This window comes from Canis aureus, chromosome 1, assembly GCF_053574225.1.
Source record: "Canis aureus isolate CA01 chromosome 1, VMU_Caureus_v.1.0, whole genome shotgun sequence".
NCBI classification, from domain to species: domain Eukaryota; kingdom Metazoa; phylum Chordata; class Mammalia; order Carnivora; family Canidae; genus Canis; species Canis aureus.
The window spans coordinates 55212010-55329450 of NC_135611.1; the positions used below are offsets into that span (position 1 = coordinate 55212010).

Consider the following 117441-nt stretch of genomic DNA (forward strand, 5'->3'; position numbering starts at 1 on the left):
CATGACCAGAGGCTCACAGGGACCTCACCCCACATTTCCTTTAGGGCCAATGGTTTCATTTCGTATTTGCTAATTCAGCATTTGTGGCAACTTCACAGAACATAATGATCTCGAACAGCAAGAACAGATGGTACCCGCAGCTCCTAGGACTGCCGCACGTTTGCAAACACAATCAGGGCCCAGCGCACATGGTTCAGAGACCTCTGTCAGGGCTCCGCACAGACTCCCAAATACACCTGAACTTGGTGGTGAAGTAAACCAGTCCCTCCTAAACTGTGCAGTGTGAACATGAGCAGTGGGGTTATTTGTGCTGAGGGTGGGGATCTCATGCTCTGTGCACCACAAGGACACAGAAATGTCACCATGACTGCTGTCCGACAGCTCTAGTCCACACAAGGGGACACAGCGAGTGGGCCCAGGGGCTCCTGTCCTAGACGGCATCTTCACGGGGTCTCACCTCTGATAATGCACCTCACCACCTGAGTGGGAAGGGTGGCTTCTTGGCCGGCCCTGTGTGCCTACTCCACCACGGTTGGGAGGCCAGACCCACACACCCTGCCCTTGGGGAGCCACGGCCCTTCCTGTGTCCGTGTGCATGGGCATGCCTACTCGCTGGCCAAAGGAGGCTGCTGCTGGGAACAGAGCTCCCGTCATCCAGTGGCTGCTGGACATGGAAGGATCACCTGCATCTATGAAACAATTCTTTTGGGCAGTCCAGGGGGCTCAGCGATTTAGCACCTGCCTTCGGCCCCGGGCGTGATCCTGGAGACCCAGGATCGAGTCCCACATCGGGCTCCCTGCATGGAGCTTGCTTCTCCCTCTGCCTGTGTCTCTCCCTCTCTCTGTGTCTCTCATGAATAAATAAACAAAATCTTTAAAAAAAAGAAGAGAAACAATTTTTTTTGTTGTAAATGGAAACAAACAGCTGATGCTTTATATTCTACGTGCATTCCGGTGGTACCCACGGGGAGAGCACACAGCCCAGGTCCACGATGAGGCTGGCTGGAGAAGCTGGCTCTCTGTGAAGGCCTCCAAGTCCAAAATGGAAACCCACAGCACTTGACAGATACTGGGGAATGTTTGCATGAAACTCTGACCCCTTAAAAGCACAACAGTCTTAACATGCTAGAATCAATATTCACTCATTTTTTTAGAGTTGTATTTGTAGAAAAATTCTTTTTAATCCTCTCATAAAAAGAAGGCATCCTTGACCTTTTAAAAAGTCTAAAGCAGCATTTTTGCAAATGTGAGTACAGTCTGGTTTCTGCTATAGCTGCATGGTCAAGGGATGAAGAGTCCTGGCTAATCACATGTTCTTCTTAATCAAATTACCACATATACTTCTGAAATAATAGCTCTCAAAAATAAAATTTACTTAACAAGAAAATTACATTGAACATAATGGATTCTTTTTCTAGTGATTCCAGAGTCATTGGTGGATATTTCAGTGCCTTGTTCAGAATGTTAATTATGAAGCTGAACAATAGTTGCTGGTTCACTGCAGAGCCTGGATTCTGTAGAGGAGCTCCTTATACAACCTTGTTACCATCCCATCTTGGAAGATGGAGGGACCACAGCAAGTACCAGGCCTCCCAGATGTTTGCAAGCCATCCCGAGCCCCCTCTTCCCTCCTATCGATTGCCAGTATAAGCATCACTTCCTCAGATGGGTGTCCCAGCTATGCAGCGTGGACAGGTGTCAAGAGTGGTGGCATCATCTACCTTCCTGTCCTGGCCCTTGACACAGTGGGATCCTCCTCCTCTTGTGTGCCCCTCCTGACCCACTTGGCCATAAATAAATGGTCTGCTTCTAGCGCCTTTTCAGGCAGGTCCAAGGCCCTGTCCCTGCATCTTCACACTTAGTTTCATGAATAATTTTAAGCTAAAAACTTAAAAGACCTCAAAAGATCCTGTTCATTTGCATGTTTGCAAGCCCTAAAATGAGCAGATCAATTTCACAGCTGTGAACTTCCATCAAATTTCCATCTTTGAACTTTACCATCACTTCACAGAGAGATATGCCAGCCACGGGGGGTTTGATGGATTATAAATCCAATAATCCCATTCAAAACTGAACAGTGCCCAGACAAAGAGGGTTTCCTAAAGAAGTCAGAAAACTCTCTCCCTAAGTGAAAATAACTTTAGGGGCAGCTGGCTGCCTTAGTTGGTGGAGCATGTAACTCTCGATCTCAGTGTTACGAGTTTGAGCCCCATTTTGGGTATAGAGATTACCCCAAATTTTTTTAATTAAAAAAAATTTTTTAAGTAACTTTAGGACCATTCAGAGAAAAAAACAGTCTCATCTATTTTACTTTCAAATACCTCCCAGTAAATCATGTGGCCCTCATACATTTCTATGTTCTTTCAACCATATTTGTAGGTAAGGGAGGGAGGTGAAGAGGAAGGTCCCACATCAGGAACCAGGGACCAGACCTCCTGATAAAGGGGCCCCTCTCCTCTCACACTCCTTCCAGCCAAACCTCAGGTCACTACCTCATGACAGGCTTCTAGAACCACCTAAATCTATAAAGTGATTCTGTTCAAACTCTAGATTTGATCATGTTTGACTCTGATATAATTAAAGGGAATTTATCCTATATGTTGTAATTTGTTTTCCAAGTTCATTTAGAACACACTGTGTTAGTATTTGAGGGCTGCCCTAACAAAATACCACAAACCAGGTCACTGAAAACTGACATTTTTGTCTTACAGTTTTGTGGGAGAGAAGTTCAAAATCAAGGTGCCGGCAGAGCCATGCTCCCTCTGAAACCTGTAGGGGAGAGTCCTTCCTTGTCTCTTCCAGCTCCTGGTGTTGCTAACAATTCACAACAGCCCAGAGCTTGCAGACACATGGCCCCAGGCTCGGCCTCTGCCTCCCTCAGCTCATAGCTCTCTCCATGTGCCCACACTCCTCTCCTCCTCCTCTCGTAGCATGTCATATTGGATTAAGGCCTACCCTACAGACCTCATCTCAACTTCTTCATAGCTGTCAAGTCTCTATTTCCAAATAGGGTCACAGTCGTAGGACTACAACCTACCTTGAGGGGGAACACAAGTCAACCCACAGCATATGGTATAGCAGCATTTACCTTCCTTGTAAAGAAAACTCTTTGGGAATTACTGGTTTTTTCCTAAAGGGGGTATATTAAAAACATAATGTAATTTAGAATACATGATGGAGTAATACCACTGGAGAGAGGCTACACTTGCCCCTCACCCTCCTCCATCCAGCACATGTATGTCAGACAGTTAGGTCAGAGCATCTTCAACCTCAAAGCTTAATGATGCCTGATCCCTCATATTTTAACTGGGACATGGTAGGCATTAAACAGATATTTTTTGATTGGTTGATTGTTACTGATTAACCCTTTGTGACAGGTGTAATATATCTTGTAATAAACAACATAAAATATATTTAATGCTTTTCAAAGGTATGCATGGTTTTATGCCTAAAGTGTTTTTTTTTATCAGATCATCTTACTGAGACACCACATAGAAGACATGCTTTTTAAAAAGACTGTCTATAAAACCAATCATCATCAAGAACCCTTTTAAAATGTTGGCTATATTGATCAGAAAAGAACAAAAAGATGATATTTTTTAAATATAATCTAAAAAATCATATGAGCTCTTTCACGTTAAGGCACAGTAGAGCAAAGATAAACATCTTTCTTTTAAACTGCTCATTATTATTCACCAAAGCTACAGGAGAATATCTTGGCAATATGTACTAAAGCTTTCTCATGAATCCTCCAAAGCTAGAAATATCTTACCCCAGCATCTACGAGATGCTACTCTGTGGTATAACAAAGGGGAGAAAAAAATCCCAAAGGAAGCACTGTTTCATGTGCATGATTAAAGACATGGATCAAAAATCACATGAAACCTGGGGCACCTGCATGGCTCAATCAGTTGAGCATCTGCTTTCAACTCAGGTCATGATCTCGGGGTCCTGGGTTGGAGCTCTGTGTCAGGCTCCCTGCTCGGTGGGGAGTCTGCTTCTCTGTCTGCTCCTCCCTCCTGCTTATTCTCTCTCTCTCTCTCTCTCTCTCTCTCTCAAATAAATACATAACATCTTTTTTTTTAAATCACATGAAATAGGAATTTACAGAATATTTTGCAGTGACTATTCCATATGATCCAGAAAACCATTTATCTCCATCATTTCCCTCTGACAGATGTGGGGGCCCCAGTAGAGCCTGTGGATGCATCAGGGCATGGCAGGGCGGCCGCCCCCAGGGAGCCCAGCCCCTGCTCCCTGCATGGGAAGACTGCCCATAAATACCTCCTTAGACTTGATGTGGGAAGTGATGAACATGTATTTCTTCAAACTGCTGAGCTACTGGGATACTTTATCACAGCGTTTAGCCTATTCAGACTTACTGTTGCTAACATACAATAACACCCTTATGATTCAAATACTGTTGAAACCTAAATCCAAGCTAATCCACTCTACCAAAATTGTATCATCCCCTCCGTAGCTTCAAATCTGCAGATGCCAATTAGTTGGGGAAAGAGCCCAGGGCAGGAAGGGAGAAATTCTCACATAGAGTGGCCGTGGGCTTGGATGCTTCACCCCATCCCTTCTCTCTCATTAACGGGGCATTCAGCCAAAGGGATCAGCATTTCAGGAAGGCACTGGGGGCCTGGGATATATCCGAGGCAGCAGAACTGGAGAGGAAAAGATAATAAAGGAGAGAAATTCAAGAAAATTGCTGGCAGACTAGGTAGGAAATGAACACAGAACTTGTGCCTGCGCAAGAGGAGAGGTTTAGTACCATGGACAGAGGTCTGCATTCCTCTGCTTTTCCTCAGGTTTTCTTTCTTTTTCTTTTTCTTTTTTTTTAAAGATTTTTATTTATTTATTCATGAGAGACACACACAGAGAGGCACAGACATAGGCAGAGGGAGAAGCAGGCTCCCTGTGGGGAGCCTGATATGGGACTCGATCCCAGGACCCTGGGGTCATGCCCTGAGTCGAAGGCAGATGCTCAATCACTGAGCCACCCAGGCGTCCCTCAGGTTTTCATCTGTACTCATTCCTTCCACAAATAAGAGAAGAGACTTCACACAAAAGTGTAGCAGCTGCAATCATTTATTTCTATGTAGCACCGAGTCCAGAAGAGCACTTGCAGTACCTTTCAAAAAATAATGCTGTCGATATGTATGCCTCTTCTGACTATAGATGGCAGATGATTAAAAGGCTTCTGTTGAGATTTTAAAATAAGGTAAGAATTCTTCTGTAACAGCAGAGTCCGGCCTGACCTCCACAGCACTGCCTCCACCACCACGCACACCACATCATAAGGTTCCTGTTTTCGGAGCAGGCACAGGGTATTTATGTTAAAAAGGACTTGATTGAACTGAGTTGGAAGGTGATGGAAATGCCTTCAAGTGGATGTAAATGGACTTTGTCTTACCACGAAATTTTAAACAGAACTCCTTGGGTTACTCCCTGGGAAGCACTCACAAATCAAAGTCAAAGTATGTCTCAGGAGGCTATCCAACAGTCAGGCGGGGAAAGCAGCAAACTTTGGAATGTTATGCGCGCTCACATATTGCCTTCCTAAGACAAGAAGTGTTTAAGGAAAAAGCCCCATGAGGCACTGCCTTGCAGAGCAGCAATGTGCTGACAGATGTCTGGCTTGACCATGAAGGATACGCCAGGAACACATACATGTGGGCTCTTCCCGAGAGGGTGGTTGTGATCCAAAACCATGATTACAGTGGAGAAGGAAGATTCTTACTTTGTACAAAAACTGATTTAAGAAATAGGACGGCACTCTCTCCTAAGATTGAATGTGCACACTCTCTGTGTGAATTCCACTCAACATCTCAGGTAGGGGTGTGTGTGTGTGTGTGTACACAGGTAGGTACGTGTATGCCTGTTTTCCATGTACATGCACAGGCACATGTGTATATATATATATATATATATATATATATATATATATATATATACATACACACACGTCAACAGAGCCACGAGAAACTCTTGCACATATATTGCAGGTGTGGTAAGAATGTTTACTGAAAACAAATGAATGAATAAACAAGTCAAGAAGAGCAGTGCGTGGGCAGCCTGGGTGGCTCAGCGGTTTAGCACCGCCTTCAGCCCAGGGTGTGATCCTGGAGACCCCGGGATCAAGTCCCATGTCGGGCCCCTGCATGGAACCTGCTTCTCCCTCTGCCTGTGTCTCTGCCTCTCTCTCTCTCTCTCTCTCTCTCTCTCTCTGTCTCTCATGAATAAACAAATAAAATCTTTAAAAAAAAGAAGAAGAAGAAGAGCAGTGTGTGGACTAATGATGAGCCCCTGGTGAACTCAACCCAAAGCAACATGAGAACTATTGCAGTTCTCTGCCCCTCGGCCACTGAGTTCAGAACCCACTTCCCAGACCAGCCTGGGAGCCCTATGCTATGTCAGCAGGTAGACCTTGGGATTTTTCACTTTATAAGATGCTCCAGGGACATATTTCTCCATGCCTCTCAAAATGAAATTGAATATTAAATCTGGCTCCAAGTCAATTCATTCTGTGTGACCTGTCCCATTAAGACAGTTGAAAGCCAAATTGTCACGCATTAGGGTCATGTGCCGCCTGGTCCCTGCGAGCCTGCTGACTACAGCTTCATAGCCCAGTGAGCCACAGGGCTTCTCGGGCTGCAAACCTCCCTCCCTGTGTGGCCTTGGATGGGAAGCGAACATGCTTCAAGTTCCACCCACATGGCTGCATTTCAGGTGGTGTTTTCCCACATTAAATAAAAAGAGTCTTTAAAATCCTTTTAAGAGCTCATTTGACTTCATGGTCAGGAATCCATTTCAAAGTGAGAACAGCCGCAGGTTCTCCAAATGAATGGAGAGGTCGGTCTGGGGGTTCCAGTGGGACTGGGACATACTTCTGGACAGCGAGGGACAGCTGGGTCCAGGGAGCTGGGTCTGCGCAAGAGCCACCACTTCTAACAGGCAATAACTCTAAAACTCTTGTTTTAGAGGCCTGGAGCTAGGCTGAGCTTCACCCTGGGGTGGGGGTGGAGGAAGACTCTGGATCCTACAAATGAGATCTCCCTGTAGGAATGACCAGGTCACTGGTGTGACTGTCACCCGACTGTTCTTTCTCATCAATAATCTTGAGTAGAAACTAAAGAAAATGGGATTAGCCTAAAAGAATGAATCAAGACAAATATAACAATGAGTCATTAAATAACACTTAGGACATAAATAAATGTTCTTTTTTGGCAAATTTTCTAGGTTGGAGGGTATTTTAAGTTTTACTGAGGAAAACAGATGTAAATTTTACGAACTGGCTGGAATAACTAGAGCATAGAAAACATTTTTTCCACAGCTTTCTCTTCCTCCTCCAAATCAACTCTCAGTCGATATGCACTTTATATTTGTAATCTAAAAATTGATATAAAGTTCTCTCTATGTTCCAAGAAAAGTAGTAGGGCATGAGGACTACTTCCACATCTTCATTATGTTTGAGATGTTAAGCCCTATGATGTAAAATGAGGCCAGAGAACAGGTGTTTGGACCCTACTGTGTCCTCAGCACATGTCCATGGGGACTCTAAGCCCTTGTCCTTGGAAGGAAGATCAAGGATTTTTTTTTAAGATTTATTTATTTATTCATGAGAGACACAGAGAGAGACACAGGCAAAGGGAGAAGCAGGCTCCCCGTGGGGAACCCGATGTGAGACTTGATCCCAGAACTGTGTGATCACGTCCTGAGCCAAAAGCAGATTCTCAACCACTGAGTCACCCAGGTGCCCCAGAAGATCAAGGATTTAAGTCACATGCAAAAGGAAGAAGTTGGAGCCTTACTTTTCTCCATATACAAACACTGACTTAAAACAGAACAAAAACTTAAACATAAAACCTCAAAGTATAAAAACCCTTAGAAGAAAACAGGAAAAAAGCTTTATAACATTAGATTTGGCAATGATTTCTTGGATAGGACATGAAAAGAACAGAAATGAAGGAAAAATACATCTATGGGACTACATCTAAATGGAAAATGTCTGAGGACCAAAGGCCACAACCAACAGAGTGAAAAGGCAACCTACTGGATGGGACAAAATATCTGCAAACCCTGCACCAGATAAGAGGTTAAGATCTAGAATGTTTAAAGAACTCCCACAACTCAGCAACAGCAAAAATAATTTGATCAAAAATGGGCAAAGGACTTGCATAGACATTTCTCCAAAAAAGATACCTGAATGGCCAATAAGCAAATGAAAAGATTCTCAACATCACCAACCATTATGGGAATGCTGACCAAACCCTATGTGATACCACTCTATTCCCATTAGAAAAGCTACTGTCAAAAAATCCCCCAGAATATAACAAATGTCAGCAAGAGTATAGAGACATGGCAACCTTTGGTGGGAATGTAAAATAGGGCAGCTGCTATGAAGTTTCCTCAGAAAATTAAACACAGAAATATCATATAGTCCAGCAATTCAACTTCAAAAAAAGTGAAGGCAGAAATTTGAACATGTATTTGTACACTCATGCTCAAAGACACATTATTCACAATAGCCAAAACATGCGAGCCACAAGTGTCCATCAACAGATTAATAAACAAAATGTGGTTTATACATGCAATAGAATCTTATTCAGTCTTAGAAAGAAAGGACACTCTGTCACCTGCTACAACCCGGTTGGACCTTGAGGACATTACACTCCGTGAAATAGCCAGTCACAGAAGTCAAATCCTGTATGATCCCGCTTATAGAGGCACCTAGAGTAGTCAAAATCAGAGACAGAAAGTAGAAGTGTGTCTATTTCTGTGGGTGGGTGGGCAGGGAGTAAAGGAAGGGGACTTGGAGAGTTATTGCTCATGGGTACAGAGCTTCAGTTTCACAAAACAAAAAATGTTTTCTGGATGATTAGTGGTGATGGCTGCACAACAGTGTGAATGTACTTAAAGCCACTGAACTGCACAGTTAACAATGGTTAAGATGGTAAATCTTATGCGTATTTTACTACAAATTTTGAAATATCCCCCCCACCAAAAGAATAATGTCACTGGTCCAAAGTATAAAACAACTCTCTCTATATGTGCACATGGAAGAAGCTGTACCAAGCTCACAGACATCTTTCTGCAAGGCAGTGCAACAAGGATTGTTGTCTTAGAGGCACACTGTAGTGAGCTCACACCAGGTGTGAATTCTGCTGTGAGATCTGATTCATTCCCTCCACCTGGTATTGGCTCCTTCACTTCTCAATCCTTGTGCTGATGCCTTAGCCCCCTTCCCCAGGCCAGGGGTAGGATCCCACAGCCCTGACCTTCCCATCCTGCCTCCCATGTTGATTTTTACAACCTTTTATTTGAAATTTGGGACATTCTTTCTTCTTTCCCCCTCCAGTCTAGACTAAAACCTTTTCCTGGTTCTTTCCATCACACTAGAGCCCTGACCACTGAACACCTCTGGCCAGATGCTTTCTCTTCCTTGGACCTGTACCATGCCATGCAGTTGGGGTGCTACTTCTTTGATGAAAGGTCCCCTTGGAACCACAGCATCATCAAGAGCCTGAGTGCAGACACTGAGGTATGCCTCCCAGCTCTTTAGCCCCACCCCTGCAAGATAGGAGCACACATCCTTCCAGTAGCTGGGGTATCAAATCCCCAGGTACTATGAAGTAGACACAAACCTTATCCACAATGAGAGATGATGAAGCAGAGGCCACAGAGCTAAGGAGGTGAAATAGATTCACAGAGGAGCACAGAGGATTTTTAGGGCAGTGAAACCACGTATAAGATATCACAATGATGGATAGATGTCATCATGCCTCATCCAGATACACCATACATGAACCTTCATGCAAACTTTGGCCTTGGGTGACTGTGACAATGTATGTTCATCAATTGTAACAAATGTACCATTCTGATGGGAGACAGTGATAGTGGGGGAGGCTGTGCATGTGTGGGGACAGGGAGTATTTGGGAAATCTCTGTGCTTTCTGCTCAATTTTCTGAGGTCCTAAAACTGCTCTAAAAAATAAAAGGGGAAAAAATCTGCTGGGGTTTCTGTTGGCATCGCATTGACTCACAAATCAGTTTGGAAATGAACACCTTAATAATATTGAGTCTTCCTATCCATGAATATAGTATGTCTCTGTTAATTTAAGTCTTCTTTAATCTTTCAGCAGTGTCCCCCCCCCCCCGGAGGTGCTTTATCCTTTTCAGTATGCAAACTTTGAACAGATTTTGTTAGATTTATCCCTATATCTGACAGTCTTTGTCTGCTATTGTATATAATCTTAATTTCAATTTCAAATTGTTATTGGTAATATATAGAAGTACAAAGAGCAGGGAGGGATTCCTCTCACAGCAGCTAGCTTTTAGCTGCCCCACAGACAGGGTCTCTCCAGGGTCTCAAGCATTGGAGGGATCATGAGGTTCCTCCCAGTGGCTTAGGCCTTTGCATCCTGTGAGAGAGGTGCTAGGAGCTGGGTCGGATCTCCCTCAAGTCATGTCCTGGCCCTAATCTTTCTCACATATCTCCAAGGAAGGCCCATGGAAAGGAGATGTGAGGGAGTGTGGGCTCCCCTATGCCTGGGTCCCCCAGATTCTAAACTGATACAGAAGCCCACGCTTAACTGTTTTATTTGTATCCACACCCATGTTGGCTGTGCCTTCCACCTGCTCACTGCCACAGGTGAACTAGATCATGTCCCAGCTCTCTTTGAAGGGGCTTTCATCCTCAAGGATAAAGCCCCCTGATAGCTCTGCTCAAGGAAAGTTACCACTTTGTAGATCACCTGGCTTGTTCTCATTCCTGAGAACATTTTCTTTATGATTTTCTGCATCCTAAGCAGAACTAGAGCTCCAAAGTCTTTTGTTGATGTTGTTTGCTTGCTTGCTTGCTTGCTTTTAACCAATAATTTATCCAAGTATTTTTCCTTTCAGCAGTAAATAAAGCTTTCACATGAGAAAAAAACAACCAAGAAGCAGAATTTGTCCCAATTCATAATTATCTTAAGACCTCTTTTTACCTCCTGCTTTCAAGGCACACAAAAATTATGTTGACTCTGATCATGATCAAGTACTCATTGACCATAGCTCTAGGTCACAAACCCCAAATCCCTGTGTGGTAAACAAGGTATGCCTGAGTCATGAACGGAGTACTTTGGTCTTTAAAAGCTTTGTATAAGGAGGTCAGCAGCTAATGCTCTTTGTTAAAATTAACAGCTAGAAATCAATGCCCTGTCCAACAGACATATGATTTGGCTGTAATTGATTTTATTTTCAAGGAAGTAAAATAACATGGGCAAAAAGGTAGGTAGCTCTTAACTAATAAAGTCAGGTGCTTTTGACCTTCCTAATCTAATGGTTTGGGGGAAGGCAGAATGAAAGCATCCACCCGTCAGTCATATGGGCATTATGCTTATGTAGAAGATGTGTTTTTCCTGGCCTTTTGCCTCAGACTTGTTGAGGCAAAGACCAGACCAGCTGTCCCATAGGCATGACCACTGTGAATATCAGCATCCAGAGACCTCCACTCAGTGAGTCCTGGAGCCTGTGAATGTGTACCTTCCATGTTAATGTTAAGGATCTTGAGATGGGGAGACTATCCTGAATTACATGGATGGGTTTAATGTCATCAAAGGGTCCCTGTGAGGGGAGGCAGGAGGGTCAGAGTCAGAAAGCAGACGTGAAGGTGGAAGCAGAGGGCTTTCCTCAGCAGGTGATGAGCTATGGAAATCAGACATCTCTAGAGGCTGGAAACAGGAAGGAAATTCATTCTGGGATGGAACGCAGCCCTGCCAACACCTAGATTCTAGCACGTCTGATCTCCAGAAATCTAAGTCTTTGTTGCTTTGAATCATCATGTGTGTGGTCTTTTGTTATAGCAGCAATCAGAGACTAATACAACCACTGCCTGGGCTTCCTGAGCTGATCACAGTGTTCTTCGCCTTGTTTCTTTCTTTGTGTTTTCACTAAAAACTTGGTAGCTCTGTTTAAAATAACTTTCTGGGATACCTGGGTGGCTCAGTGGTTGAGCGTCTGCCTTCAGCTCAGGGCGTGATCCCAGAGTCCTGGGATCGAGTCCTGCATCGGGCTCCTGGCAGGGAGCCTGCTTCTCCCTCTGCCTGTGTCTCTGCCTCTCTCTCTCTCATGATTAAATAAATAAAATATTTTTTTTAAAAAAGTAACCTTCTGCATCGTTTTTATGAACTTATCTGTGTGCCTTGTACTGTAGTTACCAGATCTTCTATCCAACAAAACCCCTGAAGCCAGGGGACATGTTTCATTCATCACTATGTCTTCCAAACTGCCCTTTGCAGGACAGGTGCTGAAGAAATATTTCCTAGATAAATAAATAAATAAATAAATATTTACTATTCACATAGCAACTTTGAAGGAAGGTAAAAGAAGAGGGGGTAAGGAGGAATGGGGAAATGTGCCATATCTGGGGGTTAGTTACTTTATTTTCTAAATGTAAAACTAAATATTGACTTGCTTCCTGCCTTATAATGGAGACTTTAGAGTAGTTCAGTTTACCAATTTAAAAACAGCTGCCAATCACAAGGGTCCTCGCAAGAGGGAGGTAGCAGGACCACAATCAGAGGGCGATATGAGGGCCGAAGCGGATGTCAGAGCAGAGACGTAATGTCATGCTGTCAGCTTTGAAGGCAGGCAGGGCCAGCAACCCAGGATGTGGGGAGAGATAAGAGAGCAGGATCTCCCCTGGAGTTTCCACAAGGAGCGCAGGCCTGCCAATGCCTGAGCTGAGCCCATCAAGTGTGGAGACTGTGGGTATCTGCTCTCCAGAACCATAAGATAATGAACTCAAGCTACTTTAAAATAGGAATATTTAAAATAGAAAAGGACAAATATCTACCTTCCCAATAGATTGTGAGTTGAGCTATTGGATAAAATGAGTATTACTCATATATACAGCAAAATATTGGTGACAGAGCAATGCCTGTAGATACTAGCAAAAAGACAAATTGATGACACACTGTCAGTTACTTGGAGAAAAAATGGATTTGGAAGTCAATGCCAGTGTTGTCAAAGACTGCCCAGTCTACCCCTGTGCTTCTAGAAAAGATTTGTCTAACTGCGCGTATCAAGCCCTCGTTCTGAGGGTTCCCCGCTGCTGAGACTCAAGATGTGGCCCAAGCATGGACCAGAAGCACCACACCCCTGGGGAAAAGGCTGATTCAAAATGCAGAGTTTCAGGCCCACTGAGACCGACTGGGCCAGACTGTGGCTTCACCAGAGTACCGGGTGGCTGTGGAGCAAAGAGAAGCCGACTTCTAAGTGACTGCCCGCCACCAGGGAGCAGGCCGGCTCCCACCCTCTCTGCCTTCTGAGCACAGCGGGGGCTGCTTGGGGAGCCTCTGTGCTGCAGCCCAGACCCACGAAACACAGAGAGCTGCTCAGCACAGCCTAGGCCAGGGCCGAGCAAATGGTGGATCTGGATGGGCTTGCAAATGCTCCGTGACCACCCAACAGTAATACAAAGGTGCATCCCAGTTCCTGAGCTTGGCACTCGTGATACATATGCTACCCAACGTGTTCCAGTCTTCCTCAGTGGCCACACTGGCTTTCCATAAATACGCCAGGGAGCCCCTTCCCAAATGCCAGCTTCACTAATCACAATCGTCCCATCTTATTTAAAAAGAAAGTGGGGGATCCCTGGGTGGCTCAGCAGTTTAGCAGTTTCGGCCCAGGATGTGATCCTGGAGACCCGGGATCGAGTCCCACATCGGGCTCCCTGCGTGGAGCCTGCTTCTCCCTCTGCCTGTGTCTCTGCCTCTCTCTCTCTCTCTCTCTCTCTCTCTCCCCCTCTCTCTGTGTCTCTCATGAATAAATAAATAAAATCTTAAAAAAAAAAAAAAGAAAAGAAAAAGAAAGTGGAATACTGCTACCCCTCCCTGCTTTGTTCAAGATATCTGAAGCCCAAGCACCTAACTCGTGCTTCTGGGGCAGAGGACGAGGCCTTAGGCCTACGGGAAGACAAGCTGAAAGCCCAAGAATAGAACGTCATTGCCGAGCAAGAAGACATAAAATGAGACAAGTGTAGGCCGACCACGCTGGCTGGCACCTGGCCCCACAGGGGCACACCAAGGTCAAGTCAGGAGGGGCCCGGGATGGGGGCCTTGCCCCTGAGAAGAGGTGAGTGTTTCCGCAGCACATGTCACGACGTGTGTTTTATTCCCTCCTTCTGCCACCACGTAAGTGTCATACCTCCAGCCACTCTCTAAGAGGGATGGGGACTGACCAAGGGCGAGGGCGGTGCCGGCAGAGGCTGAGAGTCAGAGGAAAATTCACCCCCAAAACGTTCTCTCGTCCCAACCCCGGCACCCCCCACACCAGGATTCGGGTCGCCCAAAGCCAGAGGGAGCCGCACATGGTGCTTGGCTGGCGTGAAAGGACCACGCTGACTAGGCTACAGACCTAGTCAGCATCCACTCATGGCTTTTAGTTCGTGCCCTGAGAAGCAGGGTCTGTGGCAAAGACCTTGAGCCCCAGACGCAGGATACCAAGAAAACAGTTTCCCAAACACTGTATTCGTTATGGGGTTGAACTCTGCCCTTGAAAGTCCTAAACCCAGGACCCCAGAACGTGACCTCATTCAAAAAGATGGTCACTGTAGATGTAACTGAGTTAGGATGAAGGTCATCCCAGTTGGGTAGGCCCTAGTCCAACACAACCCCGTGGGAAGACACAGGAGAACATCCATGAGGATGGAGGCCTGGATCAGGCCACACGTGCACAGGCCTCAGGAGGCGCCCTGGGCAGGTTCTCCCTCCTAGCTCCAGAAGAAAGCCACGGCCTGCACCCCCAGGTCAGCTGTCAGCCCCAGCACCACAGGTGTAACTGTCGGTGGGACCATCCCAGCAGCCTGGGCGAGGCAGATGGAGGCCCAGAGGCTGTGCGAGGGGCCAACAGGAACACCTGCCGGCCTCGCACCACACCCGCCACCCTCCTGGGCCACCCAGCGGCCCCTAACCAGCCCCCCGAGTCCTCTCCTCTTGCATGAGCTCCTGCTTGGCAGCCCCCGCGGCTTCCCTGAAAACCCAGAGCCTGGTCCCCACGGCCCTGCACCCCGCTCCTCCACCCCGCGCCTGGAACAGTCTTCTCCAGGTCTCCTAGCTGCTCAGTCCCCTCATTCAGTCCCAGCCTGGCCCCCGCCTGCTCGGAGGGGACTTGTGCACCAGCACTCTGTTGGCATGCCCCCCGCCCCCTCACTCCATCCCCACTGCTCCCCATCATCCCTCGCCTCTGCACGGAGCAGTCTCATGGAGTTGCCTTTTTGCAAGGACACTAAAATGGAAGGTCCACGCGACAGAGACTTTTGTCTCTCTTCTGTGAGTCACTGAGTCCCCAGAGCCTGGCACAGTGCCAGGCACACAGCGCTCACTGAGACATTTGCCTGGAGAACTGAGGAGGAGGACGGGGGAGGGGGGGCAGGAGGAGGGGGAAGGGGAGGCTGGATCCCGCCAGGCCTGCACCCCGGACCTGCGATCCACCGCCACACACACCGCCGGAGACCCTCGTCATCTTGAGAAGCAGCTAGAAATCACCCTCTGGTATTTATCCTATTACTTGGGAAACAGGCGTGTATGTGTCTGAATCCTCAAGGAGTATGATTTCCTGAAGAACAGGAGGTCTTACTCATGATTCTGTTAAGCCCAAAATAGACAGTAGATGCTCCCAAAACGATGTCTTCACCGAGACTTTGAGTTCTTTGTACATGAGTCGCACAGGCCCTTGGCTCCGTTCGTCGTAGGGCCAGGTGGGGATCCGCTGTGGGGCCGAGGGACCCGGGCCCCCCTTGGGCGGCCAGGGGGGACCTGGCCAGGGCACAGATGGGGGCAGACGCTGCCGATGCCCGGCCGGCTGCTTACTCAACATGCGTTTGGCACCGCGGGGTGTTTTGGTACTACATCTTGGAGAAAAATATGTCTTAATGATTCCCTAGAGAGGTTTATGACTCACATAAATTGCAAAGTCTATGTCTCCACACCCAGCTCGCAGCTGCATCTCTGTCACAAGAGTACCGTCTTGTTGTTTTACTCTTAATTACCTCTGAAATATCTGAAGGGTCGCAAACCACACGACTTTCTACCTGTTATGGTGAATTCCTACCCGCACACCTACGGCATGACTAGGGAGGATACATACAACCTCTGTTGCCGTGATCATTCAAATCATCCATTTGAGATTAATAGAATATAAGGAACTTGTGTAATTCTTGGGGGGTTTTGTACACATAAAAAACGATTCCATATTTTCCCACATTGGTGAGAACGGGAGAGAGAAGCCCAGTGTGACGATGTCGAGCCAGTGAGTCCCGCACAGCCACACGAAGTACAGATGCGGGCTGTGGGGACACTGCCCGAGGCCTCTGGGGTGGGGACAGAAAGGAGCCAGTGGGGCGGCAGAGGCACCTGTCACCTCGCTGCAATCCCAGAGAAGAAGACCAAGCCACCACATCTGGCCCCAGGCCCGGATCCCGTCAGCCAAGAAGCCGTCAGCCCCCTCAGCGACCCTGGGGGATGGGTGACTCTAGGAAGGGAAAGCACGCTGCCAGCATGAATAGCTTTGGTTTGAATTTCCCTTATTTGTTGGTTCTGGGTTATACTTAGCAAATCACAGCATATTCGATGCCTCAGTTTCACCCGTGAGAAACAGAGGGAAAGTGACGGACCTCCCTCTCACTTCTCAGGGGCTTAGCAAGGCTGGAAGGTGAGGGAAATCACATGCGGTGTTCTTATTTCATCGAGTCATTGGGTTTCCTCTCTGGTGGGACTGGTGTACTGTCATTCCCGGGGGTTCAAACACAGGAGGCCCCAGAGGACACCCCAACCTTGATCTTAGTGCTTTTCCCATCCCGCTGCTCTAGGTTGAAGCGCAGCTTTCATTGGGTGTTCGCTGCACTATTTAGCAGCCACCCCAATATCAGTCCTTGGCAATGATGGGATTGGTCAGGATCCCCTCATCCCCGGGAGAACCAGCATTTCCTGCATGTGACCATCCACAGAGTCACTGTGCCGGCAGGGTGGCCTAGGCCACGTCTGCTGCTGTCCTGTCCCGGAGGCCGCTTGCTTGTTCACACAGGCTCCAGCCAGGACACAGAATGATGAGAGTAATCTGCTCTGCCTGTCCAAGATTGGGACCCATGGCCTCCTGATGGGGTGATCTAAGGCAGCAGGATGGGGTCCCTGATGGGTGCCCGGGGGTTTAGAGAGCGTCCCTGTTAGCACTGACTGAGCAGTCCTTCTATCGTTGGAGAGACAACACCCTCACATGCGCTCGCTGCTGGCTTTGTTACAGAAGCAGAAAGATGAAGAGCTCAGACACGACACCAGCTGAGGCCACCCTGCCACATCCAGCGGAGATGAATGTGAACGCCTACGAGACGAGATGGCCGTGACGCAGAGATGGAGAGATAGAAGAGTCGGGCTGCCTGTCTGCTGTGGAGGCTCGCAGAGCCACCACTGACACATCAAATAACACGCTGCACAGTTTTCATCACGAAATGGCACATTTTCCTTCACTTCTGCCTCAGTCGATGCTAATGCTTCGTGAAGTCAGCGTTCCTGCGGCCCACCCCGCCGTGCGTTTAAATACAGATGGGTTGCACCTGCTGAGCCACACAACCCTTCCTCCAAACTACATTGTGTTTACAGCACTTTCTCCAGAGTCTCTGTAAGGATTGCAAGGAGGCCTGTGTTTTGCTGGACCGAAAAACAGGAAGAAACACGAATGTAAACGGGCTGACACGGTGGGTGTGATGGGGATGACACCAGCTCCCGGAGACGTGACAGGCACTTGACAGGCAGTGAGATAATGAGCAGGGCTCCGAAGACCATCAATCTCTGTTCCAAACTACTAACTATCGCTTTAAACTGTAATTGCTTTGCTCTTAATTGCTTTATTACTTCTGAGGCTTCATTATTCTTCTTGTCTCATTTCTATTCAAACCAGTTTGGGTTGTTTTTTCTTTCTTTTTTTAAAGGAACAATGTAACTGTCTAGCTCCCCAGGGAGGGACAGGTAAGAGATGATATGCTGGAATCTACAGGTGATCTGGGGGCAGGTGGCTCAGCCCCAACCAGGGTGACATCCCACTGTTACCACGAGTTTAGCCCAGAGGGTGGTTCTTCTTTCTTCTTCCTTCTTCTTCCTTCTTCTTCCTTCTTCTTCCTCCTCCTCCTCCTCCTCCTCCTCCTTCTTCTTCTTCTTCTTCTTCTTTTCTTCTTCTTCTTCTTCTTCCTCTTCCTCCTCCTCCTCCTTCTTCTTCTTCTTCTTCTTTTTAAGATTCATTTATTCATGAGAGATACACAGAAAGGCAGAAGGAGAAGCAGGCTCCCTCTGGGAGCAGAGGACTTGATCCCAGGACCCCAGGATCACAACCTGAGCCAAAGGCAGACACTCAACCACTGAGCCACCCAGAGATCCCAGCCCAGAGGGTTCTGATAACACTTTGGGGCTCTTTCCTTCAAGCATAAAGGGTTCTCCATGATCCCCCAAATCTCTTCCCTGGCCTCGCTCTGAGCTTCTCTCCCCTGAGCAGAGAAATCAAGGAGTCCAAGATGTAGCTGCTTGGAAGTCAGGCTGCTGGTCACTGAAGGAGGTCACACTGACAGATGCTCAGAATCACAGGATGTCCTGCCCCAAATAAGTGCCCACAGGTCCACCTGACCCCTGAGAAGAGGCCAGTGGCCAAGCAGCGGGGACCCCATCTTCAAGCGTCCTCAAAGAGGCCACCAGAGGTGTCGTCCATCTCACTGTGAGCCCTCCCACCCCGGTTCCTCCGCAGAGCTCCCCGCCAAGTGGTAGCTGCCCTCAGCAGGTGCCACCACCCTCGCCATGCTCTGCTCTGCCTTCGGATGCCACAGTCTCTACTGTCAAAACTGAGAGTGGAAGTTCAGGGGGGAGAGGGAAACACCCTTGTCATCACGTGGAAATAAAGTAAAACGATGCTAATGTTGAGAAGAACTTATCTGGACCCGGTTTCTAAAGTTGACCAGACAAGACAATGATCTTTATTAATAAATGTAACCCTGATATCTAAGCACTTTAAAAAAACACATACAACAAATTCCAATATTTTTCACAGGTTGTTCTGTGAAATTAGAAACTTGTCTTTAAAAAACACCTGTGTCTATACTACAGGGATGGAAGGGTAACAGATGGGGTAGGGACATGGAGTCTGGGGCTGAGCAGTGCTTAGAGGCCTCGCTTCCATGTCCTGGAAGGGGCCCACCCCACACCACACCATCTCCCCCAGGGACCAGGGACCGGGGCCCTCGGTGGCATACCCAGGTGAAGCATGTGACTCTGCAGTCACCCATGAACACTGGTAGGGCTCTAAGTCCCCACCTTCCACCTGGGTTTGCAGCACGTAACCTGCAAAAGGAAGCAGGAAGCAGGAGTGCGAACCTCACAGGGCAGGTGCCTCTGACACAGTCATGGGTCAGCTCTCTGCTCCCAGATTTCCCTTCCATGACCATGGGCTGTCTCTCTCCCACATCCCTCCCAATAATAACCCTTTCAAGACACAGCTGAAATGTTCCCTAATGTGACCTGGTGAGGGTTTTTTGTTCGTTTGTTTGTTTGGAGTTTGTTGCGTTTTTTCAGACTCTCAAGGGTGCCCACTTCTGATGTGTCAGGTGAAATTCAACCCATAGCCATCCTCCCGGACTTAGGATACCACCTCCCTGTCCCAGCACTGGTGTTCCAGGGGAGGAAGCCTTTCCCTCCACAGCAGTGAAGAGGCACATGGCTCCAACACCAACTTCCTATCTCACTTGCAGTCTTTATTCTAGAAACTTCTTTCATGGACAAAGCCCTGACGTGAAATACAACTAGACAAGAACCCCACATGGAGATATTCGTACATCAGATGTCCCAGTGTGTTCTATGCTTTAAAATATATCCATATGAAGACGATCCCCACAGAGACACCATGTCAGATGATGGCCAGGCTGCAGTCGATGCTGTGTCCTCCCCGTGTGCCCCCGGGGACACACCCATGTTCCTTTGTCATCATTCCATGGTGGCACCATGTGCCACCCACAGGTCATCAACAAATATTCTTGCTTGAATGAATGAACTGTTGTTAATGTGAATGACTTTTTTTTTCCTAAATAGGATTTTTCATCATCACCATACATGTCAGACCGGACAAAGGTATGAAATTTTTCCACTCTGACTTCCTCCATGGGTCTGAGCCACAGATCCTCCAGTTACAGGTGACGGCACAGTACCCCTCTGAAGGCCAGAGAGGATGCACAGAGACGCGCTGGCTTCTAACCCACCCTTAGATGGTTGTGTAAGCATTGTGTGCTGCCGGCTGGACCTGCCTGTTGCTTCCAGCATCATCTATCAGAAACCTCAGTGAGTAGCTTGTTGTCCCATTATTTCTCAGTGTCCCCACCAACACCACGAACCTATCAGAAATCAACATTATATCCCGCAAAATACTCCCAAAATTTGTCTGGAACTTTCTTCCTTCGTTTGTTAGGAGGCAAAGTTAAATTGCTTTCCTACCATGAAGAAATAGTAATAATTTGCTGTGTCTCCCCTCCTGTTATCAAAATCAACCTTAAAGCGGTCGAATGATTTTACTGCAATAAATCAGCATCTGTATTTCCATCCAAAATGTTAAGGATAAGACACTTTGAGACTAGGAAATCTTAGGAAATAAATACTGTTAATGAATTTAATGATTCTCAGTTAGGGGCACTTGGGTGGCTCAGTTGGTTAAGTGTCTCCCTTTGGTTCAGGTCATGATCTTGGGGTCCTGGGACTGAGTCCTGAACCAGACTCCCTGCTAGGTGGGAGTCTGCTTCTCCCTCTGATCCTTCTCCTGTTCGTGCTAAGAACTCAGTCACATTCTCTCTCTCAAATAAATAAATAAATAAATAAATAAATAAATAATCTTTAAGAAAATTCTCTGTTAATTGCATAAGCGCTTTTGAGCATATCTTGTGACATAATCGTGGTGTTCAGTTTGGCCTATGAGAAGGAACAGTCGGCACCCCTGTACGAGCTGGCCTCCCGAACCTAACTGCTCATGTACCACATTAATCTGTCTGCAAGAAACATCCAGAAGGTTTCTGGTGATCAAAATTCCCACCAATGCCCAGCAAAGTGCAAATAAAAGTGGCAGGCCAGGCGTGGCGTGGTTTCTCTGAGACCCCGGGCCTTCGACTTTGTTCATTTGCAAGGAGGGCCTTGACCTCCGTGGAACTGACAAGAACAGGGGCCACACCTACTCTCCCAGAGAATGCAAGCCTACACCAGGCCAGATGTTTTGTTCAAGAATGCTGGAAGCTCCTTGTAAAGCCAGGAGCAGAGCCGGGCTGCACACTTCCAGGGCAGTATCAAAAGTGCAGGACTGAAAGGCTGCCAGCTAAAGATGAAGCAGCTTTGCACCCTTTTACTTTATTTAACCAACATATTACGTCATGTGATCATGAGATCCAGTGGCACCGGGCTTAAAATGCAGATTGGTGTGCATGCATTTAGACAGACGTGAAAGACGGTTCTTAGCATCCGAACAGACCATTTTGCAAAGCCAGCAGTGCTCACTGATCCACCCCTTCAGCTACAGTACCTTCCCAGCTATTTTAAAAAGTCAACAGAATTGCAAATTTTACAACTTTTATGGTTCCAAGCAGCGCCTGGCTGAGCAACTCAGGAAGTGAAAGCTTCTTAATTGCCTTGTCACCCTTCCCGGCTGCAGCTGCCTTGGAGGGCACTTCTTTGCAAGCGGTAGAAATGCGGCTGCTTCAACAGAATCCCTTCCTCCAGCGTTGATTCAACTTTGGAAGGTAGTGCTTCCCTACCCGAGGGCCCTGGAGCATGCTTGCTGGCACCACAGCCTCCCCCACGTTGCGTTGTCTGGGCTTGTCTGCTCCCTTAAAGGCCAACCCGCTTTCCTGCCCCCTGAGGTCAGGCTTGTGCCCCCACCACACCGTGTGGAAACCAGGCTAATGCAGCCAGTGACAGCCAGTCCTCGGGGCACCTTTCCACCCAACGGCCCCTGCAGGGTGTGCTCCTCCCAGCCTCACCCTCCCATCCCCCTCAGCTGCTGGCCTCTGCCACCACTGACCTGCTCCTGGGGGCAGGGGCGCATCCCCCCTCTGCTCGCAGGGCTCCAAGAGCACAGCCAGCCCCACGCACGTTCGGAGGTCAGGGTGCCTACCTTCCAGCAGGTGCAGCCATTTAGCACTTCCGTGCCCCAGCTGGTTATCCTACACACCTGTCTTTATTGATGACCATCCCTCATCTCCCCTCTGAAAAGCCCCTGCTCAAGGACTCTTTTACTCTGGTTTGTGATTTTTCTTCCCATGTTTTACGTATTCCTCTGGAGGGAAATTTATTGGCTATCATCGACACATGGCACACACGTGTGCATATATGTATCTGTGTCGGCGTGTGTTTGCATACAGATATTTCACTAAAATAACTGCTCATGGGCTGTTGATTTCAAACTTCCACGTCTCCCTCCACCCCACCTTCCTCCCCAAAGAATCAGGCTGTAATAAAACATGTATAGTTACTTCTTCCACGGTATCTTCTGCGGCGGGCTCCGCGTCCAGGTTAAGATCCTCCTCGGTGGTCTGACAACAGAGATACACATTGAAGAGAGTTAGCATGACAACACTCTTGTCAAGAGCATCCTACGGGTAAGCAGCACAAGGGCGAACAAGGTATTCCCTACTAGCGCAGCAGCGGAATAGGGCAAGTGCACTGAGGGACCGTCCCACCTGAATCTGCATGTGACCGTGTGAAGCTTCATGCAGGAAATGGATCTTTCTACAGCAGGTGGTGAGCAGAGCATGGAGCGTTCACAGCCACGGTTGGAAATTGCCCCGTCAGCCAAGCGTGTATCACTCATGGCACAAGTGAAGCGGGGAAGCAGGTGATTTACGTAAGTCCCTGACCTGTGGATCCACGTGGGGCTCAGACTAAAGGGGTTAAGACAGATGTGACAAAGGGAGGGCGTCTGCAACCATTCTTGTTTGAATGGAATAAAATCATGGTCTCAGCTGATGCTTCGAGAATGACTGAGCTCGGGCAGGGTCAAGTTCCTGGCCCATAGACTCGTACAGCGGAGTGTTTCCATAAGGATAAGGCTTCACCAGGAGGGTCTGTGTCTGAGTCTTGCTTCCTACATCATGACCGAAAGCAAACTGCTTAACCTGGGCCTCAGTTTCCCTGTTTAAGTCTGGAACGTAATAGCATCTACCACTAAGGGATGTGGAGAGAGCTCCGGGGAGGAGCCCCAGACGGCTGGCAGTGGGGACACCATCGCCCGCCACACGCCCCAAGCCGGCTGGCTCACTACATTCCAGGCGGTCAGCTCACCCAGCAGCCGTAAGACAACTGGCACCGAACATTCTAGACCGTGAGATGTCAGGGAGTCCTGTTGGATCTGCAATGTTTAAAAACAGGGACTTTTCCTTTCTTTAACGCATGGTGACATCCCAGAAAGGACGGTCCTGCTGACTCCTTCAAAAGAACATGGAAAGGGGATGAATGGGCCCCTGTGGATGGGTTTCTGCACCCCCTGACTCACTCTGTCTCCCACTTTCCCGCCTTGCCCCACACCCCTTCCAGGCATGCCCTGGGCCACCTTACACCTGCTGGAAGCAGTGACTGAGGGTCCGACTAAAACATCATACACACAACTCTGTACGCTTCTCTTTAAGGCCAGATTCTTCAGGGATTTTATGGAGGGCCCAGTTTCTAATTAGCACACGTTTCCTTGTCAATACACCTCATTAAGTGGTCAAATATACCACCTAAATATTTCAAAACAATTCATAAAACCACAAATGCTTTTCCTCGATAGTCAAACAAATTTCCCCTGGTTTGTGGGCCGAGGCAAAGCTGGTTCGCGTACAGAGAACAGTGTCCCCAGTACAGTGAGCCTCAAGCCTGACCCAGGCCAGTCCGAGAAAACAAGGCAAGGCCAGAGTGACTCCTAGGTTAGGATAAAACTGGTCCCTAGCACTGGAAAACCAGTCATCAGTCATGTTAAATTTGTGCAAAAGCGAGTGACAGAACAACTGGCACCGTACAGCAGACTCTCTCATAAGAAGAAGCACACAAAGCTTCTCGTGCAAAGATTTTATGATATTTAATCTGAGTCCGGAGGCCAAACGTATTCCATTTGTTTTGCCCAATGTCTTGATATGTGAGATATCTTAATATCATACAACATAAAACGTGCAAAATTGGAAAATACAATGAGCCTCTGAGTTCCAGGGCAGAGAGATTTCACATGTGTGGATTCAGGTTTCCCCTGGACCCAAAGGACCTCAGGACCAATGCTTCACATTTACTCTTTCCAGGAAAAGCTCTGATTTTCTGGGTTCCAAAGAAATAGGATTGGATGCTCTATCTTCATAAGGCATACTGCAGAGGGTATACTATCCTAAAACATTTACCCGGGAAGCCTAAAGAAAATTTCTTTTGCTCCAGGACCATCTACTTTATCAATTTTCATGATTTGCTGTTGCATATACATCAATCTCAAAAAGTTTTAAAATTCGCCCTCTAAATGGGGTGGCAAGGCAGTGCTGTCTATGACTTATTTCTTAAATGATGTGAATATACACATCGCTGGTCCATTTTCAATCGATATATTTACAACACAAGCTGCTCCTTAGAGCTCCGGTCAGTGGCAGTGATGGAAAGTCTGGAGCCCCATGAGAAATTCTGCAAGGCCCTCCACATCCGCAGTGTTGCCCCCACCCAAATCCTCCCCCACCCCAGCAGAAGGGCTACTACCTTCAGGGGGCCCAGCTGGGTCTCCACCACAGACAAACATAGTTCCGAGAGGGCTTCAGAAAACACCAGCAAGTAAGAAAAAAACTTCTGACTAGTCATTATTAATTAAATTCATTCATTCAGTTTTTTAAAACCTCAAATCTCCCTCCAAAGGAAAAAATGAACCCCGAATTAGCCACCCTTATAAGTGAGAGGCTCTTTCAAAGGCCTGGTGTTGGCTGCCAGGAATGACATCATGGGCACACAGAATAGTCAATGACAGTGAAGAGCTGGGGTGTCACCTCTCTAGATTTAGGTGCTTGTCACCGGCATCAACAGCACGTTGTCCCACCAAAAAATAGGCTTGATATCTATGCTGTGCTCAACCACCTCTGTTGAACAGCAACATATAGCCCAAGCATTCATTAAGTTAGTTTGGCTCCCCTCAACATACTAAATGTATAATATTAAATAAATTCTCTTTTAAAACAGAATCTCAAATAAATAAATAAACAAATAAAAATAAAAATAAAAATAAATAAATAAAACAGAATCTCCTGTTCAGTTTAAAATTGTTACATGAGGGACGCCTGGGTGGCTCAGTGGTTGAACGTCTGCCTTTGGCTCAGGGTGTGATCCCGGTCCCGGGATCGAGTCCTACATCGGGCTCCCTGGGGGGAGCCTGCTTCTCCCTCTGCCTGTGTCTCTGCCTCTCTGTGTGTGTGTGTCTCTCATGAATAAATAAAAAAAATCTTTAAAAAAAATAAAATAAGTGTTACATGAATGTCTAAACATATAGTCTGTACATATAAAAATAAGTAACATTTAAAAGAATTTATTTATAGGCATGAGGCTGGGATAGGAGATAAGACAAAAATTAAAGCTTGGATTTTGTAAACATTCATAAGTTATTAGAATTTGTCATTTGGTAAAGCAATTTCGGTTGCTAGAGACACAGCACAGGTATGTCTAACGATTCAGTAGGTAGTCTAATAATGGACTAAGGGTGCTCTAATAATGCATAACTTTGAGGAACCTACTCTTCACAGAAAAACGTATGTTGATCACCTGTAATTCAAATTAAGCAAATCAAATTCCATGGACCAGACTTCCAGAGAGTTCCATGTCCCTAGGGAAGCATGTAGTGAAACAGTATCAGAGGGGACTCCCAGCAGCCAGCCCCCAGGGAGGGGCCACTGACACTTGCATTTCATTAGCTTTTCTCTTTATTTGTAACGGCTCCTCTTTATGTGGACGCACAGCTATTAAGACCGCATTATCTTCATGCCTTCTGTTTCCTAAGAAGTCACCATTGTTTTGCCTCCTGGTTTCATCCTCCACTCCAGCAAATGGAGTTCTTATCATGTAAAGCCACTTGTTGAAGGAAAATCAAACTGATGCAGATTAGTTTGGAAGCTGTGATGACTTCAAGATACACACATACCTCAGGAAGCATCCTGAAGTTTCGTTTAAGGGCAACAGTTTTTTTTCTTCAAGCGTTTGCGTTCATTCATATAGTTTACACCCCACTCAGCGCCCTGCGTGTGGGCACCTATGGACACAATGCATACACACGCTTGCATACATAGACGGCAACACACACAGCTCGGCACACACTAGATATTCACACAGTCATCCCCAGCACGCAGGAGTCCATTCTGTGAGACCTCCCGCGTGCCACCGATAGGCTGTTGAGCGCGCATCCTTCTCTCCTGGGCACTCACCTCTATCTCCATGGGCTCCACCTCGATCTTCTTCCATAGCTCCAGCAACTGTGCGATCGGCATTTTTTAAAACTTTCCTTTCCTTCTGTTCAAGTACTGGTGGTAAGGGAGAAAAGAAGAGAGGCACGGAAGAGTGCAGAGCGCCTGGGCAGGCAGGGGGTCAGCGCCCGGGCAGGGGGTCCCCGGGGGCGGGCGGGGGCCGGGGGTCTGCAGTGTGGCTGCGGGCCGGGCCGGGGCTGCGCGCCCTCCGGCCGCTCCTGCCGCTGCTGCCGCTGCGCTGGGCCGACCAGCAGAGCCAGACCCGACCTCGAACCTGCACTTGCAGCCCCGCAGCGGATTCCCGGCCTCGCCCCTCCCCCTTCCATTGCCACTCCCTCCTTCCCTCCCCCCACTATTTTACCTTAATTGGCTCTAAATGATGGGTGCAAGTTGGGTCTGAGGATGCTGCTGCCATAGAAACTGCATAGCAACCAAGGGCTGGGAAGAGGGGGGGCGAGGAGGGGCCTGCGGCAGACTCTGCCCTTCTCCCTCCCTGCACGGCACGCGCGCGCACACACACACGCGCACACACACGCACACGCACACTTTCCTTCGCCAACCACTCCCTAAACCCCACCAGACCGCCTTAGCCCCACACGAGGGGATGAGCCAGGAAGTCAGGTGCAGGGAAGCTGCTTTTCCTGCAGGAAGATTGAAAACCCTGGTGTCAGGAAACTGCTGCCAAGGGGGCTGCAGAAGCAGGGCCCCTCGCTTGCTCCCAGGCGCCCAGCCCATCCTGAGCGCGGGGAGCCCCGCCCCTCCACCGAGGACACCGGGGGACCCGGCCCGCAGGACCCCGGGCGGGGCCCCAGGAGGTGGCGCGGCCTCGCTTGCCTGCGCCCCCGCGGTCCGCTCCTGCCCGCGCGCCCGGGCGCACCACCCCGCCCCGCGCCCGGGGAACGCGGCCTCCGTCCGAGCCTCCCGGGAGGGAAGGGAAGCAAGGGGGCTGTTTCAACGGCCAGCGGCAGCACCTGTCCAATTTCTGGGATTGGGAGGAAAACACTAATTCAAGCAATGTAGGGTCAATCGTTTACCAAGTTCCAGGAGGAATACTGCGCACATCGTGCACATTTCCTGATTTAACTTCCATCTAGTGTGGATTTGACAATCCAGTTTCACAGGGAAAATCCTGAGGCTCCCGGAGAAGGAACTTGCCCGGAGGCACCCAACAACAGGGCACGCCAGAAATGAAGCACAGTGATCCCAGTTTCTAGAAGAGGGATCCAGGCTTGTGCGTGTGTTTCAAGGGGACTTTTCCATCCTTCCTGCCTTCTCTGTCTGTCTTCTGTCTTATACATTTCCCTCTCAGAATAAAAGGTTCATCTCCCAGACTTCTCAGTGCTAATCTGGTGTTTGGTCCTCTCTTTTGGGAAATGGTGTTAAAGTCGAATGCATCTATTCATTTCTACAGCAACTTCCTTTATCTTTGAGAAAAATATCTTAGAAAATGGCTTACTGCTTCCAAAAATTATCAATCCCTTTGTCTTTTTCATCTTTATAAAATCGCTAAGAAATCCATTGATTAAAAGGAAAAAGAAAAAAAAAAAAAAAACCTAGCCCAAATCCCAGATACCTCATATGTCAATGTTAACCAGAGAGACTCCATCCCATTCTTAGTGTTGATTTATCTATCTATAAAATCAGGCCAGTAAGATCTTGAAAATTAATCTCATTCAAAATAAAAATGATAACGATGTTGTTTGTTTTCAAACTGGACATTCCTGGATAGAGGAGAGTGAAGGGTTTTGCTGTGTTCACTATAGTAAGGTAATTTGGGGCATAATGTGAGAGGTCATAGATTAATAACATAAAATGAAAAGATATTTATGTAATAAAGATAGGAAAATCATTGACATAAGAAATAGTGCTGGTGAGACATCAACATCGTTTCATCTGAACCACTTAGAACATGGAGCCCCTAAAGGTAAGCAGTGGGGAGGGAAGTGATGTTGAATTCCTTACTGGGTGTTTATAAAACTTTCACTTTCTGGAATTTTCCACAAGCACTCTGAGGTAGGCAGACTGACAGGAAACATTCATCCTTTCATTTGGGGAAGGAATATGGAGGAGAAGAATGTGGGCCAAGCCCCCTGCCTCCCTTTGAAGAGGACAACCCACACGGGGGAGCCCACCCTCTGGCTGATGTGCTGCAACATTCCCAGAATCAGCTGTCATCAGGCACAAAAGAACTATTATTAAAGGCATATCTTGGGAATTGCTGAAAATACGGTTCACGAGCAGGACGTCTCTTTTTAAACTTTGCAAATGTGGCACTCACAGAGGGGCTGAACATCATTCAGACATTGCACAGGTGAAGCGGAGGAGTCAGGAGTACTGAAGTGATCCATGGTGACAGCCGGAGGAGATGTGATGTAATCCCAGAGCGCTGGAATCACCTTCCCATGCTTAATCACTCTGCTTGGCTGCTTTTTGAAGCGTCCAAGAGGATTATTTACAAACAATCAACCATCCTGGGTGGTGAGTTATCTCTGTATCCATTTTGAAGCATGTGGCACTGCCCTGGGGACAAACTACCCGGTGCCAGGTGTGCTGGACAGAGAAAGGAAAAGACCATGAAAACAGACTACCTACAAGACCAAAAAATAAAGTAAAATTAAAAAAAAAAAAAAAAGACAACGTTAAAAAAACCCATATTGACCCAGGAAAGCATTAGCCCCATCTGGAAAGCTCACTTCGAGTTAGGAGCACGTATAATCAGACAAGAGAGAGGCAATTTTTTGGAAAGGAGCTAATGGTTGTAATCTGAATATCTGAAAGGATAAAGCTTCAAATAAAGGACTCAAGAAATCATGTGCGATGGGGCAAGAGTGTTTAGTTTAAATCCCAAGAAAACTTGAAAAACTTTTTCAACAGGAACAGCACCTCAGAAAGTTGATTTCCAGGAACCCCACTCACAAGCATTGACTCCAAGAAGAAACACACTTGGCAAAATGCAAAATGGGTCTTTAGTGAAGCAAGCCCTACAGACTAAAAGGAGTGGGAACTATTTCAAGAGTCCCTGGACACAAAATCCTCATGAAATTGTAGTGGAGGGACAGGGGTGCACGAGCATCCAGCTTGGGGGTTGGTGGTCCCAAACAGACCAGCTCTGGCCCCTCACCGCTGACAAAATCCAAATACTGAGGGACAAGTGATGGTGAAACAGGAAAGGAATTTATTTCAGGGAGGCCAGTGCCAAGAAGATGGTGGTCTAGCGTCTTGAAGACTGTCTCCAAAATATGGAAAACATTTCCAGATTTATATAAGGAAACTGTGGGTTAAGAGCCATGAAGGTCCATGGATCACTGTCATGGAGCAAATCACAGGCTGGTCCTGCTGGCTCAGGACAATCCTAAAGCTCAAGATGTAGTTTCAGTTCCCATCAGGGGCTGCTTTGCCCACAGGGCCTTCCCCCTGAGCCACGAGACCAGCTGGAAAGAAGAACCCAAATAGAAGGTTTAAGGTCAAAATGAAGGCAGGGCAAGTCCTCTTTCAAAATGAGACATGTGAACGGGCACCAGCTCTTGAAACCTGGCCCCCAGTAAAAATTAGTCTCCTGAGTGAATGAAAACAGCAGAGCTCCATGTGTCCCCTGCCCTGGAAGGAAGGAGAGGAGGGTGGGAGAGACCCTCTTCACCCTGTGGGTCTTACATAACCAAAATCCCGAGAAAGGAAGTGGGAATCAGGAATCTGATTCTGGCCCCTTTCTGCCACGAACACCCAACTGGTCTGACGTTCTCAGCCACGGCAGTGCGTGTAAGCGTGTGTCAGGATCTGAGGACGGGGACCCTCTGCTACCTCCCAGGGCTCCGGTGCTTGAGATGATAAGTTCTCCACACTGCGATGGGCATGTTTAAGTGACCCGCAAGGCTTATCCCAGGCTGTTGCATTTTGCAAGTTGATTATGTTTGAAGGATTTGGTAAAGAGAGGAGAATTACTGATTTCTAGGGGGCTTGGTATTTCCAATCCTTAGTTTCACAAAATCCTCCAAAACCCTCAAAACCAACTCAATTTTAACAAAAGGCGTGTTATCCATCGTTGTGGGCTGAGCTGTGTTTTCCCCTATACCCATCCCCAAATTCACATGCTGAAGTCCTAACCCCTAGCACCCCAGAATGTGCCTTCATTTGGAAATAGAGTCTGTAATGGTAACCTTAAAAAGAAATCTAACCTGTTATTTCACCAGCAAAAGATGGGTTTATTTGGGAATAAAAGAGGATTGCAAACTGGGGCAAACAAGCTGTGGCAAAAGCATAGGGAGGTCTGGAGGACAAAGGAGAGGAATGATGCTTTCTAAGGAGCAAAGAGGTAGAGGGAGGGCTGTCATATGCGGGAAGTCCACCGGGAGTTGGAAGCCTGGTGGCTTCTCAATGGCTGAGCTGTCACAGGATGGGGAAAGACTCTCTTCCTTCGGCTGGGGTAGAAGTGTCCACGTGCAAGGTCAAGTGCATGCTGGGTCTAGTCTGGCTCTTCCTGCTGAGGCTGCAGCTGACTCCCAGGTGTGAATCATTGGTTGTGAGAGCACCCCCACTCAACCTCCCCACTCTGTTTTCCTGAGGTTTTCCATTACTGATGTTCACAGTCGTGGTAATTAGTTAGGTTGGGGTCATCCTGGAGAGATGGTCCCCCATCCACCGCCACTGGTGTCCCCAGAGAAGGGAAACGTGGGCACAGATGCACACAAGGGATAACATCATGGAAGACCGGAGTTCTGCTGCCACGAGCCAGGAAACTGTCAGGAGCCGAGAGGGAGGGAGGCTGGGATCCTTCCAGCTCCTTCGGAGGGAGCGTGGCCCTGGCGATGCCTGGATCCCACACCTGCAGCCTCCAGGATGCCAGGCAGTAGGTTTCTGTGCTGTAAGCCAGTCTGTGATCCTTTGTTACTGTGGCCCGAGCAAATTCGCACCGGGGAATGAAGATAAGTTATAACTATAAATCAGAAAGCACTAGGATGCTACGGTTCTAGGATGACCAGGAACCAGAGGCCCAAATAAAACTGGTGTGTAAAGACCCTCGTTTGCATCCTCCTTCCCCGGGGACTAGCCAGGGACATCCTTTTAGTTGGCAACTAACTGGCTTCCAGAAACCACTTAACGAACATTCTGCAGTTGTCCAGAAAGACACCAAAGGTGATTGGAATCCAAATCGGCCCCTTTTGTGGGAAGAACCCAAAACCCATTTCCAGCACAGCAAAGTCGTGACACTCTGAATCCTAACAACAGCTTTTTTTTCCAAAAGGAATTAATCACGTGAAAGAAAAGAAAGGTTGAGTACAGGGTAAACAGCATCTCTTCACCATGAGAAGAATTCTAAGCTAGGAGAAAATTTTAAAGGCGCTTTTATCTGCAATCCTCCCGATGAATTTTTCATCTCAGTTGTGAGGAAGGGAAGGTTGATGTGACCTGGCCCTGTGATTACTGGGCCACCAGCAGCTGGTCCTGGTGGTGTGTCACCCAGGGACGCAGCCCTGGCAAAGACCATCCCATTCCAGTCATAGGCATCTCACACCTAAGCTAAGAAACAACACACATACGCAGGATGGGAGGAAGCAAAAATGATAGAATATCTATGTTTACTTTTCCAGCTCACTCATCTTTTTGCCCACAAATAATACTTCCCAGAAGCTAGCACAATCCTGCAAGAAAAAAAGAAAAAAAAGGCCTGTGTGGGTTCACCAGCCTTCCTGGTTGGGAGTCTTCTAACTTGCCAGTCCTGCAGAGATGCTAACACAAAAGCTGTACACTCCTAATTCGGTGTACTCTGCAGTAATCGCCAATTAAGTAATTCCCAGGGATTTATTTAAATTAAATTAATGTGGCTTCAAGCCAAGCATATTTGATCCAAGATTTATTTCAACTCTCAGAAGGCGAATCATATAGCCCTTCAATGAGCAAACATGATCAAAACATCATCTGGAAGAGGCTGCATTCGCCGTCTTCCCAAAGCTCCACCTCACCAGAAAGACCTATAGGACTTTCCGTGGGAATTCACATGAGGAACCATGCCCTCAAGAAAGATTCTTAATGGAAAATAAGTATATTCCTAGATTTTTACTTTAAAGCACTCCTCATTGGACCGACTCAAATTCCTTTTGGAAACACAAACAGTAACGTTAATATCTGTAAGTTGAACACATACAATGCCTTTTAAAGGAAGCAGTGTGAACTCAGTGGAAAGTGTGGACACAGAATCTGGCTTTGAAGGCAGGGGAGGGTGTTGGGAGCCCAGCCCAGGTCAATGAGTAGGGAAACATTCCCAGAGATGTACCCTGATTTCCCCTCCTTCCTGGGCCTGATAACAAACAGTTCATTTGTCACTATTACCATTATTTACTGAAGTTTTTATAATGATTGGGTCTCTGTACTAAGAAAAAAAATGACCATCGCTTAACAGGTAAAGAAAGGGAAAAGGCAACAAACTTATCCATTAAAATGATGGAAGACTCTAAATAGTCAAATGTAGAAGACCGATGTGTCCTCTGCTCAGTACACTAGGCTTTGGAAGGAATTGGAACCCGTTGTAATTTTGTACCAATCTTAGAAAATTAAGCATATGTATGAATAGTACTTGGCGAATTCTTAAAACCATGCTAGTTACTTTCTTAGAATATAAATAATCACTAAAAACGTGGTATTTATAGGAATCTTCCAAATAACCTATGGAATCAAATTTGTACTTCTGGTGACAGTATTTGAAGAATGTGATAATATTCACAATTATTGAACAATAACCACGGTGGTGTGGGATTCCCTCTCACCCTTGGTGAGCGGTGCTGTGTTTACTGACATAAAGCAAAGCACTAGCAGTCCTAGAAGACAAGTAATGCTGCATTCACCAAAGCACCCAACGCAGAGTTGAACAAGCTTAGTGTTTAATGAATAATCATTGATTCATTGCTAAGGGAATTTCACAAGGTACCCCCAAAATTGTGTGTATGTGCGCATGTGTGTGTGTGCATGTGCACACTAACATGGTGATTTCCTGGGAAGAGTGAAGATTGCAGAATTGTCCAGTGCTCTTTACCCCTTTGACCTGGTTCCGTGACCATACAAGCAGGACAGCTTGCCAGCAGGTGACTCCTCCGTCCTTCAGTCCACGAGGGCAGGACTTCTTGTCCCTGATGCCTCCGCAGTCAAGCAAAGCACTTGGCTCACATTTAGTCTTCGGTCAAGTCTTTGCTAAACCAAAGAATATTTGAGGCTGCAGAGGGTTAGGAGTAGTAGAGGGAGATAAAAAACATGTGTAGGACCAGCAGGATCTGTGCATTGACTTGAGTGCTTTGATTATTGATTTTGCCAAAGTGGCGGTAAGAATGATGATTTTTTTTGCCCTAGTTTTAACCATAAATCTGTAATATAAATATTGACTGTATTAATGATAATACTGGTAAAGGAATCATCATAGCAAGGCGTTTTTTTTTTTTTTTAAAGCAAATTGCTTTTTTGTATTACCAGGCTATTTCTTAAGAATAATTTAGCCACTCAGGCACCTGAGTGGCTCAATCAGTTATGCATATACTCTTGGTTTTGGCTCAGGTCATGGACTCAGGGTTGTGAAATCAAGCCCCCCCGAAAGGCTCTACGCTAAGCAGGGAGTCTATCTGAGATTCTCTCTCCCTCTCCCTCCCCCTCGGCCCCTTCCCCAGTCCCTCCTTCCAACCCTTACCCATGAAAGTGTGCTCGCGCTCTTCCTCTCTCAAATAAATAAATACATATCTTAAAAAAATAATTTAACCTAACCTTGAATTCTCAGACTAATTTTGGGAATGAAGTAGTGTGTATTTCTCGTAAGGATAAAAAGTCTTGGGAAGGGACACCTGGGTGGCTCAGCAGCTGAGCTTCTGCCTCTGGCTCAGGACGTGATCCTGGGATACAGGATCGGGTCCCACATTGGGCTCTCCTTGCAGACAGCCTGCTTCTCCCTCTGCCTGTGTCTCTGCCTCTCTCTATGTCTCATGAATAAATACATAAAATCTTAAAAAAAAAATTCTTGGGAAAAGCCCATTCTGTTCTTTCTTCCAAGCCCCTAAGGGACCCATCCTCTTTTAGAGTTCCTGGACCCAATCCCTGCCCCAACACACCCACATATACAAGTAACGTCCCGATAGCAGCAGGGTGTCTGAGAATTCCAGCCAAGAGACCGCATCTGATCCCACAGGTGAAGGCTCAGTCCTACAAGACTCCCCCTCCCCCCCATTGCAGACCAGGGTCATCAAGGTGCAAGGTCAAGTTCTTACCTGTGTTTCTGACCCACAGGATACAGACTGTAGGTTTTCAGGACTTCCTCCTTTGGTTCAGCAAGTTCGTTAGAGCAGCTCACAGAACTCAGGGAAACTCAGGTCCCCCTCAGGGATGTGATAAAGGATACAAACCAGCAGCCAGATGAAGAGCTATGTGGTGTGAGGACCTGCACAAAGGGGCCTCTGTCCTTCTAGGGCCCATGGAAGGGTTCTGGTCCCCCGAGCATGGAAGCTTCCCAGGACGAAGAACCCAAAGGTTGTCCTCCCAAGTTTCTAGGGAGGACTCATGACACAGTTATGATGGACTAAATCGCTGATAGAAGCTCCAGCTCTGCTCCCCTCTCAGAGTGAGGCTGGGGGTAGGGTGGGAGGGACCTGCCAGCTTTGAACCTCTAGTCACAGGATTGCTCTTTCAGGCACCAGCCTCACTCTGGGTGGGTCTGAAAGTCACCTTCATTAATAACAAGACACTCATTTTGCTTCAGGGCTCTGAGTGTTTTCAGGAACCGTGGACAAAGACTAAATAAACCTGAGAAATACATATTTAGTCATGTGAGTGACCCAGTGCATTTTTCTCATAAATGATCACACTCCACCTCCTCACCTGTGATGGGAGGCCTGTAGCCTGTGACCCCAGATAGGGCGGATCGGCCCCCCTGTGCCTCCTGCCTCCACGCAGATTCCCTGGGATGGACACAGATTCCCAGAATAGCAGCTGGGCCCAGAAGGAGCAGGTGGATGGGAGAGTGGGTGCCCAGAGTGGACCCCAGCGGGGTGATATCAGTCACTGCCCAACTAGGGATCTGCAGTGATGGGGAGTCGGTCTCAGAATTCACTCTATTCAAAGAAATCTGACAGTTCTTGCACAACTGTGTTCATGGGCTGAGTTTTCTACCTATGAGGGAGTCAGAGTGAGGTTTTCCTCGTGATCCACGGGAGGTCAGCCATGCAATGGGCATGAGCTCACAGTGCCCAGGTTTTGCAGACTTGCTGACTGAGAAAATTACCTGTGGAGCTGAGCGGGCTCGAATGCCCTTGATAATGAAGGAAAATTAGCTTGTGCAGTTCTTTCGTTCTTTCCAGCTCTTCTATTCAGCCCTCCTCCTACAGTGTCCACAATGTGGCTAAAACCAACGTGACAATTCAAATCAACATCCCCTCTCTTTGTAGGCCTGCTCCTCTCAGCTGACCCACCGGAGCCCCGTATGGTGGCACAAGAACGTCCCCAATTTCTGCCAGCGACTTCACATCATTATGTTTCCACAGATCTGGATTCTTCTTGTATAAAAACACTGACATCTTCGCTATTTAAAACGAGCAAATAGCCTCCTGATTTGTTAATTTCATCCAACATTTTTGTTATCTGGCTTGATTTTCTTTAAAAACAGCCTTTTGTCTTGTGTTTGGAATATGTTTTTCTTCCAGGCAGCTGATTACGGCAGTTTTTAGGTGGCACTTCCGTCAGCTGAGAAGGCTCGGCTAGACTTTTTTCTTCTCCAGTAAAAATAGATGTTTTCTGATTGGAGCTTGTGTCCTCTGCATTGCCGCGTGCTGGTCCCTCATGCATGTAAATCTTTGCTCTCCCCTAGTAATATTTTCTAAATGAACTTGAAAAGCCGGGAGGGAGGGAAGATCACTTCTCCTGACCTCTGCATCATGTGTCCCTGATCATCTGGCAGGCCATCTGGGGGACAGAGAATGAAGGCACGTCCCACGCCTTCCTTGGGGAAGTGGTGCGGGTGAGGGAATGGAGCTGTTGGCTGGAGGCCGGCCAGGACGTTTCCACTGAGGCCGGTGTGACCCATGTGAACACAGGGCTTGGGGGCCTAGCCTCTCTCTGTGTGTGCCTTCTCCCTCCTCGACAACCACAAAGTCATGGGGCCCCCAGGGGGCAGACGTATGGTCGACGGGGACCAGTCTCATAGCTCTCTGGCACCCAGGGGCCCCACACTCACCGAAACAGCAGAGCTTTCCATCCCAGTGCAGAGTGAGGGCAGGGAGGGATGCCCAGCAGAATCCAGTGCCCTCCAGAAACTTTCCATCAGCCCCTGTCCCTCCACCCAACTTTTTTCTTATCGAGTAAGGATCGGTAGGCAAAGCTGCTCTGAGCAGGAGGCAAGATAGGCCTTTTTCATCATTGCCAACAGGATAAATGTTAATCAAAGAATGTCTCTAGACCCTCTATGATATTAAAATTTGTTGACTGCACTTGTTTATGTACCCAGGTGCCTTTCCAGATGGCCCGGGGTCCTGGAATCAAGTCCTGCATTGGACTCCATGCTCCGTGCTGAGTCTCTTCTCTCTCACTCTCAATTTCTCTCAAATAAATAAATAAAAATCTTTAAATAAAATAAAACACATCATATTAATGTTTTCCAACATTGTTACGCCCTCAAAATCATTTTAAATTTCTATATAACATTCCACTATGTTGACATACCTCGATCATCCCCCACAAATGAATGTTTTTGGTTCAGTGGAGGTTTTGTGCTGCACTTAGGGAAATTCCCAAATGGAGCCTCGCTAGGAACTGGATAGGAACATTTCTGTGTCTTGTTATATACTACAGTAAAACAACTTAATACAAGGTTCATCTTACAAATAGGAAAAGTGGGTGATTTTGTAAGTGGCCCCAAAAGATCTTCGTGACTCAAACATACTTTCCATGTTGGCTTATTTTCATGAAAGCAGATATGGGAGGAGTTCCCCAGGTGGCTCAGTGGTTGAGCATCTGTCTTCACTGTCCTGGGATCGAGTCCTGCATCAGGCTCCCTACTCATCAGGGAGCCTGCTTCTCCCTCTGCTCATGTCTCTGCCTCTCTCTCTGTGTCTCTCATGAATAAATAAAATATATATATATAAAAAAAAAACTAACCAAAGAAAGAATAAAAAGAATCACAGGAACAAATCTGTTATCACGTATAACATATACTTGAAAGGCGCATTGATGAAAGCAGAGCCGCCGTGGGACGAGAATATGCACATAAATCAGTGGGCAAGAGCCCTCCAAGGAATAACTGCAGAAAACACACACGGACTTAAAATACAGCAGAAAAATACTGAACAGCAGTTACAAAGAGATAGATTAGTTAATGACTGTTGTGGGGAAACCAGCCCTTTGGGGGAAAACGCAGTTTAAAGCCTCACTTCCCAAGTACACAGAGTTAATTAGGGATAATTAAAATTTTCATTGTAAAAAATGAAGTCATAACAACAAAAAGAAAATAAAGTTAAATATTTATTTGACTTGCTTAGGAAATAACTTTTTAAACATAAAAAAATGCAATAAATCACAAAAAGGAACAAATAGATTTATCTCCATAAAATTTAGGATTGTTCTTAATATCCTGAGGGGAACACTAAAGGTTTGCAATAATCACTTTTACATAACTCAGGTTATTTCAAGATCTGAAATACACAGACAAACCAAAAAGTTAATCACCATGAACATAATTATGAAATCTTCCCTTTCATTTTTGCTTAGAAACAAACACTTCTGCCTTTTTCCCTAACTGGGGGAAGGAATTCTCTCCAAACATGACATCGAAGCATTATCTATATGTTTCATTATGTGTCTGTAACACTTTTGATGTTTTCTACTACATTTTAATGAACCATCTGCCCAAAAATTATTCTCAAAACTCAAGAAGTTAGTAACTGGGTAAATTATAGACTTGTTTAGGCTTACATTATTGGTGGTGATTTAACGGTTGCCATCTGAGCTAAATGTTCCAAGAAATGAGGAGGCGTAGAAAAGGACCCCAGACAGGCAGCTCAAGATGATCAGGGTAACTCTACAAGTGTGTCCTAACTTCCACAGCTCTTCCAGAGGACAGAAATGTACATTACTGTGTAGTCTTGAGGAAAATTTTCAAGTGGATTCCAAACAAAACAAAACACAAAAGCTAGATGCACTGGGGCCAGATCACGGGAAGAGCAGGGTGGTGCAAGATACTCACAAAATACAGAATCAAGAAGATGGGGAAAACCCATGACCAGCGTTCAAGCAGGTGACTCAGCAGGTGTTACATGACCTGTGTGTGAATAAAAAGAAGGCATTAAATCCACTTATGGCAAGAACATGGGGGGAGGGTAAGAAGGCCACAAAGCCCAAGCTCAAGACCCAAAGTCCATACTCCAACTCCATGATTTAATTATCCTGTGGCCTGGGTTCATGGCATCCCTTCTCTGAGCTTCAGTTTCCACCCAGAAGTAAGAGTAACAGTATTGTAATCAGCAGCACTAGCAGCCTCATGTGTCTGGATGCCACAGCCCCATGGTGGTGATGGAGCCTCCTGAGTTCCTGAACCGGTGGAAGAAGCATCTCCCTCTTGTGCTACTAGTAGCCCAAACCATGGATGGTGTGAGCCTAAAACCCAGGAAGGGCAGCCAAACTGAAGGAGTCAAAAGATCTCCCAAAGCTGGTCTGTGGGTCAGAAAGTGAGTGAACTGAGCGCATGGAATGAATGCGGGGAACAAGGGGGAATGAGTCTTCCTGGGTTGAAAGAGCGGTGTCCTCCAGAACACGAGAGACTCCTAATTCTGGGAAACGAACAAGGGGTGGTGGAAAGGGAGGTGAGCAGGGGGGTGGGGGTAACTGGGTGATGGGCACTGAGGGGGGCACTTGATGGGATGAGCACTGGGTATTATGCTATATGTTGGCAAAATTGAACTCCAATAATAATAATAATAAAGACCATTAAAAAAAGAAGAAAGAAAGAAAGAAAGAAAGAAAGAAAGAAAGAAAGAAAGAAAGAAAGAAAGAAAGAAAGAAAGAAAGAGTTGAGTCCTCAGGGACCAGCCCTCATGTGCTGGGAGCTGCCTCGTGAATGGGAGTGCCAGCTGTGTGTGGAGGCACAGCGTTTGATACATCACAATCAGCCACCCAAATATTAATTTATTCTATCATTGTTGGCAAATGAGTATTCATACTTCAAGTCTTTCTTCAAAATTAGCTTCTCTTGAGGCTTTTCTGTATTCCAAGGCTATGGTGGACCCTTGTGCAGGTTCTATCATCCTGGGGGGAGCTGTAACATCAGCGGTGCCAGCAGCATTGTCCTTCACAGCTAAATGCAGTGCTCCCCTAGGCTGGTTTGTACAGTTTCCCCTAAATCCATACTGGATTTAGGCGCTTTATAACAATTACCTAAGTGTGTTATACTTTCTTTCACACGTGTTCCCTGATGCTTTATGCCACCTGTTCACTCTTCTGACCTAGAATCAAATGATTGGAGAACAGAAGCCTTGATTTACAAATTTAACACCTACAAAATGCCTGGGAACTTACTTACTGAGTTAATAATATGAATCATTGTTGTATTATATCTTAAAAGCTGCTTCCATCACAGAATCATCAAAGCTCCTTTCAGGTGGGCCTATGTGCCAAGTGGTCTAAGGGCAAGCGAAGGTCTGGAAACAGATATGTAACTGACCAGCTGGTGGAGAGGAAAGTGTCATGATGTACTTACTGAGGAAGTCCGCAGGCTAGACATAGATCGGGACCAGCCTAGGAAGAACCAGACTGTGAACCAAAGGATGAGAAGATATTTTCACACTGGTTGGCAGCATGGATAGGAGTATATTAAGGATTAAGTAAATTGCATTTTAAAAGAAAAGTTAAAGTTTGGTTTCACCTCTCAACAGACCAACCTCTTGATTATAATAATCATTGACTAAATACAAAAACAATTACCCACAGACTCTGAGAGTAAACTAAAATAAGCATATTTTGGAAGGGAGACACAATTTGGGAGAAAGAAATGCCACATGGTGAGTTTCTTGTTTTACGACTTTTAGTCGTAGAAACAGTATGGTATGGCTGAAAACTGTGATCAAAACCCACAGAGACTTCTGTTCAGCCAGGATGGAGTAATAGAGGCTGGATTTACCCTCCTGTCTGAAACAAAAAGATACATAAACAAATATATTTTTCAAATTATGTGGAACAATGGATATGAGTCATATTTTCCTGTTTCTTTGTGTGGTTGACAATTTTGATTAGATGCTGGACATTTTCAATTTCAGCTCAGGACACAGATACCATCAACCACTTATTTGAGAGAAGGGAATTGGGTAAAGTGAGCCTTAAGACTTCCCCACACTATTGCCTGGAAAGTTTCCAGGTGACAGAGTAGGAAGCAAAGTCCAAACAGAGCTTAGTGGTTCCCCTGAATTTAGGAGACACAATTTGGAATTTGGGAAGATTAAAATTTCTAGTTTTAAAACCAGTGAAGATGAAGCCCCAGAAATACAAAGAGATGCACCCTTGAAAATGTGGCTGATACTTATCTGTGCATGTATATGGGGAGAGTACCAGGGGCCAGAGAAAGAGTCATTGTGAAGGAGCAGCCTGAGGAGAAAGACCACCTAATACATGTGCATCAGTAAAGTCCTCAAAAGAATACTGCCTTAGTAATAGGAATAAATTAGCCCTAAACTCAAGGCTATCCTGAACCCATGTAACAGAGTTTTCAAGCAAGCTTTGAAGAGATTAAACTAAATATAAGTAACTAAACTGCATCCCCAAACAACGTTCAACAATACTGAAACAACAAAATTCAGCACCCAACAATGGCAAATTTAAAATGTCCAACATCTGGCGCAGCTGGGTGGTACATTTGGTTAAGCAACCAACTCAGTTTCAGCTCAGGTCATGATCTGAACGTCCTGGGATTGAGTCCCAGGTCAGGCTCCCTGCTCAGCAGAGAATTTCCTTCAGGATTCTCTCTCTTCCTCTTCCTGACCCCCACTTGCTCACATACTCGCTTCTCTAAAATAAATAAATAAATCTTAATAAATTAATAAAATAAAATGTCTAACATCCAATCAAAAATTTTTAGCTATGCGAAGAAACCAAAAAAATACAAATAACAATAACAACAGAAACAGACTCATAGGGCAGCCTGGGTGGCTCAGTGGTTTAGCGCCGCCTTCAGCCCAGGGCCTGATCCTGGAGACCCCGGATCGAGTCCCATGTCAGGCTCCCTGTATGGAGCCTGCTTCTCCCTCTGCTTGTGTCTCTGCCTCTCTCTCTCTCTGTGTCTCTCATGAATAAATAAATAAAATCTTAAAAAAAAAAAACCAGACTCATAAATACAGAAAACTCATAAACACAGAGAATATATTGGAGAGGAAGCTGGGAAGATGGGCAAAATAGGTAAAAGGGATAAAGAGGTACAAACTTCCAGTTTTAAAATAAATGAGTTATAGGAATGAAAAGTATACCATAGAGAATATAGTCAATAATATTATAATCACATATGGTGACAGATGGTAATGATACTTACTGTGGTGAGCATTTCATGATGTATAGAATTGTTAAATCACTATGTTGTACACCTGAAATAATAATATTATATTGTATGTCAACGGCAAAATGTTTTGAATTTTTAAAAAATGGGAAAATATGACCCATAATCAGTAGAAAAATCATCAAAGAAACAGATTCAAATGATAGAGATGAGGGGCACTCAGGTGGCTTAGTCAGTTGAGGTTCCACTCTTGATTTTGGCTCAGGTCATAATCTCAGGGTCATGAGATCGAGCCCTGCATCAGACTCTGCACTGGGCCTGGAGCCTGCTTAAGATTCTCTCTCTCCCTCTGCCCTCCCCAGCCATGTCCCTCTCTTAAAAAGAAAGAAAGAAAGAAAAGAGAAATAACAGAGACAATAGAAATATAGAAAAAGATATTAAAACTGCAATTATAAGTATGTACCATATGTTTAAGAAGGTAGAAGTAACCATGAGTGCTATACAGAGAAAACCCAAAGTTATGGAAAAAAAAAAGATTCAATGGAATTTCTGTAGATGAAAAACTATAAAACTGTCAAAATTGGCACAGATCACAAAAAAATCTAAATAATCCTATGTTTATTAAAGTCATTGAATTAATATCAAAAAGACTTTTGATATTTGGCCCAGATAGTTTTAGAGTTGAATTCAAAAACTGTATAAAAAAAAGTAGTATAAATGTCACCTAAATTCTTCCAGAAAACAAAGAATGGATAAACACTTCAATTACTTCATGAGTCCAATCTAAGATTAATATGAAAATGTGGGGAATCCCTGAGTGGCTCAGCGGCTTGGCACCTGCCTTTGGCCCAGGGCATGATCCTGGAGTCCTGGGATCGAGTCCCATGTCAGGATCCCTGCATAGAGCCTGCTTCTCCCTCTGTCTGTGTCTCTGCCTCTCTCTCTCTCTCTCCCTTTCTCTCTCTCTCTCTGTCTCTCATGAATAAATAGATAAAATCTTTAAAAAAATGTGACCAAAAACATTAACAAAAACAGAAAATAGGATGAAAAGTACTAATTAATAACCCTCATAAACACAAATTCTTAACAAAATACTAGCAAATATAAATTAAATACCATACATATTTAATAGTATATATTTAAGAATATATATTTAAATTGGGTTTATCTAAGAAATTCAAGACTGGTTTAACCTTGATCAAATAAATTCCCCTGTTAGTAAACAAAAACTAAAAAAAAAGTAATTTCCAATTAATAGAAAAAAAATAAGAATACCCACACAATTGTTTTAATAAGTTCTGAAGAAGCATTTGACATAGTTCAATACCCATTTATAATTAAAGAAAAAAACCCGTCAGAAATTGATGAGAGTCTCTTCCCTCCGATGAAAGATCTGCAGCTAATGTCATCCTTAATGGTAAATTACTAATACTTTTTCCTTAGGAGCAAAAAATAAGACAAGGATACCTATCTCATCAGTTTTATTAAACATTGTCCTGGTGATTCTAGACAGTGCAGTGAGCAAGATAAAGAAATAAAAGACATAATGGTCATAATGTCATTTGCAGATGATATAACTATGTATATAAAAAATTGTAAAGAATCTATGAAATAACTGTAACTAATTGGGGTACCTGGGTGGCTCAGTGGTTGAGCATCTGCCTTTGGCTCAGGTTGTGATCCCGGGGTCCCGGGATCGAGTCCCACATCAGGCTCCCCGCAGGGAGCCTGCTTCTCCCTCTGCCTATGTCTCTGCCTTTCTCTGTGTCTCTCATGAATAAATAAATAAAATCTTAAAATAAAGAGAAATAATTGTAATTAATAAATGAATTTAAAGTAGTGCTAGATTATTACATTAATAAACCAAATTCATATTCATAGCAAATAATTGGAAAATTAAATTTAAAACAAGTCCATTTATAATATCATCAAAAATATTTAAGAAAATACTTAGCAAAAGATGTATAAGACTTCTACACTGAAAACTATAAAACAGTGTAATGAAAAATTTTTAAAAACCTAATGGTGAGATATGTCATCCTCATTGATTGGAAGATAGTATTGTTTAAGATGTCAATTCTTCTAAAATTGATCTGTATATTTAGCACAGTAACTCAATCAAAATCTCAGCAGATTTTTTTTAAAGATTTATTTATTTATTCATGAGAGACACAGAGAGAAAGAGAGGCAGAGGGAGAAGCAGGCTCTTCACAGGGAGCCCGATAGGGAACTCGATCCCAGATCCTGGGATCATGCCCTGAGCCGAAGGCAGACACTCAACCGCTGAGCCACCCAGGCATCCCTCTCAGCAGATTTTTAAAATAAAAATTGGTAAGTAGCTTCTAAAATTTATATAGAAATTCAAAGAACCTAGAATACCCAAAGAAATCCCTTAAGAAAAAAACCAACTAGGAGAACTTTAACTTCCTGATTTAAGGATTTGCCATAAAGCTCCAGTAATCAAGACTTTATGATAGTGGCATAAGGACTGACAAGTGGATGGAATAGAATGGAGACCCCAATAACAGACCTTTATTCATATAGTCTCTCAATTTTCAATAAAAGTGTCAAAGCAATCCCCTGAGGAAGAGACAATCCTGTCAACGAATGGTGTTGAAATAACTGGATTTCCATTTTGTAGGAAAAGGAAACTTGATTCCTTGTCATACCATATACAAAAAGTGATTTATAATAGATCACAGTTAAAACCATAAAACTTTTAGAAGAAAATATAAGAGAAAATCTTTGTGACTTAAAAGCAGTCAGATGTTTTTTAAGTAGGTCACAGAAGGAAATAACCACAGAAGAAAAAAATTAGATTATATTCAAATAGAAACTTCATCAAAACACACCATTAAGGAAACTACTAGGCAAACTACAACTTTTCTTTTTTCTTTTTTTTTTTTTTTAATAATAGTCACAGATAGAGAGAGAGAGAGAGAGAGGTGCAGAGACACAGGCAGAGGGAGAAGCAGGCTCCATGCACCGGGAGCCCGATGTGGGATTCGATCCCAGGTCTCCAGGATCACGCCCTGGGCCAAATGCAGGCGCCAAACTGCTGAGCCACCCAGGGATCCCCGCAAACTACAACTTTTTTAAGAAATTGAAAAACAAATATCTAAGAATTGGTTTGCAGAATATGTGAACTACCACAACTCAATAATCAAAACATAATCCTCTAAAAATGGGCAAAAGACTTGATTAGCCCCTTCATAAAACAAGATACAGGAATAGCTAATAAGCACAAGAGAAAGTGCCTAACGTTATTAGTCATCAGGGAAATGCAAAGTAAAACCACATGAGAGGCTACCACCAACTTACTGGAATTCTTACAATTAAAAAGATCAATACTGCCAAATGTTTGCGAGGATGCAGAGCAATGAAAACTCTTACACAGTATTGTTGGGAGAATAAATGACGTAACCACTTTGGGGAAAAGGTCTGCAGATTTTTTTAAAAAATGAAATACACTCTCTGATTCAGCAATTCCATTCCTACGTATTTACTTGAGAGAAATAATACGTATCTCCTCAAAGGACTTGATCAACAATTTTCAAAACAGCTTTATTCATAATAGCCCAAATGGGGAGAATCCCAGCTGTCCAGAGACAGAGTGGATAAGCAAACTGGTAATTTCATACAGTAGAATACTCGCCATCCTCAAGACGAAGAATCTCGGGATTGCTGTGAAGACGTGGGTAGATTAGATAAGGCCCTCCTAAGGACTTGCAAGGACTGATCCCTGGAACCCTAACTGTGTTAGCTTACACAGTGAGGAGGAAGCATTGGGGTGCTCATCAGCTCACCTGTAATAGGGAAGTTATCCCGAATCACCCAGGTGGGCCACTGTCGTCAACTTTCCTTAAAAGTTGAAGAGGGAGGAAAAGAAGTCAGAGCAGTGCCCTGTGAGGCCAGAGAGGTGATGGCTGGCTTTGGAGATGGAAGACCAGGGTGTAATTGTGATATGATGAATATAAATTTCGGTCTTCGGTTCCACCCTCATAGCTCCCCAAACCCTTGTGATTTCCTCAGTGATTGATTAGAGCCATAGGGGCAGCTTTTGAATTATATTTGATTTTTGTCTTCGGTTCCTGAAATATTTTCAGAACGATAAAGGTGAAATGTGTGTCTTTCGTTGTTCATAACAAACTCTGAGCATATGTAATGAGGCGACTTTTGGAAAGCCTCCGGATGACCTAAGTCACCAGGGAACCAATCATGGGATTAGAGAGCTGGAACTTTCAGCGTCACCCCCAAGCTTGGGGAGGGAAGGGGCTGGAGGTTCAGTTCATCCCCAGTGGCCAGTGATTTAATCACTTGTGCCTGTGCGATGAAGCCTCCATAAAATACAAAAAGGATGGGGTTCAGAGAGAGAGCCCCTGGGTTCATGAACAAGAGCACATCCCTGTGTGGGGAGGCTGGTTCACCCCAGACGCCACGGGGACAGACACTTCCGCACTTGGGACCTCCTAGACCTCACCTTCTGTATCTCTTCACCTGGCTATTCTTCTGTGTTATTCAATACCATTTTTAATAAATCAGTGATGTAGGAAGTAACTGTTTTCCTGGGCCCTGTGAGCCACTCCAGCAGTCATCAAACCCAGCAGGGGAACTATCAGAAGCTGCCATTAGCAGGTCATCAGCCTGGACTTGGACTTGGCATCTTAAGCAAGGGGCTGTCTTGAGGGGCTGTGGGGTCTGTCCTGCCTCTAGGCAGACGCTGTCACAACTGAATTGAATTGTAGGAGACACCCCTACCCCCACCCCACCCCCGCCCCCAGCTGGTATCCCAGAATTGCTTGCTGTGGGGAGGACCCCACCCACATCTGACCACACATGGAGTACAAAGTACCCTGTGAGCCTTAAGGGAAAATAGGAGTTGGGTTTTGTTTTGTTTTCTATGGGCAGAGAGGGGTGGAGGATGAACCAAAAACTGCAGGAAGCCTCTACAAACTGTTAAAAGGCATGAAAACTCTCCCCCCTTACAGCCACCAGAAAAGAACCAGTCCTGCCTTACCTTGATTTTAGTCTGGGGAGGCCCAGGTCAGCCTTTAATCCCAGGGAGGGTGAGAAGGTAACGTTGCATTGTTCAAGTTGCTCACTTTGTGATCATTTGTTACAGCAGCCACAGAAATCCAATACAACTAAGTGGAAGGATTCTGATGTGAAATGGCAAATACTGTATGGCTCCAATCTTGCAAAGTTGTAAAATAGGCCCATCTCGTGTGTGATGGGAGAAAAATCAGCAGAGTAATGGGGATGGGGATTAACCATCGTGTCTCTATCTCGATAGGGTCAAGGTTACGAAAGTGTGTGTGTCGGCTAAGCCAGTTAGTGGACACTTAAGATCTGCATTTCACTGCATGAAAATATTACACCTAAAGTGAAAACCTGTAAACAAATGTTAATCTAGGTAAAGATCTGTATGAAGAAGTATTTATGGGGAAGTATAGAGATGTCAGCAGTTTATTCTGAAATGGGTCAAAAATAAGATAGCTCAGTGGATGGACAGAGGGTTGGCTAAGTGGACAGAAGGCACAATGAATATAGTAAGACGTCAGTAGTAGAATCTAAGTGATGACTACACAGGTGTTCACTGAGGTATTTCTTCAACTTTGCTGTTTGTTTGAAATTTTTTATTTTTTTAAAAAGGTAACGGGTTGGGGCAGCTGCAGTGGCTTAGTGGTTTAGGGCCGCCCTCGGCCCAGGGTGTGATCCTGGAGACCAGGGATCGAGTCTTGTGTCGGGCTCCCTGCATGGAGCCTGCTTCTCCCTCTGCCTGTGTCTCTGCCTCTCTCTCTCTCTGTGTCGCTCATGAATAAATAAATAAAATCTTAAAAAAAAAAAAAGGTAACGGGTTGGATCTATATAAAGAATGTGAACAAAACTTTGAAACAGAAAACCCAAAGCTGTAGGTCATTGGTTAAACCATTGGGAAAACTTAAAAAAAAAAAAAACAAAAAAACAAAAAAAACCTTGATGTCTGAGGCTCCCAAGGATTTGAGAATAATTGGCCTAGGCATGAATGATTTTTTTAAAAATAATCAGATTCCATTTTGTAACCAGCATTGAAAATCCCTTTGATGTGCAGCAGAGGAGAGAGGCAAGAAGAGAAATTTTTTAGATGATTTCCTTTACATTATGGGACACAGCTACATTTTATTTCCCTCCTTAGGTCTGTTTGTATCTTCCAAGTTCTCTTCAATAATCCTGTATTCTATAATAATTAAAACGTTAGTCTTTAAAGCCCAAGGTCAATGCCGTGGTGATGACGGCTGGATCCTGAACGGCCCACACAAGGACCAGTCCAAAGCAAAGCCAGAATTGCCGGGGTTGAAGAAAATAAACCAATTTGTTGGTATATTGCCCCAACAAGTTTTCGACCAATGCTGTCTTGTTTTTACCAGTTTTATAAAAACACAGGCAATAAGACACTGGAATTTAACAGCTTTTCATCTGAAGAATTGCAAGGGGTCTCTGGGGAGGAAAATACAGTGACAAAAGAACAATGGAGTCCAGAAAGGGGAGTGGGAGGAGGGTTTGCTTGTGTGCATGCCTGTCCGCACCGGTGCCTACGATCCCTTCGAGGGGGTGGGGAGCACGTGCTCCATGCCCGGGGAAGGACAGCTCAGCAGGTCCTCAGAAACGTCCACAGACTGAAGGCACCTGCCACGTCTAGCCTGGCCGCAGACCCTGCTGCGCCTGACAAAGTCCCCCCACCCTCAGCATGTAGTTTGAGACCCAGTTGTTCACCTGGTCACCCCACTTCACAGATTTAACTCTGAGATCCAGCATGGTGGAGAGACCTGCCCAGAGTCACTCAAAATTTTTTTAAAGATTTTATTTATTTATTCATGAGAGACACAGAGTAAGGGGGAGAGCAGGGACACAGGCAGAGGGAGAAGCAGACTCCATGCAGGGAGCCTGATGTGGGACTCGATCCCGGGTCTCCAGGATCACGCTCTGGGCTGAAGGCGGCGCTAAACCGCTGAGCCACCCCGGCTGCCCAAGTCACTCAAATTTGTGGTAGAACAAAAACCTACATGGATTTGTCATCCAGAATATTTCTTCCTGCCTGTGGTCCTGGCTGAAGACAATCGGGTCTCATCAGTTGAGACTCCTTGTGTTCTACTTTCCAACAAACACCCTCCTGGAAAAAAAAAAAAAAATTAGCCCTTACAGAGCGTCAGCCAAAGGCCTATCGGGCCTGAAATAACAGGGACGCACGACTGTTCACATAGCGTCCTCGCATTACCATCGCGATCGCTCATTTTCCTCTCGAAGGAGGACGGACGCCGGCTTTGAGGAGGACCTGGGACACTGAGGCAGGCCCGGAAAGACTAGAGAACATGTTTTTATCCTTTTCCAGCCTTGAGCAGGTAAAGCTGGGCCAGGAGGAGAGAGCAGAGCGCACACGCGGGGTGACTACACCTGGCGTGGGTGCTGCGTCCCGTGGGAGGGCACACCTGGAAGCCATGGGTGTGACCTTATCGGGAAACGGGGGCTTCGCAGATGTAAGAAGACGCAGCCATGCAAGATCGGGGAGGCCCTCATCAATCACCGGTGTCTGATAAGAGGAGAGACCTCAGGCCCGGGTGAGGCCATGCGCAGGTGGAGGCCGAGGCTGGGGGTGCGCAGCCACAGCCAAGAAACGCCCGGAGCCTCTGTCAGAAAGAGCACACAGGCCTGCCACCCCCTTGACCTCGGGCTGCTGGTCCCCAGCACCAGGGGAGAGCAGGCCCCGGTGTGGTAATGTGCTCCGACAGCCCCAGCGAAGTAGCACACGCCAGACCTGGCGTTGGAGCTACAGCTCGGTTCTCCAGGCTGACATGCAGACGGGCTGTCCCAGCGTGGGTGGCGGGCCAGGAGTGACAGCTGAGCACATTCCTGGGGCTCCGCATCCCCTCCGCTCTGACGAGAGCCTCTCTCTCGGGGTGGGCAGAGCTCACAAAGGCCACGGGGGTGGGGAGGATGGCCGGGTGCCCGGAGGACCAGCCTGACTGTCCTGTGATTCCCACCGTGATGGGGGAGGGAGCACAGAGGAGCTGCGGTTCCCTCCTGTGCCCCGAGGCCACGGGTCCCTGTTTCAGGACCACGTCTTGGTCTGTGTCTCCGGAGCCGAGGAGATAGATGTCCAGCCTGTTTCCCTTCCAGCAGCATCTCCACCTGGAGTCCCACCCAGAATCCGGGGGGACCGCTGCCAGGTGTTGCTCATTGAGAACAAGTGAATTTTTTTGATCTTACATTATTATATACATATATGTATCTGTTTTATGTACAATAATTGGTTCTATCAAATAATCATACCAAGGCCTTCTCCTGGTAATCTTCCTCAAGATAGATTCAGGTGAGATCAGGTATTTGTGCACTTCGCGGACTAACCACACTTGAGACTTTGTGATTGATTTCAGTTTTGAAGCCATGCACACAATTCAAAATATACACAAACTGGATTAAAGCAATAAAGTGGGCTGAAAGAAAGCACAGGACTTGGAACAAATAAACTGTATTTTGCTAGCATTGGAGCCACCATGTGACCAGCAAATGCTTGGTGCGTCTCAGAGCTGTTTTACTGTAGTGTGAGGGGCTCCTGAACGCCTACAGTGTGGGTTGTCGTGAGCAGACCCCTGAATCTAAGTATTCATCCCGGGGCTCAGAGAGAAGGTGCACACTTCAGTGCTTGGGGACGCGGTGGACAAGAGGCGCTGAGAGCAAAGACACAGCCTGAGATAGAGACAAGGCTGTCGGCTGCGGGGCTGAGCCTGGGGTTACAATTTGGGGGCAGGGGATGGAGGGAGGTCTGTGAACTCAAGTCAGGGAGAGCTTTCACTGACCTCGGTGATGGTCCGTATTTCCCCTTGTTAGGAGCATAGGCAAGAAAACCCAGGTGCTGCCTCAGGACTGGTGATCTTGCTGTTAACAGAAATCGCATTTTCACGTCACATTCTTTGTTATCCTGGTGCTTTATTTTATTTTATTTTTTTATTTTTTTTAGATTTTATTTATTTATTCATGAGAGAGAAAGAGAGAGAGAGAGAGAGAGAGAGACAGGCAGAGTGAGAAGCAGGCTCCATGCAGAGAGCCAGATGTGGGACTCGATCTCAGGACCCCAGGATTAGGCCCTGGGCTGAAGGCAGCGCCAAACCGCTGAGCCACCGGTTGCCCATTATGTGTGTTTACAGACATTACTCTGAGAAAAGCCCATTCATCAGGCCACAAAAAGGGGTCCATGGCAACTAAAAAAATAAAGCCCAGCAGTAAGGGGAAAGGGTTGGGCAGGGCCACTGGCCACAGGAGCCTGGGGCCTCCGAGTCATCGTGTGCAATGCTGCCCACCCGCCAAAACACTGGAATCGGCTCCACAGGGAGAAATAGGCCGGGGTGTATTTACTATAGCAGCTCGCACCACCCCAGCTAGTGCAGAGACTCACAAGCAATGAACGGGGGCGGCCACACGAGCCTGGCCCCGAGCCCCGTTCTTGATCGCCTCTTCTGTAGCACAGGGGCCTCCTGGGTGGGTGGGTGCAGGGCATCTGGCCCAGCAGCCTGAGTCAGGATGCTGCTCCGCCCATAGGTCTGCAAAACCCCTTCCTCAGCCCCACTGATGAGACTCACTGCCGATGGTGTCGGGTCATCATCATTCTGCTGTGGAAATGAGGCCACGGGGCATGTCGCCTGCTGGCCCAGCCGTGGTGCCGAACAGCTTGACACAGGCGCAGAGCAGAGCTCTTTCTTTCTTTCTTTCTTTTTTTTTTTAAAGATTTATTTATTTGTTCATTCAGAGAGAGCGAGAGAGAGGCAGAGACACAGGCAGAGGGAGAAGCAGGCTCCATGCAGGAAGCCCGATGTGGGACTCGATCCCGGGTCTCCAGTCTCCAGGATCACACCCCGGGCTGCAGGCAGCGCTAAACCGCTGCGCCACCAGGGCTACCCGAGCAGAGCCCTTTCATGCGGAGATCCCAGCGCTGTGTGATCGGTGACTCTCTTCTCACCCCAGCTGATGGGCAGCCGGGCCCACACTGGGACACAGCCAGGGATGGGAAGGGGGAGTGGGTGAGAATCAGGCCTCCACCAGCAGGGGCATGAGCTGCGTCCCGACCGGTGCCCACTGCCTCTCACCTGCCCCAAGAGGCTTCTTGGGGAGTGATGGTTGCTACAGCTTTGAAGATTTTATTTATTTGAGAGAGAGGGAGCATGAAGCAGGTGGGGGATGGGAAGAGGGAGAAGCAGGCTCCCTGATGCGGGGCTTGATCCCAGGACCCCGACATCACGACCTGAGCCAAAGGCAGATGCTCAACCAACTGAGCCACCCGGGCGCCCAGTCGTTACACCTTTGAAATCTCAATGCGCGGCAGACGCAGCTGTAAGCCGGTCTTGGGGCCTCCTCACCTGCTACTGCCTAATGCAGCCTGCATTTCACAGGGAAGTGAGGCAGAGTCAGGAGCCAGAGCACTGCCGAACTGGGATTTGAACCCAGGACTCTACATTCTCTCCTGACCCCTCATACCCTGGTGCCCCTGCCTGTAGGTTTTGCTGCCACTCTCACCCACCCCTCCCTGCCTGTCCTCGCTGGTTTGACTCAGCCTCCCAGTTGCGGCTTCAGGAACTGTGTATCTATCTGGTTCTGCGTCCGGGATCTAGACGCCACTCCTGAGTTACCTCACTGGGAGACAATGTGGAGCTCAGGAAACGCTGAACTGTCCATCGGAAGGACAAGGTGGTTGGGGGAGCCATGAGGAGTCCGGGCTCTGGGCCCCCGAAGCCACACATCTCAGATGGCTTTGAGTCCTGCAATCACCAGGGTCCCCACTAAAATACAGACTGAGACGCAGGGCAAGGAAGAGCCCAAGACTGCATTTCTAAGCAACCCCGGGTGATTCCAACATGGGAGGCACCGGGCTCACGCTGGAGGAGCATGGACCTATCAGAGGCTTTTGGGGAACCTTTCAAATGAGTGTAAGCATGCCTGCTCCGTCGACCTCCCCAGGCTCGAGAGGAGGACCCTTGGGAAGTCGCAGAGGAAACACCAAAATCATAATGCACAGCTCCCCCTGAGGTGGCTTGCTACCGTGCTGACCTTTTGGGTTCCTGCCGCCAGTCCCGGTGGAACAGATGGGAGATCTTGGCCCAGGAGTGCTGACAAAAGGCTGCACAGAGGAGAAGGACGGACAGTGGGAGCCCAGCAAGGCCTCGGGCCCCAGCAGGACCTGCCCCCTACCCCTCTGACAGCTCCTGACATGGGGAGATCCACCCAAGCGCTTGCAGGATGCTGGGTGAATCCCGCCGGGGAGCTCAGCGCGAATGTAATTCAGGTTACAAAAGGTGTGATCTCTTCCTTGCTCCTGGATGGTTATAACTATGAATGTTGGAGCCTCTGAACACCTGCCACGAATTCCCAGCTGAAGCAGCCAACTCTAGAGCCACCCCGGCCTCTGGTCCAGCCCTCAAGGGGCTCGGTGCCAACCACACAGCTGGCAAATAAACAACCAAGGGAGCAGGACCGCGAAGGGAATAGCAGGAACATAGGGGCATTCTAGTTTCCATCTGGGGAGCCACGGGCCAGAATTCAAGCCTGATCCTAACTGGACGTGGGTGTTAGATCCCAAGGTCACAGTTGCCCGCGCTGAGATGCAGAAGTACAGTCTGTGGCTCTCTGTGCTTTATGTCACAATACATCATTTTCGCTTTCATTGGCTGCCTCCTCCCTCCCCCGGCTCGCAGCCTTGACTGCAGTGGAGGGGGGCCTCGCTGAGCGAGCCCGTTTCCATGGAGGTGCTGCACGCCGCGTGGGCCCCGCATGCTCACAGCCCTGCTATGGACGCATGTAGAAGCACCTGTGTCACATCCGCCGTGGGAAAGCAAGGCCTGCTGTGGGTCTTGACCTTCTGAGAGTCTCTGGGAGGTTTTGTGTGCAGAGATTTATGTTTTTCCTGTTCTGGAGACCAGGGAGACTGGGAGAGGTAGATTCTGTGCTCAAGATGTGACATAGAACTTGTTGCAAGGAAAGCAGAGACATGCTGGGAAGCCCAGCAGAGAGCATGACCCGTGATGTCCCCAGGTGCCCCTGTGTCCCCTAGCGCCACGCACGACCCGGCCTCATGCTCACTGTCCCTTTCGGGTGGGTCAGTTCAGGGTACGGGGGCCCCGGCAGGAGGATGAGGGAGGTCGGGGATGGTCTCCTCAGCCCTCAGCTCGCTGCTCCATCCGCACCCGGAGGAGGAACTCTGAGAGTAGTTGTTGAAGAAACGAATGAATAAATAATGGTAAAAATGAATGAGAAGTAGAGTGCAGGGTGCAGGGGACAGCCAGAGAAGGGACTGTCACTAGGAAATCTATCTCCATAAATAACACACCCTTAACCCAACATACGTGTTTCCTCACATCGTAGAAACCCAGAACCGAGCTCCGGACCTGTCTGGTGCCTGTGCCACCCAATGGCACATAGACTTTCCTGCAGGCCCTGTGGGACCCTCTGGCAAAATAATCCCCCCCTGGGGTCTCGAGGCCTCTTCACCTCTCCCCTGCCCTTCCTTCATTCCCAGCAGAAACTTGCCATGGCCACAGCCACGGCCACACTGTCAGCTCCTGCGCTGCCAGCCCCTAGAACAAGTTCCGATCTTCCGTGGAGGACAGCCGTCCCCCCAGCATAGGGCCTACTGTCGCCCTCGCCTGTGCCGCCCCCGCACTCCTCCCCATCGGCCAGAGTCCCCTGTGCTTCTTCCTTCTTTCTTCACCCTGCCCCCTCCAGGTCACCTGCCTCCTCCAGGTCACCTGCCCCCTCCAGGTCACCGCCCCCCTCCACAGTCACCCCCCCCTCCAGGTCACCTGCCTCCTCCACGGTCACCTGCCCCCTCCAGGGTCACCTGCCCCCTCCACAGTCACCTGCTTCCCTCCAGGTCACCTGCCTCTTCCATGGTCACCTACCCTCTCCAGGTCACCTGCCCCCTCCATGGTCACCTCCCCCCTCCATGGTCACCTGCCCCCTCCACGGTCACCTCCCCCCTCCATGGTCACCTGCCCCCTCCACGGTTACCTGCCCCCTCCAGGTCACTTGCCTCCTCCACGGTCACCTGCCCCCTTCAGATCACCTGCCCCCTCCACGGTCACCTGCCCCCTCCGTGGTCACCTGCCCCCTTCAGGTCACCTGCCCCCTCCACGGTCACCTGCCCCCTCCGTGGTCACCTGCCCCCTCCAGGTCACCTGCCTCCTCCAGTCACTGCTCCCATTTCCCAGTGAGTAACACCTGTACTGAGTAGCTCAGACACCAGAGGTCAGACGCGGTCATGCGTGTTTGGGATGTGCTCTGCTTCATTTTGGCCTCTCGATCGACAGGCATCAAGACAGAGCCCAAAGCAGACTCACTGAAGCAGAACAAAGCGCGTCCTGGGACCCTGGGGGGTGAAGCGGCTGTCACTGGCGTCAGCTCTCGGAGTCTGCCCTGGGCCCCCGGGGCAGCAGACGGGCCTGCCCTCCAGGGCCCTGGGCTGGCCGTGTCCACGGCCTGGGGCTGAGCCTCAGGACTCACGAGGATGACTGTCCCCGCTCAGAGTCATCTCGGTGTGGGGGGGTGAGCGTGGAACCAACAGAAAGTGGCACGTAAGCTGCAGAGATTCTGCTTCCCTGGTCTGCTTGCGGGGCTTTCTGCGATGAACAGGAGAGGGCTTGAAAGGGGCTGTCTTTAGAATAAAGGCTGCGTGCTGCACTGCGTCTGCTAGTGAGCTCGGCGACGAGTGGGCCCCAGGGCAGTGCTCCGGGCAGCAGGGACGCTGAGTGTGCCTTTGGTCCCGGGCCAAGCGCAGAGCTGCACTGGGCAGCATGCAAGGCCCTGCTGCGCCGCAGCCCCGAGCAGCGCTGTGCGAGCGGGGATATGCTCTCCCTGGAGCTCTTCAGGAAGGAGCGTCAGCTGCTTCTGCAACCTTCCCCGAACCATTCGTCCCCAGCTTCCTCCGGGCGACAGGCTCTCCGTCTGCTCTGCTCGGCGGCCCCACGGGCTTCCCACAGACACGTGCTCTCCCACCGGAGGCGCACACATCCTGTGCAAGGGCCCTGCTTCTCCCTGCTGCCGGCAGCTCAGGAGGCACATGTGGCCAAACAAATTATTTTTAAAAGAGTGTTAGCACAGCATCACAAAAATCCCACATAAAGGGATCTAGAAATGCTCCTGACTCCGCCTCAGAGGCCCACCTGCCGGACTTTATTACTAAACATCCATCATGCTCTTTGGTCTCGTGGCTTCCATCATACAGTTCCTGTAAGAATTTCAGTTCGCAAGTGTGCGCTGCATAGACTTGATGGATGGTAAAAACGTAAACCCCATAAAGAGCGCGACAGAGGGTAAAGCTCACTTCCTCCCTTGGCCCCTCTGGGAGTGTCTGGTGGGATGAGGCCCCGTAGGGATGCGGGAGGACAGGGGCCTGGCATGGGTGTCAGAGCGCGTGCATGGGGCACAGCCAGGGGACTGGTGCACAGCCTGTGCTGACGTCAGAGAAAGTCACAGACGCGGGAAGGGAGCAGAGCAATGATCCCCGCAGCGTTCGCCTGGACCCAGCAGCACCTGTGTGCAGCCAGCAGTGCAGTCCATATGGGCCGGTATAGAAATAAACGGAGATGCCTGGTGTAGAAAGGCATTTTTCTGTGCCAGAAAGTAAGGAAATGTTCAGGCAATGACAGGGCCATGGGAGCAGACACAGACTCCAGCCCCAAGGGCTCCCACTGGCTGAACTGAGGGCTACTGGAGCACCAAATTATGCAAGTGATGGGTTATAACTCATGGAATAAAACAGGAAGCCCAAGTCCACACTGACTTCAGTTACTAAATTAACAGATCAAAAGTGCCATGAGGAACAGGATATTTATTAACTGCAGAGTCCGTGCATGCATACTACAGTCCCGAATGATGAAGTAGAAGGCAACGCAAACAGTGGAGAGGCTGTCAGAGAGCAGCTCGCTGCAACATGTGGAAATCAGGCGCCCTGGAGGGATGCAGGAGGATTCCCAGGCCCACTTCTCCAGCAGACTCAATAGAGAACACGCCCTGAGGAAACCTTGGACGAAGCCCACAAAGTAGTCTGCCCGTGTGCCAAGGACACAGGGTCACACGAGCTCCAAGGAACATTCCAGGTTGAGGGCCATGAAAGGGCATGGCCACTAAATGCACAGAGGGGTCCTGGGTAGATGCTTCTCCCTAACAGTGGTGTTGGAACAGCAAGTGGACATGGAGTGAGGTCTACGGACTGGGTGGCAGTGCAGTGTCAGGCCAGCTTCTTCATCCAGATGGCAGTTGAGCGTGTAAGAGGATGCCCTTTGTTGTAGAAAACACATGCTGAATGTTTGGGGGTGATGGGCATTGTAGCAGCAACTTACCCTCAAAGGCCTCAGAGGAGGGATCCCTGGGTGGCGCAGTGGTTTGGCGCCTGCCTTTGGCCCAGGGCGTGATCCTGGAGACCCAGGATAGAATCCCACATCGGGCTCCTGGTGCATGGAGCCTGCTTCTCCCTCTGCCTGTGTCTCTGCCTCTCTCTCTCTCTCTGTGTGACTATCATAAATAGATAAATTAATTAAAAAAAAAAACAAAGGTCTCAGAGGAGCAGTGTTTGCACCATTCTTGCAAGTTTCCTGTAAACCTGAAGCTCTTTAGAAAGAAAACATATAGAACCCTGTGGCCGAGTGTCTCTGAGTGGCTAAAGGATGGGACGGGGTGGGAGTAGCTCACTGGTCACCACATTTTCGGTTCCACATTTTTTTTTGAAGATTTTATTTATTTTAGAGAGAGAGCTCGAGCTCCTGTGAGCACAGGGAGGGGCAGAAGCAGAGAGAAAGAATCTCAAGCAGACTCAATGCTGAGCGCAGAGCCTGATGCGGGGCTCGATCTCACAACCCTGAGATCATGACCTGAGGTGAGATCAAGACTTGGACACTCAACTGACTGCACCATCCAGGCCCCTCTCAGCTCCACGCTTGACTATTTCCACCAATTCCGTAGATATTGGTAGTAAACGTCTGTTAAAGCGGGAGGCTTATGGGATAGATACAGAGACGTATATGAGGGGACCTGTTCCAAGATTTGGCTCACAAGGCCTCTGCCATCTGCAGCTGAAGCACAAGGAAAGCCGTGGTGTCATTCAGTCCGAGCCTGAGCCTGAGAACCTTCCTCTCATGTCCGGGGGCAGGAAAAGAAAGATGTTTCAGCTCAGGAACACAGACGGATTGCCCTCCATTTGCCTTCTTGCCCTGAGGTCCCCAGAGGGTGGGATGGTGTCCCGCATGGTGGTGAGGGTGGGTCTCTACTAGGTGTCAAATCTCATCCCTCCTGCAGACACCCTCACAGACCCACCCAGCGATGATGTTCACCAGCCCTCAGCCTAGCCCAAGCAACACCTGCAATCACCCAGCATGGTCTGTACCTGCGCATCCGCATCCTTTCTTGGCAGTGGAGACCTTGTAGGGAGCCCTGCATGGAATCCTAGCACCGACCCTTCATTCACCACCCCACCCCCCAAGAAGCAGAACAGCACAAATCATCCAGCTCAGGGAGACCCCAGGAGCTCAACTGGTTGGGTGCCTTGCATGTGCCAACGCTACCTTCACTCAAAGTCTACCCATCAGAGTCTCCAGAGGAACAGAACCAGTAGGATGTGTGTGGGAGAGATTGAGGGAGGGAGTGTAAGGGCTTGCTTCCATGATTATGCAGGCTGTCAAGTCTGAAATCTGCCGGAGAATTCCTTCTTGCTCAGGGGATGTCAGTCTTTTGTTCTATTCAGGCCTTCAACTGATTGGATGAGGCCCACCCACATCAGGGAGAGCAATCTGTATTACTCAGAGTCTACCCATTTAAAAGTTACTCTCCTCCAGACATGCCCTCACAGAAACATCCAGAATAATGTTTGATCCATATATCTGGACACGGTGGCCCAGCCAGCTTGACACATACAATTAACCATCACAGTGCATCAAGATGTTGAATGGAAGAACAGAAAGAAAGCATAACAACTTTTCGATCCTTTGGGGCCATATTTTCACGTTATAGTCTATTTTAATGCATAAGTGGCAAACGGCCTGGATGTCACAGCTGTGGTCCAACATAAGTGCAGCAACATACTCCAAATGCTGTGTCGCTGTTCTCTGCATTTAGACGTTTGACCGTGGTTGCCTTACAGCCCTACAGGTAACGAAGAAGCAGAGCCATCCTGAGCTCAGCTGAAAAGTCAGTTGCCGGTCTGGGGGCACCTTGGTGGCTCAGTCTGTTGACTGTCGAACTTTTGATTTCGGCTCAGGTCATGATCTTGGGGTGGTGGAATCGAGCCCCGTGTCGGGCTCCGCATGGATCCTGCTTGGGATTCTCTCTCCCTCTGCCCCCCTCCTCCTGCTCTCTCTCTCTTTCAAATAAATAAAATCTTTTTTAAAAAAATTATTTTAGAAAATTCAGTGACCAGTCTGGAAATTAAAATAAGTGGAAGAGGTACCACATTCTTGAGAGTTGGCCCCCCTAGAGAGATTGTTGACTACAGAAAATCACTGATAAAGGAACACAGACCCCATCGGGCAGGGAATGCACAGACATGATCACCAAGGCAGAGGGGAGCTTCACAACACGAACCTGTTTGCCACTAGTATGTTGACGACCTGTCCTTTTGTGAACAAACTAACACAGAAGTTACAGCAGCCCCACAGTCCAGCTTAGTGCAGAGGGGTTAAGAAGTCCAAATTTTTGTTTGTTTGTTTTACATTTTTTTATTTATTTACTTGACATAAAAGAGAGAGCACAAGCAGGGAGAGAAGTAGGGGCAGAGGGAGAAGCAGGCTCCCCGCTGAGCAGGGAACCAGATGTGGGGCTTGATCCCAGGACCCTGAGATCATGACCTGAGCCAAAGGCAGATGCTTGACCAATTGAGCCATCCAGGTGCCCCAAGAAGTCCTAATGTCAACATTCAACAAGCCTGACCCACCTGAGTGAGAGCTAACTGCCACCTGCCTCCTTGTGGTCACCCTAGACCCTGTCGTCTCCACACAGACACGGCCATCGTCGGTGGGTAATCAGCTCTGAATGGTGGCATGAACAGTGGAGACCTGAGGATGGCCTTGAACTCCACATGCCATCCTCCAGCTCTAGGCAGCTTGCTGGGGTCAGGTTCCCCTCACCAAACGCACCGTACTTGGCAGACCCCAGATGCATGAAAGCCGGACGTGACAATTTAGCTTCTAGGAGGCCTCAGATGGTCTTGGGGCCCCAGCACACACATCAGTGGGCCCTTCCCAGCACCAGTGTCAACCCCACCCCCAGGGGACTTGGTGACCACACGGCCACACCGGTGCTTGGGAGGGGCTGGGCTCCCAGGACGTGGCCTGAGTCACCGCCGGCCCTCCTGCTCTCGGCAAAAACGAGGGAGGAAGAGGCCTGGCACGGAGCCAGGTCGCCCTCGTGTAAGAGCACGTGCTCGGTAATTAAATGTGTCCCCGGGTACAGCAGGTCCTCAGAGGGAGCCCGAGCATGGGCAGGAATGGACTGCCTGGCTCGCTGCGTCTCGGTGGCCCACGTGGGGATTGCGCGGCGTCCTGCACCCAACACCCTGCTGGATCTTGGGCCCCCTGGGTTGGCTCCTCAGGCAAAGAGCCACCGTGTCCCTCAGACCACACCTGTCACACTGTTTGAGGAGGTGCCTGGGGTCTGAGACCCTCTGCAGTTTGGGGACATGGCCCGTGGGCCCAGTGTGTCCCCCCGAGTGGCAGCAGGCCGAGTTCGGCTCGCCCAGGATGGCCCTGCCTGTGCCGGCCTGCCTCCACTGTCAGAGCCACCCACCCCCGACCCCGGGGCTTGACGGCCTCAGCCCTGTCATTCTCGGAGGGCCCCCAGGGGAGGTGACAGAGTGGCACACAGAGCCCCACCACAAGCCTCACCTCCAGGTGAAGAAGGTTGGAGGACGCTAGGCGTCCGCAGTGGTCTACACTGGCTAGACCGTTGTGACGTCCTCAGCAGGGCAAGTGCCAGGTGGCGCCCACCGCTCACTGGGAGCACAGATGGGTGCGGCGAGGCCACGCGGCAAGACACAGCGCTGTTTGCCAGAGGCCAGGACGCCTCTCACAGCAGGTGCCTGTCCGAGGGAGGAGGCTCTTGTGAACGTCCGCCCCCGCTCCGTGCCCCCAGGCCAGTCCGCTAGCTTAGCCACTGGTGGCCAGGGTTAGGCCCCGCGGGGCTGTCTGCACAATGAAACAGGAACATACATGGAGGGGCGCCTGGGTGACTCAGTTGAGCATCTGCCTTCAGCTCGGGTCATGATCCCGGGGTCCTGGGATCGAGCCCTGTGTCGGGTTCCCTGCTCAGCTGGGAGTCTGCTTCTCCCTCTCCTACTGCTGCCTCTGCCTGCTTCTCCCCCTGCTGGTGCTCACTCTCACTCACTCACTCACTCTCTCTCACAAACAAATTTTTAAAAACCTTTAGAAAATAAGAACACACACATAAAAAAACCCAGTATGACCTGAGGTACGTATCATCTGTCATAATTAGGCACAAAGCATAAAACACAGCCTTTCCTACCATCCTGCAGCTCCAAGTAGCACCTGCAGAAGGGGACCGCTTGTCCTTCTATGTCCCATGGAGGAAAAAAGTATCAAAGCAAGGGCAGCCTGGGTGGCTCAGCGGTTTAGCACCGCCTTCAGCCCAGGGTGTGATCCTGGAGTCCCGGGATCGAGTCCCACATTGGACTCCCTGCATGGAGCCTGCTTCTCCCTCTGCCTGTGCCTCTGCCTCTCTCTCTGTCTCTATGAATAAATAAATAAAATCTTTTTTTAAAAAATGAAAGCGAATACAGAGTTTCAGGAGACTCGGTTTAGGGGAGAGTTGCTTTGGTTTCAAAGGAAACGACTTGGAACGTCCCCCCAGACGGAGGCTTGGCCCGGTGGCTGCCACGCTGTCCCCAATGGAGACGGGGCGGAGGGAAAACCGCCGTGTGGAGGACGGAGCCCAGCCGACTGCGCAGTAACTGAGCCGTAGCCCTGATCAAACGACACCTGAAGGCAGGGTTTCCAAGTACTGAGGCCAACTAATTCCCTTATTTTTGAAGACAGCTTTCATTTCTAGTTATTTGTAACTGTCAGGGCCCTAAGGGATAGGAATGAATGTGTTTATATCTATGTTGGTGATTTATATTACAATGTGAAAGAAATATCTACACATGAGCTCAAGGATCACTAACTCATACACTCAAACGGCAAGACTCTCCCAGAGCTAGTGGCCCGTCCTTCCTTGGTGCCGGCCCATACCTCGGGGTGTCACTCCAGCAGGGGGAACCCCACCGCACCCATATCACCGATGAGACCTTCAGCTGCAGCAACATTAAATCATATCCATCATCGATGTGCAGGGATAGCCCACCTGCGGGAGGCTCCCAGCATCCCAGGTGGGACCACTCCAGTCCCAGTTGCCCTGCTTGTTCCTGTCATGCTCTAACACAGACAAGGCCTGCAGGTGACCTTCAAGGTCCTCTTCGGGCCACCGTCGACCATCTTTCCGTAATTCTGGTGAGATGTTACAGAGCACCTGCTTGTTCAAGGCAGGAGGCGCTCACAGCTCACGGTGGAGCCCAGTAGGCCCCAGTACCCGGGAGAGCGGGGATGGTGGGGACTGGACCACCCACACCAGACAAGCCGGGGCCAACGGCTTTGCAGGTCAAGAGGGGGTGTGCAGCTCTGCAGACTTCTCCACATCCAGGAATGAATGGGCGTTACTGCACGATTCTTGCTTTCTAAAGGCACCAAAGCCGCGCAGGTCTGGAAGGGTCCAGGCAAGTCCACGTGAAGTCGCTGGAACCTAGGGGCTCTGACCCTGTGCATTTCCAACCCTCTGGCAATCTAGCATCACCTGAACCTAAAACTCCATCCTGTCTACAGTCGGTGGAGGGCTGCTTGCAGCTCTCAGAAACACAGAGTTCCCATCGCAGCCTTTCTCCCTGTTGCTCAGCACAAGGAATCCCTATACCGCCCGTCCATGTAAATGCAGCTCACCCCATAAAACAATGCAGGGACTGACCCTACAGAAGTAGAGATGCTGCTGGGAAATGTGGCGGGGGTGGGGGGGATCCTGGCCTCCCAGTCCACAAGCCAGGTCTCAGGAAGAGCAGCTTTCCTCGCGGTACACGAGGGTTTTCCCAGCCCTCTGCAGCGAGGAGTATGGAATATTCCATATTCAACCATCAAGGTGAATTTTGGAAAAGATATTTGCATGTTGCCTTGTGACCTGAATTAAATTCTTTGTATCCCTGATCCAAAATGTACAAAAACATGGCAGAAAGAGAAAACATAATTAGACAATCCCTGCACCTCCTCCTCTGGGCAGGGTGCGAGGCTGACAGCTGTTTTCCCGGCCCAACCACGGTCCTTAAACCCTAGCCTCTCCTCTACCCCCAAACTCACTTGAATGAACCACCGAAGTCCTCGTTTTACTCATTGTTCGTGGCCCCCTCTACCAGGGCACAGGCTCCAGGAGGAAGGGTTTTGTCTATCTGCTCACCGCGGAGTCCCAGTGCCTGGTTCACAGAAGTGCTAAAATGTTTGTTGACTGAATAAAGAAGCCCCTGGTCTCATGGCACTTGAGGTGTGGCCCGTGTCTACATTCAGCAAGAGCTCTCACAAAGGCAAGACTCCAGACCCCCAGGCTCAGGGGCTGAGCGGGGTCCAGGAGGGGGGCACAAAGCAGGGATAGTGCAGGCCATGGGGGCCTGCTGGTCAGACCCCTCCAGAGCCCTGGGGAGTGCTGATGGGGCTGATGGGCTGCAGTGGAAGGGACTGAGGCGTCCCTGGTCCCTCCTGAGCCCTGGGAGCACCGGTGTGGCTGACAGGTTGTAGAGGAGGTGACTGTGAGGTCCCTGGTCCCCATGCTAAGGACTGCAGACCTGACCCCATGGCCCAGGGCCTTGGCTGTGATTCAGAGTGACAGGAACACAGTGCTGAGGAGCCTTTTGTGGAAAGACTGGCATGGAGTCAGCAGTGGCCTACGTAAGGAGTGACGAGGCTCTGAACTAAGACTCATGAAAAGGAGAAAATGAATATAATTCAGAAAAACTTTTTCTTAAAGATTCTATTTATTTATTCATGAGAGACACAGAGAGGCAGAGATACAGGCAGAGGGAGAAGCAGGCTCCCTGTGGGAAGCCGGATGCGGGACTCGATCCCACGACCCCAGGATCATGACCTGAGCTGAAGGAAGATGCTCCACCACTGAACCCCCCAGGTATCCCTCAGAAATACTTTTGGACGGAGGGGACTAGAACATAGGAAAACAAAGCTCCAAGTTAACACTGGAGGTCAAGGAGAGGGGACGCATTCACAGGGCGGGGGTGGGGGGTGGGGGTGGGAATGGGACATACCAGGCTTCCATGGGAGGCAGTGCTTTCCTACCACCCACAGGTCAGGTGGGCAGGTTGGGGCACTGGGGGGCGGGGAGGAGCAGCCAGGGCTTCGTCCCTGGGCTTCACCACTGGCCCTGCTCCTCTGGGTTAATCCAAGGTCCCTCATTCCCTGGCACTCCAGGCAAAGGGGTCTGCCCACACTGGGCCCTCAGCTCTGGGGGTGGTGGTGGAGGGGGGGCTCCCTTGGAACCGTAGGAGACCCATGCCCCAACCCCAGTTGCTCCTGCCCATCTGCTGGGCGCTGACTCCCCAGAGACCCACCCTTGGCTCTGTGGGAGACCTCCGCCCCCACCCCATCCTCCACCCCCCCTACTTCCCCCTGCCCCACTCCCAGCTGCCCCTGCCCAGCCACTGGGCACTGACTCCTGGGCACCCTTGGGCCCTGTCCCTGAGTGTCTGCAGTGAGAAAGGGCTGTGAGCAGAACCGGACCCAGTGAGTGATGCACACAACCAGGCTTCCAAGTGTCTCCAGGGCGGACTGGGCCTTTGGGGCACAATCTCTACTGTTTCCTCCGTGCTCCAGGTCAAAACAAGTCCGGGTAAACAGTCCCCAGGGCGGCCTGAGTGGTGTCCCGCTGTGAGTCGAGCCTCCCCTGCAGTTTGCCCTGATTAGCCACAGCTCTGAAGCCAGCCTGCCGGCCCCCCCAGCTTTCACCTCCCCAGCTTGGCTGGCAGCTCACCCCTCCAGATGAGCCATCCCAGGTCTGTCCACCTGCAGGAGATGCGCAGGCTAGCAGGCTAGCGTAATCATAAATACGCCCTATTTTAAAAGATAATGGCTTATGGGAACAAAGGAAAGGCAGGCTTTAGATGGACGGGTGTCTGAGAAGCCTCACCAGACCTCTGCTTTCTCCAGCCCCCTGGGCTATAAAATGCAATTCAAAAGTGAAGTTTGTTTAAATTCACTGACTAGCCTGGACGTAATGAAGTTGAAACCCTAGCCTTGAGCCATGTATTTGCAGAACGGCTCAAAGAAACAATAGCATTCTTTTAAATGACTCTGGGCTATAAAGTTTCTTTATTGAGTGAGGACCTGCTGGAGGCGGCCAAGGTGAGGAGGGACGTCAGCCAGTCTAGACACAGATCAAATCCCTGTTTCTGTCTCCCCCTCTTGCTTCTCCAGACAGGGGATGCAAATGGTCCATGTAGAAGAGAAGCCACAGGTGAACAGGAAATGGGGGTGGGGGGTAGGGGGTGCAGAGGTGGGGAGAGGGGTTCGCTGTGCACATCTCTCCTAGGATGTGGAGCCTGGACCCCAGAGCAGGGCCCTGTCCTCTCCCATGCGGAGAAGACAACATGATGGTGCTGCTTTTGATCAAACTCCGGACACGGCCACTTTAAGATCTGTCCGAGGAAAGCAATCATTTAGCATCTTTGTCTCAGGAAACCAGTTCTTAGCATCGTGTTTATTTTTATACATTACCAAGTACCCTTCTGCAGCCCCTGGAATGCTCTGGGGAGACAAACTTCTCTGCGTCGGCAACACCTGCTGTCCTTCCGTCTCTATCTGCCCGGTCAGTCTCTGTCCCTCTCTGCTGGCTGCCTTTTAGAGCACTGCATTTCGGGTGTGTCTCTTTTATACCAGGGAGTTTGGTTTTGCTTTTGGACCATTTGAAAAAGTTTTTTTCAGTGGGTAAGGGATGTGCATTCGCGTGTCTGCTATGTTTGGTCTCCACTCCGTCATTTATATTATGTGGCAGTTACTGTGTACTGACTTCATGTTTCCTCATTGGGTGTGTTGTTTTGTGAATAATTGATTTTGGTACCTGAGAAGGTCTGTGTTCTCACTCTAGTGGTTACTGATGGGAAACGTTGGGGTTTGGGAAGAATTCTTGAGACATCTTCAGTGCATAGAGGGTGGTTTTATGAAAGTCTGGGGCCTGACCCTGGGCAGAAAGCACTTGCTGGTGGGGGAGGAGTGGCTGATACATACTTTCTGGTAGGTAGGGGGGTTGGGAGAGCCTCTAAGGAATCTGGAAGGTTTCCAGGACCTCGAGGGGTCATTTAGTACAGTCCACTAAAGCCTTAGTCAGGAGACCCTTCAGATGCCTTTCAGTGGGTAATATGCTTGGGGGATCATCACCAACATGTGTCTGAAGGGGCAGGGGTATAGAGAAAAAGGAAGTTTCCAGAGGGACTGTCATATGTTAAAGCCGACTCGCAGGGCCCTGGGGGTCAGGCTAAGATCGCTGTTGGCCCTCAGCAGAAGGCCCACCTGCCTGTCTCAAGTAGTGTCAGTGTGATGTGGGGATCAGAGGCGGAAGGTAATGGAGATACAATTAAATGTGCTCAACACCGACAGCGCAATGGCAGATACTTGAGGTGGGGAGCATACAGTTCCTCCGGGAAGCTTTGGAAGCTCTGGAAGCTCCCAACTGTCTTCCCATTTCTGCCTTGCTAGAGGGAGAACCACCTCAGCCTGACAATAGCCTGAGGGTCTGCTTCAGCACATCAAAGTCCTCTTGGAAATCAACGTTGGTCTTTACTTCCCCCAACCCCAAAGTCTACAATCACTTGCACCTCACAACCCTGGGGCAGCAGCTCCTTCTGCCCTCGGGGTCCTGGCCCCAGGCTTTCATAAAACCACCTTTTTGCACCCAAGATGTTTCATGAATTCTTACTTGGCCTTCGGCTCCAGATCCCAACACCTCTCCAAACCACAGCAAGTGGGCTATAAGTTACTAGGAAGCTTAAGACCTTACAGTATATAAATTGCCTTGAAAAAGAAAATTAAAACAATGTAACAAAATAAAACTAACCTTTAAAATTATAACCCTTGATGGGGCGGCTCTGTCAGTGGGGTGTCTGACTCTTGATTCCACCTTCGGTCCTGATTCCCGAGATCCAGCCCTGAGTCCAGCTCCTCACTGGTCATGGAGTCTGCTTGAGATTCTCTGTCTCCCCCGGCCCCTCCCCTATTCACACACCCTCTCCATCTCTCTCTTCCTCAAAAAAAAAATGAAAATTTAAAAATAAAATTATAACCCTTGAAGACATTCTAGAGATAAAAGATGCTAATCTACATTACTGAAAGGACCCACGGTGTACCAAGAGAAATCGATCCAGAATGATCCACTGGGACATGTCTTAGCAAACCCCCTCTACCCCACTGTGCCCAGGGTCTGGCTGTTTGTGCCCTTCTCCATCTCTTAGAAGTTCATTTATGTGTCTGTCAGCTGTCAGGAAGCAGGACTCCCCATCCCCTTCACAGGTCCTTCGAATCAAATTGACAAGAGACAGATTCACAAGAGAAAATCAAATTTAATAGTGTACGTGCAGGGAATCCACAGACCTAGAAACTCCAGACACCAGCAAAGTGAGGGGTGTGTGTCGTCCTGAACTCAGGAGCTGGGGGGCAGGGTCTGGGACTTCCAGGAAAGGAATGCAATTCACAGGAAGGGGAAAACGAGTAAATGTTTGGTAGACAACTGTCTGCTGGGCCATATGGGCCCATTGGGACTGAGGACTTGATCAAACAGGTGCCAGGTTCCTCCTCCCTATGGGCCGCCCCTACCTCATGGCATAACATCCCAATCTATAGGGACAGCACCCTTCCTGGAGCAGGGCCCTTGTCTACATTCTTTTTGTGGCCCTTGAGCAGGAGATAAAGAGCTTTCCCCAAATCTCCTGGGTTTTGATTCCTTTATAACTCAAAATAATCTTCACGTCAAAATGCCCTATCGGGGGGTGACCTTGGCCCCCAACATAGTGCTCACCCCAAGCTCCCGCTGGCTGTGACTACCCCCAGCCTAGATGGACCTGCGGAGAGCCTGTTCAGTGTTTTCTCATTGTTGGCTTCAGGGTCCACCAGAAAGGCTCAGGTGACAACAGATAAGCCCGCTTTCGTTTTAAAAATCCCTTCAGGGATTTTAAACCACCAGCAGCCCAGTGGTTTAGCGCTGCCTTCATCCTAGGGTGTGATCCTGGAGTCCCAGGATTGAGTCCCACGTCGGACTCCCTGCATGGAGCCTGCTTCTCTCTCTGCCTGTGTCTCTGCCTCTCTCTCTCTCTCTCTCTGCGTCTCTCATGAATAAATACATAAAATCTTAAAAAAAAAAAAATCCCTTCAGTCCCAATTGAGTGAGACACCTTTACCGTGTGGGTTCTGAGCGTGTTAAGATCCTTCAGAGACCTCTCCAGCAATTCCCACGTTCCTCGTTTATTGTAGGAGGAGAATTTGCCAGTGGTTTCCTCCTTGCACTGCTGGCATCACATTGCCAGGCCCTCCCGTACAGAACACAAGGACCAGCGGCCAGGCCACTTTGGTCTGTTGGTAGGTGCTGTGGGTTCTAATCCCCAGGACTCAAGAATAGGGCCTTATTTGGGAACCGGTCTTTGCAGATGTAATCATATTAAAATGAGCAATATGACCGGTGTCCTTCTAAGGGAAAGAAGAGGGAGATCTGACATGCAGACAGGCGCATTCTGGGAGGACCCAGAGGAAGGGAGACACAGACGCAGAAAGGAAGCCTCCTGGGGCTGCTAGGAGCTGGGGGGACAAGGTTCTCCCTGCGAGAGGAGAGAGGTCTGGCCTCAATCAGATTGTGGTGCTTTATCAGGGCAGCCCTGGGAACACGCACAGCCTTACAGACTCACCCTGCGGGGAAGGAGCATTAGGACTTGCTCTGAGGAGAAACTCAGCACCTTTTACAAAATCATTGTGCTACTGGAATCAATCACACCTACCTCATCGCTGACACTGACCCTAAAACATGAAAGGAAATATCAGTGATCCCAAAGAATGTGACCTTTCATAGCCATCCAATTCCATAGTTTGTTTTGGTTAAAGATGGGGTTATTTTGGACATGTGGTTGTTCTTGGGATCAGGTCAGTGAATGTTCTGAAGTGCTTACTAAGATGCCCGGCACATTCTCAAGTGTTTGATCAAAAAAAGAACGTGGACAGCATCAACCTGGTAAGACACACAGATGGGTCCTACTTTAACTTTAACCCCTGCCGCCAAATGCCTTTGACGAGGACAGAGACCAGGAGCAATAGTGTTAAGGGGGAGCTTCGTGGAGGGGGCAGTCCATCGCACAGGCCATCCACTGTCCTCATCCTATGGGCGAACTTGCAGCCCAGCAGGTGAAGGGCCGGGCTCGGGGTGGGGGGGGGGGCTCTGACCCCCCAGGAGGAGCCAGGTCATCCAGTGGCTGCACTGCCCTCATCACGAACTTCTCAGTGGCCCCACATGGTGGCTGGGGTCCCTTCTCACAGAAAGGGCCCAAAATAGTCTGAGCAGATCTTCAGTAGCACCTGGCTGGGTGGGGATGCTGGTGGGTGCCGGGCCAGGACCCGCAGATGTCCCCCGCTGCCCCTCAGAGCATCTCGGCTGCCAGCACCAGGCACTCAGGGGCCGTGCCCGTGCCAGGCCACCGAGGGGATACGGGTGAACGTGTTCTCTTACTTCTGGCCTCCAGGAACAAGACGTGTCCAGCGGAGGTAGGAGGTGGAGGCGCCCGCCCGGTGCCGGCCTGATCCCGGCTTGAGGACGGGCCCCCACGCGACCCCCATGTGACCCCCACGGCAGTAAGGCCGCTCACTCGGAGGCACAGGCCAGAGCTGCCCTGAATCCCAGCTCCCAGGCTGCCTGCCGTGTCTAAGACGCCGGAGAGCTTAATAAAGGGAAAGAAAAGCAAATCTGCGTCCTTTATTCCAACCACAAAGCGTCTACCGAGGCGTGGGAGATCGCCTTTCTTCCAACGTACCCACATGCAACCCAGATTCACAGGAACCACGACGTCAGCTCGCGGGCGTGAAGGGAAATGGAAGACAACAGAACAGCCTCCAGTAAAGACAGTCGTAAACAGAACGTTCCACTTGGCAGCTGCTTTCTGACCAGCAGCGATTCCTCATCCCCAGGGCGCTGGTCATCAGGGCACAGCCCCCGGCGGCGGGGGGTAGAAGGCGGGGCCGTCCTCGCACACCTCCAGCCCGGTGCCCCCCGACACCCCTGCTCTGGGCCTGCGGGGCGCCGGCCCCCCAGGCCCCCCGGGCTCCCCGGGCTCTGTGCAGTTGCGTAGCCGCAGCTCCTTGGTGAAGCACAGCTCTATCTGCCCAATCGTCTGTACCTCCTCACCCTAAACATTGGGAATGAGAGACATCTGAGAACTTGCACCCTGGAGGATCATCTGTTATATGGTCACAAGTCTCAGAACCTGAAGAGACAAGAGGGTGACTGCAGACCCGGGCCTCCAGGTGCTGGCCACGAGTTGCTCTCTCCAGCAGTGCCTGGGGCCAGGGACCAGGGTGACTGGCAGGGGGCTGCAGGACTCGCCACCTCGGTCACCACCCAAATGTCCCTGGGCCCACCTGCCGGCCCTGTGTGAAGGGACACCGCCCGAAGCTTAGAAATGTGCACCTCTGTGCACACGGCATATGCAGCACGGCCTCGGGAGAAGTGATTTCAAAGAATAGATGAGGCAAAAGTACCCTACTACTGAAAGATTTTAAGTCTTTATCACAGCTGACAAAAGAAACCACAGATAAACCACCCATAAACCCATAAACTAGACAAACACCTACAACTACAATTGTTAAGCCTAACAGTATAAATAAACCCTGAGAAGATTTCTAACCCAGAAATGTTTCATAGACCCACCTCCCTGCTCCTGCTCCACTGTCCTTCCAGAACAGGTGTGTTCCTATTGGGGAAAAGTCTCAAAAAAACAAACCCTATCGAGCACAGCATCAAAGGGCAATCTGTATGCATCTCTATATAATTTTTTTGAATTCCAGTATGATTACCATGCAACGTCATAGTAGTGTCAGGTGTATGATACAGTGATTCATCACTTCCAATCATCACCTGGTGCTCATCACAAGTGCCTTCCTTTATCCCCACCCCCTATATCCCCCATCTCCCATCTACCTCCTCTCTGTAACCATCAGTTTGTTCTCTAGAGTTAAGGGTCTGTTTCCTGGTTTGTTCTATTTTCCCTTTGCTCATTTGCTTTGTTTCTTAAATTCCACATATGAGTGAGATCCCACAGTATTTGTCTTTCTCTGCCTTTCTTCACTCAGCCTCATACTCTCTAGATGCACCCATGTCATTGTAAATGGCAAGATTTTATTCTTTTTCACGGCTGAGTAATATTTCATTCTGTATTTATACCACACTTTGTTTATCCATTCATCTGTCGATGGACACTTGGGCTGCTTCCATAATTTGGCTACGGTAAATAATGCTGGAGTAAACATCGGCGTGCATGTCTCCTCTGAATCAGTGTTTAACCACCTGTGATTTCCAAGCATACACACCCACGCACAGACGCACGTCTCTGCCCTGGGGAACTCTATAGTGAGCACACAGATGTCGAAAAGCTGAACATGTCTTCTTGATAAAGACAGAAAGAGCAACAAAACAAAGAAAGCATTGCACATCTGACCTGTTGTGGCGGAAGACACTGGATTTTAGGTATGACTCCGTATATGCCGGCAAGGGCATCTTTAATATCTGAAACCTGAAATTAAATAAGATGCATTAGAAACACTTGGAAGGAGGTGGGCTAAGGGCTCTGCCCCATGCATATGTGACACTCCGGCTTATACACTCACAAACACGCACAGCTGACAATGGGGCACAGTCCTCCGGGCACTTGGGGCTCGCAGACAAAGCTCAGAGGCAGCCCGAGGAGAGGCTGTCACCTGCTTGGGATCTACCCTCAGACCACAGTGGCTCCCACACGTGCTCCACACAGTGTCCGTTCCCCCACTCTGCTCTTCCATTCAAACCCAGAGCCTGGGCGCTGTGCGCAAAAGCAGAGCATCTCCTTCCAGTAAGTCAGAGCAACTTTCAGAGGCCAGGACTTCCGTCTGAGCTCACATCTTGCTGCATCTGAACCTAACAGAGTGATTGCAGCACAGACAGGAAGCCCAAAACACTTGTCCTTGGTGCTTTACTCTAACGGAAATCAGTTCTCAAATAAGCACATCCTGGGCAAAGACGGAAACACAGGCCCCCTATGTCCTTGAACATGGACCCCAAGGACCGAGGGGGCCCTGCAAACCCCCCTGTCATGAGGGAGCTGAGAGAGCTTGTCTCCCCAGGACCACCGTCCCCTCTTAGTCTCAGTTTCACTGCAGAAAGGAAACCAGATTAACCAGAAACCAGCTGCACAGTGGAGTCTGGACACACAGAGTGCAACAAAAATGCCGAATGACTTCACAGTCAAGAGACCTGTGTGATGGTTCGGTGTGCGGCCAGGACACTGGAAGCAAGGGGCTGCTAAAATCAGGAACTTTAACTCCTTGTTTAATGCCTGGAGATTAAATCAGAGGAACTAGAAAACATAGGGTTCTCTAAGGCAGGAGTCAGAAGGCTCGCTCTATAAAGGGCCAGAGGAAGTACTCCAGGCCCCGAGGGTCACTCACCTGTGGGACACCTGGCTGGGGATGCTGACCACAGGGGACGGTAAAGGAACCGGCCTGGCCCTGAGCCAGGAAGACTACGTTTACAAAAACAGGCTGCCCTGGGCAGATTACCGGAGAGTAAGATCGGGTCTGTCTGGATTTCTATAGTTTGATCATGAAAATAAAAACACACCTTATGCTCTTCCTCAAGCAAAATACTATAAAACTGACTATGATTTTCAAACTGCCCTCCTGCTGGCTCCCCTGCTCTGGACGAGACTGGAACACATTTCTCACCAAGGGACCATGAATCTGGGCTTCCAAATCATCAGTTTATACAGCTGTCAGTTCACACTCAATAGGCACAAAACAGAGAACAAAATTTAAATAAAAGCTATTTGGAAACATAACAGCCAAATAGGAATGGGGCTTGTTTGAGTCACTTCAAAACCCGTGTGTAGCCCACAGGCTGAAGGGACAGTACCACGGCTGGGTGTCCCCGGGTAGCAGATACACGTTGGGTTGAGAGGCTGAAAGCAAGACTTACCTGGTAGTAGTTGATAGACGGCTTTATTCCCAATTTTTGGAGCATGCTAAAATTTAAAAATGAAAAAAAAATTAGCTGTATAGCAAGGTAGATTTTCCTTCCTTGTTCTTTTATTTTTATTTTAAAGATTTTATTTATTTATTCATGACAGAGAGAGAGAGAAAGAGAGAGAGGCAGAGGGAGAAGTAGGCTCCGTGCAGGGAGCCCAACGTGGGATTCGATCCCGGGTCTCCAGGATCATGCCCTGGGCTGAAGGTGGCCTTAACCGCTGGGCCACCGGGGCTGCCCCTTTCTTATTCTTTTAAAATGTTGTATTTCACTTAAAAAAATTAAGACACACTTAAAAGAAAGCACTTGTTTTCCATTACTTTGGGCAATAAGTCTGTGAGCAAGGACAACAGATAAATGGTGCTCAGGCTTCCCCGACTATCCCTGACCAGAATGCTCATCCTACTACTGATCTGGTTCTCTTTCCAGCACCCAGGCCCTCAACAGTGGCCAGATGGCTAGTAGCCGCTGAGTTGGCACACACGTTACCACCTATTCAGCACGCCTGCCTCAAAAGAGTTAGTAACTGACTTTGGATGCAGGCTTATCCTAGAAAACCATGCTTGGTCAAATCTTTAAATATATTCAACACCCACAGACTTGAATCATTTCCTAAACCACATGGTTTTGACCAGCTATCCCGTCAAAACACCATATGACTAACTTACTTGTTAAATCATGGAGCACAATATAAACAATTCTCAGATTAACAGCCCCAAAACAACATTCCAGCCCCCATCACGCCTCTCTGGATTATCCGGGCTCTGACTCCTGGGAGCAGACAGAGTCCTGGGCTGCCTCTCCGGATATGGGCATTGTCATATGAGTGTGCCCGGGGAAAAACAGACTGACCAGGGCACACCTCGTCCGACCGTGACTTCTGTCTGGCAACGGTATAAACTGTTAACAAGACAGTGTTTGTAAAGACTGCACCACCACCAAGTGTCTGGATCTACGCTGCAGTGCTCCTGGCACAGGCAGTGGAGGGTGGACAAGGGTCATCAAAGCCCTAGAAATAAATGTGCCTGCTGCCTGCCCTTACAACGTCTGCGTGGGGTAAATACCAGATTTCAAAGGCTCTGGCTTTGGAAATGCAAAACTTTGCAAATTTTTACATAATTATTTCAAGTTGCAATAATAATATTTTGGATTAAATAATATAACATCAATTTCATTGGTTCCATTTTGCTCTTATTTATTTTTTTTAAGATTTTATTTATTCATGAGAGACAGAGAGAGAGAGGCAGAGACACAGACAGAGGGAGAAGCAGGCTCCATGCAGGGAGCCCAACATGGGACTCAATCCCAGGACTCTGGGATCAGGCCCCGAGTCGAAGGCAGATGCTCAACCACTGAGCCACCCAGGCGTTTTAATGAGGCTACTAGAAAATTTTAAGTTACATATGTGACTTGCATTCTATTCCTACTGGGCAGCCCGAGTCAGGTTACCAAGGAAGTCAGGCAGAGAGAGAGAGAGATGTTTGGGGAAGCCTGGCATTCAACCCAAATTAGCCTATGTTTTCTACAGCATCAAGATTAGTTTGGCATTAATCCTTGGCCTGTTATTTGTGGGTTACCCAAGATTTGGTTCAAGATTTTTGCATTTTTTTCAGGTTTGCTACTTTCATGTGATAAAGTAAATAAAACGCTGCTAGTTTATGATAATATGACAAGCTGCCCCCTGAGAAAAAGATAATCTGCGGTAATGGTTTATAATATAGATAAAAATACAAGGGGTTTTATGTTTTTAACTTCTTAATTTTGCAAGTACTGAGATTTTAGATTTTCCTTGGAGGAACGGGGAAAAAACATAATTTCTTTATAACGGTCCCATATAGTCTAAAAGACACTCTCTCTCTAGCAGTGCATTATGTGCAACAGGCCCCGAGTGCATATTTCCATAGGATGAATAAGAGATGGCAATGGCCTTCCTGATGCTCCCAGGACTGGGAATCCTGCACATGCCAGTACACATGTAGAACTACAGAGATTCAAAAAGTTTAAACAGGAAGAACTTAATTAACAGTTGTTGAGGGGCACCTGGGTGGCTCAGTGGTTGAGTGTCTGCCTTTGGCTCAGGGTGTGATCCCAGGGACCTCGGATCGAGTCCCACATCGGGCTCCCTGTGTGGAGCCTGCTTCTCCCTCTGCCTGTGTCTCTGCCTCTCTCTGTGTCTCTCATGAATAAATAAATAAAATATTATAAAAATAAGAATAAAAAAAATAAACAGTCATTGGACGAAGGGATGAATTATCTAGATGTTTTATATAAAGCCTTTCAGCAGTCCCCATTTATTCTCATTTGTCCGCCTGATTCAGCAGAACTGGGCCTGGGGAGCAAGCAGGGCCTGGTGCTGCACAGGTGTCAGGGAGACCCGAGGCCAAGTGCATCCTGCCCTGCCTGCCTGCATCGCGCCTCTCCTGTGCTCGGAGGCCGTACCGCATCATGAACTCTCCCAGTTAACTCTCTACCAGGATGTCTGAACTGCAGTATCACCCAGACTTCTGGGTGGGGAAATGTTCCCAAAGGTCTTGCTCTGGCTGCGAGAAAAGCCTGGAGCAGAGCACATGGCACGTGGGAGCTGGGGTGTGCGGCTGTGGGGGTGGCCTCCCAAGCAGCGGTCCTCGGGTCTGCACATCTGAGAGCGGGGTGGCTTCTGAATCTCCTGTGACCCTGCCATCATCTTATGGCCTAACAGTGAGGTCCAAAGATGCAGAAACTGTGCACGTTGCACAACTGGTCAGTGCCAGCCGCAGGATCAGAGGCACACTGAAAACCACGAGCTTGGAGGCCTCCTTTGTGGGTGTACGTCATGTAATCTTGCTTATCCTCCTGTCCCGGCACCGGACACCCTCCACCCAGATCTCAGGGATCCCCTCTGCCACAGGAGCAGAGTGCACGTGCACAGAACCCATGGGGCGCACATGTCTTCTAGGCAGATGTGATTCACAGAACTAACCACGGTGGAACAGCAAAGGCACTTGATAGGATGCTGGCCTGTTCTGTCTAAAGCAAATGGTATCATTTCCTGTCCTGGTCTTTATTTTTTTTCTATTTTTTTTTTTCTGTCCTGGTCTTTAAAACGAGGTCACAAGTTTACTATACGACCACTTGGATGTGGAGAAGCAAGAATTCCTCACACAGTTGGTCACCAGAAATCCTCAGTGGATGGCCAGCCTGGCCCCCAGTCCCGGGTGATGGGCCAGGCCCTGGAGAACACATTGGCCCCCAGCATGACCATCCAGAGTTGGTGTTTACAAGTTCGGTGGCTCGTGAGCCTTAACAGGTTCCCCTTTTGTCCAGAGCTGAGGCGAGGGACAGGCAGTGGCAGGATTCCACGGGCCTGGGTGATTTCTGGCTCTGGGGACCCTTGCCCAACACCCCCTCCTACTTGTTCCAGAAGCACTGGAGCAGAGATGCAAACACACAGTGACGTGCAGTTTTTATAAAACCTCGTGTTAACTCAAGGTACTTTAATCAGAAATCATGGTCGAGAGGCACAGGCCCTGGTCAGTCCTGTGTCCTCAGGCTAACACACCGTCCAATGATGTCAGAGACCAGAGAGGAGACCCACGTCTCTGAGGCTGCTCCAGCTGGCCACAGCCCAGACTGATTTGAAAGGCTGGCTAGATGTTGGGCTTCCTCAGGACTGTTCTGCTGGCCAAGTCCCCAAGGTCCACAGACGAGAGGCAGTATGGCCAGAGAGCAGGGGTGCGGGAGGCAGAGCTGCCGAGAGGACCAGGCCCCAGAGGGTCCCTTACCTATTAAGGTCAAGGTCCCGGTACAGGTCCAGGCTTCCACCAAAGTATTTCTTCTGGGAGTTGAGGGCATCTAGCTGGGCAGCACAGGTGCCGTGCTTCTCCCACTCGTGCTTCCTGTGAGAGAATTTTAATAAACAATCTCTAGTTAGAAGTCATGAAACAAATTCACAATGGAAAGTTCACACCTAGGACGGGATATTCACAGGCATGCTGTTTCTTTTACCAAGAAAGAGGGTAAGATCTCTTATGTGCAACAGGCACAATTTGTGCATCCCCTGCACAGGAACGAGGCCCTGGTGGACTCAGTATGATCCCCAGAGAGCACTCTACCTCCCTGTAGGCTTTCTGCTGCCAATCAGGGACGACTCACTTCTTTTTTTTTTTTTTTTAAGATTTTATTTATTTATTCATGAGAGACACACACAGAGAGAGAGAAAGAGAGAGAGAGAGAGAGAGGGAGGCAGAGACACAGGCAGAGGGAGAAGCAGGCTCCATGCAGGGAGCCCAACATGGGACTCGATCCCGGGTCTCCAGGATCACGCCTTGGGCCGAAGGTGGCACTAAACCACTGAGGCACCTGGGCTGCCCGAGACAACTCACTTCTGCATGTCACCACGAGTCACAGCTGAGCAAATACTGAGCACTGCCACCCAGGCACCCACCTATCACATGGCACTGGGTGCTCTGCAGGAGGCTACTGCTTCACACTCCAGGAGCTTCACAGGGATGTCCAACGGTCCTTCCTAAGCAGCCAGCAGAGAAGAGGCAGCAGCACTACCTCTGGAGAAACGCCTCAGAACCACTCCCCATCTCAGCCTCTACCCAGCACGACTGTGTCCTCACCCACCCCTGGACAAAACTCCAACAGAACACACAAACCTAATGCTGCCAACGCACAGCACTACGGATTCAAGGAAACTATGACTGTTGATAACAATTCCCCATGACTTTTTTTTTTTTAAGTTTTTATTTACTTACTCATGAGAGACACAGAGAAAGAGGCAGAGACACAGGCAGAGGGAGAGGCAGGCTCCATGCATGGAGCCCGACGTGGGACTCGATCCCAGGTCTCCAGGATCACGCCCTGGGCTAAAGGCAGCGCTAAACCGCTGAGCCACCTGGGCAGCCCTTCCCCACAGCTTTTTGCAGATGGACTATGAAATGTTTTCACATTCTTTTGAAAGGCAAAGAGATTGCTGGCTTAGAAGTGGGGAAACTGAGGCAGAGGGCCCAGCTGGGCACCCTGCTGAGGCCACTCAGCCAGGACGTCCCAGAGTCTGCACCCGAATGGCACTGTGGACTCCATAGCCGGTGCCAACAACCTACTGCTGCTGTCCTGCGCCACTGTCCCAACCACCCCCAAGGGAGGGCACGCTGCCTGCAGAATCACTGACAATCGTCGAGGCGGATGTTAGCCATCATTAGTGCGGGAAACCGGAAGGGACATCAGGTGTCCTCCATTTTATCCATGATCGATTTTCCTAAAGTTCAGCTAAATTACATTCATGCTGGCACTCCTGAGGGGTCAGGTGCTGTCTGACAAAAATATGATCTAAACAGGCACAGATCTACTGGTCCAGTTCACCACGGTGCCAGCGCCCAGCGACAAGCTGCTCCAGCCTAAGGATAAGAGTGAGTGAACACCTACTTTGTTCATCTACAACTGTTTTCAGAGCTAATGATTTCACTGAGTAGAAAAAGGAGTTTCTTTCCCACTAAAGGAAGCTGGAACCGTGTTCCAGATGCCTTAGTTTCCATGCAGCTGGAGTCACCAGAGCCTATCATCTATGGTGCCGGAGGAGGGTGCGCTTTGTGCAAAGCATCTTTGCACCAGCCCAAATGGTCCTAGTGCATAAGAAATATTCAATAGATGTCAATTATTATTATGTTTGGGTCAAGCTTAACTTAAAGATCAGGATCTATTTATTAAAGTGCCGTTAGCGTACTTCCAACATTTAATTCCACATCATCTGGAATTGGACATTTTTCATTTAACACGAAACGATCAGTTCCCAAGCAGAAGTGACCATCGAGTGGCCCTCTCAGTGGCTGGCAGGGCCTACGAGCAGATCTGGGGGCCCCTCTGGGATGAGAGAGGTTAAGGGCTCCTATGGCACATGAAGGCCCAGGGACACGTTCCACAGTGAGGCTGCCCACCAAACCGGGCCTTACCCAACTCTCCTCCTTTTTCGTACAAGCATCAGCAAACAAATAAAGATCCTACTTTGCAGAGGGTTGTGTACATGGTATTTTTCAATACAGCTAATTTTGTGAATGGATTTAATCTTAGAGAATGACCTCGAGCATGAAGCAGTATCAAGACTGTGTACTCTGCGTACTTGATTCCTATTTGGGATGAAAGAGGGCGGTTTTCTGACAGGAGCCCTCCTCTGTATCCGGCCCCCAACGACAAAGCCGAGGTGGACAGCCCTGGGGTGCCTCCGTGACCTTCCAGAAATGCACACAGCAAAGGGAATCTGGGCACCAGTGAAGCGTGACCCAAACGCCACACACAGGGCAGGGGTGGGCAGTGACGGCAGCTGCCCCTGTACTCGGGGGCTCGAGGAGCAGAAATGCTATGGAGGGTGGGATGTTCACCCCTGCGTTCAGCAAAAAAGCTTTCAAATGTGCCATTTACTATCCAACCTGAAAAGTATCATTTTGCCTTTATGAGAGCACAAATACACATGTGCAGTCCGCCCGCAAAATTTGGATTAAATGTGCGAGGACCAGTTCAGACAGCCTTCTCTAAGGATGTTTGTTGATTTATTTGTAAGTCACCCGGCAAAAAACAATCTGATTGATTGTACCACGGAACATTGTAACAAGTGGGAAAACTGTATTTTGCACACTTCGCACAGATTCGTCATTTTTATGCGCACTGTGAAGTGCCGTAGAGGGCTTCCCACTGCTTCCCCCATTCCAACTCAGTCAGGCCATCAAGTATTGTTAGAGCACTCTCTGGGGTGCAGCTGTGCAACATGTGCCAGGGACCAGGCCCTTTGTCTCCCTAAGTCAGAGTGGTTCTCCTGTCAAAGAGAGAATCTCACCAACAGACCCAGGGCACACGAACCCCAGAGCCACGTCCCTGCCTCAGGCCTAGACTGACGTGTTGACTTGACCACCGGCACCAGTGCTGTTCCATTGTCGCAGAAAGCTTCCATCTAAACTCAGTTCTCTTCCTGAATATTCTACACAAAGATATTTTCAAATTGGATTAATCATTTTGGACAAGATCTGAACAACTGCAATGTGAATCATAAACTGCCACATTGGCGTGAGGCAGGGATAATTCCTTTCGGTTTATATAATGTAAATAAACGGAGTTTTTACCTTCTTCATAAGCCATGATGTAAAAAGCTACCTTGAATCAAATACAGCATTTCTCTCCTTGGCTCAGTTCCCGCTACACCTAAAGATGTTGTGAAACAGGCTGCCGACTAAGCTGCAGGTGGGACCTCACCCTGTCCTAAGTCAGAGCACAAGACCGTGGTGTTCTGAAGTGCCTCTTCATTTTTCTTGATGTATGTCGGGGCAAGAGCACAAAGTCTTTAAAAAACCTTCTCTCCTGCCAGCGTTGGAGCCCCTTAGATACGCACGCATTTGGCTTAGTGAAAACTCAGGAGAGGAGAGTCTAAAACAAAGTGATGAATGAAATAGTGGATTAAGAGCAAGTCTAGGGATGCCTGGGTGGCTCAGCGATTGGGCATCCGCCTTCGGCTTAGGGCATGATCCCAGGGTCCTGGGATCAAGTCCCACATCATGCTCCTCACAGGAAGCCTGCTTCTCCCCTCTGCCTGTGTCTCTGCCTCTCTCTGTATCTCTCATGAATAAATAAATAAAATCTTTAAAAAAAAAAAGAGCAAGTCTATAAATTCCACTTGCTCACATTTTATTTTTTTTAAGTAGGCTCCATGCTCAGCACGAAGCCCAAGGCAGGGCTCGAGCTCACAACCCTAAGATCAACACCTGAGCTGAGATCAAGAGTCAGATGCTAACTGACTGGGGTACCCAAGCACCCCTCGCCCACATTTTTTTTATCTATTGGAGAAAGGCCCTGAAAATGGCATCCCAAATAAAAAATGGTTCACACTTCCACACCTCAGAAGGGAGGCCCCATGGTCCGTCTTCACCCCCCAGTCCTGCTGGGTGCCCCTTGAAGCTGTCACGCTGCTGCACTCACCAGAAATGGCTGTGATTGAGTGGATGGATCACATCAGGCCAGTACATCTTCATTTCAGGCATAAGGTCCTGTGCATTAAAAAAAAAAAAAAAAATCTGTGTAGGATCTAACAACTCAAAACCTAGAAGGCAAATTTGATAAACCAATACATCAAAAGAATTGATCTCTGTTCATTAATGACACTCAGGTGAGTAAAAATGATTCTGTCCTTACTCTGCATGAAGTATTTCTTTTTTTATTTCTTTGTTTTATTTATTCATTTGAGAGAGAGTGTGAGTGAGAGGGAGAGCACAAGCAGGAGGAGAGAGGCAGAGGGAGAAGCAGGCTCCCCGCTGAGCAGGGAGCCCGATGTGGGACTCGATCCCAGGACCCTGAGATCATGACCTGAGCTGAAGGCAGACGCTCAACCAGCTGAGCCACCCAGGCACCGCTGCATGAAGTGTTTCTTAAAACACAGGTAAAAGTGAAATCTGACTCAGCATGAAATGCATTTGAAAATCTGAGCGCTGGTAGCGGCATGGGTGCACAGATATGGTCCATCTAGACCAGGAAGTTAGCTCTAAAGAAAAACGAGCCATCAAGCCATGAAAAGACATGGAGGGAGCCTTCCAGGCACATGACCGAGTAAGAGGCCAATCTGGAAAGGCCATATGAGTCCCAGTGTGTGCTGCTCTGGAAAAGACAGACGTGTGGAGATGGGAAGGGTCAGTGGTGTCGGGGGCTAGGGGAGGGAGGGGGATAGGAGAAGGGATTTTAGGGCAGTGAGACTCCTCTGGGTAATATAATGGGGGATGCACATCGTGATGTATTAACGTACAAGTAAACAAGCTCTGTTCTGCACAGAGTGGAGTGCGGCCCCCTCCCCACCTTGACCCATAGGCCGCTCATCGCACAGGGCCCTTTCAGCCTTCCTCTCATGAACCCTGCCAGGGCTCCTTCACAAATCCCCGCTTCTCCTGGCTTCCCTCCTCTGCTCCCCTCCTCCGGCTGCTGCTTCTCACACCCCCATCTCTGCTTCAGGCTTGTGGCTGCTTCCACCCCATCCATGTTCACCCCATGTGCTTATACTACCTTTGTACTGATCACACCTGAAGTTCTTCTCTAACGTAGGCCACTTTAGTGACAGACACATGTTAACCCACCCGGACATGTCCAAAGCTGACTGTCAACCACAGGTGCTCCAAAGCCCAGTCCCCTGCCAATGCCCCCAGGTCAGGAAAGCCACCCCCAGCAAAGCCCAAATCCAGAGCCCCACCTGAAGCTTCTCTCCCAGCTAGGGACTGAGCCGTCTTCCCTCTCCTTCTGGGACCCCTCTAGCTCTCCGTTCCCACAGCCTCTGCCCCTCAGTTCCTCACCCCCGGCCCGGCCCCCAGCAGCTCTCCCTAACACGGCAGCCGGGCCAGCCGCTGAAAGGACACGTGGGGCTCCTTCCCTTCCTGGCATGAATGCTGGGGGCACTCAGTACACCGTTCCACCATCAGACAATCTGTAATTCCACTTTCGGGTCACAAGACACATCAGGAACATCCCCGTGGTACTAGGCGAGCTGAAGGGAGTCCCAAAAAGGGGAAGCATGTCGGAGGAATGAGACGGGTGCACTAATATCCTTACACACAGTTCTCAGACTCTCAGGCCTCTAGGCCCATGCCAGCAAAGGTCCTCACATGAAGGAAAGAGGAGAAAAGAACACCATGTGGACTAGAATGTGTGAAGGGTTTGAAACTTACTGCCTTGTCCTTCGAGGGGCCATGTATTCATGGGAAGGACCCTAGTTCTGGCAAATCCTGATGCTACCTCATGTTTTTGGGGAGGCCCTAGTCATCTGACCCTACCCTGTAAATCTAGGTACTAGTTACCTAGCAGACGACCAGCTACATGCAAGGGGTTGTTCACACCCCCGAGGAAAGGTAAGGACCCACATGTGGGTGTGGATGCACAACAAAGTGCCTCAGAAGAGGACATCTGCTAACAGTGCCCATAAAAGCCACTCTCTGGGCTCTTCTGCGATGCAGGCCTCTGTGCTGGAAAGGCCCCTCCCTTCCTTCCTGCTCACAGGCCCTACCTGGAAACCCATCGGCCCACAGCCAGAAAGGACAGGCGAGTTCCATGAACCTGTCCTCCAAGCCAGAGCTCTAGATATGCTAGGCACATGCCAAGCTGGCCTAGGGCCACAGGGGACTAAGGCAGGCCTGCAGCAGACAGCCAGAGTTGGCTTCACTCTCGTCTGCCTTCACCTCACACAGTTCACCTGCAGTGGTTTGGGCCCCAGGTAGAGGAGAAAGGTTGGCTTGGATTTAACATGTGGATTGTTTTAGAGATCCAGAAATCCAAAAAAAGCACCAGGGTTTCAATTCTGGTGAATGCGACTGTGAGTCCCATTTTAAGACATGACATGGAGGGTACACTTAGGAAGACTGAACTGAGTGCAGTACCTGCAGGAGTGACATCATGAACATTTCCTACCTTAATCTCTTCTAAGTGAAAGTGCCATGATCCATTACATTCTTCTGCTTTATCAGGCCTTAAATTAAAATGAAAAACAACAGAAGTTAGTCTTGGTTGAGATGAGCTTCAAATGACAGGAGGAAACACTTCCATTAAGATCTGTGGGAAGTAAAGGCAGAGACATTCTACTGCCACGTGAGCCATTTAACAAAGACCCCCCGGGTAGGAGGGTCACAGCCCAGCTCCTTCCAAAGAAACCATCCAGGAGTAAGGCCAACCCATGACTCTCACCAAAGAAGCAAGTTACACAGGCTGGTAGGGGGAGCTCGGGAGTCAGGCCCTCTCCATGCTGGTGCCCTCTCTTCACTACATGAGGATGAGGATTGTGACACAGCATGCAGACTTGCTCACCAAGTGCCTGCCACTCACTGACCCCGGCTCAGCCAGTATGATTTCTTAAAATCCCAAGCACGGATACCCTCCCTACTTCCACATGTCGATTCTAGACATGTCAAACCCCAGTATTCAGGTGCAGTTGAGTTCACGAGGCCACCAAACCTCCTTCCCAGACCCCCGACGTGTCTCCAGAGTTAATAGGCTGGCCCGGCACCCGGAAATCAGCACTGCTCCCCACCGGGATGAAAGCGGCACCGTGCACTGTCCTTCCAGCTACAAGTGAAGCAGCAGGAGCATCTGTACAGCCCAGGAGAGTCAAGTTCCCAGAGGCTATAGCATTAGGGTCACTAAGGCGACAAAGGAGGGGCTGGAGCTGGTCCCCAGGCCCACAGGACCCACTCCTGAGCAATAAGACATGCCAGCAAAGCCTAGAATGGCCCTCCTCCCACGGAAGCAGCAGGACAAGAGGCATCGCTTTGACGGGCAGACTCACGTGCACAGTTAAACACAACAAATATATGCACGAAAAAGGAAGGAGTAAATAAACTACATAAACTGCAGGCAGACCCCAAAAGGTGAATCTGGGTACCTATGATGCACATACAATGCAGACACATATGAGATGCATGCACAAGGCACGCTCGCTCACTGATGTGTACGCATCTCCTTATTGGCCTGACAAGAAGGATAAAATGAGAGTAGTACACTTAGCCTGCCCAGCCTGCACCCAGAGTCCCCACAGGTGCCTGTAATCCAGACCGTCACTGTTCTCCCAACACAGAAGTAAACAGCTACAGAATCAGGGTGATTGTCCAAATGGTGAAGATATTCTAAAAAAGGATTCGGCCTACTGAATAAACATCTAACAAAAGTCAATAGTGTAACTCTTAGGACCAGCCCCAAGCTACTTGCAGGTGAGCTATTTTTTTTCCTGTTTGTTTGTTTATTAAGATTTTATTTATTTATTCATGAGAGACACAGAAAGAGAGAGAGAGAGAGAGAGAGGCAGAGACACAGGCAGAAGGAGAAGCAGGCTCTATGCAGGGAGCCTGATGTGGGACTAGAACCCCGGGTCCCCAGGATCAGGCCCTGGGCTCAAGGTGGTGCTAAACCGCTGAGCCACCCGGGCTGCCCTTTTTTCCTGTTTAAATGTGACCCATGCCCGGACTTGCCATAATCCGTGTATCGTCCAGTAATCTGGAGGGTCCCTGCAGTCGTTCTCAACCTCCTGCAAAGAAAACACACAACAGAGAACATCACCATTTCATTGTTCATTTATTGCGGCTTCCAGTGCGCATCCCTGAGGAGCTACAGGGGGGCGGGCGTCCCTTCTGGAAGGAGTGGCCCAATCCTCAAACAATGACGTAAGATAATTAATTAATTACACTGAGTTTTGCTTTTTAAAAACGTGTTCTCAAATTAAGCCAATCTGATGGAAACACTCCTATTTGCCCATTAATCTTCTGATGGTATAACCAAAAATAAGTGTTTGAGGATGATAGTACAGAGGAATGAGGGAATGAGTTGGTCCAGATGTGTTAGTGATATAATAAGTGTGAACATTACAGAATATAAAATGTGAATGTTCTGGAGCAGAAATGCGAAGGTGAGGAGAGGACAAGATAAACTCACAGGGGTAAAAGTTCAGTCGCATATCCTTCAAGTACCTCCAAATTGTGTAGCTCAATTGGGAGTTTTCCCAAAAGAACCAACTATCAAGAAATGGATCATCCGGGCAGCCCCAGTGGCTCAGCGGTTAGTGCCACCTTCAGCCTGGGGTGTGATCCTGGAGACCTGGGATCGAGTCCCACATCAGGCTCCCCGCATGGAGCCTGCTTCTCCCTCTGCCTGTGTCTCTGTCTCTCTCTCTCTCTCTCTCTGTGTCTGTCATGAATAAATAAATAAAATCTTAAAAAAATATCATTTAAAAAAAAAAAAAAAAAAAAAGAAATGGATCATCCACTGGACCAGGTGAGACAGAACTCATGCCCGAAGCCCCCGTAGGGAATAAGCACGTGAAAGGTATCTATGGTTGTCTGGTGAGGAACAGGTGTGACACCATGTAGGGATCACCTTTCTGCCCCCAGTTGCTCTGGAGATGAGGGAGGCTCTGGGTTAGGAGACTGCCAGGCTGACAGGGCAGGAGAGCAGGACCAGAGTAGGGGGCTATGCCTACCCTGTCCTGACACCCTGGTTTCATCCCTCAGGAAATCACAATCCAGGCAGGTGGCCCATTTCCCACAGGTGCCCGGCTGGCGAAGAGCAAGGTCAGGACCCATGGCCAGAGCGTGGGTCTTCGGGCAGCCCTATGACGAGCCCGTAAGTGGGGGACGGGGGCCCAGGGGCAGCTTTCGTTCATCATCAGCAGGAACCTGTTGGGCCAGCATGAGCCCGAGGGCCTGGGCGGAGAACCGAGGGTCATGGAGACAGACATGGTGGTCACTGCACCTGTAATGCCTAAATCACTCACACAGGGAAGGAAGCCGGAGACAGCCCCACTGCCCAGGACAACACCCAGACCAGAGTGACAGGTGACAGGACCCCCTGTCATGCCCACCCTGGATTGAAATTAATTCCCTAACAATGACATTTCACTAGCAGATTTTTTAAAATCTGATTTCTAAAGCATCAAGGGAGGAATGCACTTCCACGCATCTTTATAGTCACTACATAGAAATATACCCACATTTTGTCACAGAAATGCCTCACCTACCAAATGACCTTGTTCCCTGCCCTGAAGGCAAATCTTCCAGGGTCACCCAGACAGGAGCTCTCCACACACAGTCCTGCCCACAGAACCTAAGGCTCCCTCAATGCTGGCCACCAGGGTAGAGAGCTAGGTCTCTAGCAAAACTCTGAAGCTGGTGGTAGACAGCTCTGTCCCCTTCCTTCCAACACTCCTCTAGCCAGCGTATGGCTACAGCTCTAAGGCAGAAAGGGACAAGAAGGTGAGAAGTTTAGGAAACTCAAACCAGGGCCGCCTGGGTAGCTCAGTGGCTGCGCACCTCCCTTTGGCCAGGGTGTGATCCTGGAGTCCCAAGATCAAGTCCCACATCAGGCTCCCTGCATGGTGCCTGCTTCTCCTTCTGCCTGTGTCTCTGCCTCTCTCTGTGTCTCTCATAAATAAATAAATAAAATCTTTAAAAAAAAAAAAAAAAGGAAACTCAAACCAGAGACCGCAGCCTCCAGCCTGGAGTGTAAGCATTACACTGCTGCAAATGACACATCAGCCCACAAGGAAACCTGCGCACAGAGACCCACTCCCCACAGGGTTCCCCAGATGAAAGGGGCTGGTCACATCAGGAAAACTCACCTTGCACACTGTTACAGGCCAGTGGTGAACCATAATTAGTTTTTTCCACTCATGGTTGTCACTGTTAAAAGACAAGGAACCTATATTTCAAGAGCTGTTTCAAAGTTAAAGAAAAATTAATTCATGCATCCATTTATACCATCATGCATTCAACAAACATGGGGGGATTGTTATGGGCCAGGCACTGCCGCGGGACATGGGCACTGCCTCGAGTGAGGGACCCACTCCCTAGGCACTACTAGGCCAGGGGTGCTGCCCTGAGTGAGGGACCCAGGCCCCAGGCACTATCGTGGGCCAGGGACACTGCCCTGAGCAAGGGACTCAGTTCCCAGGCAATACTGTGGGCTGGGAGCACTGCCCTGAGCAAGGAATGCAGTCTCCAGGCATATCTGGAGTGGGGGCGCTGCCCAGAGCAAGGGACCCAACCCCTATCCTCTTGAATCACACATGCCAGTGAGGGAAACGGTTACCACAGTGGCTAAGAAAACACACATGGTGCCCCACAGTGACACGTGATAAAGAACATAAGTAAGCAAGAGGACAGGCATGTCAGCAATGGGTCAGGAGCTGAAATTTTGAGCCAGAACGCCCAGGAAGGCCTCACTGACAGGAGGGAGAGGGGGAAGGAACCCCGAAGTGCCTGTCTCCAAGGGCTGGTCTCGAGTGTAGAAACAAAAGCATCATCATCCCTTAACCACATATGTGAAATCCATAAGGCTCTGCAACCTGAAATTTTTTGTGGTTCATGTGGCAACAAAGCCAGACCTGAACAGGCACGAGCTGCTCAGTGCACTACACCTCCCCTCCTCCATGTGCGGATGCAGTTGCTAGATCCCATGGTGCTCACTCCAACACGGTCCAGAGCAACAGAGCAGGGCCTGCACACTGAAAGACCCCACGCTCCAAACCCCACCCCCACCCCGGCCCAACTTTCCAGAGGAGGGGTGCGGAGTGGTGTCTGCAAGGCCCAGCCAGCAACCAGGTGGAAGCAGGGAGACAGCTGGTGAAGAGACCCTACAGCAGCACACAAGGACATCACTCAGACACTGAATCTAGGATAAATTAGATTTTAGAAAGAATGATTCAAAAGTAAAACAGGACTAAGTCCTCACACACCAGCTTCTATCAAGAGGGGAGTCCTGCTGAGTAAGCATAGAAGCACACTTCAGACGTCACAAAAGCTTAGTTATAAATGGCGCTTGGTATCAAAGAAAGGACAAGCTGTAGCATGAGCACTGGAGCTGGGACAAATGTTAGAAGTTGCTTTTTTCTGGGAGCACAACCCTTGTTTAGGTGGAAACTGAGGCTACATGATGAAGCTATGGCCAGGGAGGGGGACCACCGGTATCCTGCTTATGATGAATCGATCGAGATTCAGAACGTCTACACCACAATGTCCACACACAATCCAGGCAAGAGTGGTGGGAGTGCACAGGAAGTGCCCCCCCACCCACCCGCCAGGACGCAGGGTGGAAGCGAAGATTCTGTAAGGAGAAAGGCCACTGGGCAGAGGAAGAGAGGAGAGTCACCAAGCTGTCAACCCAGCCAGTGCTTGGACAAACGCCTGCTAACCCCTCACATCCTGGAGGGTATGAATCAGGTGAGTTTTCTCCACACCATGCCTCGGTCACCACGGTCGTCCAGCTCCATCAGCGCACGAATTAGGAGCAGATGGGGGGTGGGGACCACATATTACAGCGTAAAGTCTTTATCTGACATTTACTGACTGCTACGCTCTTAACCTGATGGCAAGAGCTCATCCATTCATTAACGTAGCTCTTTTTCAGAAAATAAACTTTCCGGGAATGCTGCAATATAACGTCACCTTTTCAGATGGATGATAACACAGCAACGACACTTAATTAAAAAGTAAAACTCACCTTTTCCCACACCTACTATGTAAGTATGAAGGCCTGTATTAAATGTGAAATCATTGCCCAAAATAAATAGAGGAAAACATGAATGTCTGGGGCTCAAAATGTGGGTTCCCTTACAGAAGTGCGCAGAGTATCCCGACAACAGGGCCTGTTTACTCCCCCGCTCCCCTCCCCACAACCCCCCCCCCCATCAGCTGCAACACGGAATAGAGGAGGAAGGGGAAGGCGGAGGGATGAAGACCAGCGCCGAGAAACTTTTAAAAAGAGGAAGCGGCACCCGATCCCGACCGTGTCCTGGAACCTCACGCAAATGTGCGCGTCTACCGCGGGCGGTCGGGGCGGTCGGGGCGGTCGGGGCGGTCGGCACCTGCACCGCCCCGCCCCCTCCCCCTCCCAGGGGTCCCGGGCTCACCTCCCGCGGGACCCGCGCGCCCCGCCCGGGCAGCACAGCGCCAGGCAGAGGGAGCTCAGGAGCAGGCGGAGCGGGGCTGCGGGCCTCATGGCGCCCCGCCGCACGGCCACCCCGGCACACCCGGGCACACCCGGGCACACCCCGGGCAAGGGGCTCAGCTCCTAAAGCACGCGAGACACAGTGTCCGGCGCCAGGCCCTGCGTGTCCCTGAAAACAGACGGAATTCCTGAGGCCGGCTCTGACCCGCCTGCGGCCGAGGGCCGCCCCCACGCCAGCCCGCGGTCCCGAGGGGGCCCGGCCCCTCCCCCACGCCGCCGCCCCGAGCCTCCACTCGGGACCCCTGGCCAGGGCCGCCGCCTCCCCCGGGCCCCCCAGGGGCTCACGCGTCCCCGCCGGTGCCGCACCGCGACGCCCGCCGCGACCTCACAGTCTGCACCGCCCAGCAGCCCCGACCGCCGCGTTTCCGCCCCGGCCTCTGGCCCCGACCGCCCCCGGCACCCGGGACACGCCCCGTCGGAGGACACGCCCCCCGCAGGAGGACACGCCCCCGTAGGTGGACACGCCCCCCATAAGAGGACACGCCCCGTAGGAGGACACGCCCCCCGCAGGAGGACACGCCCCCGTCGGAGGACACGCCCCCCGCAGGAGGACACGCCCCCGTAGGAGGACACGCCCCCCGCAGGAGGACACGCCCCCGTAGGAGGACACGCCCCCCGCAGGAGGACACGCCCCGTAGGAGGACACGCCCCCGCGGGCGGACACGCCCCCAATCCCGGCCCCTGGCCGGGCTCCAGCTTCTCCGAGGAGGCTTCTGTTTCAGTCTAGCCTCCGCCCCGGACTCGCGGACTCAGCCTCAGGCCCGCCTTTTGCGAGGCTCCCCGTGTCCCCTGGGCCTTCCTCCCGTAGCTGAACCGCCTGGGGCAGGGCCGAGGACAGGTGTGCCCTGCACGGTCAACCACTGAGCCACCCAGGCGTCCCTTCCACTTACATCCTTTTGGCCCAAACGAGTCACATGGTCAAGCTTGGCATGGAGGAAAGCCTGGCATGGAGGAGGAAAGTATCCTCCTCCTAAAAGTGGAGGCCTTGGGACGTCTGGGTGGCTCAGTGGTTGGGGGTCTGCCTTCAACTCGGGGGTGATCCCGGGGTCCTGGGATCGAGTCCTGCATCGGGCTCCCCGCAGGGAGCCTGCTTCTCCCTCTGCCTGCGTCTCTGCCTCTCTCTCTGTGTGTCTCTTATGAATAAATAAATAAAATATTTTAATAAATAAATATAAATAAATACATACATACATACATAAATTTTAACAAGCCGGGGCCTGGCAGTCCCAGGGCAAATGTCTGGGACATACTGGGAACAGAACAGATAGCTGGGAAGAGTAATATGGTCCTACCAGACCCAGGACCTTCAACAAACCAGGTGGGACAGTAAAGGGGAGGAGTATAGACAGCACCCGGCCGAGAGGGCCAGGTAGTAGGGCCCTATGCTGCTTCCAGAAAGGGTGGCCTGGGGAGGAGGGGGTTGAGGTAACAGGAAGTGCAGGAGAAGCCAGAACTCACAGAGCAGCTCCACCTGGGTGAGCAGCATCTGTCGAGGGAGAGTTTGTCAGGGGTGCTCAGCTGTGGGACAGTGGAGTGTGCCAAACGTCAGGGGCAAAGTCTTAAAAAGTGCTCCCCAATATCTGTGTGTGCTCAAGGAAAGAAACTCCAGGAGCTTGCAGGGTCCAGGCTGGCCAAGGGAGGACTTTTGCTCCTTGGGTTCAAAGCTCACATTTATTTACTGGGTGTCTTCCAAACACACAGGTCTGACCTTGGCCAGGAGGCTCGGGGTGCTCAGAACAGAAGGGGTACAGCGGCCAGGAGCATATGCCCCACCTGTGGGTCATCCAGTGTACATGGGGTTCTCCCACTTGTTACCTGTGTGAACTTGATAAGCTAACTGGCTCTTGTAAGCTTTCTGATACCTCATCTGTAAAATGGGAAAACAATCCTCTAACAGCATCGGGGTGATTAAAAGAGATGTCATTTGTGGCTTAGCCTGAGCCCACTGAGCCTGGGGCAGCGGGGAGCTCAAGGCTGCTGCATCCTATCTTATTGCAGACCCTCCCGACCCTCAGCTGGAGGGAAGACCAGCAAGGGGCTCCCAGTTTTGCCATATTAGCCTCGAGCCTGGCTTTGGGGGGCCAGTTGTTAATCTTATGTGTTAAAGGTGTGAGGGCGACCATGGCTGCATCTCTGCTGTGTCCACTTGGGGTTTTCAAGCCCTAAATAACTTTGTCACCCTTAGGGGAATCTTCTTTTAATAACTTCTTTGTAGTCTAAATTATTTGTATGCTGAGAAAGTTAGGACACTATCTAAATGTTTTCCCTCGGACTTTTCTCCTCTTCTTTTTTCTTTTTTTTTTTTTAAAGATTTTATTTATTTATGAGAGAGAGAGAGAGAGAGAGAGAAGAGCTGGGGGAGGGGCAGAGGGAGAGGGAGAAGCAGACTCCCCACTGAGCAGGGAGCCCCAGACAGGACTCGACCCCAGGACCCCAGGATCATGACCTGAGCCACCCAGGCACCCTGACCTTTCTCTTCTTATACTACCAATATTTGTGGCCTCCCCATACAATGTGGCGCCTGTGGCACCTGTTCTGTGGACCCATTTTATCGTGGGCTGTGACTACAATGAAACAGGGACAGGAGAGGATCAAGGAGACCAGACAAGGCTTTCTCAGGGAAATATTTCTTGAAGATGTCATTTTAATACTTGGAATCACAGGGCAGAAACTTTCTGGAACAGAACATGACTAAATCAAATCAAACAGCATGAGATTCTGAAATGCGAATGTCACTTTAATAGTTGGAATCACAGGGCAGAAACTTTCTGGCACAGAACATGACTAAATCAAATCAAACAGCATGAAATTCTGAAATGCGAAATAAAAGAATATACAGTTGGCCCCTTGGACAACTTAGGGGTTCAGGGCACGGATTCACTATAGTTAGAAATTTGTGTATAACTTTTGACTCCCTGAAACCTCAACTAGTAGCCTACTGTTGACCAGATGCCTTACCTGTGACATAGTCGATTAATACATATTTTGCATGTTGTATGTGTTATATACTGGAGTCTTAAACCAGAGAAAAGAAAATTCCATTAAGAAAATCTTAATGGGGGATCCCTGGGTGGCACAGCGGTTTGGCGCCTGCCTTTGGCCCAGGGCACGATCCTGGAGACCCGGGATCGAATCCCACATCGGGCTCCCAGTGCATGGAGCCTGCTTCTCCCTCTGCCTGTGTCTCTGCCTCTCTCTCTCTCTCTGTGTGACTATCATAAATAAATAAAAATTTAAAAAAAAAGAAAGAAAATCTTAATGGAATGGAGAGGGACACCTGGGTGGCTCAGCAGTTGGGTGCCTGCCTTTGGCTCAGGTCATGATCCCAGGATCCAGAATCGAGTCCCACGTTGCGCTCCCTGCGAAGAGCCTGCTTCTGCCTCTGCCTCTGTCTCTGCCTCTCTCTCTCAATCTGTGTCTATCATGAATAAATAAATAAATCTTTTAAAAAAAGTCATGAGAGAAAATACATCTATAGTACTATACTGTCCATTGAAAAAACCCACAACTAAGTGGACCCAAGCAGTTCAAGCCATGTTGTTCCAGTGTCAACTGTATTAACTTTATTCTTTGATAAGAAATTTTAGATTTCAAGGCCAAGAAGTCATTCAAATGTTTACCTAAATAGTCTGTTACTCATGATATTTCTGACTGCTCTCATAAAAGACTCTGAAAAAGGAACAGTTAAAAAGATGAGCTCACTCATGTATATAGGCACACATGTGCACACGCCCGCACACCCATCCATAGATATTAGAACAGACTGTTTCCTTGGACTGTTTTGAACAATTATCTATCTTGGAAGAACTAAGCGAGCTACTGCAGACTTCTGAGGGAGTCCTACATAACTGAGCTGCTCTCCATGAGAGAAACATTCTGCATTATGAATAATAGTTGAATATTGCATTAACAGTTCATGTAGTGGATATTTGCAAAATTTTAATCTTGACTTAGGTTTTTAGTAGCTGAGAGAATGGCCAAGCATACTGAAGAGAGCCTGAGCTAAGCCAGCCATTGAGTGGCATAAAGCTGTCTTCGTGGCCTGCTACGCAGCTCGGGATGTGCCCATCAGCCTCTGGGGGGCCCTGGCGCACAGCACTCATCCCACCCACCCCTCACCTCCTCCCTAGAAAGACCTGTGTCTGTGTGCACAGGGCAGAGAGGCCTGTGTGCATTATCCAGCAGGCTGCCCCCACACAGAGGCTTGTGCTGTCTTTGAATACAATCCCATAATAATAGCTATCCCTTATATGGAAGCGTTTACAAGTCAATGAGAAAAATCTCAACTCATCTGAACAGGAATCAGAATCCTCCTCCCCCACAGTAGATTGAGAACAGAGGGCCCTTATCGGTGGGGCCCTACAGCCCAGCCCTTGCACTCTGCTCTGCCCCTTTTGCTCATTCTCTCTCCTGGGCCTGTCCCTCCTCAGCACAGCACCACCCCTCCTCCAGCTTTCCAAGCCACCCCCGCTCCTCTCCCCAACCCACCATGTCCACTGTGCCATGGAATGCTACTACATAGCTCTTCCCATCTTCTCCTGTCTTTAAGAGTTTACAATGGAAAGATAGACTGAAACCTAACTAAAATGTGATGGCACTTTGTATCCAAAAGTGGCTTTGCATTCTTCCCAGCCCAGAGACTCTTCCAGAATCTTGCCCTGCTCTATTGAAATTGAAAACCTCTCGTCCCCATGAACCTGGATGGGATCGCTGACCCCCGACAGGCAGAAGACTGCAGAAGGGATGCCGGGTGGCTTCTGAGGCCACATGGTGGCGGTGGCTTTGTCCCCTGTGTTAGGATGCTCCTGTCGAGGCAGCCCCTCCCCCCCAGGCTGTGGGGGAAGCACCGCCTGCCCAGACCGAGGGACGCCTGTCTGCACAGCTGCTGAGAGCCAGCGCAGCCGGCCGCCTACCCACGACCCAGCCCCAACTTGGTCTCCTCCCGCTGAGGCCGCGTCTGTTGTGGGCCTATCTTAATGGATGACCCACAAAATTAGTGAGTCTAATAAGTAGTTGTGCTCACCACAAAGCTTTCTGTCCTGTGTCCCACAGTCTTACAGACAGAACAATTGGTTTTCAGCAGAGGGGCCTAGGAAAGGGGACCAGCATGAAGCCAACGTGCTTTGAAGGGATTGTTGTGTAGATTCCACTTTGGAACAGTGTGTGATGTCATTGTGCAACGCAACTTAATTTTGAGAAAGGCAGCCCCTAATAATTGAAAGCAAAGTGGAAGACGTGTGTAGGTATTGAATGGGTGGCATAGCCGCACAGTGCAGAATTATTCGAAGTCCCTTTAAACACTAATTTGGCTGTACTTCCCAGCAGGACACATCCTAAGGCAGAAAGAACTGCAAAGGGACCAAAATGTGTGCAGCGTCCACTTTGTCAGTAAGTGCACAGCCCTGTCCCTTCGAAGCAAAGAAAACAAATTCACAATACAAATAGGGAATGATATGAAAGCCACTAGGGATGTGGCTTCCATAAAAATGGAAGAAAATGAAGAAATGTGCTAAATTTGAACTGAGAACCTCATCTCATCACAAAATTGTGATATAACTTCTGTAAAGAGAAAACACAAAGCCAGCCAAACAAAACCCTTGTTACTTACCCACTGGAACGTCCTGGTAGCAGTGACCAACTCAGTCCCAACAAGCACCAGGCCTGTGGTGTGGACATGCAGATTCTCACCGAGGGAAACCAGGGCTCCTGGAGAAGGAAGGGCTACTTCTGGGCTGGAGAGAGGCACCCCACAAGCCCTGAGCTCAAAGCACCGGGTACAGCAGGGGGTAGGGGGGCACACAGACCAGCATGGCCAGGACCTGCCAAGCCACCTCAGTAGTGCACCTGTGGGGCCCCTGTTGGCAAAATCACATTTTTCTGAAATCACTACTACCCCCAAAAAGATAACTGCAATGGGTTGAAAACATCAAATACATTAAAACCTGTGAATGCTTAATGACATCCCCCCAGAGAACGAGCCTCAGGGGTCCTTTGGGGACGGTGAGGATGCCATCTCATTACTTCTGAACACTTGAGAGTAATCAGGAAGCAACATTCGTTCACTCTTCCCTGATGAAGCGCATGTCAGGTTAATCAAATCATTGATCAAGAAAACTCTCCCTTACAGAGTTCCAGCTAAAATGGGAAGAAGGAATAATGGTAATACAATATTGCCACTTTGCAACCCCAAATAAAATAATGGATCTGGGTGATGATCGTCGCCAGAAGCCAAACTATTAGAGGGAAAAGCAGACGCAGGGGAGGTTGGGGGAATGGCCCCCACAGCCATGATCAACGCTAGCAACACGAGATGAACACACAAGGTGTCCTCTGGGTTCGAGGTGACAAGGTGCACCCCACACCGCCTGCACCATATCCTTGCCATAGTCTTGTGTTTTTGTGTACTTTGCTTTTGAGTTGTCTGGTGCTACAGTTTCATGTTTTCTTTACAAAATTCCCTTTTATCATTCAGAAACGTTTCCCTCTTTCTGTTGTATTTGCCCCAAATTCCACATCAGACAAGATGCAGGTTGCTGCTCCCTTCTTTCTTAAAGGGTACCCTAGGGCCTTCTGGGTGGAATCTGGGTGGAGTCTGTACTCAGAGACCACAGTCCTGGAGCTTTCTGCCCCTGGGGCAGCCACTGTTTCCAGGCCTTGCAAAGACGCAGGAGTAGGAAGGAAGTGTTGTTTGTCCATTTGTTTGGGCTTTGTTTCGAAGAAAATATGTCGTGGGTCCATTTGGGAGTCAAGTCTAGGATGGAAGGGCTGATTTTCTTATCTTTGTGTTTTCCTTTCATCTCTTTCAACCATTTACTTGGCCCCGGATGAAAAAGGAGACTGTATTTCCCTGCCATCTCATTCCTCCTTCGTTGAAGAGCCAGTCATTAATGTAATTTGCGGTTCTTTGGGGGCTGGTTTGGCCTGCAGGTTGGCTAACCTGCACAGTAGTTACCCTGGACCAGATTAAGATGGTGACTCCTATTTTGTCCCACTAGCTTAAAGAAAACAAGAGCTCACCATAATTTGGCTTTCATCACTGTCTTAAAAAGTCTGTGTTGTGGGGGAGTCATTTGGCTCATCATCAATTAAGCCTCTGTACCTGTGGGTAAAGCAGCGTGGGAAGCCGGAGGGGAAACAGGGAGTTAGAAAGGCTGGGAGGAGTGGAGGCTGCCTCCCACCAGGCCAGCAGCACATATGTGGGCTCAGAAGCCAGAATCATGCTCTTCCCCCTTGGGCTGAACTGTTTTTAATTTCAGTGTCTCTACTGGGAGCTGCTCCCCTTCTGCTTCAAATCCTGTCCATTCAAAATGTATGGTACAGAGGCCACAGGTAGTAATTCCCTACTGCATACTTGAAAGTTGCTAAGAATGTAGATCCTAAAAGTTCTCATCCTGAGAAAAAGAACCGTGTTACTCTATGTGGTCCCAGATGTTAACCAGACTCACAGGCAAATGTCACGGCATTACCTCGTACGCTGGAAGCTAACATAATGTTAGAGGTCAATGACTGCCCAGTAAAAAAAGGGAACAAATCTATCCATTCATAAAAACTCAAATCGGGGTGCATCTTTTTCTTGCAACTTAATCTCTTCATCTAAATCCTCCGGTTCCCGATCTGAATTCGAATTTCTCTGCAGCCGAAAGCCACTGAAAATATCTCAGATATGGATGTTATCACTCACTCTCTAACACAAAATTATGAACGTTCAGGACAGAGCTGTGTCTGTTGATTCTTGTGTGCTGCTGCTGTGCTGTGGCTAAGGGTAGGCGATTAACAGACACTTGCTAATTAATACATTTAGCCCTGCTTCATCCACTCAGCCAAAAGCTATTGTTCCCCTGTATATGCTTATAAATAAAACACAATTTACCTAGCAACTTCTGAGTTAGAAATAATTATAGTGAAAAATTTACTATAATTATTTAGTCTCTGACACTCCAATAGGTAGACAAAGCAGGTGTTTGTGTCCATTTCTCGGAGGAGGAACCAGGAGCTGTGAGAAGTTCAGCAGGTGTAGAAGGAGAGATGGGTCCTCACTGGTGAGCCCAGTGTCCTGAGTCTTCAGAGACTTCTCTCCCTCCTATACCAGAAGTTCAAGAAAATATTCAAGAAATGTTACCTAGGACTTGGAAATAATGTGAAAAAGTTCATCTCAGGCACTTCCAGGGTCATCCTGGAACATCATTTCACAGGTTCACCCTAGGATACTTTATTCTCTAAGATAGCACACTTTGTGGTCTCAGGTTCTCTGACATCCTTAAAATTTTTGAGGACTTCAAAGGACTTTTGTTTATATGGGTTAGATTTAATAATAGTTACCTTATTTGAAGTTAAAACTTCAAATTAATTAAATTAATAAAATATTAATTTAAAATTTATTGTAAATTAATTTTTAAATAATGATGTATTAATTTAAAAATAATGATAAGCACCTTGTGCACTCATATAAAGAACATATTTTCAACAAAAATTATAATGTTTTTCCAAACAAAAGCAATTTGGTGAGAAGAGTGGCATTGTTCTTACATATTTTCAAATATCCTCAATGTCTGTTTTGTTTTTTTAAAGATTTTATTCATTTTTTCATGCTCTCTACACAGAGAGAGAAAGGAAGAGATACAGGCATAGGGAGAAGCTGCTCCATGTAAGGAGCCCGATGTGGGACTCGATCCCAGGTCTCCAGGATCACGCCCTGAGCCGAAGGCAGATGATCAACCGCTGAGCCACCCAGACATCCCTCAATGTCTGGTTTAATGAAAGAAAATCGGATTCTTCTATTTGTTTCTGCATTCACTCTGTTGCAAATAGGTTGCATGGTTAAAGTTTATAAAGAACATCCAGCCCCACTCATATTTGTAGCTGGAAAGCGTGGGAGTATTTTAATAACCGTTCAGGTACTAGACAAAAACTCTAGAATCTAAAATTTCAAAAAGATCAGCTGCAGTGCAGAATCTGAAACTACATCAATGAACTTGGTGCTCCGTTACCTTAGAGTCCATCGCTCTATCTGGAATTCGGAATGCATCATTCATCATGTGTGGCCGGCAAAATAATAGCTCCTGAAGGCATCCACGTCCTATTTCCCTGAACCTGGAAATATGTTACCTTACTTTGCAAAAGGGAAAGAGTTGTTTGCTGATGTGGTTGTTGGGGATGTTGAGAGAGCAAGGTCAGGATGGAAGAGTCAAGGGATGCTCATGGGAAAGACTCCACCCGCTGCTGCTAGCTTGAAGGATGGAAGAGGAATTCCAGGAGCCCGAAACATGCTCCTGGAGAGGCTGGAAAGACAAAGGACTAGATCCTCCCCGGGGGCCTCCAGAAAGGACCTCTCAGTCTGATGGGTACCTTGGCCTTGACCAGGGAGACTCAGCCACGCTACAGCCGTGTTGTTCCCGATCCGACTTTGTGACAGGCTGTCGGGGCAGCGATGGCAAAGCCCCATTCCACTCGGGACTCCAGAGTGTCAATGACCAGGAATCTGGAAAGGGGTGGCTCACTGGGTGATACGCAGATTTCCCCAGTGTGGACGTGTTTCATGATACGGTATCAAAGGATCATCTTCATTAATATCACACTGACCTTGGGGAAGCACGATAACCCCTAGGAAGCTTTGGAGCATTCCAGGGCAGACACTAGCTTTCCAAAGGGGTCACCTGGAAACTCCAATGGTATCACTGAGAACAAACGTTGTCAGCTCTTTGGCTTGAAGTAACAGCCTGAACTTCATTCATTTTGGGGGAAAAAATGTCTTCTCAATACTGAAGTCTGAATAAGCGGAGTCTGTCGGTTGTTCTCAAATAAAAGTGCACTTGGGCCGGCAGCTCAGCTCCCCATGCTTTGCAGGAAGGCAGCACACCACCGGGGGACTGAAGGGTGCTCTGCCCTCTCCCCGGTTTATGCCACAGAACCCGAAAGCACCATGCACACCACCGTCAGGAGTTAATAAAATGAATACTCTACATTCTCACTGAGGTCACTAATAGGTGAACTGACTTTTCCTGAAATTTGTTGTTGTAGCTTGAATTTTAATTCTATTTTGTAAAATTGCTTTTTATTGAACTTTAAAATGATACTTTAAACAGGTTGATATTGAATAAACTTGACCTTTGAGGTCAGGGTTCATTCTTAGCACTATTGACACTGGCTCAGATAATCCTTTGATGTGCGGGGTGGGGGGGGGGGTGGAGGCTGTCCTGTATGCTGGAGGAGGTTGAGAGCACAGCTGCTTCCCCCCTGCCACCCCCCAGATGCTGGGAGCACCTCCTCAGCTGTAGCAACCCAGTGTATTTCCAGACATTTCAAATGTCCCCAAGGGCAAAATCACCCCCAGTTGAGAACCAGAGCTCTAGATCCTCTGACTTCAAACACCTCTGACACTTACCTCTGACCCAATTTAAGAAGCCAACCCAACCAGGGCTGGCATTTCACTATGATGTAGGGACTTCAAAGGGTTTCGCTCTCAAACTTCTGAAATAGTCTTGAAAGTCTACAAACCCACTTGCAAGTTTATAGGTAAACATTCTCATAAATTCAAATAATTATAAAAAACATATTTTCTGGGGGTATTATAGATTTTGTATACTGTATACATGCTGTATGTTTTAAAATATATTATATTCAGAAACTTCAACCTACAAAGGACGTATTAAATGTGTGGAGAATGTCAGCCAGAAACTCAATCCTGTCCCCAAAGTCAAACCTGTCAACTCAGGCTTACTCTGGATTCAAGAAAAATCTTACCTTTCTAACTCAAGAGAGCATGTTGGGCTCTCACTGTCTTTTCTAGTTCTGAGGAGCAGGTCAGGAACCTCAGAAGGAAGATCCTTTGCTCTCTGGGAAAAGAGAGAAAACTACCCATCTCTTGCCCTAGAGGGTTTGATGCCCCAAGGCTTGAGTGTCTCACAGCGAGGGGCTCCGTGGGCCCAGCGAACATCTTTTTCTCTAGAGCAGGAGAAGCCTTCCACTTCCGAAGACTCCCTTTCAAGAAGCTCAGTAAAGGAAGAAGAATCCTCCAAAATTGGGCACGCAGAAATCAGTCTTAAATCTCTGCCACCCCTGCAAGGTGTCCATATCCCCAAGGCTGTGAGCTCATCTGTGTGACCGGCTGGGACAGAGGCTTTGCTTCACAGATGGAGCATCCCTGGAGGATGACCTCACACTATGTGATTTTAGCAACTTCTATTATTTATTAAGTCACTTACTAATTTTGTTATTAAGAGGTCTCTTGTGGAAAACGAGGGCTTGGTGTCAGCGTGGCGGTAGCAGTGGCAGTGTGACTGGGAATAGTCTCCGTCCACAGTCACGAATGTCCCTTTGATAAAGGAAGCCACTCACCACTGGAACGGTTGTGTTCTCTGGGCCCTAATTCACTCAAGTTCCCACGCCAGCAGCCTTGACCTACTCCTTTGAAGTATGGATAACACAGAGCGTGAACCTAGGAAGTGTTAGGAGAAGCATGCTTTTGGATCAAAGGCAACTACTTATTTCCTATCTTTTCGGAGGTGCTGTGTATGGAAGGCTGACCACCAGTTAGTTCTTAGTGAGAAAAACTGACTGAATGTGGCTCCAGGCCATGATGCTTATCATTTGGATCCAGCTGCAAAGGGCAGCTGGGGGTTCCCATTCCAGGAGTCCTGCAGAGAACCTGCAGCTGTCCTGGGGGAGGCGGGTGGGGGTAGGGTATGGGGGGCTTAGGAACTTGCAGCTGAAATCAGAGGCTGCCCTGAAACTTTTCCTGCTTCTCCAGCAGGAGGGATCCATTTTCGGGAATAATGAATGGTTATTTACTGTCATCAAATACAGATCCCTGTGTGTCGCAGGAATTGTATGCAAACCTAAGAGCAAGGAGTGTTGTGGTTGGAGAAACAGGGAGAAGTTGTGCACCCAGCTTTGCCCCATAGTAGCCCTGGGCTCTGGAGCAGGTGGCTTAGTCCAGGGATGTAGTCCCCTTGCTTGCAGCCTGCCCTGTGGCTCTCGTCCAGCCCTGGGTATATGCAAATGAAGGCATGCATGGAAAAGTACTGGGCAAATGCAAGTTAGAAGAAAAAGATGGTCTTAGGCACCACTGTTTTCCTAAGCCAAAATCTATGAATTGGACTAACCCCCTCACTCACACCTGCACTGCAACTGCCATTTCTAAGAAATACCTTTCATTCTGTCTTTTCCTCTCCAGGCTCAGGACCATGTCCCAGTGTTTCTGTTACTCTGCTGTGTAGGAAACGAGCCTAAGCTTTGCAGCATGAAGCAACAATGATATTATCATGCCCACAGACCAGGTGGGAAGGACCCTTTGGGATGGCTGTCCCTGAGGTCTCTGGCTGGAGGACTCAAACTGGCTTCAGTTTGCTCCCATGGCTGGGTGCTGACGGGGCTGGCGCTGGAGGGTGTACTAATAATGGGTTATTGTTCAGCCATCAGAAAGAATGAAATCTTGCCAATTGTGGGCACATGGATGGAGCTAGAGAGAATTATACCAAGCAAATCAGTCAGAAAGAGACAGATACCTTAGCATCTCACTTATATGTGGAATTTTTTTTAAGACTTTTAAAAAATCTATTCATGAGAGAGAAAGGGAGAGAGAGAGAGAGAGAGAGGCAGAGACATAGGCAGAGAGAGAAGCAGGCTCTATGCAGGGAGCCCAACGTGGGACTCGATCCCGGGTCTCCAGGATCAGGCCCTGGGCTGAGGGTGGTGCTAAACCGCTGAGCCACCCAGGCTGCCCTTATATGTGGAATTTAATAAACAAAACAAATGAGCAAAGGGGAAAAAAGAGAGGCAAACCAAGAAACAGACCCTTACCTACAAAGAACATACTGCTGGTCACCAGAGGGGAGGTGGGTGGGGGGATAGGGAAAACAGGTGATGGGGATGAAGGACCACAACTGTCATGATGAGCAGTGGGCGATGTATGAAAGTGTTGAATCACTATATTGTACACCTGACACTAACACAACACTCTATGTTCACTAACTAGAATTTAAATAAAAACTCAAAAAAAAAGAATGTTTGTTTTGTTTATGTGTGCATATGATGTGTGTTTATTAACAAAGCCCTGAAAACATTTTCCTTGTATTTATCTTATTTTCACATGTTTTTAATGACTATATGCTACTTTTGTAAACAGGAATCTCATTTTAAAAAATTAAAATCTAAAAAAATTAAAAATTAAAAATTAAAATCGAGACATACAAATCTGTATTTTCTGGTTTCTTCATGTCCATCCAGGTAAGGTCACACATCTTAGCTATTCTGGAATATTGGACATATTAAGGGATAAGATTTGGTTACCGATCAAAAATCAGTTGAGGAGTGCCTGGGTGGTTCAGTCTGTTGGGCATCCGACTTGGGTTCAGTTCAGGTCATGATCTCAGGGGTCAGGAGCCCAGAGTTGGTCTCTACACTCAGTGGGGAGTCTGCTTGAGAGTCTCTCCATCTGCCCTTCCCCCCACTCACGCCCACACATAGGCACACACACACACACACACACACTCACACACCCTCTCTCTCAAATAAATAAATAAATCTTTAAAAAAAATCAGGCATAGAATTCTGACCCAAAGTAGGACAAAGTATATAGAAAAAGTTAACCCCCAAGTTAAAATCTTTCTGGCTGCATGAAATGTCAGAATAATTCAGTGTCTGTTATGATGTTTCCAAGTCAGTGACCTTGCCACATGAAAATTGCCATAATATATATATTAAACATCAGAAGTTAGCAAATTGAAAAGTGCAACTATAATATTATTTCACTTGTTACAATATTTTCAGCTAATGAAAATATTTTTCTAGGGGCACCTGGGTGGCTCAGTCAGTTAAGTGTCTGACTCTTGATCTCAGCTCAGGTCTTGATCTCAAGGTCATGAATTCAAGCCCAGCATTGGGCTCCACACTGGACATTAGGCCTACTTAAAAAAAATAATAATTTGGGACACCTGGATGGCTCACTGGTTGAGCATCAGCCTTCGGCTTAGGTTGTGATCCCTGGGTCCTGGGATCAGGAGTCCCACATCAGGCTTCTCCCTCTGCCTATGTTTCTGCCTCTCTCTGTGTGTCTCTCCTGAATAAATAAATAAAATCTTTAAAAAAATTTTTAAAAATAAAATAAATAATAAAATACCTATTTTTAAAGGAAAACAAAAATTCTATACGGAGAGATAAAAGTGGTGCACATTTTGTATCTAATATTTAAAATATTAATTTATTTTATAATTTCATTTATTTAAATGTTTACTCAAATGATTCCTAGGCACACACTACTGCTCCCAGAAGCAGCCTCTGCCCACCCCTTCTGCTGTTGCTGCACATTTTCCTCCATCATTATGAGTTTGAGGGATCCTCCGTGGTCTTCCAGTGATGGAAGGTAAGGGTTTAATGGCATATTTAAATTATCTCCCCTGATTCTCCTCTTTCCAGGCAGTAAGATTTAAAACAGTATTAATTATTTACCTTATGTGAAAATGCAAGTAGCTTTTCCTGTTGAGACTTAGTTGAATACTATGATTATATTTATTACTCTCTTGTATAATTTTTGCTTTTCCTAGAGGTAATAATTGTTAACTCTATGATATTCTTCTATCACTTCTTAGGCTCTCCAAAAGAATATGTAAGAAAAAAAGAGCCTAATTGCTATCTTCCAAATGGCCAAGTATATCAGCTGAGCAGCTGGTTACTATTCCTTTAGGCTCACTCAGAGATCCTGCCACTCAGCTCCAGATGAGACAGATTTCTCTGTAACCTTCTGTACACCTGTCCTCTCAGGGCTTGCATTTACTTCTTACTTCTGACTTCCATCTGTCTCCTCACTACAGCACAGAGGAATGCTTCACCCTGATGGACCACGTTATCAGTCTGGGCTTGCCCAGATGGATCCGGGATAATCTCTGCACCTCCAGTCCCTCTGCCATTCAAGGAAACAAACACGCAAGATCTGGACATCTCTGGGCACCTGTCCTTCTGGCCACCACACAGCTCTTTTCATACCTTCCTATTTTTTCATCTTCTCTTAATGCATTGTCAGTTCTGCTTATTGGGTTTTATGTTATTTCTCTTCGTTTCTGAAAGAATTTTTTTTTAATTTTGATTTTTTTCTGAGTTTCCCAACTCCTTTCTGAGTTTTGCTAAATCTGAAGTGTCATTTTTTTCCCATATCTATGTCATTTTTATGTCTGCTAACTTGTTTTAATTCTTTTCAAGCAGTGTATTTTTTATTGTGGTACAAGTCCTTTTCAGATATGATATAGTGTTCATCTGTTTGGAGGCATGACTTTCTGGCAAGATTTGTTACCCACAGGGTTTTTCTTCCTTTTTTTTTTTTTTTTTTTCTTATAAGGTCTTGGTATGGGATTGACCTTAATCCTATTCTGTTGGTGATCTTTGTGTAACACTAGTTTTCTTAAACACATGGAAGGGAAGACTTATTTAGTGTGTTTTTTCTTTGTCTTCCATTGTTGACTCACCTCTTGTGAAAAATCAGTCAAGGCAACCTCTTTAGGATGCAGAGCGAGACCAGTAGGGGGAGCTCTCGGGCCCCACCACTTGTCAGCAATTATAGATTGAAAGGGACCACCTTGCAAGTCTATACCATTTAAACTACTAATTTATTATCCCAGCCGGGGAAGAAAAGCTTCTTCTTCCCCCTAGCAACCACCCAGCCAATGAGAGGTGGTCACAGTTCAATCAATGAGAAGCCACGATCCTTCAAACTCTCTGTTTCATCCAATCCACTTTTTGTTTATAATAGGCCCTCCCTCTGGCCTTTTCCCCTGTGAAGTCATGCACCTCTTTGTTCTCTGGACCTGCCTGTGGTTTTGCTCTAGCGTGCATATTCGGGTTTGCAGTTCTCAGCTGTTCCTGCATAAGCCCAATTTTTTTTGCTAGTAAAATAACTGGCAGTTTTATTTTGAAGGTTAACGCTCAAAACCCAGTCAAAATCCAGTAAGTATTTTCAAGGAAATTGATAAACTAATCTAATATCTTGTGTGGATGAGTAAAGGCCCAAGAATTGCCACAGCATTCCTGAAAAAGAATGAAGTGGAAGATTGCCCTATCCTACATCAAAACATATTACACAGTTACAAAAATTTAACTGTTGTTAACTCATGTATGTATGTATGCAACTGTGATTTATGTTAGAGACCACACTGGCAGGCAAATGGGCGAAGAAAGGCCCCCTCAATATAAGTAATGCTGGGATAATTGGTTAGGTATGTGGAAAAATGAAATGTGATCCCACCTGCACTCCATACACAAAAATTAATTTTAGATTAAAAATTTAAATATGAAAAAGCAAAACTTTAAAACTTCTGGAAGAAAACAGATATTTCTAATCTTGGGTTACACAAGGCTTTTGAAAAACAGGGGCAGCCCAGGGGGGTGGGGTGGGGTGGGGGGGTGGGCTCAGTGGTTTAGCACCGCCTTCTGCCCCAGGGTATGGTCCTGGAGACCAGGGATCAGAGTCCAACATCAGGCTCCCTGCATGGAGCCTGCTTCTCCCTCTGCCTGTGTCTCTGCCTCTCTCTTTCTCTCTGTGTTCCTCATGAATAAATAAATAAAATCTTAAAAATTTTTTTTTAAAGTCCATAAAGCAGTAACCAGAAGATGGTAACTGCATTAAGATTTAAAATTTCTGACACTAAGAAATTGAAGAGACAAACCAAAATATGCAACACATGTTACTGAAAAAGGATCGGTATCTGTAATATATAAAGAACTTCTAGAAATCAATAAGTGAAAGCCAACCTAATGCAAAAATGAGCAAACAAGAATCTCAGAAGGGTAAATGCATACAGCTAGTAAGCAAATGAAAAGACATGCAATCTCAATAGTCATTGGGGAGAGGCATCTGAGTGGCTCAATTCAATGTCTGCTGTCTGCTTAGGTCATGATATCAGGGTCCTGGGATAGAGGCTCATGTCAGGCAATAAGCAGGGGTTTATTGGGGAATCTGTTTCTCCCTCTGCTTCTGCTCCTCCCCTGCTCATTCTCTCTCTCTTAAATAAATAAATAAATAAATAAATATTAAAAAAATTAAATAAAATACAAGTCAAAAGCAAAAAGAGGAGTTTGGTACATATATATGCAAATATATATGAAAGGAGTTTTAAGAGGTTAAGGAGTTTTTTCAATGGATATATCCTGATCTTTGTGTGTTGTGTGTATTTTAATATTCATGAGTATTTTTTAGATTCATCAATTAAATCAACCTAATTTTTGTCTTGTATGGCTGGAGGCTTTTGTCCTGCATAACTGATCACCCAGACCTGCACATAGGCAGTCAGGTTAAGGAATCTTCTTTGTGGGACTCATGCTGTATAAGTGACCTCGGTAGCCTGATTAGTGAACATTTGCTGACCTCTAGGTCAGAACTGGCCTTTCTGGTCTGGATGCCAAAAGCTGTAAATCTTGCCTTACATCCCCTTCAGTTCCAGGCTGAGCTGGTCCCCCTGGGGAATGGAATCTAGGAGGGGAGGCAAGCATGCCTTGCCCAGGCTCTTTGGAGATATAAAGTCATGATAACATAGAAATGCAGCTCGCTCCACACTGCACGTAGGTAAACAAATGTTTAACTTGAGACCCTGTCATTTGTCCTATAAATACGGCCCTCATGGGGATGGTTGGTAGGAAGTCTCACCTGAAGAGTGGACGCTCCGCAAAGGCGTTTCAATTGGACCCCAACCTGGCTGTCGCACTGGGCTTCCCCAGCTGATGAGGTTGGACTTGTACTCACTCGATTTGATGTAACTCTGTCTTAGTCTCCTTTACTGCTTGCTGTTGCCTCATCTATTCGTAGATTTCTCTTTTCTTTCTGTTTCTATTAGATTTTTTTCAAAAAGATTTTATTTATTTATTCATGAGAAACAGAGAGAGAGAGAGGCAGAGACATAGGCAGAGGGAGAAGCAGGCTCCCTGCAAGGAGCCCGATGTGGGTCTTGATCCCAGGACCCCAGGATCACACCCTGAGCCAAAGGCAGACGCTCAACCACTGAACCACCCAGGCGACCCTCTATAAGATTTTTATATCAGTAAAGTGCTTTTCCCCCTCCAAAACTGAGAGTAAAACCTCTGTGAATCTTTTCTTTAGAGCAATTTTGTTTCACTCACATTGTAGCTAATGAATTTTCATCCATTTGGAAATTAAAATAGTACTGGCATCTTATGAGTGTTTTGGGTTTGTTTTGCTTTGTTTTTAAAGATTTTATTTGTTTATTTGAGAGAGGGTGAGGGAGCATGCCAGCTAGGGGAAGAGCAGAGAGAGACAGACAGAGAGAGAGAGACAACCAGAGTTCCTACTGGAGGCAGAGCCTGATGTGGGACTCCCTGTGGGTTCCATCTTAGGACCCCGAGATCATGACCTGATCAGAAATCAAGAGTCTGACACTCAACAGACTAAGCCACCCATGTGCCTTCTCCTGGTTTTAATTAATTTATTTTAGCCCAAATACATTGGTCGAATTCCGAGCTTCAATGTCAAAGATATTTAACTAATGGATGAAAATAGTGAATCAAAAGTAATAGCAATTGAAAGTAATTTTTTAAAAATCCAAAATCTTCAAATGTGAGTAGTACACAGCTTCTGAAGCAAAGAGAATGTACATTTACAAGGTTTGAATGTACCACACACTGATTTATGGAATATTTACCCATTAATTATGGGTACACATGCACTTAGCAACAAGATCGTTAAATTCGTAAAATGTAGGGACGCCTGGCTGGCTCAGTCGGTGGAGCATGAGACTCTTGGTCTTGGCGTTTTGGATTCAAGCCCAGTGCTGGGTGTGGAGATTATGTTAAAAATTTTTAAAAAGATTTTTTTAAAGATTTATTTATTTATTCATGAGACACACACACACACACACACACACAGAGGCAAAGACACAGGCAGAGGGAGAAGCAGGCTCCATGCAGCGAGTCTGATGCGAGACTCGAACCTGATCCCGGATCCTAGGATCACACCCCGAGCTAAAGGCAGACGCTCAACCGCTGAGCCACCCAGGCGTCCCTAAAAAGACCTAAAAAATAAATAAATAAATTCATAAAGAGGGCTACATACCATAAAGCTAAATAAATAGACATAGTGGAAAGCAGAACAACATTTTCACGTTGTTCTAAGTATTGAAGAATATCTCATTGTTCTAAGTATTGAAAAATATCTCATTTAAAGACCTCAGTCCATCAACTGATGCCAGCAGCCATCTGCTTTCACATCAATATCTCTGAGCAGTTAATGACAAATATCCAGCCAGGAGGCCCCCTGCCATGTGTCCTTGTGGACACCGCCCTCTGGTGGCTGCAATGGTGTCTTTGCAAAGGTGGAAACACCTTTCCTAGCTCTTGCAATCCATATTGCCTTCATTCAATCATTTTTTCCTGTATTTTATTATTTTATTTTATTTTATTTTATTTTATTTTATTTTATTTTATTTTATTTTATTTATTTTATTTAAGTTTACATCACATAAATATGGGGGGAGGGAAATTTCCACAAAACATCACAGGAACCAGATAGCAGGTGTGGCTGAGGGTGAACCACCAAATTTTGAGTTACCTCATGTGTAAAAGGGAGTTAAAAAGCCAAAGCCTAGAGACATCTGGGTGGCTCAGTGGTTGAGCACCTGCCTTTGGCCCAAGGCCTGATCCTGGAGACCTGGGATGGAGTCCCACATCGGGCTCCCTGCAGGGAGCCTGCTTCTGTCTCTGCCTCTCTCTCTGTGTCTCTCATGAATAAATGAATAAAATATTTTTTAAAAAAACTAGCTCAGAGGACCACGGAGGAAATGAAATGAGGCTGCGGATACACAAGATCGAGTAGTAGACCACAGTCTAATTGTGTCTTCTGTGTTCTGGACATTCGATGCTATCTAGCAATCTTTTTAACTGCACATGTTCCATGCACACAGACTTTTACCCCATTTACAAATGGGAAATGAGGCACAGAGAGATCAGGAAACTTGTTGCAGCCAACGTACCTAGGAAGTCGATTTGAACTGGGCAGCATGGTTCAAAAGTCCACGCTTTTTTTTTTTTTTTAATTTTTTTTTAAATTTATTTATGATAGTCACACAGAGAGAGAGAGAGGCAGAGACACAGGCAGAGGGAGAAGCAGGCTCCATGCACCGGGAGCCTGATGTGGGATTCGATCCCGGGTCTCCAGGATCGCGCCCTGGGCCAAAGGCAGGCGCCAAACCGCTGCGCCACCCAGGGATCCCCAAAAGTCCACGCTTTTAACCACTACGCAACCTGTTATCAGTATGTCCTTGTTGGAATCATGAACTGAGTGATTTCAGCAAGGTGTGGTGAAAAGTCTTTCCCAACGGGTGGAAAGACAGGGTTCCTCTCTTTTCCCAGTATGTCACTGTCTTCTGCACAATCTCTAAAAACTTTGTGGAAACCCCTAGGCCATCGAGAGCCTACTTCTGTCTAAGTGCTCCTGACCTTCACAAGCACAGGATGGCTGGCCTCGAGAGAGAAAGCACCGGCCCTCCTGAGTACAGACTCCACGACTCCTCCACACGCAGTATATAACTTCAGCTCTGGGATGTGGAAGGATCACGGCCCATCTCTGCTGAGAACATGCAGGTGGGGTGTCTAAAGGAATTTCCCTATGGTAGTCTCCAGAATTCATTCTCAGAATCTGGGTAAAGAGTTTGCATCTGTGGCTCGTTTCTGTCTCTCAAACCATCTTCCATGCCCCTTCACTTCTGCAGCCTGGGTCCAGACCTTTCTTTTCTTGTAAGGCAAGTTGTCTTTATTTTTTGGTGTCAGTCACAACTGAATTAGTATATGCTCACACAAAAACTTGACTTGTTGACTGCACTGTTATTCATGATAGCCTAAGCTAGAAAAAGACCAAAGTGTCAGTCAACTGATAAATAGACACATAAATAAATGTATCCGGGCAATGGAGCAGTACCCTGTAGTAATAGTAACACATCCTCCTTTGTGAGAAATGAAATCAGACACAGGCTACAACACCAATGACCCTTGACAACATGATGTTAAGTGAGAGGGACCAGTCACAGCAGAATACACGTTATATGATTCCATTTATAGGGATAGATCAGAACAGGCAAAATTACAGTGACCTAAAATGTATTAGTGGCTGCCTTGGGCTTTCATGACTGCTAAAGGGTGTGGGATTCCTTGTAGTGAAGCCAAAAAAAAAAAAAAAAAAAATCTAATTACGGTATGGTGAAGTTGTACAACTCCATAACTATACTAAAATTATTAAACTGTGCACTTTATTTTTATTTACTTATTTTGAGAGAGAGAGAGAGTGTGTGCACTGGCAGGGAGGGAGGGGCAGAGGGAGAAGGAGAGAGAGAATCCCAAGCAGGATCCACCCCCAGCACAGAGCCCAACTGTGGGGCTCGATCTCAAGACCCTGATATCATGACCGGAGCCAAAATTAAGGACTGCACCCCCCCATGCTCTGAATTGTACACTTTCAATGAATGAATGTGTGTATATGAGTTATTCTTCAATAAAGCTGTAAAAAAAAAAAAGCAATTTATTGAGTAGCTTGGATAAAGCAAAAGTACCAGCTGTGCAGTGTTCTCCCAAAAAACACAGACTAGTGAGTACAAGTTAGATGGGAAGCACATAAGGGCGTCTTTTTCATTGTTTCATTTTTTAAAATATTTTATTTATTCATGAGACACATAAAGAGAGGCAGAGACATAGGCAGAGGGAGAAGCAGGCTCCCTGTGGGGAGCCCCATGTGGAACTGATCCCAGGACCCCAGGATCACTACCTGAGCTGAAAGCCGATGCTCAACCACGGAACCACCCAGGTGTCCCTCATTGTTTTATTTTAATTTTTTTTTCATGTTAAATATTTTTTAACCTTTAATCCATCAGCTTTGGTGACGTAGGGAGATTAATACATTATTAGCTCTCTCACCTCCCAAGACCATCAGTGAATCATTTTCCACGTCATCTTCCTTAATGTAAAGCTTCTTTGGCACATTCTTTGACTTCAATAGTGTGTTTCCTTTCAATTACTAAGTAAAAATTTAAGCAACGGTATTAAAAATCTCACATTTATGAATGTACATTTAGTGATATCGTCAGCCTCAAGTTGCCCAAGGAAATTTTGGGTGCTTTCGGACAGAGCTCCCACTTTATGGCCTTCACCACAGGAAAACCACACAGTTTAGGGCAAATTTCCCCACTTGTCAACTACTCTCTGGGAGGAGGTAAGGAGTTACAGTAATTCTTTGGATAAAGAAGTTATTGAAATAACACCCCCATGGCTTAGAAAGTGATCTTCTAAAGCTGCTGGAAGAAACAAAATGGAGAATTGTGGTTTAGCGGAAAGAGGAAGTCTAGCTGCAGACCTAGAAGAGGCCAAATAACAGCTGGCTTCTCCAGTCAGCTGGTCAGAGCAGGGCCCCTCCCCACCACCACTTCTGTCTTCCCCTCCCCCACCACTTTCTCCTCCCCCCTCCCCCCTCCCCTGCCCATCACCCCTCCAGGCCACTTCCTCTGTGCCTCTCCCTCTCCCCCTCCCATCAATTCTCCTCCCCTCCCCCACCACTTCCTCCCTCCCCTTCCCTACCACTTCCTCCCTCCCCCTCCCTCTCCTCTCTTCTCCCCTCTAGCACTGCTTCTCCCCTGCCCCTGCCCCATCACTCCTTTCCCACCCCCTCCCCTTCCTCCTTCTCCCCATCACTCCCCTCCCACTCTCCTTCCCCATCACTTCTTCCCCCTTCCTCTCCCCATCACTCCATCCCTCCTTCTCTCATTCATTTCTCTCTGCTGTGAACAGTCACTGAACCCCCACTACATGCTGAGCACATGCTCCTCCTGTCATCCTGTGTTGCCCTTCTCATTATTTAGCATGTTTAGGTCTCCCCTGTAACATGCACCTACTGGTTCGCCAGGGCGTTAGGCAAAGCTCCTCTCCTCTTCCCTAATTTCAGTGATTCAGGAGATGAGCCTCATAACTTCTTACCTTTGCTTCCCAAGTAAGGATTGGAATCTCAGGCATATCTTCTGAGACCCAGCTGAGTCTCTGCAATCACAGTAATAGTAATGATAATACATGGTCTTCGTGCTTATCTTGCAGAATTTACTGATTTCAGGTACGGAGCTTAAATCATGGCTTATTGTGGACAGTGAGCGATGACTTTCTAATGAAGACCCTCTGTATATGTGATGCCATTCTGGGTCATAACCAGGTCAGAAAAGAAATGTATATTGCAATAGCCAACGGATTTTTAGAAACATATTCTTTCTTTTATAAAAATTTAGAATACGTTAATTTTTTCTCTTTTTTACATGGCATGTGGCAATATATTCAAAGGATTCTGAGCTATTCCATACAGAAAGAAATCAGGGAGATTTTTCTCCTGGATAGCTAATGAAATAATGCAATCGACACAGCAAATTTTGGTCGAGTTTGCTTAGAATTCCTGATAATTCCTTCTCTTCTGAGCGGAGTTCAGGCCTGTCTTTATTCTCTCTGTGCTGCTGGACTAATTCCCACTGCCCCTTGCTCTGGACACTTCATAAAATCCAAAGGAATAACACCACATTGCTTTTAAAACTATGGCTACCACACTTTCATCCCTTCAAGATAGAGGTTGAGCCGGATTAGTGGGTGGGTAAAGGCCTCGGTGACCAGTGGCTTCCATGTCCAGCTCACTGCCCCCCTACTCTCCCCGATACCTCCCTGCACTCTAGGCCATGGAGTTCTGGTCCGTTCTCCATCGGCCTGGAATGCCTCTTTCTTCCTCTGCTATCAGCAAGCCTCATGGTGTGGTCCTGTGTGTCTCACCGGGGGTGCCCTGTCCTTCCCAGAGTCCTCATTGGGATCTTCATACAGGTCACAGGAGTTGGTCATCCATCTGGATGCTTGGGCTGGCCAGCTCCTTGACTCAAAGAACGGATCTTCTTACCACCTTCCACAGCCAGGGTTCAGCGTAAGGTGCTGACAAATGGGTTTCCAACTGCCTCCTTGATATCCAAACCTAGGTGTTCATAAGACACTCACTCTCCTCCTTCCCCAGAAAACCCACCATTATCTGTGTGGAACCCGCTCCCCCTTGTGCTTCTGTCACTGATACTAACTTCGATTCCATTCCTCAGTGTCCTTCCACCTAAAGTCTACACTTAGTAATTTCCTCTCATTTCTTTCCAGACCCACTGGCTCCCACTTTCTCTCATGGGTCCTGGTTCTTACAGATCAGATCCACATTTACCAGCATGGGCCCGACTTCCCAGCCCTTTCTCTGACTCCTGTTAACCTTCACATTTGGAATGACCTTACTTCTGTTTTTGGTTCTCCTTAAGGCCAATCTCAAAAGCCAACTTCCCAATAAGTCTTTTTTCAATATCAGGAAATAGATGTGATTTCCAACAAACTGTCTCATTTTATATCACAGAACTCTGTGAGGTAGGTTAATACTTCCCAGCTAAGGAGTCTGAAGCTTAGAGAGGACTAGAGGCTTTGAGAATGAACAAGCAGTATAAATCCTTGGATGAAGCCTAGTGAATGCAAAGGTGTGCTAGTAAATGCTTAACAACTGGCTCTCTGTTAAAAAAAAAAAAAAAAAAAAGCCGGGCAACCCTGGTGGCTTAGCGGTTTAGCGCCACTTGCAGCCCGGGGTGTGATCCTGGAGACTCAGGATCGAGTCCCACATCGGGCTCCCAGTGCATGGAGCCTGCTTCTCCTTCTGCCTGCGTCTCTGCCTCTCTCTCTCTCTCTCTCCCTGTGTCTCTATGAATAAATAAATAAAATCTTTAAAAAAAAAAGCCTTAATTTATAGCATTTGCTAATCTCCATAGAGTTTCCTATTATAGAGGATTTCAAGCTGCAGATGTGGTGTCATGGGAGTTTCTGGCTGACAGGGTAGTTTTTACACCATGCCCTAGGTTGAGAATTGGCTGATTTGAACCTGTTATCTTCTTCCTTCAGCACTTTAATATCATTAGAAAAAAACTGACTCTGGAATCTTTAAAATTACCATCACACCTGTCTTCAATGCTAGAGAGATGGCCCAAGCCAATGCCCCCTTCCACATGTCCTCTCCCACTTAAGTCCTACCAGCACAGCTTCTATACCATGCCAGGCCACCGGCCACCTGGCAGACAGCGACAGTGGCTCCCTGCTGCCACTTGGCTGGTGGATGATCCAGTTCCAGGGCCCCATCCCTAGGGAATGAAGCTGGTCTACCTGTCTTGGTTTGAGTGTCTCAGAAGCGGACCATGAAACAAGGATGTGAGTGTGATCAGTGTATAGGAGAGGGGGTCCCAGGAAACACGGGAGAGGGAGTGGGGCAGTGGGACACTGCAGGTTAGGGAAGCAGTAAAGGCTGTGCTATCCAGCAGATTTCTAGTTAACTGTAGCTCAGACCTGAACCATAGGAGCCAGCGTAGAACCACTGTATGCACCCCAACTGGGGAGTAAGGTGGGAGTCCTTATGCAGTCATGGTCAGTAGTTGAGGTGCTCTCAGGAGAGTGTTTCCCTGGCACTTCAGGCCTTCCCCAAATGTAGGCAGCAGGCAGCGCAGGCTCTGGTGGTCAGAAAAGCCAGGAGGCAAATCGTCTCAGGGGTTGGCAGTTGGAGGTTGGCTCTGGATGCAGGAAAGAGTTAATTTCCAAGGCATATGGGGTTTGCCTAACAGACCTGTTTTACCCCTAATATTATGAATCCATTGTTTTTTGGTCAACCTGGGGAGAAAGTTTGAAAGATGTGAATTAGGGAAAGAATGTACATTCTTGACAGTGTAAAAATAAGAATCAAACTGACAACATTAGAGGGGAGGTGAGAGAGCACAAATGTACTCATTTCCTCACTTCCCATAGCAGGGAGCTAAGAGGTGATGTGTAAATGGGTAAATGATGATTTAGGTAGCCAGTTTAGAGTCACAAAATCCTCACCAGCACAATTAAAAGTAACATAATTTTAAGAATTAGAAGTTGGAAAATACATTTTCATTCTTTGGAAGGCACCATTCATGGTTGATGAGTCAGGATGTAGGAGTATAGTATTCAGAGTTATCACGAAAAGAAGCAGAGGAAGGAAAACAAATTTAATGGTGGGTAGGTCTAGAGTGTGGTATTGGGTGAGGGTAGGTAACTGCAGGAAGGATGTGGACACTGTTACTTTTAATATTTCCCCATTTTGTTTGGATTTTTTTTGATAGGTTCCTCAGAAATATTTTATAAATACTTAATGATAAATAATCTACGTGTTAGGACAATCATAGTTTTTAAGTTTTTATTTTAATTCTGTTTGGTTAACATACAGGTTATAGTAGTTGCAGGTGTATGCTATAGTGACTTAACACTTCCATACGTCAGCTGGTGCTCATCACAAGTGCCTTTTGTTCGTATTTTTAACCATCACTATGCATTACTTCCACAACAAACAGAACAAATGTGAACAAAACAAGAAGTAGTGTATGGAATACCCTTCAACAGAATACTATGCAGGAGTTAAAGAAGGAGGTGGAATCCGTGTGTACAAGGACACTTGGGTGACCCAGTGGTTTGGCGCCTGCCTTTGGCCCAGGGCATGGTCCTGGAGACCCGGGATCGAGTCCCACGTGGGGCTCCCTGCATGGAGCCTGCTTCTCTCTCTGCCTGTGTCTCTGCCTCTCTCTGTGTCTCTCATGAATAAACAAACAAATAAATAAATAACCTTAAAAAAAAGAATCTGTGTGTACAAATATCAAAACGTGGTCAGGATTTATTAAGTGATATTAGTAAACTAAAAAGTAAGAATAGGATGCGGATTATGGAAGGGGAGAAGTATGTGTCTATGTAACATTTCTATATAAGGTTGTTTAGAAAGATAAACCAATTTTAACACTCTGGTGGGGAGGAGAGCTGATGAGATGGGAAACCTCCACTTCTGCTTTCTTTCTTATATGCACCGTTTCTCATAATAATCTGCAGAGTACCCCCCCCCATCACAGTCACCTGGGCTGTGAAAATATTCCTAGGACCTACTGCAGACCCAGGAAGGATCCCCAGGGTAGGGTTCTAGAATCTGCACTTTTTCTTACTTAGCTTCCTCCTACTTCTGGATTCCCTCAGCTTCCCAACATATTATTGCAAAACCATTGAAACATACAGAGCATAAAGAACATCCATGTAAAATACATTGTACCCAGTGCAAATGTGTGCGCTTTCTGTGTGCGCGTGTACATACACATACATCCGTGTATTGTTAACCTCAAAAACAGAAGTCAGTTTTTTTTTTTTTTTTTTTTACCAGCAAAAATAGGTTTATTTGGGAATAACAGAGAACTGCAATTTAGGACATGCAAGCTATGGCAAAACCATAGGCAAGTCCTCCAAACAAAGGAGAGGAACGCTATTTTATGGAGAAGAAAGAGGAAATTGGGAGATGTTGTGAACCAAAGTCCTTTGGAAAAAAGCAAGAGTTCAAGGTGGAGATGATTTCTCATTGGCTGAATTGTAGCTGTGGTGGATTTTTTGGTATGAGGAGCAGTCCAGTTTTCCTTGTTGGGGCCTGTAATCCACGATTCTGCCCCGTGGACCACTCTTCTCCTGATAACTGACGGTTCCTATAAGGGACACTGAGTAGCAAGGCTCCCTCCACCCTCTTCTAGTGTATCCAGGACATCTCCCTGTGAGCGTGCAC

At 48.0% G+C, this 117441-nt stretch overlaps 2 protein-coding genes and 1 long non-coding RNA gene across 7 annotated transcripts in view; all 3 read right to left on the bottom strand.

Annotated features, from left to right (window-relative positions):
- Positions 1 to 26908, bottom strand: part of RPS6KA2 (ribosomal protein S6 kinase A2) — a 344859-nt gene extending 317951 nt beyond the window's left edge. Inside the window, exons 1-3 of one of the 2 annotated variants that reach the window (XM_077899684.1) lie at positions 26868 to 26908; positions 26468 to 26563; positions 22529 to 22588 (exon numbers count right to left, since the gene is read on the bottom strand). In XM_077899684.1, the coding sequence (XP_077755810.1) occupies positions 22529 to 22588; positions 26468 to 26530 (123 nt within the window). In that variant the 5' untranslated portion in view covers positions 26531 to 26563; positions 26868 to 26908. The remainder of the gene's footprint in view (positions 1 to 22528; positions 22589 to 26467; positions 26564 to 26867) is intronic. The other variant, XM_077899685.1, reaches the window with a different exon arrangement.
- Positions 26909 to 37971: 11063 nt separating this feature from the next.
- LOC144285227 (uncharacterized) lies at positions 37972 to 42087 on the bottom strand. Its single transcript, XR_013353595.1, has 3 exons — positions 42033 to 42087; positions 40215 to 40267; positions 37972 to 38780 (listed from the first exon to the last, which is right to left on the bottom strand). It is a non-coding gene; the product is annotated as an uncharacterized LOC144285227 (long non-coding RNA).
- A 5530-nt stretch (positions 42088 to 47617) lies between these two features.
- RNASET2 (ribonuclease T2) lies at positions 47618 to 90235 on the bottom strand. Of its 4 annotated transcripts, XR_013380883.1 has the most exons (11): positions 90114 to 90235; positions 89731 to 89937; positions 87442 to 87502; positions 85301 to 85356; positions 83751 to 83808; positions 81288 to 81355; positions 77105 to 77218; positions 73296 to 73341; positions 71785 to 71859; positions 50831 to 50909; positions 47618 to 49146 (listed from the first exon to the last, which is right to left on the bottom strand). XR_013380883.1 is itself a non-coding variant. In XM_077899693.1 (10 exons), the coding sequence occupies exons 2-10, from the start codon at positions 89817 to 89819 to the stop codon at positions 49036 to 49038; spliced, it is 678 nt and encodes a 225-aa protein (XP_077755819.1). In that variant the 5' UTR covers positions 89820 to 89937; positions 90114 to 90235; the 3' UTR covers positions 47618 to 49035. The 4 variants fall into 4 exon arrangements, 3 of the variants coding, with proteins under 3 accessions (XP_077755819.1, XP_077755817.1, XP_077755818.1); XM_077899693.1 differs by lacking the exon at positions 50831 to 50909; XM_077899691.1 differs by lacking the exons at positions 47618 to 49146; positions 50831 to 50909 and adding an exon at positions 70032 to 70476.
- Between the last annotated feature and the right edge of the window lie 27206 nt (positions 90236 to 117441).

Excerpts from the sequence above, each read along its gene's own strand:
- RNASET2 (XM_077899691.1), bottom strand. The coding sequence starts at position 89,819 with ATGAGGCCCGCAGCCCCGCTCCGCCTGCTCCTGAGCTCCCTCTGCCTG. Across the intron at positions 87,503-89,730 it reads GCGCGCGGGTCCCGCGGGAG|TGACAACCATGAGTGGAAAA; the intron begins GTGAGCCCGGGA and ends GTCTTTTAACAG. Across the intron at positions 81,356-83,750 it reads TTCACTTAGAAGAGATTAAG|GACCTTATGCCTGAAATGAA; the intron begins GTAGGAAATGTT and ends TTTAATGCACAG.